This window comes from Adiantum capillus-veneris, chromosome 1 (assembly GCF_014529385.1).
Source record: "Adiantum capillus-veneris isolate H3 chromosome 1, ASM1452938v2, whole genome shotgun sequence".
NCBI lineage: Eukaryota > Viridiplantae > Streptophyta > Polypodiopsida > Polypodiales > Pteridaceae > Adiantum > Adiantum capillus-veneris.
This window is the reverse complement of record NC_140931.1, coordinates 91,745,806-91,888,186: the sequence shown is the minus strand read 5'-3', so window position 1 is coordinate 91,888,186 and position 142,381 is coordinate 91,745,806. Positions and strand designations below refer to the sequence as shown.

General features: G+C 42.5%; 2 protein-coding genes across 7 annotated transcripts; one reads left to right on the top strand and one right to left on the bottom strand.

Moving 5' to 3' along the window:
* The first annotated feature begins 31,041 nt into the window (after positions 1–31,041).
* Positions 31,042–34,220, top strand: LOC147465180 (uncharacterized). Of its 2 annotated transcripts, none has more exons than XM_086518704.1 (4): positions 31,042–31,241; positions 31,467–31,568; positions 33,011–33,062; positions 33,345–34,220. In XM_086518704.1, exons 1-4 carry the CDS (start codon positions 31,150–31,152, stop codon positions 33,819–33,821), a joined length of 723 nt encoding a protein of 240 aa, XP_086374830.1. In that variant the 5' UTR covers positions 31,042–31,149; the 3' UTR covers positions 33,822–34,220. The 2 variants fall into 2 exon arrangements, with proteins under 2 accessions (XP_086374830.1, XP_086374839.1); XM_086518713.1 differs by having other exon boundaries at positions 31,086–31,241; positions 31,457–31,568.
* A 33,345-nt stretch (positions 34,221–67,565) lies between these two features.
* LOC147465179 (uncharacterized) lies at positions 67,566–141,409 on the bottom strand. Of its 5 annotated transcripts, XR_015188954.1 has the most exons (8): positions 141,167–141,407; positions 123,329–123,480; positions 123,099–123,247; positions 122,605–122,922; positions 122,388–122,518; positions 122,088–122,263; positions 67,924–68,240; positions 67,566–67,836 (listed from the first exon to the last, which is right to left on the bottom strand). XR_015188954.1 is itself a non-coding variant. In XM_086518660.1 (7 exons), the coding sequence occupies exons 1-7, from the start codon at positions 141,242–141,244 to the stop codon at positions 68,117–68,119; spliced, it is 1,128 nt and encodes a 375-aa protein (XP_086374786.1). In that variant the 5' UTR covers positions 141,245–141,407; the 3' UTR covers positions 67,566–68,116. The 5 variants fall into 5 exon arrangements, 4 of the variants coding, with proteins under 4 accessions (XP_086374786.1, XP_086374807.1, XP_086374814.1 ...); XM_086518660.1 differs by having other exon boundaries at positions 67,566–68,240; XM_086518681.1 differs by having other exon boundaries at positions 67,566–68,240; positions 123,324–123,480; positions 141,167–141,403.
* Between the last annotated feature and the right edge of the window lie 972 nt (positions 141,410–142,381).

Genomic DNA, 142,381 nt, shown 5'->3' with positions numbered 1-142,381 from the left:
GATATCCCAGTTTTGGTTGGTGAAGCATCGGCTTCATGCTTATGGATTCTTCCAAAGACACAAAATTGGCTTCACATTAAGGAGTGCAGATAAACTTGAATCGTTTTTGGGTTAGTTATTATTTGATGGCCTACCTCCTTTTCCAACATTGCTCTATACCTTATTTCATCTAGCTAGAGCAATTCATCCACTCCCTTCTTCAGATTTGAGTTATAATCAATATCATGTTTTTTGCAATTCTAAAATTGGGAACATCAAATCCCATTGGTACGACAACCTCTATTCCATACACCATTCTGAACAGTGTCATACAAGTGGTAATCCATAGCGTTGTTTGAGGCTTTTCATCCCAATGGTGGGGTTCCTTCTACAAAATCTTATTCAAGATATTCTTGATGGTCTTGTTGCTACTCTCACCCTATTCATTGCATCTAGATAATAAGGTGTCGACTTCCAATGGTTGACGGAAATTATTTCATTAGGATTTGAATAGTATCATTCATGAAACGAGTTCCCTGATCTGAAACTATCTCTGAAGGACATCCATACCAGCAAATGATATGCTCGTATATGAACCAAGCTATGGACTTGGTTGTATTGTTAGGGAGTGCTTTGGCTTCCACTTGTTTACTGACATAGCATGTTGCCATGACTATACACTTATTCTTCTGGGTATAACTTTCTTGAAAGGCCCCATGAAATCCAAACCCCACTTCATAAATATTCCCAAGGGTTAAACAATGGTCAAAAGTGTCGCATCTATAGTTGTTGGACTGCCCATTCACGGCAAATGTCATGTCTTGGCTCTTGCATATCATATCACACATTGCCACCATAAACCAGGTTGATGACTTTTCTTTGATGTAATGTCAGTCGAAAAGTGGCCTCCTGAGCTCTGAGTGTGAGCTTCTGTAATTACTTGCATCCTACCTTGCACTGTTACACACCTTCTCAAAACTCGATCAATACTCAATCTATGTAAATATCCTGCTATGATAGTATACTTCAAGCTTTTGAGAATGAGGGCCTTTTTTATTCCACTTTGACCAGTCATCTTGCATTCCACTATATTGTAGAAAATTGTACACATGCTGCCACTATGGACCTAGCTCCACCATAGTGATTGTGTGAACAATTTAGCATCCACTAGTTCATTACTTAAGAAATTCAATCATATACCTTGCATGCTTCTTCGATAGGAAGCCTGCACCAAAATGAGCCTTGCTCGGCTTGTGAAATATCTTGAAATCAAATTCAAGAAAGAACATCATCCATTTGATTACTCTTTCTCGTATGATAACCTTATGAATCAGAGAAATAATGGCTCGTTGATCAACATAAAAGTAAAAGAGCTTTCCCACTAAAGAATGTAAGAACTTTGTGGTGTTGAACACCATTTCTAGTGCCTCTTTTTCTACAATGAAAATGGTGTTGAACACCATTTCCAATGCCCCTCTTTCTACTTTTGAAAACCCTTATTTTGCCTTACTAAATCTCCAAGTGGCAAAGTACACCGGGAATCATTTCTTCTACCTAGTTGAGCCAAAATAGCCCCCATCACCATACCAGAAGCATCCACATGCACATGGAAAATGATATGCTAGTTTGGCTGGCGAAGAATTTTCTTCACGCTAATGGCTTTTCTCAAAGACTAGAAGCTTGCTTCACATTTAGGAGTCTAGATAAACTTGACTCCTTTTTGGGTTAGTTCATATAACAGAATGCCTTTATTGCAAATAAATGAATAAACTTTGAAGAGAAATTGATGTACCCTAGAAACGAACTGAGTTCAGACACATTCGTTGCCACTTTGACGACCTGCTCAACACCTCAAATATTATCTTTAGCCATATCAATACTTTTTTGTACACAACATGTCCCATTAGCTACCCCTTCCAAACCATGAATACTCCCTTAAAGGGATTCAAACAAATCCTCTTCTCTCTACATCTTTGGAATACGATCTCCAAAAATAGAATTACATCTTTTCAGACAAGAAGATTGTGAAATCATCCAAGGAAATTGCTAAAAACTTGTGCAATAACGCGTTGATAAGATCTCCATCATACATCATTGAAAGGTTGCTGAAGCATGACATACATATAATGGCACTACTAGATACATAAATGCTCCCCATTCAATAATGAGCGTTGTTTTTTATTAGTCTTCAAGTGTTATCTTCACCTGGTTATACCCATTGTACCCATCCAAAAAGTTGCACATCTTATGTCCATCTATCCCATCCAACATCATGTTTTTAAAGAGTAGTGGAAATGGGTCTTTAATTGGCTCTTTAATCACTCTTTAATTCATAACTTTGGTTTTTCAATCTAATTTATCTGATCATTGAGTTGATTGTGTTGGGGGTTCAAATGCTCAATATTAAAGCTTTATCTTGGTCCCATTATACACACCAAGTAGCATTGGTCAAGATAAGTCCTTTAGTCTCAATGTTCCATTGGACATCACCCAAGATCCCATAGGGTCCTGACCATACTATATTTAGATTAGGTTATTTGGGTTCAAAATTAAACTAATATAGCAAAATCAAATCTCCGTTTTGGAACTCCCTCACCTTCAACTTTTTGTCATATTAGTATTTCCTTCTTTGTTAGACTACCTCATGTTCCAACATTGCTCTCTACACAATTTCATTTAGCTGTAGCAATTCATCAAGTCTCTTCTTCATATTTGACTTATAATCCATATCATGTTCTATTGGAAGTCTAAAACTGGGAACATCAAACCGCATTGGTATGATGGCCTTTATTCCATACACCATTATGAACGGTGGCATACCAGTGGTAATTTTGTATGCTATTTGGTATGCCCATAGCCATGTTTGAAGATTCTTGTCCCAACTGTGGGTTTCCTTCTACATAATCTTAGTCAAGAAAGCCTTGATGGTCTTGTCTCTACTCTCAACCTGTTCATTGCATCTAGTGCTGACTTTCGATGCTTTGATAGAAAATATTTCCGTTTTAGGATTTGAATAATATCATTAATGAAATGAATCCCTTGAACTAAAACTATCTCCAATGGACAACCATACTGACAGATGTTATCCTCATACATGAACCAGGCTGTGGACTTGACTGTATTGTTAGGGAGTGCTTTGGCTTCCACGCATTTAGAGACATAGCATGTTGCCATGACTATATACTTATTCATTCTGGGTGCAACTTCCTTTTGAAAGGCTCCATGAAATCCAAACCCCACTTCATAAAGATTCCCAAGGGTTGAATAGTGGTCAAAAGTGTCACATCTGTAGCTATTGAACTAAACATCCTCAAGAAAATGTCACATGTGTTGCAAAAGGCTCTAGCATCTCATATTGTGCATTACCACTGTAAAATAGGTTGAAGAATTAACTTATATGTAATGTCAGTGGAAATGTGCCCTCCTGAGCTCCAAGTGTGAGCTTCACTAATTACTTGCATTGTTACACACCTTCTCAGAACTCCATCAATACCCAGTCTATATAAAAATTTGGTTATGATAGTAAACGTTAGACTTTTCAGAATAAGGGCCTTCTTTGGAACTCCACCATATTGCAAGAAATCATACACATGCTAGCACTCTGGATTCGACTCCTCCATAGTCATTGTGTGAAACAATCCAACATCCACTAGTTCATCACTTAAGGTATGCCTATAGCAATGTCATAAGCTTCTTATTTCAATTATGGGGTTCCTTCGGTTCAACCTCTTGACGGTCTTGTTGCTACTCTTAGCCTGTCCATTGCATCTGGGGAATAATAAAGTGTTGACTATAGATGCTTGATGGAAAATATTTTTGTTAGGATTTTAATAGTATCATTTATGAAATGAGTTCCTTTATCTAAACTCTGTAAAGAGGACATCCATACGGGAATATGATATGTTTTATATGAACCAGGTTGTGGACTTGGTTGTCTTGTTAGGGAGTGCTTTGGCTTCCACCCATTTACTAACATTGCATGTTGTCATGACTATATACTTATTCTTTTTGGGTGTATCTTTCTTGAAAGGCACCATGAAATCCAAACCCCACTTCATAAATATTCCTAAAGTTTGAATAGTGGTCAAAGGTGTCATGTCTGCTATTGTTGGTCTGCCCATTCTCTAGAAAATTTCACATGTCTTGCAAAAGGATCTTGCATCTCATATCATACATTGCCACCATAAACCAAGTTGAAGGATTTTCTTGTTTGTAATGTCAGTGGAAAAGTGCCCTCATGAGCTCCTAGTGTGAGATTCAGTAATTACTGGCACCCTACCTTGCATTGGTACACACCTCTAAGAACTCCATGAATACGCAGTCTATATAAAGATCTTACTATGATAATAATCTTCAAACTTTTGAGAACGAGGGCCTTTTTTACTGGATTGTGACAATTCATATGGCATTCCACCATATTGTCGGAAATTGTACATATGTTGCCACTCTCCTCCATAGTCATCCTAAAACAATCCAGCATCATCCACTAGTCCATCTCTTAAAGAAGTCAATGAGATACCTTGCGTGCTTTTGGATAGGAAGTCTGCACCATAGTGATTCTTGCCCGTCTTATGAAATATCTTAAAATCAACTTCTAGAAGGAACATAATTTATATGATTAATATTCCTCGGGATGACAAACTTATTAATGAGATAAAGCAAAGCCTAATGGTCATTATAGAAGTGAAAGATCTTTCCCAACAAATGATTTTTGAACTTTGTAGCATTGAACACCATTTTCAGTGCCTCTCTTGTTGTTGTCAAATACCCTTGTTCAGTCCTATTGAATCTTTGACTAGAAAAGTACACAAGGTAATCAATTCTTCCATTTGGCTGAGTCCCCCATTGCCATACCAAACACATCTACCTTCTTTGTGCATTTTTTGAATACCATCTCCAAAAATAGGAGATGCATATCTCCATAGGAGAAGATTGTGAAAGTGCAAGAACTCATTGAGAAGACCTCCATCATACATTGCTAAAAGGTTGTTGGAGCATTACATAGACCTAATGGCACTACCAAGTACATAAATTCTCCCCATTGAGTAATGAATGTTGTTTTTGATCCATCTTTAAGTGCTATTATCAATTGATTATACCCATTGTACCCATCCAAAAATCTATACACTTAAGTCCATCTATCTCATCCAGCGTCATGTCTATAAAGGGTAGTGAAAATGGTCCTTTCATTACTTTCATTGATGATTACTCTAGGCATGTATGGGTGTATCCGCTTAAATCTAAAACGAAAGTGTTCATGTGCTTCAAGCAATTTCTGGCTATGGATGAAAATATCTCTATATGTATTATGGGCACCCTCCATTCACATCGAGGGGAGGAGTATATGTCTCATGAGTTTAATGCATTTCTTGATAATTGTGGGATAAAACACCAATGTAAAGTTCCATATACACCATGGTGTTGCTGAAAGGAAAAATAGGTCGCTTATGGAGATGGCACGATGTATGGTCAAGAGTTAAGCTTTTCCACATTCATTTTGTTTGAGGCTATCATGTGTGTTACTTATGTACTTATTAAGTGTCCTATGAAAGCTTCACAATCTATGACTCATTATGAAGCATGGCATGATAAGAAGCCATCTATTGATCACATGTGCATTTTTTGGTTGTTTAGCTTATGGTGCCACAAACACACCAAAAAAAATTGGATGCTAAGGTTGTTAAATGCATTTTTGTAGTTTACAGTACTGAAAGCAAAGGTTACAAGTTAAACCATTTGCAAACAAAATGTATCTTGGTTTTACGAGATGTTGCATTTGTGGAAGATTTTGTTCAACCTTTGTTATCATGTACCAGGGATAATAATGTAAGCTCACATGACATTTATGTCACTTTGTTGCCTCTTTTTAATGGTGGAAACTTGAATGTAAATTCCAATGAGGCAAATGTATAGCATATGGGGTTAGCCATCTGAGAGGGTTGTGTGTGAGGTTTTTTGAAGCCAAGCACTGGGGGCTGGGTTACCCAGTGTGAGGTGGATTAGGTTGCTGGAGTTCCCCTCTACACGCATCCTCTTCGGCGACTTTTATCCCATAGGATGTATGACTTTGTGTAGACATTGGATTGCATCTTATGCGTCAGGCCGTTGAGGCATTGTTCAGGGTTCAGTCTTGAGACAGATACAGGTTCTGTCATCGCCCAGACAGGAGACAGTGTATGCTTATAGGATAGCATATTACAGAGATTTTTAGATTTGTCACTGGTCAGCTATTTATGGTTGTTTTTGAGCTATCTTTTAGTTTCCAGAGCTCAGTTTACAGGGGACACTCTGTCAAAAATTTTCAAAATACTGACAGTTCTTGAGGAGAGGTGTTCAGCTTGTTGTTTACAGCTTGTTTATTGTGTAAAGAGGCCAGTTTATAGGGGAAACTCTGCCGGATTTTTCCCAGAAGTAAACATTTTGGGAGATATGGCATCTTCTCAAAGTGAGACTCTTTACAACAGAAAGAAGCTGGATGGCACAAACTTTCCATTCTGGAAGAAGCAGATTTGGCACGTTTTGGTGCAGAAAAACAAGTGAAGCCACTGAAGCTCAAAGGGGAGAGACCAAAAGGTATGGCTGACGATGAGTGGGAAGAGCTTGATGAGTTAGCTTGTTCCACAATCATGCTGACACTGGTAGAAAATGTTTACTTCAACATAGCAGAAGAGACTACAGCGTATGGCGTATGGAAAAAACTATGTGGTATGTACGAGAAACAAGTGCTGCTTCTCATATTTACTGGCTCAAGAAATTGGTGGATTTGAAGATGAAGGAAGGGACAGCCATGTCAAATCATCTCAATGAATTTCACACAATTTTCAGTCAATTAACAGCACAGGAGATAGTCTTTCCAGATTCAGCGAAGGCTATGTTTCTCTTAATCACTTTGCCAGACAGTTGGGATAATTTTCGTACAACGCTAAGTAATTCTGTCGCGCCAGAAGGTCTTACAAGTGCCAGTATAGAAGGCAGCTTGCTCACAGTGGAAGTGAACAGGAAGAACATTGACAAAGGCAAAGGCAATAGTGCTTTGGTCGTTCGAGGGAGACAACAGTCTAAAGAGAAGAAGGGTAAGAAGGCACAAAACCGAAGTAAGTCTCGTGACTCGAAGTCAAAGGATGACATAGAATTCTACCATTGTGGCAAGAAGGGTCACATGAAGAGAGACTGTACGAAGCGGAAACAAGAAAAAGGCAAAACAAAGAGTTCTGAGCAAGATGAAAAGAAGAGTTCAGTGAAGATTGAAGAGGTGAATGTCACAAGATCTGGTTCAGACAGTGATTCTAATATAGCAGTTGGTGACATCTTCCTCACAAGCAATCTTGATTTTGTTTTCTTGACTGCAGAGGATGGACATGCTATGAGTGATTGAATTATCAACTCAGGGGCATCTTTACATGTTTCAGAGGTTAAAAACCATGTAATTAATGTGATTGAGCAGCCAAGTGTGTCACTATGGCATCGTAGGCTGGGACATATGTCAAAAAGAGGAATGGAAATACTTTCTCATTATGGTTATTTGCCTGGCTTTTCATTCCAAGATTTTGAGTTTCGTGAGCATTGTGTTTATGGTAAGCAAACACAAGAACCGCACATATCAAAGAGGAATCGTAGGGATGAACGATTAGCTCTTGTGCACAGTGATCTATGCGGACCAATGCCTAGTTTGTCACTAGGGGGAGCAACGTACTTTTGTACATTCATAGATGACTATTCTCGCAAAGTATGGGTTTACTTCTTGAAGCACAAGGATGAGGTGCTCAAGGTCTTTAAGACATTCTTGCAGCTTGTGGAGAATCAGAGTGGTCAGAAGCTAAAGTGCTTAAGGACAGACAATGGTGGAGAGTACGTTTCCAAGGCTTTCCAAGACTTTGGTGAAGAAAAAGGGATAAAGCGGGAACTTACTGCACCATACAATCCTTCACAAAATGGAGTTGCAGAACGTATGAATAGGACCATACAAGAGAAGGTCAGAAGCATGTTGTCAAATGATGAATTGCCTGATGGATTTTGGACGGAAGCAGTGGCTACAGCAGTCCATTTGATCAACAGGTTTCCTAGTAGGGTTCTGGATAAGAGTGAAGTGGCCGAGATGCTATGGACCGGAAAGCCACCTTCATATAAGCATCTCACAGTCTTTGGTTGTGAAGCTTATAGCCATATTCCTAAGGAGTTCAGGAATAAGTTAGAACCAAAGAGCAAGAAGTGTATATTTCTTGGCTACGGAGAATCGGGCGAGATGGGTTATCGGCTTTGGGATCCTGAGTCCCGAAAAGTTATTCATAGCAATGATGTGCATTTCAATGAAGCCAAGTTTCACGCTAAGCCAAGAAGACAGAGGAGATAAGAAGAGTTGTCTTCAGGGAAGATGGACCTAGTGTTAGGATCAGGAACAACCTATAGTGGCTAGAGAGGCAGAATCAGTTGTGGTGAGACGTTCTGAGCATGTCTCCAAACCACTTGATCGTTATGTGCCATTTCTAAATTATGTCATGCTCACGGATTGCGGAGAACCATCTTGTTACAAGGAGGCATTACAAGTGGTTGACTCGAAAAAATGGCTTGGCCATGCAATCAGAGATGACGACTCTGCATAAGAATCAAACGTGGGATTTGTTGCAATTGCCAGAGGGCAAGAAAGCTCTACCTTGTAAGTGGTTTTACAGGTATAAGCTTACTCCTCATGATGGACAGCCAAAATACAAAGCACGGTTGGTTGCTAAGGGTCTTAAGCAAGAACATGGAACAGATTTTGATGAAGTCTTTTCACCAGTTGTCAAGATGAAAACATTGAGAAGTGAACTTGCTTTGGTTGCCAAACATGATCTGCATTTACATCAGATGGATGTGAAAACGACATTTCTTCATGGAGATTTGCAAGAGGAGGTTTATATGTAGTAGCCAGAAGGGTATGTTGAGAAAGGCAAAGAGAAATTGGTATGTCGTTTGAGAAAGAGTCTCTATGGATTGAAACAGGCACCAAGAGAATGGTACAAGAAGTTTCACCAATTTATGCTTTCTCAAGGATACAAGAGAAGTGAGACAGATCATTGTCTGTATACTTGACAAGCTAAGGATGGTAGCTTGATAATCCTCATCTTGTATGTGGATGACATGTTACTTGCTGGTAGACAAATGGCAGAAATTTCAGCTCCTAAGTCAAAAATGACAAAGGTTTTTGACATGAAAGACATGGGTGAGGCAAGTCATATACTGGGTATGCGTATCCAATGAGATAGGTCAAAGAAAATGCTTTACTTATCTCAAGAAGAGTATATTGAACAAGGTGTTGCAACGTTTCCATATGGATAGGGGAAAGGCATTGATGACACCATTGCCGTCATATGTGAAACTAAGCAACCTAGATTGCCCACAGTCTGAGGTGGAAAAGGTTGAAATGGATAAGGTGACAAATGCATCTGCATGTGGGAGTTTGATGTATGCAATGATTGCTACACGTTCGGATATTGCATTTGCAGTGGGAGTGGTTAGCACATATATGTCAAATCTCGGCAAGAAACATTGGGAGGCAGTGAAAGGTATCATGACATACTTAAAACATACAAAGAGTATGCGCATATGCTATGGTAGTCAGGATTTGAGTGTCAGAGGATACACTGACTCGGATTATGCAGGAGACTTGGATAAGAGGAGATCTACATCAGGCTATGTCTTTACATTGGCTGGAGGTGCCATATCATGGCGATCTCGATTACAAGATTGTATTATGCAGTCTACTACAGAAGCTGAGTATGTTGCAGCAAATGAGGCATGCAAAGAAGCTATTTGGCTTGGTAGATTGGTAGCAGACTTGGGAATCAAAATAGATATGCCAGAGTTATATTGTGATAGTCAAAGTGCTGTACAATTGGCAAAGAATCCAGTGTTCCATTCGAAGACTAAGCATATTGATGTGAAATATCACTTCATTAGGGAAGTACTTGAAGACAAGCAGATACAACTAATGAAGATCCACACCAAGGACAATCCTACTGATCTACTCACAAAGGGACTTCCAGGAGAGGGCTTTGTGCATTGTCGTGAGTTATTGGACATTGGATAGATGGCAGCCATGTAAATCTTTGTACATTTATGCTCATAGATTTACAGTTACTTAAAGTGCCACATTGGAATTTAAGTGGGAGGTTGTTGGGATTAAAGCCCAAGTGGCCTCTTATAAGGATATGGCCGCCCGGCCGCCTAACTCACTTATCACTAACTCTTTGTATATACTCACTTATACTTTTGTGGATAATAAGTTTTGGGATATAACCCTTCAACGATTCTCTACGTACTGTGTAAGCTCTCTGTGTATCTGTGTGTGTGTGTGTGTATGTGTCGATCTACGCTCCGCTCCGCGACTTCATCACCGTCATTCTATATGTGATTTGTTGATTACTAGTCTGAGTGAGACACACATTGCTGAATTCAAGGCTGATTTGAATACTACTTTCAAGATGAAAGACTTGGGGCTTTTGCATCATTATTTAGGCATACAATTTGAGCAGTTTGTTGATAGATGGTAGGAGTGGAGTTAGGCTTAATCCTCTGACAAAATTGTAGTTCATATTGAGTAGAGCAACTTCTTTGCCTTAGGCTCATGGGTAGCCTGCTCCATGGGTGTGCCTTAGATGGGCTCTTTAGTGATTTCTTGATTACGGTTTGAGAAGTCACTTGTTAATCATTGTATCTATCTCTCTTGCAAAAGAGATGGTTGGGCTATTGAAAAGCTCTTCCTCTTCTTCTATCTTTTGCTTTTTTACAGCTCTTGATCCTCTGCTTTCCTCTTGAGTTTCTTCACGATTCTTTACTTTTGAGCTTGTTGAATCTATCTCTTCTTGAACTTGTCGTCTTTGTTCCTCTTGTTCTCCCTTAAATCTGGTGTCCATGGGTGTGCCCTAGGTGGGCTCTTTAGTGATTGTTTGATTACGGTTGTTTGTTCTCCCTTAAATTTGGTGTCCATTACTAGATCTTTCTCTTACTTTGGGGCTAGGATTTTAGGCGATTCACCTGCAAGATTCTCTGTTCTTTTCTCTTAGACTATGCTAAATCATGTTGTGTACCCTCTAATCATGTCTACATCTCTTACACTATGTCTTTATCAAATCTATTCTCTTTCTGTGTGTGTGTGTGTTGTGCTAATCTAGGTGTGTGTGTGTGTGTGTGTGTGTGTGTGTGTGTGTTATGCTAGTCTAGGTGTGTGTGTACTTGGATTTGGGACAGAAGGTGACAAGTTGATGGTGATGAGGAATTGTTGAATTGTCGAAGCATCCGTTCTCCCCATTCTCCCAACACTGGTATCAAAGCAAAGGTTCTCTTTCACAAGGAGTAATTATACGAGCATGAAGGTTCAATGTCGGCAATCAAGAAGCTGTCATTAAGAAGGTCAAGGTAAATTAAGATTTTATAAGTAAATTTTGCTAATATTTTCAAAAATTGCAGAATTAGAGCAAAGATCAATTGAATTATTTATGATGATACCTTGCAATGTTACCATATACATGTGGTAGTGATGTGTATGAACACACTAGGACCGACGGGGCATTTTTCCCCTCTTTAGGAGGTTTTTTCCCCCGTGCATTGTATATACGCCCATCACTCTAGGGCTATCAATCTTTCCATTGCATACTAAGAAACACTCTCTCTATTGTGTGCCTTGAGCTTCCTTCATCTTCTCCAAGCTATGTGCGTTTCTCTGCAACCCTAATTCCAACAATTGGTATCAGAGCAGGTTGCATCCTCCCGAGCTTAGTCGCCAGCTGCTCCAACACACGCCTGCTCACTTTCTCCGATTTCAGTGAGGTTTGGAGAGCGTTCGCTCAGAGATCTGGGCTCATTTCGGCCTTCGTTTCCACTACAGGCAGTACTGCACAGGCTATTTCATCATTTTGCGCAGAGTTTGTGTCAGTGCCATTTTTTGCATAACAGGTGCCTTATAGTCTTCTACGGTTTGTGCTATATAGCACGTGTTGTTCCCGCTCCGTTTCTCCTATTTTCGGGCAGTTTTCACATCAGGTGCAACATTTACCATGGCTGACAACAACAACACAGATGTGTTCAAGATGTTTGTTGCTGAGGACAAGTTGGATGGGGACAATTACCCTATGTGGGCTTGTATGATGCAACATGTTCTTGTGTCAAAGGGTGTCTGGAATATTGTGCAGGGCATTGATGTACGTCCTGGTTTTGAGGACGTAGGCGATGTTGAGGATGTTGCAAGTCTTGCTACTGTTAGAGTTGTTTTGCCTATGGCAGAACAAGCTCGTTGGGATGTTAAGGATGTGAAATCTCATGCATTGATTGCGTTGTCTATGAAGCGCACCATTGTTCCTCACACCCATTTAGCAAAATCTGCAAAACAGGCTTGGGATATTTTGGCTGGTCTTTATGCAAGTCACAATGAGGCTAAAATTGCTTTGCTACGTAAAGAGTTGGAGTCAAAGATTATGCATGCGGAAGATGATATGGACACTTTCCTTGCTAGTGTCAAGGATATCAATGAGCAACTCATTTTTACATGTGAAGTCATTTCAGAGTGTTCCCTAGTGCAAAGTGTTTTTGATGCCTTACCAGATTCTTACCAGACTTTTGCTAGTACTTGGAGACTTATGACCCAAGGAAATCCTGAAGTTGTCAAGTTTGATGCATTATGCACATTGCTGTTGCAAGAGTCACTTTCCAAAAAAAACAGGACTAGGCAGTGTGTAGTTGAACAGGCTTTTATTGCTTCTCAAAGAAAGGGTGGTAACAGTAATGCAGCCACTTCTTATGGTTCTACTACAAATGGCAAAACTTCTGTTCCTAATGCTTCTGCTGGCAGCACTTCGTCTGGCAATTTTGGTGATAAGGGCAAAAAGAAGATGCGTTGCCATTATTGTAAAGCTAATGATCACTTAATCAAGTCGTGTCCTAAGTTGAAGGCCAAAGAGGCTAAGAAGAAAGAGGGTGGTTCCACTGTGAATGCTGGTTCCACTACAAATGCAACCATTGTTGAGTCTTCTGTAAAAGGAGACTGTAATGTTGATGTTGATGTAGAATGAGCTTTTAGCGCAGAGTGCACTTACAATCCTGCTGTCCATGATGCATGCTTGTCAGTTGCTGCAGATTCACATGTGTGGTATTTCGATAGTGTTGCTACAAAGCACATTACCTCACATCATGAATTGTTCACCTCTCTCGAGTCTGTCCCTCATGGGAATTTAGTCACTTGTGCCAACAATGCCTCTTATCCGGTTCAGGGAGTTGGAAAGATTGTGCTTACTGCTACAAATGGAAGTTCCTTCACACTTGTTGATGCACTTTATGTACCTGGGATCAAGAAGAATCTCTTGTCTTTATCCGCACTTGCTAGACTTGGACTTGTAGTCAAATTTGTGGATGACAGATGTACAGTTCATGATCTCAGTTTTGGTGATGAAATTGTTGCATCTGGCCTTTTGTGCTGTGGGCTATATGAGCTCACTTTGTATGACAAGTGTGGACAAAATTTTGCACATGCTCTTGCAGATTCAAGGGCTATTTCAGATGCAAAACTTTGGCATGCACGTTTCGGTCATCTGAATTTTGCAAGTTTGCTGCGTTTGCAGAAATCTGATATGGTTGCTTCTTTGCCGCCTCTTGAAGCACCTGTCAAACATGTTTGTGAAGGTTGTATTTTGGGTAAGATGCAGCGTTCTAAGTTTCCAAAGGATGGTTCAGTTCGGGCCACATGCAGGTTGCAGCTTGTGCATAGTGATGTTTGTGGGCCCATGCAAACTCCATCCTTGGGCAATTACATGTTTTTCGTGACTTTCATTGATGATTACTCCAGGCATGCATGGGTATTTCCGCTTAAAGCGCTTAAAGCGAAGTCCGAAGTTTTTATGTGCTTCAAACAATTGATGGCTATGGCTGAAAATGTCTCGAAATGTACTATGGGCATCCTCCGTTCTGATCGAGGGGGGGAGTATATGTCTCATGAATTTAATGCATTTCTGGCTAGTCGTGGGATAAAACACCAATGTACAGTGCCTTATACACCTCAGCAAAATGGTGTTGCTGAGGAAAAACAAGTCATTGACGGAAATGGCACGATGTATGGTCAAAAGTCAAGCTTTGCCGCATTCTTTTTGGCTTGAGGCCATCATGTGTGCCACTTATGTACTAAACAGGTGTCCTACGAAAGCTTTGCAGTCTATTACTCCATATGAAGCATGGCATGATAGAAAGACTTCTATTGAGCACATGCGCGGTTTTGGCTGTTTGGCATATGCTTTGGTGCCACAAACACAGCACAGAAAATTGGATGATAAGGTTGTCAAATGTATTTTTGTTGGTAATGTATTTTTGTTGGTTATAGTGCTGAAAACAAAGGTTACAGGTTGTATCATCCGCAAACAAAATGTATTCAGGTTTCACGGGATGTAGTGTTTGTGGAAGATTCTGTTCAGCCCTTGCTGTCATGTACTAGAGACAGTAATGTAAGCTCACAAGACATTTATGACACTTTGTTGCCTCTTTTCAATGGTGGAAATACGAATGTAATTTCCAATGAGGCAAATGTACAGCCTATGGGGGTTTCTGAAGATGTTGCAGATCAGCCTATTACTGATGCAGATGTACATGATGTACTTGATGAGGAAAGGGCTGAAAATGAGCAGGCTAGAGATATGCCAAAATGGTTGGTGCACACTTTGCATGACAGTAAATTAGATGCACCTTTGTCTAGTCGTACTCGTTCAGGCTCTCGCCATGCATCTTATGCATCAGTTTGTTATGCTTTGGCTGTGTTTAGCTTACATGATGTTGAGGAGCCTCTGTCTTTTGATGAAGCACAAAATTCAAAAAATTGGATAGTTGCCATGCAATCAGGATATGATGCACTTATAGAAAATGACATATGGACCCTCCGTTCCGATCGAGGGGGCGAGTATATGTCTCATGAATTTAATGCATTTCTGGCTAGTCGTGGGATAAAACACCAATGTACAATGCCTTATACACCTCAGCAAAATGGTGTTGCTAAGAGGAAAAATAGGTCACTGACGGAAATGTCACGATGTATGGTCAAAAGTCAAGCTTTACCGCATTCTTTTTGGCTTGAGGCCATCATGTGTGCCACTTATGTACTTAACAGGTGTCCTACGAAAGCTTTGCAGTCTATTACTCCATATGAAGCATGGCATGATAGAAAGCCTTCTATTGAGCACATGCGTGTTTTTAGCTGTTTGGCATATGCTTTGGTGCCACAAGTGCAGCGCAGAAAATTGGATGATAAGGCTGTCAAATGTATTTTTGTTGGTTATAGTGCTGAAAGCAAAGGTTACAGGTTGTATCATCCGCAAACGAAACGTATTCTGGTTTCATGGGATGTAGTGTTTGTGGAAGATCCTGTTCAGCCCTTGCTGTCATGTACCAGAGACAGTAATGTAAGCTCACAGGACATTTATGACACTTTGTTGCCTCTTTTCAGTGGTGGAAATACGAATGTAAGTTCCAATGAGGCAAATGTACAGCCTATGGGGGTTTTTGAATTTTTTTTAGATCAGCCTATTACTGATGCAGATGTACATGATGTACTTGATGAGGAAAGGGCTGAAAATGAGCAGGCTAGAGGTATGCCAAAATGGCTGGTGCACACTTTGCGTGATAGTAAATTGGATGCACCTTTGTCTAGTCGTACTCGTTCAGGCTCTCGCCATGCATCTTATGCATCAGATTGTTATGCTTTGGCTGTGTCTAGTTTACATGATGTTGAGGAGCCTCTATCTTTTGATGAAGCACAAAATTCAAAAAATTGGATGGCTGCCATGCAACAGAATATGATGCACTTATAGAAAATGACACATGGACTTTATGTGATTTGCCTCCTGGCAAAAAGGCCATTGGTACGAAGTGGGTTTACAAGTTGAAACACAAATCGGATGGTGAGATCGATCGCCATAAGGCTCGACTTGTTGCAAAGGGTTATGCACAGCAAAAAGGCATTGATTATGAAGAGACTTTTGCTCCCACTTGTCGTATGACTACCGTGCGTTTTCTATGTGCATTGGCAGCTCATTTTGGTTGGGATGTACATCAATCAGAAATTGTTACTGCTTTCTTGAATGGTGACATATTTGAGGAAGTTTATATAACGCAGCCTCGCGGTTTTGTCATAAATGGACAAGAGGACAAAGTGTGCAGATGTAAGAAGGCTTTGTATGGGTTGAAGCAATCTCCTCGTGCTTGATATGAGAAAGTTGATACTCATTTGGTCAAACAAGGTTTTTGTAACAGTCCAACAGAAAGCACATTGTATGTAAAGCGTGAGGGTGATATACTTCTCATGTGGTTCTTTATGTCGATGATTTGCTGATCACTGGACCAAATGAGAGGCATATTGCTGAATTTAAGGCTGATTTGAATGCTACTTTCAAAATGAAATATTTGGGGCTGTTGCATCATTACTTGGGTATACAGTTTAAGGAGTGTGATGGTGGTATTGCCTTGTGTCAGAAAAGTTACATAGAGACATTGCTATGTAAGTTTGGACTTGAGGATTGCAAACCTATTGCCACTCCCATGGAAACAGGTTTGAAGTTAAGTCTACATGATGTTGGCGATCCTGCAGATGTCACTCTTTATCAAACTGTTGTTGGCTGCCTCATTTATGTATGCAACACGAGGCCGGATATTCAGTTTGCAGTCTCACAGGTCAGCAGATTTATGCATAGCCCAGGGTCTAAGCATTGGCAGGCTGTCAAGAGGATTTTTCGCTACCTTAGTGGCACTTTACATCTTGGCTTGTTTTATCCCAAGGGGGGATCATTGCCGCCAGATTTACATGCTTTTTCGGACTCAGATTGGGCTGGTTGTTTTGACGCGCGAGTGTCCACAAGTGGTTTTTGTTTCATGCTTGGCAGTTCATGTATATCATGGTTGAGCAAGAAGCAACCTAGTGTGGCCACTTTGAGTCGTGAGGCTGAGTATAGGGCAGTCTTCACAGCTACGGTCGAGTATGTATGGCTCAGACACATTTGGGTGTTGGACAGGACATTGCCAACACCATCTACACTGACAGTGAAAGCGCATTGGCAGTTGCGAGGAACCCAATTTTTCATGCTCGCACAAAGCACATTGAGGTGCATTACCACTATGTCAGGGAGAGGCTCTCAGCAGGAGAGATTAGCTTGGCTTATGTGCCAACACAGGACAACCTTGCAGATCTTTTCACAAAGGCATTGTCTCATGAGAAGCTTGAAGCTTTCCGCAAAGCTTTGGGCTTACTCCCCTTTGTGGACTGATCATGTCCTCAGGGCATGGCACTTCCCTTTACTCATGTGCCAGCTCTCGTTCACCGCATCACTCCAGGGGGGATTTGTTACCTTATACATGTGGTAGTGATGTGTGTGAACACACTAGGACCGCCGGGGCATTTTTTCCCTCTTTAGGAGGTTTTTCCCCCCGTGCATTTTATATACGCCCATCACTCTAGGGCTATCACTCTTTCCATTGCATACTAAGAAACACACTCTCTATTGTGTGCCTTGAGCTTCCTTCGTCTTCTCCAAGCTGTGTGCGTTTCTCTGCAACCCTAATTCCAACATGCAAAAGATATTTTCCGTAATAGATTCAGACGAGCTTATAGAGAGAATGGGTTTTCTCAATACTTGGAAAATTCCACTGCATGTAAAACATGCTCAGGTATTATTCTCAAAAGGTAAGAATATATATATATATATCTACCTTCTCACTCTCCTCTATTTCAAATCTAGGCTTAAGACATTGTCCCGTACATTGTCGGCAAGTTATGAGCAATCCCTTTTGAAGGGTTGAAGGCTTTGCGAGGAAGCTTGTATATATAATTATACCATTGCAACTATATATATATCGCTTGGATTTCACCAATAAAGCTTGGATTTCACTCGTAAATAGTGTAAATACGAGCAAATTATAGTTTAATTTGTAATATCTCTGATGGAGAACTGGAAAGGATACCAAAACAATCGATCAACAAGCTATAAGCTGCAATCTAATGCTCCAACTAAAACTACAAAAAAATAAATTGCCATGGGAGTCCTCCCTTGCGGACAAGGAACACCCCTATCGACCATCGCAAAAGCCTGCACAATCGGTACCAGCACGAGCGCCCTGCAACTGCAAGCACCTTTTCCTTCTATCTCACGGCCCGAAAACGATTATAGAGGTCGCCATCACTCCTTCTTTCCCCCACGTCGTCGCTCTCTGTGGCCCTGCCCGTTGCACCTCTCTTTTTCAACACACATTCACACCACCTTTTTAACCGATGGTGGTTATTAACCTCTTGGTCGGCCACCCGTTGCATGCCCAACTAACTAGGCCAAAATCCATAGAAATTAAAATTCAACTTTAGGAACATCAAACCCCACAAAACAAAATTTTAAATCCAACTCCATTAGGGCTTTGGATTGGTCTCCCAAAGGCAATTCACCACGTCGACGAGCTCAACCTTGGACAAGGGAAAATTCAATGATTTTCTAAAAATTAAAATTGCTTTATCGAGCTATAATTAGTCAAAAAGGGCACTCTTTATTGAATTTGAGTTGGTTTCCATGAATTTCTTCAGGTTTTTGACTATACAAATCAAGGAAGCATTTCAATAGAGAAATCGAAACCATGCCCACGTTAAAAATTGTTGGCCTAGGCCACGGAAAGCAATTCAATTCCTAGCCTCCAACCGTGAGATTGATTGGTAAAGTTTTCTCAACCATCAAGTATGACAAGGTAAGTACTTCTTCTCAAGTTTATTATGTCATGATTACATAGTGATAAAGTTACTTATATTTTCCCCCATTATTTTAAACCTCCAAATTTCTATATTTTAAGCACGAGAATATATAGCTTTCTTTTACTATGACACTTAAAATTCCATTTGGCATGGTTTAATCCTCAAATTTTATAATGATGAATTAAGATTCATGGAGATGGAGCACTCTTCCATCTTAGCTAAGCTTCTATTTAAAATTCTCCCTTTAGTCACTATGATTCAAAACTAAAAATTAAATAAAATTGTGTAGTTGTTAATCAAGACCAAGCAGTCTTGTTTTGAGGTATTTTTTATAAGCACCCTGACAATTGAACTTAATGAACAACTCGGTGGATCTTCTTTGAACATGCCCACCAAATTTGATCATGCTACGACCACGACCAGTCCAGCACGATATCAAATAAATTGATAAGTGTCTTTTCTAACTTTGAAACTTTTCTAAAGACCTGCTTTAAAGTTTACAAGGGTTGTCAATTTATAACTTTTATGTCAAAAATCTCAGCATGTTACATATTTTTCAATCTTCATGCTACTAATCAAGGCACAAAGGCCATTTTTAGTTCTAATGTTGACAGATCACCAAATCAATCGCTGTTCAGTACAAATTCTCTCAAGAGTTGTGAGCCTAGTTTATAATGGTTCGCACTATCTATGAAAAGGCCGAATGCCAAGTTTATTGAGTTGCTATTAAAATGGCATCATTAACTTTATTTAGTACTAGTATGCTTACTCGATTTCTATTTAGAAACATATATGTACAACAAATTACACCAATTCCTCCATAATAGCATTTATTTATTTGATTGAAAAGTGAAATTTAACAATTTGTTATGGTGCTGCATATTTTCCAATTCTCTACATTGAGCTACTAGCCTCATGCGGTACTAAAATTTTGGGTGAAGTTTTACTTTTCAAATATTCCCATTTGTGGACACCCTTTGTGTCCCCTTCTATGGTTTTAATGCAGGATATGCTGGGCAGCAGGATTGTTAAAATTTTGTCCATTCTCTGTGCCCTCAACTCATACTTGGATAGTCACTATGTTTTGGGTCATGGTGTAATGCCCAAGCATATTTAAACATGATACCTAACCTTGTAATGTGCTTTAATACTTAATCTCTCTTCTCCCATGCATAGTCACAATGCATTCCACATAAGCTTTTAGAATCTTTCTAGGACCCCTACCTACACTTGTAGATCAAAAAGAGCAACTCATCCATGACCAAATGGTTGGTCATGAAGTCCCCACTACATGCACTGGCATGGTTTAAAATTATTATCTTTTGACTTTCAAAGGACACCCTAGAGAGGATGCCAAATGGATGCCTAAAAAGTTTTTTTGCAACTTACCAGACCTTCTCCACACTTTCCATCACTCACGGTCCAATTGATTCTCTATTGAACAACGGAGGACAATTGCTATCCTTGGTGGGAGGGTCGTTACGAGACTGGGCACCCTCCTATTGTATGTGGTTAACTACAATTGGGATAGCTGTCGTAATGGTTAATTATGTGTTGTCTATTTGATTTTACTAATAGTGAGTTAATGATGATTTGTACATTGGAATTCTGGGAGTTGAAAAGGAGGTGCTGGCAAATAATAATCTTCTCGATCATTTTACTTTTCCACAATATTTTAGACTTTTTATTCAGTAAGCCGCTATGGCTGCTTGTAAATAGCTCTAGTGAGAACTCACCCTTATGGGACATGCAATAAGTAATGTGCTCCACTCAAGTACTAAAGTGGACTAGATGTAAAAGAGGGGCCTCCAATTTTGGCTCCCAAAAACTCAAATACTAAATTAAATACCAAACTCCACAAGAAGGGGTGCCGTGGAGTTTGGGGCTAGGATTTTAAGCCATTCACTTGCAAGATTGTAACATTTAATGGCCTAGTAACTTGTGGTAGCAAAAAATAGCATGAACATAGTGAGCATTTCATTAGAATAGATTCCTAATGAGAGTAACAAGAGTGCTTGGGTGGAGAGAGCAACAAAAAGTATAACACCTTGTTAGGTAGCATGAACAATACTTCAAAAGAGAGAGAGATTAAGCTATTGACAACAGTTGAGGACCGGATTTACATGGAGCCGGTCCCCCCTCCAAAAGGCTTTGTATTATGGTTTCTCCCATCAAGAGAGACATTTTACACTACAATTCTTTGTGTTCCTTCAATACTAGCTAGTGCAATGAAGATGGAAACTTCAAGCACTAAGCAAAACACTTATCAAACACAACCTCAATTCCCTCATGGTCTCAGACCCAAGACCTCACACACCTTCGAAGATGGTGAGAGCTAGCGGGGTATGAGAGTAGATTGAGAGGAAGAAGGAGTAGTCTTACGAGAAAGATGTACATCTCCTCACATAATCACTCATATTAGCATATCTTAGCTTAGTAATTAGCATGGTAGAGGAGACGAGCATGCATTGAAGCTTGGCTCTTGGTTGGATTTGCATCACAAAGCCAAGAGTTGTTGGTGTAGGCCTCCCTTCTCACAAGCTTGGAGTAGATGATAAGCTTCCATTAAAGCTTGAGAAGGAGAGAGAGAGTCTTCTTACTCCACACATGGACTTGTGTGAGTGTGTATGCAATAGTGCCTTGAGAAATTCAGCCCCCCCTCTCTCTTGGTTGACCCCTCTTGCTATTTGCTCATCCTGACACCCCATTGGTCCATGCCAGGCTTAGCCAATGAAATTTAAGCAGCATAAGTGATAGCCTTCTGAGATGTGTCCCCCTTTCCCCTTCTGTGAGAGCTTTATGTAATTAATTAATGCAACTAAACTCTCATTGGACCCCTTTGTCTCGTGGCCAATAGGAATCAGGCAAGCCATTGGGCTGCTGAATGCTCATTGGACCCCTTGGGAGACTGTCCAATAGTCTTCTAGAGAGCTTAATTCTTATTGGTTCTTTTATTAAGTGTTTTTAAATTAACTAAACTAGATTTACTCTAGCCTAATTCTCATTGGTCCACCTCCAAGGACATCCAATAGTATTTGAGTACACCTTGTGGGCAACTGGGCTAGGGAGCTGACATGTGTCCCTCTTTCCCCTTGTGTAAAGGAGCTTCTGAATGTGTGTGTGTGTGTGTGTGTGTGTGTTTCTCTCTCATCTCCTACTTCTAGGGCTCGGGGCCCCTCCTATGTAGGGATGCATGAAGACTTTTTTGGTACACACACAAAGGATCCAGTTTCCTTAGTGATGACCTTTGGACACAACCTTTGAATTTTGAAACCTTAGCATTTTGGAAGTCTTAATGGGCTGAACCTTAGGGTCTTTTAAGCCCATTGTTGCACCTTGCTCTTTTGCAGATGGCCCCCCCTTTGGATCCCTATTTTCCCTCCTTTGGATCCCTACTGTGGCCGGTCTACCAACTTAACCAATATTCTAGCTTTTTCTCCCCTGGCATTTCCCCATATTAAATGATCAGTTTAACAGGAGAAAATCATTTATGATACTTAGATATTAGTTATTATGACATTACCTCTCTCTTGAAATCATAGTCGTCCTCAACTATGGGGTAGAGAAGATAAAGCATATTCATTAGTCCTTTTTCTAGCGGGTAGAGGATCCCTATGTTACCTTACGACAGCGTTCCAGAATGGACGACTAGTCCATTTGGCGCTTGAGAGCCTAAGCTGCCACAAGCATGTCTGCACATTAGTCCTATCAATCTTCCATAGTAGAGTGACAAGTTCTACTTGGTGTTTAGGAGACGTGGTCTTCGCAAACTTGATCTAAGCATGCATACTACTTCACATTTGTGCACAATAAAGAAAAAGAGAGTCTTATAAGACAAAAACTTTGTTCATTTTAAACATTTGTACATTTGCTTACTCTAGGGAAGCATTGTAAGCATTGACAAGGTTTAGGTTATCCTTTAATTGTATGCCTTGTATCCATCTAGCATCTTCAAAATGATAATTCTTAAACTTAATAAGATATCGTTGGATAGTCTTACTGCCTCTTAGTACCTTGTCTTCATGTCGGAGAATGGACTCAGGATGCAGCACCTCTTCTTGGTCCTCAATCTCCGGTGGCTCTTCAATAGTTGGTTCTTGTGGTGGCTTTCCTTTGTAAGGCTTTAGTAGGCTCATATGGAAAGCATTGTATATGAGCCAATGGCTTGGCAACTTGAGTTGATAGGCCATCTCATTGATTGGCCTAAGAATTTGGAAGGGACCATAGTATCTTTTTACTAACTTAGCATAGTAATTTTGGTGTCCCATAAGATTCTTGCCTGCCATGTGCCTTAATCGAGCCTTGGGAAATTTGCGTAAGACCCAATCATTTTCTTTAAAGGCTTGGGATCTTCTGTGCTTATCAGCATCAGCCTTTTGCCTTTGCTGTGAGATAGAGATAGCATCCTTAATCTTTTGGAAAGATTCTTGTAGGTCTCGGCTATACTCATGTGCAACGAAGATCTTCCCGTGTACCTTAAGTAACAGGAGACTTTTTTATCTTCCCTCAATTACCTCAAAAGGTGCTTTTCCCGTGGATGTATGTACAGTGTTATTGTAGGCATACTCCACTAAGGGTAAGTACTTCTCCCATTGGGATCTTTGATCTACTTCCGTTACATAGGCTTTTAGTAGATCAAGAATTGATGGTTAGCTATTTCACTTTGGCCATCCGTTTGCGGGTGATAGGCCGAAGAGAAATTTAGCCTTGTTCCTAAATTTTCAAAGAGACCCTTCCAGAAATTATTGGTCATTCTAGGATCTCTATCCGACACTATGGACATTGGCAAGCCATGGTACTTGAAGATTTATGAAATGAAGAGGGTTGCCATTTGATGGGCTTTGATAGTCTTTTTGACAGGTATAAAATGAGCTTGTTTACTGAACCTGTCTACTATCATCCATATTCCCGTATTCCCATGGATAGACTTAGACAATCCAAAGATAAAATCCATGGATATGCTCTCCCATAGTGAATTAGCGATTGGCAAAGGTTGAAGCAATCCAGGTTGCTTCCCTCTATCAAACGTCGTCTTTTGGCATACCACACATTTAGAAACATACACTTGTATGTTTGGTTTTATGGTAGGCCAATAGAAATATGTTTCAATCCCCTTTAGGGTAGACGAAATCCCTCTATGCCCCGCACAAGGAGGAGCATGAGATTCATACATTACTTTCTCACGTAGTGAGTTAGTAACGCATAGTCTATTGCCATAGAGAAGATAACCATCTTGTAAAGTAAATGGTTCCTCTTTCTTCCCTAATGCAAGGGCTGAAATCACATCTCTAAAGTTGGGATCAATAGCATACTCATTTGTCATAGAAGATAGATCATTGTGAGTTGCTATGGAAACCGCATTCACTCTTGGTCTTCTTGAGAGTGCATCGGCTACTTTTGCCTGCAATGTGAGCAATATGAAAATGAAATTGCGAAAGGAAATTTGTCCACCTCATTTCTTTGTTGGAGAGCTTGGTCTGCACCATGAACTACTTAAGACTTTGGTCGTTCGCAGAATGAAAAGAGTCCCCAATAAATAGTGCTTCCATGAGTCTAAGGTATGTAGAACTGCGAGGAGTTCCTTTTCATATATGCCTAGAGTTTGCTCAACAGGGTCGAGCCTTCGACTTTCATAGGCTATGGCGTGCCCTTCTTGGAGTAAAACAGCTCCAAAGCAATCCCCACAAGCGTCAAATTGGACCTCAAATGGCTTTGAGAGATCCAACAATATAAGCACAAGTTGAGAGATAAGCTCTTTGAAAGCATTGTTCTCCTTGGTAGACCATGTATACCTAACGTTTTTCTTTGTTAGGTCATATAATGGTCCTGCTATTAGTGAGAACTTTTCTATGAAGCGTCTATAGTATGCACACATACCTATAAAGCTTCTTAGTTCATGAAGATTCCTTGGTTTAGGCCATCCTTTTATTACCTCTAACTTTGATGGATCCATTTGGATGCCATCTTGAGAGATAATGTGACCTAAATACTCAATCTCTTGCAAGAAAAATTTACTTTTCTTTCGGTTAACATAAAGTTTATTCTCTCTTAGAACTTGAAATATTACCTAGAGGTGTTGCTTGTGTTCGTCTAATAAATTAGAGTAGATGACGATATCATCAAAGAACACTCCAGTAAAGGTTCGGTGAGGCCTGAATAGCTCTCCATCAAGCGGTTGAATGTGGTTGGTGCATTGGTCAAGCCAAAAGGCATGACAATATATTCGTAAGGACCAAACGTAGTGCGAAATGCGATCTTTACAATGTCTTGATCAACTATCCTTGTTTGATGATAGCCACTTTTTAGGTCAATCCTACTGAAGTAGGTGGACCCTTGTAGCTTATCAAATAGGTCTTCTACCCGTGGAACGGGAAACCTATTCTTGATAGTGATCCTATTTAGTGCTCCATAGTCGACACACATACGATATGTGTCATCTTTCTTTCGCACTAATAGCACAGGTGAGCAAAATGGAGATGAGCTATGCCTAACCATGCCCCCTTCTCAACTAACTCATGCACTTGCCGCATAATCTCCTCTTGTTGAGCTTGATAAACTCTATAAGGAGGTTTATTAGGCGGTGAACTTCTTGGAAGAAGTTCAATTGCATGGTCATCATTGCCTCGTTTAGGAGGTAGCTCACAAGGGATGTCGTCAATAAAGAAATCTTGAAACCCCTTGAGAAAATTGCAAACTCTAATTCTTTGTGAGTGTGTATATGTTGTTTTGCTAAAACATTAGGTTCATTTTGAGAATCTTTGACAAAAATCATGTACATGGAAATAGAGATCTTTACTGACTTATTGAAAGCTTGCGTATGTACAATGGGTATGGTGTTACCCATTTGCTTAGCATCTATGTACATATCCTTTTCCCTGAACCTAAAGTAGATTCTCCTTTCAGGGAATTTAACATTGGCAGCCATGCGATCAAACCATGGTGCCCCTAGGATTACATCCTCATGCTTGAGAGGAGAGATAAAGAAGTCCTCTTTGTCCACATAGCTTTGGACATGGAGCTTCAATTTTCTGATTAAGGGAGTGATTGAAGCTTCTTGCCCCTTGAAAGCACCATGTACAGGTAGGACATCTCCCATTTCATAAGCTTGTATGCCTAACTTGGTGGCCAACTCTATGGATATGAAATTGTGAGTAGAACCAGGGTCAAAGATAATAAAAGCATCATGTTCTCTTACCTTTCCCCAAGCATGGCATAGAGGAGATCCTTTGTGGTGAGTTTCCTCCTCTTGGATTTCAACCAAGGTAGCTATAGGAGGCTCATGGTGGTTGTTCTTTTGGGGACAAGCGTGGTACGCATGCCCTTGCTCGTCGCACTTGAAACAACGGTTATCCGTGCGATAACGTTCAAGCTCTTCAGAAGAGAGTTTGTTTTTACCTTTGTAAAATCCCTTCTCTTTAGCTTTGTTGGAATTGGCCTTATGAGACTTTTGGACATAGTCCTTCCCCTTAGGCTCATTGGAACCCTTATTTTCCATGGGCTTAGAATTTCTCTTAGCCCCTATTTGGAAATTGATTTGAGAAGCCACCATAGTATGGTGTATAACCTTCGATATGGTACGTGGCCTTTGGGAGTTGACATACTCTGCCATTTCTTCAGTTAAGCCCGCACAAAATTGTTGCTTTAGCTCTCCAAAATCCAACTTTTTGAAGACAATGGCTTTGAGTTGTAGGTCCCAAAACTTGTCTACATATTTGTGAATGGATTCGTAGGGAGAGAGCTTCAAGCTTCACCATTCGGTGAGTACTTTGTCTTTGGCATCGCTGGCCAAAAACTGCTTCATAATGGAAGCTCTTAAAGCTTTCCATGTTCGTGGAGCTTCACTGTTGGCCCGTAGGCTAGACCACCATTGCCTGGCAGACTTTTGAAAGTGCATGGCTACATGGAGTAGCTTAGAGGACTCCGTGAAGCCCTCATCTCCAAACGCCGCATCGAAATTTTTGGATAAAGGCCACGACTTTGTCCGTAGCACCAAAGGTGCCATCGTAGGTAAGGAAAGAGATGCTCTTTCATCCCTCCTTGAACTTGTTGAGCTTGGACAACCTCTTCCACGCGGCATATGATTTCCTATGGCCTCTTCTTTATTATGGTTCAAAAGTTGCACCATCACTTTCTTTAGAAGATGAAGAATTTGAGGAAGATGGAGAAGAGGGTGACCTCTTTCTTGCCTTGATCTTCTTTGTCTGCACCATCACTTTCATAAGAGGAAGAGGATGAAGAAGATGGAGAAGAGGGTGTCCTCTTTCTTGGATTTTTCTTCTCTTGATTTTTGTAATCCCTCTTTGAATTATGGTGTGGAGAAGTGTGCGATGGTCTTCTCCGTTTAGGAGGTGATGGAGAGCGTTTAGCCCGCCGTCTTCGTGGAGCCATCCGTCGAGGTGGTAGGAGACTCACTTCTTTCTCGTTCCTTCGGTAGAGGCTCTTGAGTTCTTCTTTGAGAAGGAGATGCGTCATCAAGAAGCAAATTTTTGAGCCCTTCGTATGGATCCTCTTCTTCCCGAATCGGAGAGAGGCCTTTTTGGGAAGTCTCACAAGGAGGCTTCTTAGGTACTCTCTCGTCATGGTGGGGAGCTTGGAGAATCCCATGAGCACGAAGCTGCCGTTGCACTTCACTTTGGAGGGATGGATTGCCCATGGCTTGTTGAAGCCTTGAAACAAGGTAGTTAACAAGCATAGGGGCATCATTAGTAGCCTGCTCATTAACAAAATCAAAGCTATCAACATTACTTTCACTCTCTTTACTATTGTCAGCCCATTCTAACAACTTTTAGTTGTAAACTTTGTAGGTGTACTTTTGGCACTTCAAGCCCTAGTTGCTACTCCTCTTTACCCCTTTAGAAAAAGCACTCAAGCTACTGTACTCGTGGCTCGAATACCATTAATTGCAAGGAATAGAAGAGAGGGTCGTTCAACACCAAAACAACACTGGCTCTTGTCAATCTTCTAATAGCTCAATAGTGGTTAAGTCGTAGGCAAAGTCATAGGCAAGCCCCGTAGGACTCCACTATTAAGACCATATCTCTCGACTGTGATGCCCTGTTATCTCACGAAGCCAAGCGCACTGCAATGTTGAAAATTCCCTATTCTACTTACTCAATTGCAGTTAATAGTACCAACCATTTATAGCTAGCTTGATGACCTCCCTTCTTCAGCAAGAAAAGAGAAACCTTGTGCTCTGATACCAATGTAACATTTAATGGCCTAATAACTTGTGTGTAGCAGAAAATAGCATGAACATAGTGAGCATTTCATTAGAATAGATTCCTAATGAGAGTAACAAGAGTGCTTGGGTGGAGAGAGCAACAAAAAGTATAACACCTTGTTAGATGGCATGAACAATACTTCAAAAGAGAGAGAGATTAAGCTATTGACAACAGTTGAGGACCGGATTTACATGGAGCCGGTCCCCCCTCCAAAAGGCTTTGTATTATGGTTTCTCCCATCAAGAGAGACATTTTACAATACAATTCTTTGTGTTCCTTTAATACTAGCTAGTGCAATGAAGATGAAAACTTCAAGCACTAAGCAAAACACTTATCAAACACAACATCAATTCCCTCACGTTCTCAGACCCAAGACCTCACACACCTTCGAAGATGGTGAGAGCTAGCGGGGTATGAGAGTAGATTGAGAGGAAGAAGGAGTAGTCTTACGAGAAAGATGTACATCTCCTCACATAATCACTCATATTAGCATAGCCTAGCTTAGTAATTAGCATGGTAGAGGACATGAGCATGCATTGAAGGTTGGCTCTTGGTTGGATTGCATCACAAAGCCAAGAGTTGTTGGTGTAGGCCTCCCTTCTCACAAGCTTGGAGTAGGTGATAAGCTTCCATTAAAGCTTGAGAAGGAGAGAGAGAGTCTTCTTACTCCACACATGGACTTGTGTGAGTGTGTATGCAATAATTCCATGAGAAATTCATCCCCCTCTCTCTCTTGGTTGACCCCTCTTGCTATTTGTTCATCCTGACACCCCGTTGGTCCATGCCAGGCTTAGCCAATGAAATTTAAGCAGCATAAGTGATAGTCTTCTGACATGTGTCCCCCTTTTCCCTTTTGTGAGAGCTTTATGTAATTAATTAATGCAACTAAACTCTCATTGGACCCCTTTGTCTCGTGGCCAATAGGAATCAGGCAAGCCATTGGGCTGCTGAATGCTCATTGGACCCCTTGGGAGACTGTCCAATAGTTTTCTAGAGAGCTTATTTCTTATTGGTTCTTTTATTAAGTGTTTTTAAATTAACTAAACTAGATTTACTCTAGCCTAATTCTCATTGGTCCACCTCCATGGACATCCAATAGGATTTGAGTACACCTTGTGGGCATCTGGGCTAGGGAGCTGACATGTGTCCCTCTTTCCCTTGTGTAAAGGAGCTTGTGAACGTGTATGTGTGTGTTTCTCTCTCATCTCCTACTTCTAGGGCTCGGGGCCCCTCGTATGTAGCAATGCATGAAGACTGTTTTGGTACACACACAAAGCATCCAATTTCCCTAGTGATGACCTTTGGACACAACCTTTGAATTTTGGAACCTTAGCATTTTGGAAGTCTTAATGGGGTGAACCTTAGGGTCTTTTAAGCCCATTGTTGCACCTTGCTCTTTTGCAGATGGTCCCCCCCTTTGGATCCCCGTTTCCCCTCCTTTGGATCCCTACTGTGGCCGGTCTGCCAGCTTAACCAATATTCTAGCTTTTTCTCCCCTGGCACTTCCCAATATCAAATGATCAGTTTAACATGAGAAAATCATTTAGGAGAATTAGATATTAGTTATTATGACAAGATTCTCTCTTCTCTCTTAGACTATGCTAAATCATGTTGTGTACCTTCTAATCATTTCTACATCTCTTACAATCTCTTACACTCTGTCTTTGTCAAATCTATTCTCTCTGTGTGTGTGTGTGTGTGTGTGTGTTGTGCTAGTCTAGGTGTGTGTTTACTTGGTTTGGGAGAGAAGGGGACAAGTTGATGGTGATGTTTGTAAGGAATTTTTGAATTGTCCAAGCATTTGGTCTCCCCATTCTCCCAACAATCTGTATTTATGTATGCAATATGAGGTCATATATTCAGATTGCAATCTCATAGGTTAGCATATTTATGCATAGCCTAGAGTCTAAACATTGGCAGCCTGTCAAGAGGATTTTTCATCACTTGAGTGGTACTTTACATCTTGGCTTGTTTTATCCCAAGGGGGATCATTGCTGCCATATTTACATGCTTTTTCGGACTCAGGTTGGCCTGGTTGTTATGACACGCGAGTGCCCACAAGCAGTTTTTGTTTCATGCTCAACAGTTCATGCATATCGTGGTTGACAAGAAGCAACCTATTGTGGACACTTCCAGTCGTGGAGCTGAGTATTGGACAGTCTTCACAACTACGGTTGAGTGTGTTTGGCTCAGATGTCTTATGACTTGGATGTTGGACAGGACACTGCCAACATCATCTACACTGACAGTCAGAGCGCATTGGCAGTTGCGAAAAACCTAATTTTTTATGCTCGCACAAAGCACATTGAGGTGCATTATCACTATGCTAGAGAGAGTCTCTCAACAAGACAAATCAACTTGGCTTATGTGCTGACACAGGACAACCTTGCAAATCTGTTCACAAAGGCATTGCCTTGTGAGAAGTTCGAAGCTTTTTGCAAAGAATTTGGGCTTACTGTCCTTTGTGTATTGATCACGTCCTCAGGGCATGACACTTCCCTATACACTATGTGCCAGCTCTCGTTCACCGCATCACTCCCATGGGGATTTGCTACCATACATGGGGTAGTGATGTGTGTGAACACACTTAGGACAGTCGGGGCATGTTTTGCCTCACTAGGAGGTTTTTCCCCCGTGCATTGTATATACGCCTATCATTCTAGGACTAACTTATGTTTCCATTGTGTACTAAGCAATATACTCTATGTTGTGTGCCTTGAGCTTCTTCAACTTTTCCAAGCTGTGCGTGTTTCCTTGGGACCCTAATTCCAACAAGTGGGTCCTATTTATATGTGTTAACATTGGAGTGTGATTGGTCGCATAGTCACACAACATTGGGTAATTGACGAGAACTCCATCAGGTAACTCATGTAGGTAAACCCTCGTGCAAGGCATCTCTAGGAGGTGGTTCCCACCCTCTACACTAACAGCATTGAGAATTTTAATGAGGAGGGCCCACGAATAAGATAATCACATTGGAAAAACATAGAGGTAGAATTACATCACACGTATTAGTTTAATTATTCTCATGCCAACCGTTTTCTTTGCAAACTAGAGTGTTTTGTAGGTTCTCATAAAATTTCAATTGTTGGGAAGGCATACGAAAGGGTTAGAAGTCAAGCGACTATAAAACCTAGCCGCCCATCGACTTCGAACTCATGTGCGTAAGATGTTGAGCATTGTATTGCCATAGTTCTACAGGCGCAGCTGTGAGAAGGAATGGGAAGCCACAATCGTCCCTGTCATCGCTGTGGAAAGAGCGGTCACCTTGCTCGATATTGCTCCATGAGCACCTGCTTTCGCTGCAACGGGTTTGCTCCCTGACCTTTCTATTCGCAGGATTAATGGTGCTCGCTCGATACTGTTCTCTACGGAGATGGCACATGCATAGACGCAAATGCACGTCCCTTCCCGCCTTGATGCATGCACGCCCGGAAATTTTTTATCCGCCTGATACATGCAAACTTGCAATGCCTGCATTTTATACTTCTTGATCATGGATTTTTCTAATAGATCTTGTGTGTAGGGAAGAGCAGGAAAGGACACATGTCTTGGGAGTGTGTAGAGGGAGTGATTTGCGGAAAATGTGGGGAGAAAGGTCACTTGCAACGGAACTGCAAGCAAATATCCTGTCATAAGTGAGTGCTGCCATCTTGTTAGCTCATGACGAGTTCATTCATTGCCCATTTGGGATCACTTAAGACAAATATTATGGAAAGATAGTACATAAATTTGAAAATCAAATTTAAGCTAGCTATGGAGACCTCAATTTTACCGTTATTCAAAGCTATCTAGTACTTTTTGAACATTCTAAGACTGGTTTTCAAGTATATGAAGTTATTTTGCTTATGTATCCACGAGGCTTGATTTTTATTTTGGTGCAAGTGTTTTTGGTTCAAAGGATTTGTGACCTGACCCTTAAAAGCATGGCCCTTTATAAAGTACTAGTGCACAGGTTCCTTCGACTCAAAAGTCTTTTGAAGGTGTATCCGAAGATTCAGGCCAATAGAAAACTGGATATCATGACAGTCAACTTGTTTAGGGCAGGGAGCTGAAGTACTGCAGTAGAGGGGCTTTCAACCTTTAACACCATGGTTAGCATCCTTGTTACCATCAACGATAAAGGCTCTGCACTTTTGTAATATCTCTTGTCCAAGAACGAGGCAAAATAACTTCTGTGCTGGGTAGAACAAAAGGAATCGTGTGATTGAAAGCATGAACCACACAAAAAATGTGCATAGATGTGCAATTGGCACATTCGGAGCGGTATTATGTGTGGCTAGCCATGCATCAGGCTAACCCATCAGTTAGTCGATCTGATGATCAGTGCAGCACAGCTGGCCACATTGGATATGCTGCCTTAAGGTTGAGTTTGCGAATGCAAAATGTTGACGACCCATTTTAATTTTAACAAACGGGGCAGTTTTTACCTAGAACGAAAATGATCGAAACTGGCCCAAACTGGCAAATTTGACATACTGTAAGAAATCGCTAGTGTGGCCATTCCCTAATGGAAACCCCCACCCTAGCCTTGGCACTATTGACAAGATTTTGTCCTCTTAACATCCTCTCTTAGATTCTGGCTTGGGTACAAATGTTTGGGATATAAAGTGTGTACTGAGTGTGAATCACGATCTTTTGGAGTAAGATTCTCATGGAAAGGTCTACCAGGCTATCTTCAGTCGTGTAATACTCTAAATGATATCTTATAAGTCTTGTCCAGTATCTCCTCTCAAACGAAGTGGTCTGGATCTTGATATAGCATCTCTTGAACCATATGGAACTCCCTTTTGACCTTGTCCCTTTTGATTGTAACCTTCCTTAGAAACTTCCTAGCTATGATGCTCTCTAGTATTTAATTTCATCGTTTTACAGATTCACCATTAGTTGATGTTAGCACATGTTAAACACACAAAATTCACTGTTGTTCCTTGAAGACTGTTTTTTGCCTTCCCAAAAACAACCTGTGTTATGAAAAGTGCCTAGTTTGTTTGAAAAAGCTCTCTGTGCCCTTGTAAATTTTGTGAATGATTGTTGTACCAGGTGTGGATGATAATTTTGTGAATGCTTGTTGTACCAGGTGTGGACGAAAAGGTCACATAGCAAGGTTTTGCAATGATCCTTTTGCAAAGGTACAGCTTATAACAGCTTGTTTTCAAGTAAACCTTGACATGTATCATTTCAAGGATGTGGAAGGATGCTTTTATATATATTGTAGCTGATTGTTAAGGTTTTTTGGGAACCCTTAGATGTAGGAATCACTATCTGGATATCGAGTCTTTTTGGTAGTTATAGAATAGCTTTTTGGTCCAATTGGCTTCCACTAATTCATAATTCTGAAGAGGTGTGTGTGTGTGTGTTTGCCTTAAGAAGAGAAAGCTAATGGGCTTTGTTACAGTTGTTGATGTGGCCAGGCTGCAGAGGTGGAAAGACATGAGCGTCAACAGGCGCTTGCATCAGCAAGAACACCAGGTTTGAGTTTTTCTGAAAGAGGTGATAGCTTTGGGGCACAAGAAACGGGGACTACGGTTTCAGTGCTGCATAAAGATATGCGCGGCCCCTGGGATGGCCTAGGTGTCAATCGAGGACGGGATGTGAGATCATTTGAGAAGGACCAACAAAGTGATAGAGTCTTGCCAATCCAATCTCAAGTAGCTGCTGCTCCTATTGATACCAAGAAAAGGCATGCGCCCAATTCAGTTCAGAGTGTGGTATCACGGCGGCTTAAAATCGTCGGCGTCAAGTCTGATAACGGAGCTCAGAAACTGGCTCAATCAACAAAATCATTAAAGCCAACACAAATCAGTGGTGCTTCACAATGGCAAGGTTTGGTTGGATATGGGAGCGATGACAGTGATGATGATGATGGTCCGGGAGGCGCTCCAGGCTGATCATTAAATCAAATTGGACTTGCAGACGATGGCTTGGGAAGTCCTAACCTTTCAGCAGATTGTCGCTTGTAAGAAGTCCCTATCAGATTCGATGGGGATTTTGGTTAATGCGAACTTTTTGCCCACATGCAAAATTATGGGGAAGTTCCATCTTAGCTTCTAGTATCTACGCCTTGTTTGTATGATGCAAGCTACTAGGCATTTTTTACCCTCGTGCTGCCGAATGTAAATGGTAATCCATCTAGATTTAGGGTTTGCCAGGATCTGGTAGCACCAAAGTTGGGCACTCTTATTGGTTCATTGGTTTTGAGAGCAATGTAAATTGCCATTTAGAAAATCAGGACATCAAAAGTGGATTTATTAAGGGTTAAAAGACATCAGACATTTTCACTGTAAAAAGTCGTGTGGTGTACTCTGCTGTGTGTGTGTTCAGTTTTATGGTCTGATCTTATTGCTTGGGTATTAGAGATCCTTGCAACTGATATCATGGCAGTCTCCATACAGAAGCCATGTCTAGCAAACCACCTCTCTACTGTAGCATGCCAAGCCAGTGCTTCAGAAGCCTCCCAAACCCTCAGAGTGATCTTATCTTCTCTCTACTCATCGCTCTTAATTATCAGTAAACCCCTTTGTCTGAGAAAGTGACTCAATAAGCATAGGATGAGCGGCATACTCTACTGTCATGTGGTATGAGGGTTTGTTGGGGATCCTCCTCCTTAACAGAATAACAGCCCGAGGCCTCTCAATCTGGCGCCAGTTCTCCTGTGACAGTCCTATGGCCCATACTGGAGGCACATAGCTGGAGTCATCAAATTGTCAAACAACCACTGCTTAGTGATGGCCTCCTGTAGATGGGACTTATAGCCCTCTCTCTCTAAAGTATCTGGATTGAGTTGCTTGTCCCATGGAGAATCGGCCACTTGTGCAGTGAAAGTCACCCCAAGCTCATCTCCTAGCTGTTAATGCATGAAAAACCATAACCTTGATTTACCGAGGGTAACTACAAGCCCTCCCTCCCAACAAAAATCCTGGAGTGTCGCACTGTCTCTGTAGTCCCTTGTTCGAATCTAACACTAGAACAATGCATTAGAATATGTCAGAATGGAGACGAACATCTTTGTAAGGGAGATACCTCCACCACCTCTAGCCATAAAGAAATCAACCTCATCAGTGTATAGTCCAAATAGTGTGGGGAAGGAGCGGGCAACCTTGCTTCACCCCTATTGAACTGTTAATCTTTGCTGACCAACCTCCCGGACAGCATACTTGTACAACCACTTTCTCATACAATGCAATGATGCTTGCCTCGAATACCCCTGTGGTTGGTTGCCTCGAATAGCTATATCTCTAAGGGGTATGGGTGCACATGTATATGCTCAGGGAGGTACAATCATGAAGTGCATCAAGTTGACTAGGCCATCCTATATCAACTTGGGGGTGTAAGATCCGGTACATGGGTGGGTGTGGTGTAAGGGTTGTGCATATGATTACGGTTGGGCTACCAGCACGAGAGCAAATCTCTCTCCTAGCCTACTTGGTGGTGGTGAATCTGGACATCCTTGATGTGCATGCAATGGAGCCTTAGAGCTACGAATCCTGGCGTCTCCTAGCTATAACCGTCTCTCAGCCTGTTGTAGGGTGACTCCTGTTTGTATCTATGTGATGGGTTGCAATAGGGTGGTGGTCCTTTGGAAAAAGTCAGTAAGCTGTGATTGTCTGCCACCCTGTGGTGCCACAACAAATGCCAACACTGTTACTCTATGTCTATGCATCTTCACCAGAAAACAACCAAATTGGTGCTGTGTGATTTGTTGTAGGGTGGGTTGTTCTATGAAAAGAGCCTTAGATTTGTCTCTATTACTCTCATATGCTCTACATCTGTAGACAAAGTGCTCCTCGTCCTCAATCAACCTCTCTGTGCAAAATTGGCAAAACCTCTTAGCTCGGGTGGTTATAGGAAACTCTTTGTATCTCTATCTCTAGTTGATGTGATGATACTCGGAGTTGACCAATTGCCACTCGTGAGCTATGTGGCATATATGTGTCCATGTAGCGTGGTCTTTGGATGAACCCCTTGTCTATCATGGTCAAGAAATGTCACTGTAATACAACATCTTTGGGGCAAGAGGCAACCTAGGTGCAATCTATGCCTTTCTAATCTCGACAACAACGATGGAGCTTGTTCATTGGTGGTGATATATCCGACACGGATTGAAGGAGATTGAGCGGATCTCGGAGGACATGACGTGTGCAGCCTCTCTCGAGCACGAGGAATCTACAAAGACTTGAAGGAATCAATAGGGAATCTAGGTAGATTTGTAGAAGAAAAAGCTTTAGAAGTGTCGAGCAAGCTTAAGAATTCAAGCTTCACAAGCTCTGTAGGTGAAGTGGAGGAGAGAATCGACCAAGGCTTGCAAGGCTTTGGAGAGTCAAATTAAGTAAGAATTCAGGCAGCAGCTTTCGAGCAAGCAGAGCTTATGAAAAGCAAGGCCAAGGTTGGAAGAAGCAAAGCATAGACGAGCTTGGAAAGCTTGAAGGACAGTGAGCATAAGCAACACACGTGGGTAGGCTTGGAGAATCGAGCAGGCAAGGTGTGTGCACTCGCGTCTGTGTTGGCAAGGCAACAAATGAGCAAAGCAAGGAGGTGTTAGGAAATATAACATAGCTAAATAGATATTTGAGTAGATTACTTAATGGAGAGAGATAGATTTCACACACGAGAGAGAGAGAGAGAGAGAGAGAGAGAGAGAGAGAGAGAGAGAGAGTACACACGATATACGTGGTTCACCCAATGTGGGCTACGCTACGTCCACGGGAAAGCAGCCACTCAATGGCTTTAGCACTTCAAAACAAGAAGTAGTTTACAAAGGGATTATACCCTTAATGGAGCTCCCGCCTTGCTTCATTCTCACCACTTCACACTCACCTTGTTGCATCAACTTCACACTATGAAATGTGTGTAAAAATGGCCTCCTTTTATAGGCCAAAAGGGCTGCCCTCTCTCATGAGAGGCAGCCATGTGTAGCTGCCTTGTGTAGATAAGTCCAAATCTGTGGTCGCCCTTGAGAAGACAAGTCTGCTTTTGAATTCGGCCACCTGCCACCGGCCAACCGGCCAACGGACCGGTCGTTTTTCGACCACTTTCCGGTCGTCGTCGGGTCATAATATTCCGGTGAAAAAGAATATTCTTCGAAAGTTGCTCCTGAATTTTGGCCGTGAAAATTTTGGTTTCCGGCGAGTGATTTTCCTTTACGCACGATGGCTTCTCCTCATAACGGGGGCCTTACAAATGTGCGTTTTTACCACAAAAAATTACAAGGGGTAAATCAGGCTCCATACTTAACAGGAGGTGAATTGACCATAGCTGGAGATTAAAACCAAGCGCATCAAAAGTGTTTGCAATGGGGAGGTTCAAAGGTTTGAAAAGGAGCAGCAATTTTTACATTCTAGCAGCGTGAGAAAAACCAGAACAAGTTGTGTGTGTAAACACACACACACACACACACACACACACACACACACACACACACACATACACAACTAGCAGCGTGAGAAAAACCAAAACAAGTTGTGTGTGTAAACACACACACACACCACACACACATACACAGTGCATCGAGGGAATTGCTACAGTGGAGGTCAAAGCAAGAAGCAAATCGAGCATCTTGAAGCTTATAGAGCCATGAAACCTTGAAAGCAAGCAACATTGTGCATCTTAAAGCCAAAGGGGGAAAATTGGCAAAGGAAACATTTAAGGTAGTGCAAGAAATCTGTAGCACGGGGGCTGAAACCTAACAATCTCCCACTTGAAGGCCAAAATAATACTCTCTACTCCTTATTGACATTATGAACAAAAGAATAGAGTAAGTGGCCGGGCGCCCGGCCGAGACCGACCATGGGGCCTATAACCTAACAATATCCCACTTACATAGCCTCTTCCCACTTCATGCTATCGTCCATTTGAATGGACTCTTTGTAGCAAGTTGGTTCACCGCAATCAATGACTAGCAAGCGGTCCAATCCTGGCTCAAAACACTCAGGTGCACGAGATGTACGAGTAGACCTCCGAAGTGCCTGTTGATTGCTAGATTCCACTCTCTTTGGAGCAACATTTGTGTGTGTGTGTGTGTGTGTGTGTGTGTGTGTGTGTGTGTGTGGTGTACTAATGGAAGGTGCATCACTAGCACGTCCAACATTCTGCATAATGGCACTGAGTCTATGCTGCACAATGTCAAACATGCACCCAAATTGACAAAGAGTTTGAATAGGTGGATGATTTGGGTTATAGTACTATATTTGCTCATGGTTCTTGGATTATCACGAAGGGAAATTTGGTCATGCTTAAAGGCTATAATTCTAGCTCATTGTACTCACTTTATGTCTCTTCTATGGAAGAGAATTCTATTTGTGTAGGCGAACTATCGTCTATAGAGTTGTGGCATAGCCGGCTAGGTCATATGAGTCAGAAGGAAATGAAAGTCTTGCAGCATTCTGGTTATATCCCTTTGTTAGATTACTCTAACTTCTCTTTATGTGAGCATTGCATCTATGGCAAACAAACTAGGTTGACATCAGCACCTTTGGACAAGGAGTTAGGGAGTCCTCTAGATTTGGTTCATAGCAACTTGTGCGGACCTATTCTAGTTAAGTCTCTAGGGGGAGCATTCTACTTTCTAGCATTCATACATGACTCTAATAGAAAGGTGCGGGTTTATCTCTAGAGGCAGAAGAGAAACCTCTTTAGTGTCTTTCATAAGCTCTTAACATTGGTCGAGAGCCAATTGGGTAGAAAGCTTAAAGCTTTGTGAAGTGACCATGGAGGCAAGTACATCTCCTCCAAGTTCAAGGACTTTTGTCGTAAAAGAGGCATTAAAAGACAATTTACCATGCCTTACACACCCACCCAAAATGGTGTGGTTGAGAGAATGAATAGAATTATTCAAGAACGGGTCACTTCTATGTTGTTTACAAACAACTTACCTCAAGAATTTTGGGAAGAAGCTGTTACGATGGCTGCTTACTTGATCAATCGGTCATCTAGTACACCACCAAAGTACAAGGTTCCGTGGGAGATGTGGACGAGCAAAGAGCCCAATTATGACAGGTTACGCGTCTTTGGGTGTGAGGCATTCTCACATGTGCCAAAAGAGCTCAGACAAAAGCTAGACCCAAATCACACAAGTGCATCTTCATTGGATATGTTGTGGACAGAGAGATGGTATATCGTCTTTGGCACCCCAAATCTAAGAAGATTATACGCAGCTCATAGTTGATATTCAACAAGTCTAAGATGCATAGAAATCCAATGAAATACATTGAGTATTGTAGAGTACGGTTTGAGGATGTTGCCTCACCACCAATTACACAGAATATTGGACGTGCTAGGGATGCACCTTCCACTAGGACACACATTCATGTTTCTCCAGAGAGAGCGGATTCCAACAGTCAAGCACTTCGGAAGTCTACTTATACATCCCATGTACTTGAGCGTTTTGAGCCAGGATTGGACTACTTGCTAGTACTAATTGTGGTGAACCCACTTACTACAAAGAGGCCATTCAAATGGACGATAGCGTGAAGGGGTAAGAGGCTATACAATCAACGTATAATTTGCTCTTAGCAAATGAAACTTGGGAATTGATACAGTTACCTGCGGGTAAACAGGCATTGCCATGCAAATGGGTGTACAAGAAGAAGTACATGATGATCCCCAGCCTAAGTATAAGGCTAGATTGGTTCCTAAAGGATTCAAGAAAACGAAAGACATGGATTTGGATGAAATCTTTTCTCCAGTGGTCAAGATGACTACATTGCATCTTGTGCTTGGTCTAGTAGCCATTGAGGACATGGAATTGGTCTAAATACAGTGTTTCTTCATGGGGATCTTGAGAGGATGTCTACATGAAACAACTATAAGGTTTTGCTATAAAACCTAAGAAGCCAACACGGGTAAAACTGGTGTGTAGACTCAAGAAATCTTTGTATGGATTAAAGCAAGGTTCAAGGCAATGGTATATCAAGTTCAATAAGTACATCCAGTTTTAGATACGTATGGAGCCAAGATGATCACTGCTTGTACACAAAGAGCTTGAACGATGGTCATTGGTTCCCTCATCGTTCTACTTTTGTACATGGATCATATGCTCATAGCCAAGAAGTCAAAAGATGAAATTGCACTTCTCAAGGATTCCTTAAGCAAGCAGTTTGCTATGAAAGATTTGGGCGATGCACATCACTTTCTTGGTATGCGTATCAAGAGAGATCGCAAACATGGTATACTTGAACTTTCGCATGAAGAGTATCTTCACAAGGTCTTGCAACGTTTTAATATGCAAGGGAAGAAAGCATTGATTACCCCAATGGCAGCATACAAAAAACTAAGCAAGCATGATTGTCCCAAATCGGATGTTGAAAAGGCAGATATGGAAAAGGTGCTATATTCTTCTGCAGTCGGTAGTCTTATGTTGGCCATGGTTAGCACATGGCCAGGCATTGCATATGTAGTGGGAGTGGTCAGCAGGTTTATGGCAAATCCAGGCAGAAAGCATTGGGAAGCAGTGAAGCACATCTTGAGATACATCAAGGGCTCAGTTAGCAAGTGCTTACTCTTTGGGAACAGTGATGCATCCATAGTTGGATACACTGATTCGGATTATGCGGGTGGACACTAGGTGATCCACATCTGGTTACATTTTCTTATTCGCTGAAGTGGAAGTTTCTTGGAGATCATGTATCCAGAATTGCACTTTGTCGTCCACCATTGAGGCAGAGTATGTTGCAGTTTCCAGTTCCAGAAGCTGTGTGGTTATCTTGTCTAGTGGGAGACCTTGGTATACACTAGACTTCAATGCTACATTGCGATAGTCAGAGTGCAATTCGTTAGCAAAGAACCCCATGTTTCACTCCAAGTCAAAAAACATAGAGGTCAAGTATCATGTGGTACGAGATATTTTGGCTAGCAAACGCATTGAGATGGTCAAAGTTCACACGAATGAAAACCCAACGGATGCTCTAACGAAGAGCTTAGCCTCAAAGAGTTTTCACATTGCATAGAGATAATGGGTGTAGGGTTAAGCTATGGTCATGCTTCACGTTTGTACAATTTTACATAATAGTCCCTACATTCTTTAGCCACTTGAGATTGTTAGGTTTCAAGCCCCGTGGCACCCGTCCACTTACTCTATTCTTTTGTTCATAATGCCAATAAGGAGTAGAGAGTTTTATGGTCTCTAGTGCTTCACCAAGTTAATGTGTCTCATGCATCTCCTTCCCCCTTCTCTCCTTCCCTCTCTTGCACTCACTGCATGACATTCCTATAGCTCTTGTGTGAAGTGGATTGTAGAGTGTGGAGTAGGTGTAGCATGTGAGTGGGAGATGATGGCTCTAGTGAGAGAAAGAGAGGTAGGCATGGTCAACTCCAATGGGGACGGGTGCGATGGTGAAAGAGTTAATGAAATGTACATCCTTCTTCACTCATCATCATACTAGAAATTCCATGGCATATTCCCTAGAGGGCGAGTACATCCACTGGTGTGAGTAGTGTGTGGAAAGGAGCTGAGGGATAATGTGTGTAAGATGGATGAGATTTGGAAAATAAGTGTGGACAATGATGCAAACGGATCTAGCCAAAAAAGGTCCACATGAACCTTTGCTAACTATATAGGGGCTAGTCCTTGTATGCAGTGGATGGTACAATGTGGAGTAGGTGTAGTAGATGCATGGGAGATGATGGCTCCAATGAGAGAAAGAGGTAGGCATGGAAAACTTTGATTGGAATGGGTGTGATGATGAAAGATATTATGAGATGTATACACCTCCTGAGGTGCCATAACAATCCACTGTACTCCCTCCTCTCGTCTACGACTCCATGTGGAATGCATGTTAGACCTTTAGCTGTAGGCCCCATTATATATAACATGATGGTGTTGAGAGCCCAATATGAATAAATGGCATCCATAGCCAGTGGAATGAGTTGTGTCTATTGAGACGCAATTGAGGTTCTCCTTGTGAGACCAGGAGTCTGTAACCTACCTCACCTCCCAACCTCTTACCCATTATATAGGCAAACTAATAAGCTTGGTTTAGATTGGCCCGTGGCCTCTAGACCCTTGGCCTGACATTACTCCCCCCTTGGAGAAGAGAATTCGTCCTCAAAAACATAAGTGGGAATTTTTTTCTTAAGAACACTAATGTTTTCCTAAGTGGCACCTTCCTCAGGTTTATCTTTCCACTTAACTAATGCTTGCCGATGCACATGATGATGGGTACATAGATCATGATAATCAAGAATGTGCTTACGTTCATGCGGTTGGGTTGGAGGTTCAATAAAATCAACCAGAATCTATTGGTTGATGACATTGTCATCTCTATGCAAGTGTTTACGTAGATGACTTACATTAAAAACCAGTTGAATATGAGGGTGCATAGATAAAGAGAGTTTGTAAGACACATCTCAACTCGCTTGAGTATCTTAAAAGGCCCACGATATTGCAGAGATAATTTAGGTGTTGGGCCAATTTTAAACTTTTTGAATGCTCTAGCATACGTAAAAATACCTTTTCTCCTTTCGCGAAGGTTACTTGTTGGACGTTTCTCATCAACATACTTTTTGTATCCATCGCATGCTCCTCAAAAATTTTGACGAGCAAGTTTCAACATATCCCCACGTGGTCTTGGAGAAAATCCTTGACATGCTAATTTTCTTAGTTGCTAACCTCACCGTAATTGAAAGATCTATATTGAAAACCATACATAAGAATGAAAGAACTAAAACTAGTTGCACATGCTTGAAACTATTGTAAGAAAAATCAAGAATAGGGAGATAATATTTCTAATATGATTTCTTTTTGCTAACATATGGTCTTAGCATAGCTTGTAGCACTTGATTAATACGTTCAGTCTAACCGTCCATTTTTGGATGATCTGCAATACTGATGTTTATTTTTTGGGCTTCTGGCACTTGCAAAAAGGTATACAAACATCTTACACAGCCATCTCATACACAAATCATATCAACAATTCACATTCAACAAAAAAACAAGAATCAAGAAAGGAACAGAGGCAGTGCAGGCTGACTGAACACAATTAACACAAAGAACACAAAAAGTAGCCATGGACAAGGTCCCAATCATCTCCTTCTCCTTCATTCAATGTCCAAAACATTACTAGATGTACAGGGTTAACCCATTTCTTGATCCGAAGAGGTATTTTGACCCTTTTTATATTACATTAGTAACTATTGGTTGAAAATAAGAAAACTAGTTACTTTTAACTTTAACACCTGACACAACGCGGTGGCAAAAAGTTTTTTCAAGCAAAAACTTTTGACTCAAACCCATACATCCCTTGACCCCTTAAAGTAAGGTATTGGTAAGTTAACTAGATCCAAGATACAATCACACGCAAAAATATCTCCTCTGCCCTTGTCAAAACAAGTCCCCCTTAATGTTTAAAACACTTCCATAATCAATCATCTCAATTGCTGACTTTGGTAACTCCCCAAAGGGTACCTCCAAAGCATCAACACATTTAGATATCTCGACATCAGACTCTTGCATGTTTCCTAGCTCTTTAGACTGAATCTTCTCTAAAGCATCATTGCCTTGCTAGGTAAGTCTTCAACTTTCTCTTTCCTTGCATTTCCTCAATTACTTTCATGAATCACCTTTGCAATGATATTCCTTGCCTCTGTTTCCAGTTCAGTAATCTCCTTAGCATGTTTCTCTACTTCTTATACTTCAAGTCTAGACCATGTGTTTTTGCAGCTTTTAGTAGAGTAAAGAAATCATGGTCCACTGCAGATGCATACAGTTCACCTGTCACTGTCTCCCGTCTCTAAGCAAGCACCCGAGTATTCCCTATAGTACTTTTTGCTCTCAATTTTGTCATCTCCAACTAGTACTCAACATTTGCCTCTTCACCTTGTTTCCTGACCTAAAATTTGAGCACTTCCACATCCTAAGTTGGCATGTACCAACCATCAAGATCTAAATAATTTTCAGACATATCTCTCAATTTGCCTTCCAACTCCTTGCAAGCTTGCACTCTATTGAGTTGAATTATGTTATCTGGTTGAATCTTGCACTCTATTGAGTTGAATTATGTTCTCTGGTTGAATCTTGAATAAGTCAGATTTCAACAACTCGAGTTGCTCATCCAAAGCTTCAAACCATTTGTTTTTCCACTCTTGCAATCTCTCAACAGTACTCTCCCTCCTATATACAATTGGAACTTGTAAACTGGACATAATGTTTCGCCTATTTTTATTCTTGCTTCAGGTCTTCAACAAATTACTCCAAGTCCTTGATTAGCTTGGCATCTTCTTCTGACTTCTGTAGCTCTAAAATCTGACCATGTAAGTGAAACTTCTCCCTTTGTAGGACACTGTAATTGACCAACCCCTATCCAAAAAAGTTTTTCACCAAGTCCAAAGTTTTGTAAGCATCTTCAATACTTATTTGGCTGTCAAACTTGCTGATCATTTTCTGCCCTTTATCAAGTGCTAGTGTTGTATCTCTCCTTTGTTAAGTTTCTTGAACATCTAGCTTCTTCCTCTTCAACTTCAAAGAGGATTTAGTGGAGAAATTATTGTAGGGTGTTTGCTTTGGGGTTTCTTTTGGGGTAGCTAATAGAGTATCCATGTCAACAACAAACTCCATCCCCAAAGTTTTCCAAATATCCTCCTAATCTTGCCAGCTCATAGTGGATGCACCTTGATCCTGTTTGGCTTCCTGTAAGCCTTTGTTTTGTGCTCCTTCCTCATCCTTTTTGCTTCTTCATCTTTGATTCCCCTAGCTTGACTCTCAAATATTGAAGAGACTCTCCCTGTCATTGTTTGAATGTCCATCTTACTTGGAGTACCACTCACACGTAAGGTCATGCTCATGGCATGAATCTAGAAACCTATCAGGAATGGAGAAATTTTTGTAGTTTTATCATTTCTCCTCTTCTTTTGGTAGAGCTCTATGTTCAATCTTTGAGAAACAAGTTATTCTGTCCTATTTTTCTCCCACACTCTACAACATGGAGTATTGCATAGTTTTCTTTGGAGATATACTCCAGCTTCATTGATACACAGTATTTTTGAAATTGGTAATGGTTTTTATTAACCCGAACCTATCCAAATTCTGATTCCATCAAGTCATTAGAGGCCTTATCCACCTGATTATCTTCCTCCACATGCAGTTTAAAAACTTCACCAATCGTTTCAGAATCAGCCAATAGCTGCCAAAGATATTTCCCTTTTTGTCCTGAATGTGGGTGTAAGTGTGTTTACCACTGTGAGATTATGTTTCCAATGCTTCCATGGAAACATTGCATAGTCCAGCAGACCAATCTTCTACAACCACTCCTTATGCACTGTGATGTTGAAGTCTTATCTCCTATCACATTTCGACAAAGCTATAGTCCACCAGCCCCATTTCCGTTGTTAAAGGTGACTCCTCCATAAGTGTTGAAAGTTTCTTCTCTATCACCCCATTTGGTGACGTCGGTGCAGCTTGAGCAACCACTTTTGCCTTGTGTATAGATCACCTCGTCACCATGGGTTTTTGTTTCTTCCACCTTTGAGGGGATCACTATATAGTCTCCCACCTCAATTGCTAGTAGCTTCTTCGACATGGCTTGAGAGAAATAGGGCACACAGAGCTTGAAACAAGACAAATGTTTAGGAGGAGGGGTACGTTTAAACCGACTTTCACTTCCAAATTTGAAATACATGGATGTTACTCTACCCATTCATGGCATAAACTTCTCCGAGGGATTATTTAAGGTTCTTATCTCACCTCCCCTAAAATAAGAACCACCACGAGCAAAAGGCTTTGAGTGAAATGCATTAACAGCTTTAGGGAAAATCCTTTGTTGAAGATCACTCAACAAGTAAGTTGAAGGTCCAAGCTCCTCTGAAATCTAAAAAGGATCTAAATATCTGAGTTGTAATTTTCTTGGCCTCTTTCCCAACTTACTATTATACAACAGCACCCAATTTCCTTCTAAAAATCATTTATGCTTCAAATTTTTGTTCACCCATGCATGCCTTCTTCTTTGGATTGCTTTAGTAATATATGTTGCTTGAATTCTATCTTCTTCCAACTTCAGGATCTCTTCCTACTTGAAAACTAAAGATTTATCGTCTGATAATTTATGCTTTATTGCAACCCTTAAACTTGGAACTACAAAATCCATTGGCACAATGGTCTCTAGTCCATACACCATCTTAAATGGTCTCATCCTTGTATTGACCTTGAAAGCTATCCTAAATGCCCACATAGAAGAATCCAATTTAGTATCCCAATCCTTCCTGTTTTTTGAAACCATTATTCTCAAAATCCTGATCAAGGTTTTACTTATGGACTCTTCTTGACCATTTTCTTGAGGATAATACAATGTGGACTTCCTATAAATAATCAAGTGATATTCAATCAAGTTCTTGATCACTTTATTAATGAATTGACCTCCCTGATCAGAGATCAGCTCCACAGAACATCCAAACCTTGTCATAATGTTCTTATACAAAAACTTTGCCACACTCTCTAATTTATTATCCTTTATTGCTTGTGCTTCCACCCATTTGGTGCAATAATAGATTACCATCAAAGTATTATTGCATGTATACTTTGCAGTTGGTTAAAGAGGCCCCACAAAAGCAAGACCCCACTTTTGAAAGGGCTCAAGTGGAAATACTGGTTGTAGTGGCATTCTATTTGCATTCAATGGTCTATTATCTCTTTGGCAAGACAAATAAGTCTTCACATAATTATGAGTATCCCTAAAGATTGAGGGCCACCATAAAGCAGCCTAAAAATTCTTCTTTTCATCAATGCCCCCTGAAAAGTGACCTCCTGCATCATTTTCATGTGCTTCAACCAATATCACTTTTTGTTCAAACTTTTGAACATACCTTCTCAAAATCTGATCTATTCCCCTCTTATAAAGAACTCCCATAATAATTGTAAATCTTCTCTTTCTCCATGCCAACTTTTCCTCTTCACTATTGGCATCTCTTTTGGAAGAACTCTGTGTAGCAAGAACTACAACATCTCTTCATACCAACATTTTCTTCAGTAGGCCAAAAGCACTTTCTTGTCTTCTCTCCGCAAAAAATTCACATCTTTTTTAGTCAAATGTGTGAGTGGCAAGCATACATGGGCCAGGTATCTCAAGAACTTGTTATGCCACTTCACCTGACCAATAAACCTCATCAATTACTTCACTATCTCTGGTGGTGAAGCCTTCAAGATTGCCTTCACTTTTCTTGGATCAATTGCTATTCCCCCTTTACTGATGATATGTCCCAAAAAAGTGCTTTTTTTCATAAAAAGGCACATTTTGCAGGGTTCAATGACAATCTGGGGTCTGAATTTAGCCCCACCACTTTGGTCAACCATATGCCATAACATCACATACATGTGAAAAAACAACTTTTTGCTATTTTTGGGTGCATGCATAACATGCAAATGAAAGTATTCGGTCTCAAACCAATGCATCAAGCTCAGCATCATAACGTGTACTAATACCTATCCATCACTTTGTCCATAAGAGACTTATGCAAGCAACCGTATAACACAAAAAGAAAGCTTCCTTATTCATATTTGATCGTACAGTTTGGAAAGGCTAACCATATATCCCCATATAAGTTTGTGGAGAAGATTAGTTGGTTCCTATGATTGAGGTTCTACCCTTGTATTTACTCACATCTCGTGTTTTAAAGTTTAAAACTTCTACTTGGGTACTTAAATGTATATATACTTCCTTATACCACTCTTCCCCATGAGAGATATCTGTCGACGGTAATGCATGAATATAGTTTATATGAGCATGCCGTTCATTGAAATCCTTCATATAAAAATGCTTGCTTGTGTTCATCACCATGGGATATGCTTGTGCAAAGTCCCAAACACATCTTGGCTTCTCATAGTCATCAAAAGTGATGGTGATATTGTGAGGATTGTACTTAAGGATAGGTCCATAGGCTTTGCTAAACCAGTCTTGATATACATAGTATAATCATTTCCGCTACTTGACTTCTTCGAGACCCTAAATATACCTTTTCATAGCAACCATATCTTTGGTTAAGCATGAGTGTTTTCTTGCCAAGAATGATTTCAAGGCTTGGTACTTCCAAATGTGAGCATATGTTACGGTAAATAACATATCCTTGTACTTGAACGTCACCTTCCTAAATATTTTCCTTGACCCAAAGCTATGGGTCGACCATGTATCTAACAAGCACTTGGATTCACTATTTAGGTTGTGCATCGACATACAATTCCCATGCTACGTAGGAGTTTGAAACAAGATAATCTCCAAAGATAGAATCAATTAAACTCCCCAACAAACATTGAATCCAATAACGTAGTTGAAAAAGACATTTCTTGCAAAGTCACTTGGGAGTTCATCTAAATGGTTAAGAAGATCCATCTATAAACAAGACAAGGAGAGAAAATACTAAGTACACATAGATACCAAAATTGAATCTATACTCTTTATTTATTAAAATTTATCTTTTATGGTTCCTTACTAACTCTCTAAATACTCTCTTAACTCTAGGAATTCTCTTAAACCTCTCATACAGTGTGGCCTATAGTTATTCTTCTAGTCTTTCTATCCCTATAATGGTAGCAAGTGCTTCAACTTCTTGGCACTTTGACAATTCTAAGCATTTGTGAATGCATTGTCAAGTAATACTGCATATCCCCTAGTCCTAGCCACATCCTAAGTTGGAGTAGCATGAGGTTGGTAAACCAATCCTTTGGGCTATCATCAATGTAAATAAAGAATTAGCAAAACAGTTCTTGGTTGTGAATGAGGTAATTTGGGTTAACACTCTTCCAATAGGTCATGGTTCCTGGAGTTGTGAAGACTTTGGTCCCGATCTCAAGATAAAAGAGTTCCCTTGCATCCCTCAGTACCTTGTGGCCATATTATTGAACACTATGGCCAAAAATTTGTTCCTCTTGTTAAAGCATTCAGATGTTGCCTTAGGAGCCAAACCTAACTACAAAACAAACATTCAAAGAAATCCTTGATACACTTGTATGAATCTCCAATCAATTAATTATGACTCTGTACCACATAGATCTACTTAAGAAGACAATTCAAGCAGGTGTCACCAACCAATCTCACTCATAGATGCATCATGAATACAATATTCTTTTCTCAATTGCATGCACAATTGTGTGCATGATGCATAACTAACCCGAGTAGTATCAAGCTTCAGGCTATCCCTATAACCTTAAGCTCTAATATCAGGTCAGAGATACCCCTCCAATGGCATCTATATGAAAAATATACAATTTATACTTTTATGCAATTTTAATATACATCAGAGTTGCAAAAGTGTTTGCATAAGAGAGGGGTGTTGAGCACCCAACCTAGCATGGAGTTTAGGCCATGAATCAGATTGCATCCAGAGGCACCTAGAAACTAGTGCTACATGTGAATGGGTGATATGAAAGAAAGCATACTCAAGAAAATAATAAGGTGGAGGATGAATATATGCGTACGTCGCATTGCGAGAATTAAGAAAGGGAGAGAGAAGGAAGAGTGGAGGGTGAAATAGAGTGCACAGAGAGACAAGCGAATGACAAAAGAGAATCTTTAAATGCCCCATTTAAATGAAATAGGCAACCGTGAATTAATCCAGTAACAAAATTTGGGTATACCATAGCATCAAAAATATAAATGACTAGCAGAGCACTGAGCCATGTGTAGGGATTGAACAGTCCACCCATCCACTTTCGCTCTACTTTGGACAGAGAGTATTTTACTTCTCAAGGAGAAATCTAGAACACCTTCAACTTACTTGAGCCAGACATAAGAAGAGGCCGCTTTGCCTCCCTCCATAAACGTGAGCTCTGAAAGGATCCCAAATACCAACAGGTGGTAGGGTATCAACACCAACCATACCACTACAGATGCCACGCTTCTTTGATCCCCCTAAGCATCGGGTGTTTAGGCAAAGCCAAGGCAATATCCACGATGTGTTAGCCATGTAAGTCATTCAAACCCCGACGCACTAATCGTGTAGATGAGACTAACAAAAAAGAAAATCTAGGCAACACCTCCGATCTAGCAAAACCCCATGTCAATAACCCTTTCATCTAAGGTTAAGCAATGTAGGTGATCTTAATCTTGTAGCGACATTGCCATGCGAAGCATAACACATGAGTCCAATCACAATAGCATTTTCCATATGCACAAACAATCTTTTCCAAGTAGTCAGATTGTATATGGTCTCTATCCTTACACATCCATCATAAATCACCAAAATTAATTCATGATCTAATCCAAAATCATAAACCATAATCCAATCTCATCACATGGGTGAGCACTCCACCTAGCTTAAGGTGATGCAAATCCAATCCTACAAGACCACTTTTAGCATATAACGTGGCGGCAAAAATTTCAAGAGAATCATATCCCAAAAAAGATCCAAGAGCCACACCGGCTTCCACAATCAAAATCATAACCATAATCCATGATGGATCTCAATCTTTGGCCATAAATCATATTCCTCACTGAATCGACTCCCACACTTGGAGTTTGACATATCCACTGCAATCAAATTGGGCCCACACACATGACCCTTAAGATATGAAACCTTTGTGTATAAAAAGTAGTCCAACCAGTGACTAAACATGAATAAAAATCCCATTTTGATAATTTTTACCTATGCATAAGTGATGCACTATGAGTGCATCTCAACCCCCTAGCACATAGAGCTAGTTTTGATCTAGAAGGGTGAAAAGTACTATACACATCCACATGAAGCATCCATATCATTCCATGATGGTCCATACATCATATGACATCATTCCATTAATTTAACCATGATGCAAAACATCCCCACCACTTTGATCACCATATGCCATTACATCACATACATGCACAAAAATAACTTTTTCTATTTTTGGGTGCATGCATAACATGCAAATGAAACTATTTGACCTCAAACCAATGCATCAAGCTCAAAACCATAACATAAACTAATAGCTTATACATAAACTATTTTTCCCATAAGAGACTTATACAACCAACTATAACACAAGAACAAAGCTCCCTTATTTATATTTGCCCATACAACTTGAAAGACTAACCATATGCCCCCATATAAGTTTGTGGAGAAGATGACTTGGTTCCTATGATTGAGGTTCTACCCTTGTATTTACACACATCTCATGTTTCTAAGTATAAAACTTCTACTTGGGTACTTAAATTTACATCTTCTTTTTTATACCACTCTTCCCCACCACGAGAGATATATATCGGATGTAATGCATGAATACATTTTACATGAGCATGCCGTTCATTGAGATCCTTCGTATAAAAATACTCGCCTAGGCTCATCACAATGGAATATACTTAAGCAAATTCCCAAACACATCTTTGCTTGTCATAGTCATGGAAAGTGATGGCGATATTGTGAGGATTGTACTTAAGGATAGATTCATAGACTTTGCTAAACCAGCCTTGAGGTACATAGTAAGATAGATGGTGATATTGTGAGGATTGTACTTAAGGATAGATCCATAGACATTGCTAAACAAGTTTTGAGGTACATAGTAAAATCAATTGCCACTACTTGACTTCTTCCAAACCCTAAATATGATAATTTCTCAGAAACGATATCTCTGGTTAAGCATGAGTGCTTTCTTGCCAAGAATGATTTCACGGCTTGGTACTTCCAAATATGAGCATACATTAAGGTAAATTAAATATCCTTGCGCTTGAAAATCACCTTCCTAAAGCTTTTTCTTGACCCAAAGTTATGGGTCAACCATGTACCTAACAAGCACTTGGATTTTTTGATGTTCAGGTTGTGCATCGACATACAATTCCCATGCTACATAGGAGTTTGGAACAAGATAATCTTTTGTCCCCTTAAAAGTTTGAATCACTTTAACTCCCCAAAAAACATCGAATCCAATTGCGTAGTCGTAAAAGACATATCTCGCAAAGTCACTTGAGAGTTCATCTAAACGGTTAAGGAGATCCATCTATAAACACGACAAGGATGGAGATGACTTAGTACGCATGGATACCAAACTTGAGTCTATATTCTTTGTTTATCAAAATTTGTTTTTTATGGTTCCTCATAATATTACGGATGCTTTGGGGCTAAGTCTGTAAATACTCTTTTAACTCTCATTATTGGGAGTTCTCTTAGACTTCTCATACGACAATGTGGTTGACAATTATCTTCTAGTCTTTCTATCCCTATAATGGCAACAAGTGCTTCAACTTCTTGGCAACTTTGGCAATTTTAAGCATTTGTAAACACATTGCCAAGTAATAGTACATATCCACTAGGCCTAGCCACATCCTAAGTTCGAGTAGCCTAAGGTTAGAAAACCAATCCTTTGGGCTATCATCAATGAAGATAAATAATTGGCGGAAGGTTTTCGGTTGCGAGTCATAGTTCGTGGCGTTGCAAAGACTTTGACCCCGATCTCAAGATAAAAGAGTTTCCTTGCATCCCTTGGTAACCGTGTTGCCATATTGTTGAACACTATGGCCAACACTTCGTTCCCCCTTCCTAAAGCATTCACACGTCACTTTAGGAGCCATTGTTAACTACAAAACCAAGATTCAAAGAAATTCTTAATACACTTGGATGACACTTCAATCAAGTCATTATGACTATGTACCACATAAACTCACTTAAGAAGACAATTCAAGCATGTGTCACCAACCAATCTCACTCATAGATGCATCATGAATACGGTGAATATATGTGTATGTCGCATTGTAGAAATAGAGAGAGAGAGAGAGAGAGAGAGAGAGAGAGAGAGATAACAGAGACACAAGAGTATCTTTAAATACCCTATCCAAATAAAATAGGCAACTACGAATTAATGCAATAATAAAATTTGGGTATACCATAACATCAAAAATATAAATGACTAGCAAAGCACCGAACGCTGTATAGGGATAGACCAGTCCACCCATCAAGTTTTGCTCTACTAAGGACAAAGAGAATTTCACTTTGCAAGGAGCGAGTCAAAACCCCTCCAACTTACTTGAGCGAGACATAAGTTGAGGGTGCTTCGCCTCCCTCTATGAACCCGAATCTGAAAGGATCCCAAATACTAGCAAGTGGTAGGGTATCAACACAACCAAAACCAATTTAGGCACCACAAATCTTTGATTTCCATGGGCATCACGTGTTTAAGCAAAGCCAAGGCAAGATCTCCAATGGGTTTGTGTTGTAGGTCATTCAACGCCCGACGCACTAATTGTGTAGATGAGCCTAACAAAAAAGAAGACCCCACGTCAAAGACCCTTTCATCTAAGGCTAAGCAATGTAGGTGATCTTAATCTTGTAGCGACACTACCATGAGAAACATAATACATGAGTCCGATCACAATAACATTTTCCATATGTACAAACAATCTTTTTTGAAGCAGTTAGACTATACATGGTCTTTATCCTTACATGTCCACCATAAATCACCAAAACCACTTCATGATCTAGTCCAAAACCATAAACCATAATCTAATCTTATCACATGGATGACCACTCCACCCAACTCAAGGTGATGCACATCCAATCCTATAAAACCACTTTTAGCGCATAACATGGCTGGCAAAATTTTGGCAGCACAACCATATCCTTAAAAAAATCCAAAAGACACACCGGTTTCCACAATCAAAATCATAACCATAATCCGTTAGGGATTTCATTCCTTGACTATAAACCATATTTCTTATTGACCGACTCTCACGCTTGGAGTTTGACATACCCACTGCTATCAAATTGGTCCACACACATGAATCCTAAGACATGAACTTTTTATGCATTAAAAAAACTCTGACTAGCAACTAAACATGACTTGAAAATCCCATTTTAACGATGTTTAAGCATGCATGAGTGATGCACTATGACCGTGCCTGGCCCCCCTCGCACATAGACCTAGTTTTGACCTAGAAGGATGAAAAGTAGTATATACATGCACATCCATATCCATCCATGAGGGTCCATACATCATATGACATCATTTAATTAATTCAACAATGATGCAAAACAGCCCCACCACTTTGGTCAACCATATGCCATAACATCACATACATGCCAAGAAACAACTTTTTGCTATTTTCGGATGCATGCATAACATGCATGAAATTATTCAACCTCAAATCAATGCATCAATCTCAGCCCCATAACATGGTTTAATACCTTATGATAGCACTTTTCCCATAAGAGACTTATCCAACCAACTATAACACAAAAAGAAAGCTCCCTTATTCATATTTGCACGTACAATTCAGAAAGACTAACCATACACCCCCATATAAGTTTATGGAGAAGATTACTTGGTTCCTATGATTGAGGTTCTACCCTTGTATTTACTCACATATTGAGTTTCAAAGTGTAAAACTTCTACTTGGGTACTTGAATTTACATCTTCTTTCTTATACCAGCATGTCGTTCATTTTGACATCCTTCCTATAAAAATACTCGCTTAGGTTCATCACCATGGATATACTTGAGCAAAGTCCCAAATACATCTTGGCTTCTCATAGTCATGGAAAGCGATGGTGATATTGTGAGGATTGTAGTTATCGCCACTCTTGACTTCTTTCAAACCCTTAATATGACCTTTTCGTAGAAACCATATCTCTTGCTAAGCATGAGTGCTTTCTTGCCAAGCATGATTTCACGATTTGGTATTTTTAAAGATGAGCATATATTAAGGTAAAGAACATATCCTTGCACTGGAATGTCACCTTCTTGAAGCTTTTCCTTAAGCACTTGGGTTCGGTGTTCATGTTGTGCATTGACATACAATTTTCCATGCTACGTAGGAGTTTGGAAAAGGATAATCTCTCGTCCCTTCTAATTTTGAATCACTTTAACCTCCCAAAATCCAATAGCGTAGTTGAAAAAGACACTTCTTGCAAAGCCACTTGGGAGTTCATCTAGATGGTTAAGGAGATCCATCTATATATAAGACAAGGAGCGAGGAGACTTAATACACATGGATACCAAAATTGATTCTATACTCTTTATTTATCAAGATTTCTTTTTATGGTTCCTTACAACAAGTAACTCTCTAAATACTCTCTTGTTATTAGGAATTCTCTTAGACCTCTCATACGACAGTGTAGTCTATAGTTATCTTCTAGTCCTTCGATCCCTATAACTATAGCAAGCTTCTTAGCATCTTCGACAATTCTAAGCATTTGTGAACACATTGCCAAGTTATATCTTGAATTGGAGTAGCTTGAGGTTCGAAAACCAATCCTTTGAGCTATCATCAATGTAGATAAAGAATTGGCGCAAGGATTCTTGCTTGCAAGTAAGATAATTACGATCAACGCCCTTCCAAAACGAGTCAAGGTTCCTGGCGTTGTGAAGACTTTGGTCTTGATCTCAAGATAAAAGACTTTCCTTGTATCCCTTGGTAACCATGTTTCATATTGTTGAACACTATGGCCAAAACTTTCTTTTCCTTGCTAAAGCATTGAGACGTCACCTTAGGAGCCATTGTTAACTAAAAAACAAACATTTAAAGAAATCCTTAATACACTTGTATGAAATTCCAATCTATTTATTGTGACTATGTACCACATAAATCCTCTCAAGGTGGGGTCAATATATAGGGACTTTCAAATTTTTTCCTAGTCTCATCCCAACAAATGAATAGCCCCGCATCCAAAAAAACAAGGGAAAATGTAGAAACAAGCATGTAGGTGGAATCGACTGATATTGGATATCAAGGAAAAATAGCCCCAACCTGGGAACACCAAGAGGCCAAATATATGACACTCCAAGCAGTACTTGGCGGGCAAAAAAATGGCGGAAACATGTCGATAATGAGCAAACTACCCCACATAGGCTGGGCATAGTCACCAAACAACCCTCACTCCCTATGATCATCCCCTTGGAGATATTGGGACACTAATAGCTCTGCCATGACCAATCAGAGAGGTGATTAACTCTAACATATTTGAGACCGAATGTAAGGGGGGATGGAGCTTATATCAGCTTGAATGTGAATCTATATGTCAAGATAAGTACAATAGACTCATGATTATCATCTCCATTCAATAATAATGGCAGGTGAACTATCTTGTATATGGAAGATGTTGAGGCGAGTACTCAAAAAACGCCCTGTGTGGCGTGAATGGTCTCTCTCTTGAATGGGGTGTGTGTGTGTGTGTGTGTGTGTCTCACACACACACACACACACACACGGAGAGGGAGAGAGAGAGAGAGAGAGCTTACAGGCAATTTTAAGCTCTCTCTCTCTCTCTCTCTCTCTCTCTCTCTCTCTCTCTCTCACACACACACACACACACACACACACACACACACACACACACACACACACACACACACACACACACACACACTCCCCCAAATCCAAGGTGCATCTAGGTGTTGGACAATTCTCTAACAATAGCGCGCGAGCGCGCACACACACACACACACACACACACACACACACACACACACACACCACCCAACTTTTAGTTGCTTACATGTGAAGAAGGTCACAATTAATGTATGTGCGGGGAATGTCATCAAAATCATCACATTGAAATGAAGGAGAGAAAGAAAGTAGGGTTAGGGTGGATTTGTGAGAAGCATTCTTGGAGGAGGAGGGGGGGGGGGGGGGGGGGGGGGGGATCAAAGAGAGAAAGACATACAATGTAGATTATAAATCAAGTCATGCTTCTAGGTTGTAGAAAAGAGAGATTAAAAGCCTTTTATATAGGCATTCATAGAGGGTGATATTATGGGATAGTACATCAAGATATACACCATCATCCTAGGGGGAAAGCTACACATGTTATCACATGGATATCATCTGGTTTATACCACACATGCTATCACTAGACAAGGGATGGAGCTGTTACCATATACATGTGGTAGTGATGTGTGTGAACACACTAGGACTGCCGGGGCATTTATTCCCTCTTTAGGAGGTTTTTTCCCCCGTGCATTGTATATACGCCCATCACTCTAGGGCTATCTATCTTTCCATTGCACACTAAGTAACACGCTCTCTATTGTGTGTCTTGAGCTTCCTTCGTCTTCTCCAAGCTGTGTGTGTTTCTCTGCAACCCTAATTCCAACAATTGGTATCAGAGCAAGTCACGTCCTCCCGGGCTTAGTCGCCAGCTGCTCCAGGACACGCTTGCTCACTTTCTCCGATTTCAATGAGCTTTGGCAAGCGTTCGCAGGTCAACAAATATTTTGGGCGATCTCGTAGAGCTCGGTTTGCTCAGAATTTCGATTTGGGCTCATTTCGGCCTCCGTTTCCACTACAGGCAGTACTGCATGGGCTATTTCGTCATTTTGTGCAGAATTTCTGTCAGTGTCGTTTTCTGCATAACAGGTACCTTATAGTCCTCTACGGTTTGTGCTATATAGCATAGGTTGTTCCCGCTCCGTTTCTCCTATTTTCGGGCAGTTTTCACATCAGGTGCAGCATTTACCATGGCTGACAACAGCAACACAGATGTCTTCAAGATGTTTGCTGTTGAGGACAGGTTGGATGGGGACAACTACCCTATGTGGGCTTATATGATGCAACATGTTCTTGTGTCAAAGGGTGTCTGGAACATTGTGCAGGGCATTGATGTACGTCCTGGTTCTGAGGATGTAGGCGATGTTGAGGATGTTGCATGTCTTGCTGCAAGGATTACTGCTGTTAGAGTTGTTTTGCCTACGGCAGAACAAGCTCATTGGGATGTTAAGGATACGCAGGCTCATGCATTGATTTCGTTGTCTGTAAAGCGCACCATTGTTCCTCACATCCGTTCAGCAAAATCTGCAAAACAAGCTTGGGATATTCTAGCAGGTCTTTATGCAAGCCGCAATGAGGCTAAAATTGCTTTGCTGCGTAAAGAGCTGGAGTCGAAGATTATGCAGGAGGAAGATGATATGGACACTTTCCTTGCTAGTGTCAAGGATATCAATGAGCAACTTATTTCTGCAGGTGAAGTTATTTTAGACAGTTCCCTTGTGCAGACTGTTCTTGATACCTTACCAGATTCTTACCAGACTTTTGCTAGTACTTGGAGACTTATGACCCAAGGAAATCCAGAAGTTGTCAAGTTTGATGCATTATGCACATTGCTGTTGCAAGAGTCACTTTCCAGAAAAACAGGACTAGACAGCGTGCAGTTGAATAGGCTTTTATTGCTTCTCAAGGAAAGGGTGGTAACAGCAATGCAGCCACTTCTTATGGTTCTGCTACGAGTGGCAAAACTTATGTTCCTAATGCTTCTGCTGGCAGCACTTTGTCTGGAAATTCTGGTGATAAGGGCAAAAAGAAGATGCGTTGCCATTATTGTAAAGCCAATGATCACTTGATCAAGTCGTGTCCTAAGTTGAAGGCCAAAGAGGCTAAGAAGAAAGAGGGTGGTTCCACTACAAATGCTGGTTCCACTACAAATGCAGCCATTGTTGAGTCTTCTGTGAAAGGAGACCGTGTTGCTGATGTTGATGCAGAATGGGATTTTAGCGCAGAGTGCACTTACAATCCTGCTGTCCATGATGCATGCTTGTCAGTTGCTGCAGATTCACATATGTGGTATTTCGACAGTGGTGCTACAAAGCACATTACCTCACATCGTGAATTGTTTACCTCTCTCGAGTGTGTCCCTCATGGGAATTCAGTCACTTGTGCCAACAACGCCTCTTATCCAGTTTAGGGAGTTGGAAAGATTGTGCTTACTGCTGCTAATGGAAGTTCTTTCACACTTGTTGATGCAATTTATGTACCTGGGATCAAGAAGAATCTCTTGTCTGTATCCGCACTTGCTAGACTTGGACTTGTAGTCAAATTTGTGAATGACAGATGTACTGTTCATGATCTCAGTTTTGGCGATGAAATTGTTGCATCTGGCCTTTTGTGCCGTGAGCTGTATAAGCTCACTTTGTATGGCAAGTGTGGACAAAATTTTGCAAATGCTGTTGCAGATTCAAGGGCTATTTCAGATGCAAAACTTTGGCATGCACGTTTTGCTCATCTAAATTTTGTCAGTTTGCTGTGTTTGCAGAAATCTAACATGGTTGCTTCTTTGCCACCTCTTGAAGCACCTATCAAACATGTTTGTGAAGGCTGTATTTTGGGTAAGATGCAGCGTTCTAAGTTTCCAAAGGATGGTTCAGTTCGGGCCACATGCAGGTTGCAGCTTGTGCATAGTGATGTTTGTGGGCCCATGCAAACTCCGTCCTTGGGGAATTACCTGTACTTCGTGACTTTCATTGATGATTACTCTAGGCATGCATGGGTATTTCCACTTAAAGCGAAGTCAGAAGTTTTTATGTGCTTCAAACAATTTCTGGCTATGGCTGAAAATGTCTCGAAATGTACTATGGGCACCCTCCGTTCCGATCGAGGGGGCGAGTATATGTCTCATGAATTTAATGCATTTCTGGCTAGTCGTGGGATAAAACACCAATGTACAATGCCTTATACACCTCAGCAAAATGGTGTTGCTAAGAGGAAAAATAGGTCACTGACGGAAATGTCACGATGTATGGTCAAAAGTCAAGCTTTACCGCATTCTTTTTGGCTTGAGGCCATCATGTGTGCCACTTATGTACTTAACAGGTGTCCTACGAAAGCTTTGCAGTCTATTACTCCATATGAAGCATGGCATGATAGAAAGCCTTCTATTGAGCACATGCGTGTTTTTGCCTGTTTGCCATATGCTTTGGTGCCACAAGTGCAGCGCAGAAAATTGGATGATAAGGCTGTCAAATGTATTTTTGTTGGTTATAGTGCTGAAAGCAAAGGTTACAGGTTGTATCATCCGCAAACAAAACATATTCTGGTTTCTCGGGATGTAGTGTTTGTGGAAGATTCTATTCAGCCCTTGCTGTCATGTACTAGAGACAGTAATGTAAGCTCACAGGACATTTATGACACCTTGTTGCCTCTTTTCAGTGGAGGAAATACGAATGTAAGTTCCAATGAGGCAAATGTACAACCTATGGGGGTTTCTGAAAATGTTTTAGATCAGCCTATTACTGATGCAGATGTACATGATGTACTTGATGAGGAAAGGGCTCAAAATGAGCAGGCTAGAGATATGCCAAAATGGTTGGTGCACACTTTGCGTGACAGTAAATTGGATGCACCTTTGTCTAGTCGTACTCGTTCAGGTTCTCGCCATGCATCTTATGCATCATATTGTTATGATTTGGCTGTGTCTAGTTTACATGATGTTGAGGAGCCTCTATCTTTTGATGAAGCACAAAATTCAGAAAATTGGATGGCTGCCATGCAATCAGAATATGATGCACTTATAGAAAATGACACATGGACTTTATGTGATTTGCCCCCTGGCAAAAAGGCCATTGGTACGAAGTGGGTTTACAAGTTGAAACGCAAGCCGGATGGTGAGATCGATCGCCATAAGGCTCGACTTGTTGCAAAGGGTTATGCACAGCAAAAAGGCATAGATTATGAAGAGACTTTTGCTCCCACTTCTCGTATGACTACTGTGCATTTTCTATGTGCATTGGCAGCTCATTTTGGTTGAGATGTACATCAATCAGACATTGTTAGTGCTTTCTTGAATGGTGACATATTTGAGGAAGTTTATGTAACGCAGCCTCGCGGTTTTGTCATAAAGGACAAGAGGACAAAGTGTGCAGATGTAAGAAGGCTTTGTATGGGTTGAAGCAATCTCCTCGTGCTTGGTATGAGAAAGCTGACACTCATTTGGTTAAACGAGGCTTTCGTAACAGTCCAACAAAAAGCACATTGTATGTAAAGCGTGAGGGTGATGTACTTCTCATTGTGGTTCTTTATGTTGATGATTTGCTGATCACTGGACCAAATGAGAGACATATTGCTGAATTTAAGGCTGATTTGAATGCTACTTTCAAGATGAAAGATTCGGGGATGCTGCATCATTACTTGGGTATACAGTTTAAGGAGTGTGATGGTGGTATTGCCTTGTGTCAGAAAAGTTACATAGAGACATTGCTATGTAAGTTTGGACTTGAGGATTGCAAACCTATTGCCACTCCCATGGAAATAGGTTTGAAGTTGAGTCTACATGATGCTGGCGATCCTGTTGATGTCACTCTTTACCAAACTGCTATTGGCTGCCTCATTTATGTATGCAACACGAGGCCGGATATTCAATTTGCAATCTCATAGGTCAGCAGATTTATGCATAGCCCAGGGTCTAAGCATTGGCAGGCTGTCAAGAGGATTTTCCGCTACCTTAGTGGCACTTTACATCTTGGCTTGTTTTATCCCAAGGGGGGGTCATTTCCGCCAGACTTACATGCTTTTTTGGACTCAGATTGGGCTGGTTGTTTTGACACGTGAGTGTCCACAAGTGGTTTTTGTTTCATGCTTGGCAGTTCATGTATATCATGGTTGAGCAAGAAGCAACCTACTGTGGCCACTTCGAGTTGTGAGGCTGAGTACAAGGCAGTCTTCACAGCTACGGTTGAGTGTGTATGGCTCAGACGCCTTATGGCTGATTTGAGTGTTGGACAGGACACTGCCAACACTATCTACGCTGACAGTCAGAGCGCATTGGCAGTTGCGAGGAACCCAATTTTTCATGCTCGCACAAAGCACATTGAGGTGCATTACCAATATGTCAGGGAGAGGCTCTCAGCAGGAGAGATCAGCTTGGCTTATGTGCCAACACAGGAGAACCTTGCAGATCTTTTCACAAAGGCATTGTCTCGTGAGAAGCTTGAAGCTTTCCGCAAAGCTTTGGGCTTACTCCCCTTTGTGGACTGATCCTGTCCTCAGGGCATGGCACTTCCCTTTACTCATGTGCCAGCTCTCGTTCACCACATCACTCCTGGGGGGATTTGTTACCATATACATGTGGTAGTGATGTGTGTGAACACACTAAGACCGCCGGGGCATTTTTTCCCTCTTTAGGAGGTTTTTTCCCCCGTGCATTGTATATACGCCCATCACTCTAGGGCTATCTATCTTTCCATTGCACACTAAGTAACACACTCTCTATTGTGTGTCTTGAGCTTCCTTCGTCTTCTCCAAGCTATGTGTGTTTCTGTGCAACCCTAATTCCAACAGGAACCACACCAAGACAAAGGGTAGGTGCGTATGGAAAAGCTCACACCCCCAATCGAAAGAGACTTTGAAGCCAACCATAGATGTTCTAAGAATGCTTACTCTATTGCTCTACCTTAAGAAGTGTTTGGTAGCTAGAACAAGGTTAAGAACTTGTGAGAAGCTCGACTAGGGTCATGGAGAAAGCCAAAGGGATCAGCCTGAACCTTTGCTTAGGGTGTACAACAATTGTAGAAGACCTTTCTCATCTATTCAAAGATTGCTTGGCCACGAGAGGTTTGGCAGTTAAGTTTGCAAGTAATGTAGAAAACCTGGAAGATCACTTTTCATGGAAGATTCTTTTTCAAGAGTGATTTGGTTCTAGGAGTAAAAAGTAATAAAAATCCAAGCTATGTTGGTTTGCCTTATTACTTATGCTATCTTAAACAACCTTGAAATTCCAAAACGTTTGAGGATTCAAAAGAAACCATGTGACAAGAAGTTTGAAGAGATCGTACTGGAAAGCAAGGAATGGATTCTTACTGTGTCGGAAAAGTTATGGGCTCCTATGAGTGGAATCAATCACTTTGTGACATTGAACATTGTGAAAGTACTTGTTATGGGCTTCCACCAACAAGATGATGCATATCTTGAATTGGAACAATGTCTATGGAAAGGCTAAGGCCACTCCCCTATTGTATTTTTTAATCCTCAAGGCACAATCTTTGCTTATGTACATTAATTTCTGAGTTCATATAATTTCTCCAATCACATTTACAAGTATGGCTATAAATTTTCAAAAGAACTTGTGAGAAACTCACTAGAGACTACCTCGTGGGTTTGTGTGTGGAATGTCCTCGGACGTCAAATATGACCTACAAGATCGACGATACATGCAATGTACTATGTGTGAAGCTAATAAGTGATTGATGCTCCACATTTGTGGTGTCATATGAGAATTGCAATGGAGAGCCCACACGATGGCTAGGAGAGGCAAATGTCGAGGCCTAAGTCATGACTAAAAATGTGAGAAAACCAAGTTTGATGTGAGCAAAAGCTAAGCACTCTAGTAGTGTGTGCTACCAAACTCTCGAACTTGCAGTGAGAAAAATGTGCATAGTTGATCTGACTCTTCTCCATTTCCCCAGCACCCCATCTCGCATTGAAGGGAGTGGAAGCTAAGCCAAATGGCTACAATAGTGTATATAACTAACAAGGGGATATGCTCAAGCATATAAGTGTGAGTACGGTTTCCTCTTTTGACGAAGAACATGGTTTTCTACTTGGGGGACATTATGGATGGTGCAATGTATAAAGCGCGACCCACTGGATTCCTCCCAAGCCATAATACATTGGCGTCGCAGAAAAGCTTCCTTCAATTGGGATTGAGTCATCATGTAGCAAGTGAAATGCATCCCGTCTCCTATAATTTTTTATGTCTTGCATCCATCATGTGCTCAAGATCTTGCTTTTATGTGTCTTTTTGACTTTTTTGCTTGCTTCCCATGCGGTTGTTGGAAGTCGATGTCAGGGGTTTTAATGCATTCCTTTCCACAACCCTTTCCATAACCAAAACCCCAATTGGATGAGATCTCGAGTCAAGAAGTAAGAGCATATATCGCGATTGTGGTCTTAACTTGGAGAGTGTTTGCTGTACAAAATTGCTTTTGGACATTATCAAACTCTTTCCAACTAGAGGTTGAGATGCTCCCGCTCCACACATCAGAGAGAGAGAGAGAGAGAGAGAGAGAGAGAGAGAGAGAGAGAGAGAGCCATAATAATTTTTCTCTTAGTCTCTGTGTATGCCCTTTGCATCCACCCAATACATGTATAAGTAGTCGCAATGGTTGTGAAACGATTGGATTTTTTTTCTTCTAAATGCACATTTTCTTGGCCATATCATAACAACAATTTCGGGTGATGTTTATAGCACCTAGTCCTATATAGAACTAGCTATACAATATCAAAAGAAAACCATGTTTTCAAGGTAAGTTCGTACTTTTGGAATGTATGTATTTTGACATGAGGACAACTAAAAACTTTCACTTATCGGCTTGGTTATCTATTGATAGTTTTCAAGGGACTACATGGAAGCCAATGTTTTCATGTGTATAAAGTAGAATCTCCCTATGCATTGAGAACTTTAGGAGAATTCAATGAAAGATTCGGCCCTTGCTTAACCATGTAACATGGCTACATGGAAGGGATAAGCACCTCCCCCTGCGGGCCTCTAGTGTGTCGAAAAGAAAAAACCTTTACCTCTAGGAAATACGGAAGGATAAGTAATTCTCATGAAAGTCAAGTTACATAAGATTGGTCTATACAATTTGTTGCCTTTGGTAAAAGAAACCATTGTCGGTAATTTGCAACCTTACCATGTTGGTTGAAGGGTGAGTGTCCCCTTGTGCCTTGGCCAAACATGCATTGACTAGCCGCCAACTTATGCTAGCCTCTTTTGCATTAATCGTTATCATTATATAAGGAGTTGTTGCGATATAAGGCATTACTCCTGTGTGTGTGTGTGTGTGTGTGCGTGCGTGCGCGCGCGCGTGCTAGCACACAACCAAGCTCAAAGTCCAAACTTTGAGCCACAAGGGAAGGCCAAGTTGAAGCTATGAGCCACCAAAAAGGTGGACAATCTCATCCTGCAAGCCAAAAAACGTGCTGAGCTAAATCTCTGAGGCCATGTACAACTTCAAATAATGACTTGATAAAGTAGACCAAATTTCCACCAAGTGACCCTACACACTTGCAAAGACGATGATACCTTAATAGAAGAGCACAAAAGACAAAGACGTCCCACGATTGGTTAAAGGGAGTGATTGTTAGGATAAGCTTAACTCGTGCCCTTTAAGTGGTGCCTTACTATGAGGCTCGCATAAATTGGTTAAGACCAAAGGCCCTTAATATTTCAAGGTTTTAGGGTGGATTGCTAGAGCAATTTGTGAAACCTTGTAGTTGAGCGCATGTGTGGAGAAATAACATCGGGAAGACAAACTTCCCAAGAAGTTGTCCCCCATGCCATATCAAGATGGGCAAACATTTGCAACTTACATGCATTAGGAGATGAACAAAAAAGAGCAGAATAAGGAGAGCTTATGTTGGATGAGAGAGAGAGAGAGAGAGAGAGAGAGAGAGAGAGTCACCCATGTACATAGAAATTAAGAATAGTAAGTCAGTTTTAAAATATTTCACAACGCTTACCTACACATATACTTGTTTTCTTGTACCGTGCGCCTTTAAAATTCAAATTCCTTATTTTTTAAATGAAAAAATCAAACTTACCTACATATCTAATTGTTTCTCTTTTAATGTCGACTTTTTAAGATTAAGATACCCTATTTTGAAAACGACAAAAGATTATAATTAGAACAATATTTAGGGCATGATATGCTACAATTGTCTTCTTGTGCCTTATGTGGGGAGTATTATGTTGATGCTATTAAGTGCAACATATCATTCTAACTCATTTTTCGTTTAGCTCGTGCTCAAGGTCATTATTAATATACATTCATACATACGCACTATTTTAATACTAATGGGAACACGAAAGAACTCTATACATTTCAAAGAGACCAAAGGCCAAAGACTTCTGCTTCAAAAGATGAGAATGTACAATAATTGAACTTGGCATCAAGGACTGTGGATTGTCACATGCATCCATACAACCAAAAAAGACACATAGTTAGGCTAGGAAAGTTGGATGTGTTTTAAAGTGCCGACAAACCTGCGTCAATCGTTATCCATGTCCCCTCAAAGCCAAACAAGGTCAAAAGCTTGCATCTTTACGACGATCATCTGATGTTATAAATAAAACTGTTAATTCATGTGCTTATTTCTTCCAAATATTAGCCATGAAACATGGTCGGGCAAGGGTCGCATATCATCGGGCAAGAGCCACACGTAGGCATCACCATGGCCACCTAATTGATGCACCACATGCTAGGAACGGTGGAGAAAACTCATAGAACAAAAACCAGCTAGGAACCTCCTTCTCGGGTGACCCACCCCAAGAGGAGGATGCACTAAGTGTTCCACGGCAAGAGCTCTAGTAACATGAACACCATGTGAGTACAAAGTGTCCCTCTAGAAAAAGAAGAGGGCACCCAACAGGGGATCTGAACCCACAACCCATAAGGTAAGAGGCCAAAGCTATTACCGTTAGACCAACTCTTTGGGGACTGAAAGTTCATATTTTGTTTACAACAATCATGGCCAGGTTTTAAAAACCATGTATAGGCAGCACATGGCCTGAGCAAACTTCCAATTGTTGTTTAATTAATCATAGGAAAAACTTAGCAGTATTTATTCCAATGTATGGAAACGTTTTTTTGCAAAATAGCAATATTGATACATTGACATGTCAGTTTCATGTCTGGAAATTCCCAACACCTTGAGAGGTACTAAAACACCCACAGAAAAAATGTGAGCATAAATTGATGTTGCAACCTTGCTTTAGAGTCCCACAGAAAACAATGCATATGCTACACCATGCATGTGCAGTAAAAGATAAAGCACAATTTTCTGTGTAACAATTCAGAGTTCAGTGCAAAGAACAATTTTATTAAGCTAGGACGAAACTTTACCTTCATAACACTCACACTTGTACAAAATCGTGTATGAATCCCATTCAGTTACAATGCTCTAGATAGTGAGGCTTTAATGTAAACCCACAAAGCGTATCATAAATTTGCATAATCAAATATGTACCAAAAGAAATCTTGATTATATCTCTTACATCATTTGATCCGACAATGATGACTATATCCTTTATTGGTACAGCAGTTCCGAGATAATGTCTATATCCCTGTTATATGCAGGCTGAGGCTGAACCAACCGCAGATTTATTGGAGTCATCAGAACCTTTATTAGTATAGCAATAGCAAATCTATGTCCCTATCATGAGCGGGTAGAAGCTGGAGCTATCATATAACCCATACAAGTCAAAAAGCCTATCATAATAAAGTGAACAACCAACCACAATTGTGTATCAAATGTAGAATGACCCAGCATGGTCAAGAAAAACAAGAATGAATAAACTCTAAACTGTTTTAAGCCAAAGCATACTCATATGAGCAGTTACAACTGGCAAACAGAGAATTTATTGTCAAAGCACCTGTGAAGATGATGGACATTGTGGAAAACATCAACAGTGCACATACAACAAGAAGTGAAAACTGGAGAAGGTGCAGTGGCCAAGCCTAAGTGAGACATTTCCTACTATGTTCTATGCTTGCGGACTTCCTCCTCCTAAGCACAATCGGACGTTGACAAATAGATATGTTAAGAAATAACCCATTCATAAGAAATTCCTCACATTTCAGTCCGATATTTCTTCTACGTTCCTTTTCCACATCTACCTTGTTTTTTGTATCATACGTTGCTTCATGCTTTCAAAGAATTTTTTTTTATAAAGGATTGTTTTCCCATGGATCCTAAGGTAACAAGTTCTATGCTCCCTTGTAGTCAAAGAACCACAGTTTCAAAGCTTTCCACACAAACATGTAGTAGACGCTCTAAACTGGGACATTTACATGGTAAATATAGACCAGGACATAACATTTGGCACAGCCCATTTACTGCAAATCAGTTTACTAACAGAATCTCCCATCGCATGGATTGGGGGTAGCTTTAAAAGGATAGGTTAGATTCATTGTCTTCACTAATGGAAGAGTTGCCCATTTTGACAAAATCTCCATATGCTATGAATCCTATGTACGCAAATAAGACGTAATTTAACTACAAATGAGACTGGGCACTGCAAAAAAAAAAATCTACATAGGTAATTCTGCCTCAACATTCTAAGACTTGATGCCAAATAAGTCCAGCACACTGATGACAAGTTCTTGACATGCTTCAGAACCCATTATCAGAATCTCAACTTGCAAATATCAAGCTTTCGATTTCTAAGGATTCTAGGGAAAAATCCTGAACAAACATTGTGAAGAAAGAAGAACTGACAGCAATTAAGGGATACCTGTGCCTATAGCTTTTGACTCCAAAATCTGCATAGCATGGCACAAAGCAATGAGTAAGGGATTATTGCAATGAGTACTTCAAAATTTCGAACTTCTATTGGCATCAAAGCATACTATCTTTGGTAGCACAGCCAAAATAACCGCCTCAACTGACTACATAATTTACTAGATCTCAATGGCCCAGACTCTGCTTGCTCCACAATTCCAGACACGCCTTGTAGTCAGACAGGCACAAATTATTTCCACAGCAGCAGAATACTGAGCAGCAGTCGTGGGTATTTATAGAAGAGCCAATAGTTTGACCATTTCATTTCTTCACACCCACAAAGGTCCTCTCATAGATGCTATTTGCAAGCAGCCAGATAGATTCCATATCTGTTAATGAATCTTTGAAGATGGTCTCCAATTCTGCAACCTTGTCATCTTTGTTTCTGCAACAGGCACATTCTTCTTCTTCTCTTTCTTCCTCTCTCTCTCTCTCTCTCTCTCTCTCTCTCTCAGGTGTGTGTGTGCTAATAAAAAAAGAGGAAAATGGTATAACCTTTCTATCATTCAAGTGTGGTAGATTGGTTATGCCATTTCCCTCTTGAATAACAGGTCTGGAGTTCAACTCCTGGTCGGCTAGATCTTTAAGGTCTCTTGGGATAGTTTCCTACGACTTAAAACTCTCTTCTTCTCGGGTATGTGTGTGGGTGGGTGTGTGTGTGTGCGCGGGCTAATAAAAAAGAGGAAAATGGTATAACCTTTCTATCACCCAAGTGTCGTAGATTGGTTATGCCATTTCCCTCTTGAATAATAGGTCTTGAGTTCAACTCCTCGTCGGCTAGATCTTTAAGGTCCCTTGGGATAGTTTCCTACGACGTTAAAACTCTTCTTCTTCTCCGGTGTGTGGGTGGGTGTGTGTGCGTGTGTGTGTGTGTGTGTGTGCGCGCTCTAATAAAAAAGAGGAATGTGGTAGATTGATTATGCTATTTCCCTCTTGAATAACAGGTCTTGAGTTCAACTCCTCGTTGGCTAGATCTTTAAGGTCTCTTGGGATAGTTTCTTACAACGTTAAAACCCTCTTCTCGGGTGTGTGGGTGGGTGTGGGTGTGGGTGTGTGTGTGCTAATAAAAAAAGAGGAAAATGGTATAACCTTTCTATCACCCAAGTGTGGTAGACTGGTTATGCCATTTCCCTCTTGAATACAGGTCTTCAGTTCAACTCCTCGTTGGCTAGATATTTAAGGTCTCTTGGGATAGTTTCCTACAACGTTAAAACTCTCTTATTCTCGGGTGTGTGTGTGTGTGTGTGTGTGTGTGCGCGCGCGCGCTAATAAACAAGAGGAAAATGGTATAACCTTTCTATCACCCAAGTGTGGTAGCTTGGTTATGCCATTTCCCTCTTGACTTAAACTCCTCGTCGGCTAGATCTCTAAGGTCTCTTGGGATAGTTCCCTACGACGTTAAAACTCTCTTCTTCTCGGGTGTGTGTGTGTGTGTGTGTGTGTTAATAAAAAAAGAGGAAAATGGTATAACCTTTCTATCACCCAAGTGTGGTAGATTGGTTATGCAATTTCCCTCGTGAATAACAGGTCGAGTTCAACTCCTCGTTGGCTAGATCTTTAAGGTCTCTTGGGATAGTTTCTTACGACATTAAAACTCTCTTCTTCTCAGGTGTGTTGGGTGGGGGTGTGTGTGTGTGCGCTAATAAAAAAAGAGGAAAATGGTATAACCTTTCTATCACCCAAGTGTGGTAGATTGGTTATGCCATTTCCCTCTTGAATAACAAGTCTTGAGTTCAACTCCTCGTCGGCTAGATCTTTAGGGTCTCTTGGAATAGTTTCCTACGGCGTTAAAACTCTCTTCTTCTTCTTCTCTCTCTCTCTCTCTCTCTCTCTCTCTCTCTCTCTAGTTTGACCATTTCATTTCTTCGCACCCACAAAGGTCCTCTCATAGATGCTATTTGCAAGCAACCAGCTAGTTTTCATATTTGTAATGAATCTTGGAAGATAGTCTTCAATTCTGCAACCTTGTCATCTTTGTTTCTGCAAGAGGCTCTCTCTCTCTCTCTTTTTTTTTTTGGAAAAATCAAGGCTGTATATTACGGAGTACAATATAATCCCCAGCGGATGCCAAAATAGCCTATCACGTGGGGTGTACAAGCGGAATGTAAGGTTGAGAGCCACTATAGTGACAACTCGACTAGAACAATCTCATGGTGGTCTGTATGATGAGTGGAGGAGAAACCACTGAGGAGGTGCATAATGCCATGTAATCTGTCCACCTGTGGAGATCGGGCCCAACGCCGAAGGAAGTCAAATCGACGAGCCTCGGCTGCTCTAGATGTACCTGAGGAAGAATCCCACTGCCAAATGAGGGTGTGAATGATGTCCAGCCAAATGGCAGTGAGGGTATCCGGAAGGAGCTATGGAGCCGCACTGAGAACGTGAAGACAACGAACTCTCCAAACATTCCAGAGTGCAATGCTAGTGATGACTGAGAAGATTTCATCACGTGTCTGAGGATCCCCCTGCCAAGCAATCTGTGGTAACATAGCCAAAGTCCCTCGCCGGTAACCAGTCGAGGTAAGCATAAGAGCTGGATCTGTGTCTGAGCCCTTGTAGAAAAGATGCGGTCCGGGCATCGGCATCAACCAGGAGACAGATCCCCAAGTGAGAAATCCATGCTGAACACCAGCTCTGCTAAGTAAAAAGCAAACTGCTAGCCACACTACATGAGAAGACGAGCATGACCAAAGACAGTGTGCAGGCGACTCAGGTAGGCGCAAAGAACAGCGAGTACATAACGGATCATGACCCATAGAAGCTAACCAAGTCCCAACTGGAAGTCCTGCATATGCAATCATCCACAGGAAAAAAGAAATACGACGAGCCACATGTAAATCCCAGATGGCTGACCAAAACTGCTGTAGATAGGCATGGGAGAGACCTGAATGTAACCAGAAACGCATACGAGTGGGCTGCTCTGGGTATTGTCTCATCAATGCGAATCATCCAATTCTGACTGTGTACTCAAAGAATGATACATGTGCACCGGTGGGGTTAGAGTGAGGCCAATGCCACTCACCTGGGTCCCAATAAAGCTGAGATAGGGCACGACCCTCCCACACCCAAAGCCTCCAAAGTGCAGCTTCAGCGGAAGCGAAACGGGGGTCGACACAACGACGCTTCCCGTGGGAGCCAACTACTCGTATGGCCTCCCATCGAGCGCCGGGGTAGACAAGGTGCGGAGAGGTAGTAGCATATGTCAATCTAGCATGCATCCCCGGAGAGTAGTCAGAATCAATTGTGAACAGCATGGTGTCTAAACGAACTAATAAGAGAGTACTCTGAGCAAAGAGGCCTTCCCAGCCACAATGTGGAGGCATCTGAACCGTGCCTCACATGACTGCGTCCCATTGTGAAGGAATGGCACAGTCAATCTCAAGCAGTCTGTCTGTTACCCCGCGACCAATGTCATAATGTTCTGCCACAAAATCTGCATCCAGCATACGTGTCTCATGAAACAACCGCATAGAGGCAGCAGGGCCAGTGTCCCAAGCAGCCCAATCAATGTGAGTCCTCTCTCCAAGCTGACGGGGTGGATTAACTGAAGAATCAAGAACTGCATCATTCCAAATGAGAGGCTGGCGCTCAATCTCCTCACAGCATGAGGGAGGTGAGCGTATGATAGCTCGTCGCATGGATACCCAAATCTGAAGGAGCGATCGGATGAAGGGTGAGAGAGTGCTGGTGCACAAGGGGGCATCCGTAAAGAGAAAACGATACCCTGTTTGCCAAGTATGGCCATCTCTAGTGCCGAGGCGTGGAGTCGCTGTGGAAAGAGCGGCCTGAAGAAGCATCTTCCAAGGTTCTTGGCCGGGAAAAAGACCCCGAACAATAAGCTTGGTAAGAAGGGCGCGGCTCTGTAATTCTGGATCAATAATGCCAAGGCCACCCGCTGACCTAGGACGAATAATCGTGGACCAACGAACTCGAGCACGAGTATCAGTAGTCCCATCTGTGCCACTCCATAAAAAGTTCCGCACGAGTCTGCGGAGCTGAGCTATCACACCAGAATGTAGCATCCAACAGGAGACCGTATACCATATTGTAGCCAGAATGACCTGGTTGGCGACCAATGCACGGCCAGCCAACGACAGATGACGTGAAGACCAATGACATAGCTTCCTGCGAATAGACTGTAGTACGGGTGCAAACTGCTGCTGTGAGGAAACGTCAGATCCAATCTGGAAGCCCAGATATCTGCATGTATGACCTGGCTGTAGCCATGTGAAACCATCAGTTACCCCCCAAGTAGGTATTTCATCACTGCCAACCAGTAACCCGTAGGATTTATGCCAGTTAATGCGTGCACCACTGGCAATGCAAAAAACCTCCAGGGCTCCCCGCATGGCATCAAGAGCTGCTAGCAAATAGCGCAACATCAGCATAGTGTCATCAGCAAACTCCTTATCGATAAGGTCCGGAGCTGAAGGTACTGGCATGGTCAAGCCACGGAATGCATGACTCTGAGCACGAAGAAAGTCGGACATAGTCTCGCCTACAAACAGATACAAATATGCTGCTAAAGGGCATCCCTGACGGACAGATCGAGAGAGCTCAAAACTACGACTGACACGACCACCAATAGTAATAGCACTGCTGGCAGTCCTGAATAGAGCGGAAATGCCTAAGATCCATCTCGAAGGGAAACCCATCCTGGCTAATGATCCTTCGAGAAACTCCCACTCAACACGATCGTATGCTTTCTCGAAGTCAAGGATGAAAAAAGCGAGGGGTTCAGAAGATGATCTGGCCCACTCTACTGCCTCATAAAAAGTGAAGATATTATCCAGTATGCATCAATCCATGACAAAGCCTGTCTGAGAAGTATGAATAATATCTGGTAAGAACGGTCGCAAGCGATGGCTGATCAGTAACGCTAATATCTTATAGACCGAAGGGAGTAGGGTAATAGGTCTCCACTGGCGGAGCTGAGTGGTGTCACCCCCTTTCGGAATAAGAGATATAAGACCTGAACAAAGATCAGGATGCATATATCCTGATGCAAAGATATCCTGACAACCACGAAGCAGTGGTATATGTAATACATCCCAATAGGTCAAAAAGAAAGCTCTAGTGAGGCCATCCTCGCCTGGACAGGAAGATGGATCAAGACTCTCGATAGCAGCATGAAGCTCAGCAAGTGTGAATGGAGCCAACAAGATCTCTGCCATAGTGTCTGTACAACGACGTCGGGTGTGATGCCAGATCTGCTCACGGGCAAGTAAAACCTCAATAGTGCATACATCAGCAATGAACAATGCCTCAAAATAATCTGCAGACATATCAAGAATAACATCAGGATGCATATGAAGTGTTCCTTGAGCATCGCACAAAGTCTTGAGGGTGGTGCCAGGAGGGCGCTCTTTATGCACAGCGAAGAAGTCCTTATTCATTCGATCAGCTTTAGCTATCCAATGAGATACTGAAGCATGATGAGTGAACTCAGACCTAGCCTCCTTTACGCGACGAATTTCCTGTGTGAGCTCTGTTTGTCTAGCAGCGAGATAAGCATCCTGAGGCCACTCCTCAAGCAAGCGCTGTGTGGAACCAAGAGGAATGTGGAGGTCAGACTCGCGTACTCTCAACTGACGATGAATATTAGAAGTCTGATCACGGCAGTAAATACTAGACTGAGTAATGCAATGGGCAAGGAACTCTCCAAGGGGACCACAATAAGAAGCACCCGTGGACCACAAGTCTCGAATCTGCTGCTGCAAAACTTCAATGGTGAGAACACTGTCAGGGATGCGGCACCCTCGTCTTTGTGCAACGGATCTAGTGAAAGAGATAAACAATGAGATGGGTAAATGATCTGAGAGGCTGGTCCCTCGCCAAATAGTAGTAAATCCACCTAGAGCTGCTGCCCAAGGGCCAATGTAAAAACGATCAAGTCGCTCTAATAATCTTCCCTGCTGTCTCTGAAACCCCCACGAGTAATGAAGTACATGTAGCAAGGTGGTGACCAAAAGAGGGTATGTGCCAGGCGTCAACACCTTGAATAGCTAGAAGAAATCGATCCCAAGCTGGCTGCTTATCTGGAGAAATGGATGATAGAACTGGAGGAGTGATCGATCGCCAGTCAGAGTCGCTCTCGACGTTGTTGAAGTCGCCTCCAACAACCCAAGAGTCGACAACAGGTAGAGCAGCAACCAAGGAGGACCAAAAAGTAGCTCTCTCCCGAGGAGTAGTGAGTGCATATACTGACATAAAACCAATGATAGAGTCCCGAATCCGGATAGAAACATAGACTGCTCTGCCAGCGACAAGGGTGCCATGCTGCTGAACTGATGCCAAGTATCGTGGCCCCATTGAAATGCATACACCGCAACTCTATCCATGAATGCCCAGAGCAGGCTCCCAAAAAGTGTGAGCGCCCGAGGGTATGAGATTACCAAAGGGAGTGGCAATCTTATGCTCCTGTACTAGTAATATATCCACAGTGCCTACTACATGAGCGTGTAAATCTCGGCGAAGTAAAAGCTTACGTGAACCTCTTACCCGAGAAGTCTGTAAACCATTAGCATTCCAAGAAACAACATGTAAATCCATAGTCTGCATGAAAGAATTGGTAAAGCATCTGACTAACTGCGCATCTTCTTGGAGGCAGCTGGGCCATCCAAGGGATGAGCTTCTGGCGAGAGGAAAGCAACCCGCAAGCCCTCTCTAAAATATGGTGTCTCATTGCACCAACTGCGAACCTCAGCTTGTTTACATTGCATTACCGATGCTGCAGCTTTGACACCCCAAATGCGCATAGACATAGGAAGCACCACATCTGAGGATACATGAATGATCATAGGCAATGAATAGCAAGCATAAACATCACTCCATTCCATTGCACCAATACATGAAGGGAAGTGTGGAGACAATACATCTGGAGCGGAAGTAGACAACCATAAATTAAGCTGAGCCATAGTTTGTGCATGCACAAAATGCAGAACCTGATCCTCGGACCATTCCTGAGCTGCATGGAATGGAAGGAAAAAGGAATGGGTAGGCTGAGAGCGACTGCCTATTAAAGAGGGAACACAACCTGGCTTGTGATGCATAAGGTAGAGCTGCACCCGCAATGGTCCTTCTGAGTCACCGCACATTTCAGCCCGATGCGTGCCCCAGGAAAGAGGGCAAGAGCTGAGAAAACTGCGTGGGACGTAAGTACGAGCGGCTGAGGGAGGGGGTGGACCAGAAGGTGGAGGGGGGGAAGTAAGGGCGAGAGGGAGAGGAGGAAAAGGGAGAGGTAGTAGCGGTGAATGATCCATCTGCATGGGAATAGGGACCTCGGGAATAGGGGAAGGAGCGGGCAGGGGAATGGCAAGTGAAGGAGGAGCTGGTAGCAGAGGTAAGTGATCCTGGGCTGAAGAAGAAGAATGGCGAGGAGAAGCTGGGGGTAAGGGAGTGGCGGAAACTTGAGAGGGAGCAGGAGAGTTAACACTGGGGGTTGCATGCGGGGTGGGTTGCTAACGAGGACGGAAGGAATGGTTACGACCTACTGTCTGCCATGCAGTCTCAGTAGGAACTGAAGCAGAGGGAGGAACATGGAGGGTTGAAGCTCTGGGAGCACCCTTAGGCTGCTGAGGTGCTCGAGTAGTAGTAGCAGGAACCGGCTGTGGATGCTGACCACGTGGCTGAGCATGGGTGCCACGAGCCGGCTGTTGTTGTCGCCGATGGCGTGGCTAAGTGGGGAAATCGCATGCCAAGTGTCCCATCTCGTGACAACGTAAGCACTGTCCTGGGCGGCCAGTGACTACCATTCGGCAAGAATAGTCTCGATCACGCACAGCCACAGTAACTGTATCTGGTAATGAAGTATCCCCAAACACCAGGACCTGATTGCGAGGTGGACCAGATGAGAAGATGCAGGATCCTGGAACTACTGTGCCAAAATGAGCAGCAATCATCTGAAGGAGATGCTCGTCAATAAAATGGAGAGGCATATCCGGGAAGGAAAGTGTCAGAGGGAATCTAGGAATAAGATGCCGACTGTCAAACTCCTCAATAGTAAACTCGGGATACCACCTCGTCAAGTATATCATTCTACGATCAGAGAGTATCGGAGAGCGAGCCAGGAGAGCTGAGGCAGTGGCGGGATCTGAAAGACGTACCATAAATATGCCTCTGCCAAGTAATGTAAGTTCCGAGACCCGTCCCTGAGTAGTGCCCAATACAGTCTGACACCAATCACGTATAGAAGAGCGAGGTGGAGACTGTCCAATCATCCGGCCAACCAAGGCATGCTGTGCCAAGTGTTGAATTTTGGAGTCAATGCGTGTCAACAGGTCACCAGTACAATCCACGCGACAGGCAAGTGGTGATGGAGCGTCGTGTGTAGCTCAAGACCGGCAAAGCCGCCATGAAGAATGGGCGAGACTGGCAAACGAGAAAAGCAAGACCCAAAGTGAAGATTGGACTCTCTCTCTCTCTCTCTCTCTCTCTCTCTCTCTCTCTCTCTCTCTCTCTCTCTCTCTCTCTCTCTCTCTCTCTCTCTCTCTCTCTCTCTCTCTCTCTCTCTCTCTCTCTTTTTCTCTCTCTCTCTCCTTCCCTTGCAGGCAATAGAAAGATGCACACGGTGAAGGTTTGAAATAGGTAGGGTTGGCGGACTGTTAGGGTTTCGGGGAATTAGGGTTTCAGGGTATTAGGGTTTCACAGAATTAGGGTTGACAGATGGGACTGGTAGGGTTAGGGTTCACGAAAGTAGGGGTTGAGGAGGGGGACTGCCAGGCTGTGACGCGCAGGGCAGCTGAGCGCGTGGCGGCAGACTGTAGGTAGCAGAGCGCGTGGCGGCGGGCTGCAGACAGGAGACGCGGCAGCGGCAGGCTGCAGGTAGGGGGGTTCGCGGCGGCGGCAGGATGCAGGCAGTAGGGTTTGCGGCAGGCTGTAGGTAGCAGGCAGTAGGGTTCGCGGCAGTCTCCTCTCTCTCTCTCTCTCTCTCTCTCTCTCTCTCTCTCTCTCTCTCTCTCTCTCTCTCTCTCTCTCTCTCTCTCTCTCTCTCTCTCTCTCAAGTGTGGTAGATTGGTTATGCCATTTCCCTCTTGAATAAGAGGTCTTGAGTTCAACTCCTCGTCAGATAGATCTTTTTAGGTCTGTTGGGATAGTTTCTTACAACGTTCAAATTATCTTCTTCTCGAGTGTGTGTGGGTGTGTGGGTGTGTGCTAATAAGAAGAGGAAAATGGTATAACCTTTCTATCACCCAAGTGTGGTAGATTGGTTATGCCATTTCCCTCTTGAATAACACGTCTTGAGTTCAACTCTCCTCGTCGGATAGATCTTTAAGGTCTCTTGGGATAGTTTCCTACGACATTAAAATTCTCTTCTTCTCGGGTGTGTGGGTGGGTGTGTGTGGTATAACCTTTCTATCACCCAAGTGTGGTAGATTGGTTATGCCATTTCCCTCTTGAATAAGAGGTCTTGAGTTCAACTCTCCTCGTCAGATAGATCTTTAAGGTCTATTGGGATAGTTTCCTACGGCGTTAAAATTATCTTCTTCTTCTTCTTCTTCTTCTCTCTCTCTTTGTGCGCTTGCTGCTGCTGCCCACTGTTGCTGGCTGGATGCGCTGCCCTGCTGCTATTGCCACCCGCACCCGCCCCTCCTATCTACCTTGATGATGACCTCACAAAGATGCAAGTGGAACATAGGCAAGCAGCCATGCCTAAACTTTAAAGTACTCCAAGCATACAAAAAGGGAAAGAAAACTTCTTACCACTACGGCCGAGTCATCATTAATGGCAAGGCCATAGCATAGGGACTTGCCGCCTATGGTGCACACTATGAGGAGACACACCTTGAGGATTGCAGTTTGGAACTGCAACGGAAAGAGGAGGTGATGATAGTCGCGACATCATACTACTCACCGAGACACACGAGAGACACACGAGGACGCGTACATGATTTTTAGTGGGAGTCCATACACGGAGGGTGTACATGCTAGAACACATCCACAGGTTCAGGAGGAGTCACTATACTTTTCCGCCCAAAGCTACAAAGCAGGATACAGATTGTAGCACACGGACGCCCATTTCCTTTGGATTTGCATTGAGCTCTCATAATACTAGATTAATTGCATAGCCCTATGCTACTCTGCTCCTACTTGCTTCGGGTTTGCTAGCAAGAGTAGGGAGATGGAGAGAGTGGTGAGTCACCTTACACATGTCTTACAAAGGGGATCATGGAGTACTCGCCTCTTCCTTATGGGAAACTTCAATGCCAGGACCTATAGCTGACAGCGTGAGATCTATGACTTTTGAGGATCCCAAGATCTTGCAAACTATGGAGCACACACACCATGCGTACCTCAGCCGACATGGTCCACCCCACTGGATACTGGCACCACCTACTCAAACTAGGATCTCAGCACCGTCTCGTTATCTATAACGGGATGGCATAGTGGCCCACTTCAGGAGGTTTGACATGCATGCCACATGGTGTAGTAGAGAGGAGAGGCAGCAGAGAGAACTACATCATGGGACCCACACCTACTCAACTCTCTTACCATTCCCCCCAAGCCCAGCGGTTGACCATGCCCACCTCACTCTCTCTTTTACAAGCACCCCCATCTCTCACACGCACCACATACAACCCCCACACCACTATACATTTCACTCACGAGCTAGCCTTCAATTACTCATCACAGGTCCACCAAGGCCTTCTTACCCTCGACCCTAACACCCCCTTATCCACCCTCACCTCTCAGATTTCATCAATCCTTCACACCTCCACCATATGAGCTTCCCACACACCACCGACATTGGTCGCACACTCCCACCCAAGACCCTCCAAATGATGCAACAAACTTGGACACCCAAGTCAACATTCTGCCGCGACACAGTAGAGATTTACTTCAAAATAATTCACAGATCAAAAGAGAGTCGACATGGCCCGGTGTAGTTCCGTGCCAAGAGATACTGACCCAAAGACTGGCGCCCCTTTCGCTATATCTTTTATATTAACCTTTGAGCAAAGTACAATTGCCCCGCCGGTGCTCGCTCTCAGACTCTGCGTCCAGATGCTCTGCAGAGTGAGCCCCTAGGGTCACTTATAAAGATTACAAGGGATGCCAAAAGCAGAGCCCCAAAAGCTTTCAAACTCAAAAGCAAACTATCCCAAAATCAATTGACTCAAGAACTGCCAGTAAAAGCAGCAACATTTAAAGCGGAATTCCGTACAACTACCACGTCAGCATTGTTAGCATAAAATCAAGAAATCCGCATGGACTGCCACGTAAGCAGTCAACATGATCTGCGGCGTTCGTACAGGTGTCACATCAACAGTCAGCGCGAATCTCAAACTTCCGTACAACGCGCGTGTGTGTGTGTGTGTGTCCGAGCACTGCCACGTCATCAGTTTGTAACATACCCCCCTCTTGAAAGAATTGTAATCGCCCTCGATTACGCCTGCAAAACAGACAGAGGCCATAAACTGTCTTAGTAGACACTAACTGTTAGTACCGACGCACTAGATACGACACATCTAGCACTTGTACAAAACGACAGTCAAATCACAGGACATCCCTCGACATCACATGACAAATCACTGAAAAATCCATTCCAGATCTTAGACCATGACCATCAGCAACGTATTTAGTAATCGCATCTAGATCCATTCTAGACCTCACTGATACCCCATTAACTAATCCTTATTGCAATCATGTCTATAAAGATTATTGAGATCCAAATGCTGCAGTCATTTCTTCTTGCATTTCCCGCACTCAAACAAGTCAAGTGAGAGAGTACAAATCAATTATACACATTTTCGGAAATTCTGTGTCATAAAGTCATACAACAAAATATTGGTCAGGTCAGCCCATTAGTATCCCTGAAACACAAAGGAGACATCAGTGACTGTCACCAGCGTGTGACTACTATCTATCCTTTTTGTTGATTTCTTTCTTATTATTTATTTACTTTCACTTTTTGGAAACACCCCTCGGGAAATCTAACTGCCCTGCATTGCATAGCTAGTGCGGAACTGTCCAGAGGGAGTCCAGGCCTGAGGGAGTCCAGGCCTGAGGACAAGGGGAACATTTTATTACTCTGCAGTGAAGTCAACCGGGCAACCGGTCGGGAGATTTTTAGGCGACAACCCCGAAACGGGAAATAGCTTATAAATGTGCTAAGTGGCACATTTCTGTGCACTTTCCTCATGCAACAAGAAGTGGCGCTGAATTTATAGCTGGGAGGCTCATTTTGCAAGTTCCTGTCACAGGTTAAGAGCTATGGAGTGCTTCCTTTCCCTCCTATGTACAGTACGGTGCCAGGAGTGATGCCATGCACGCTACGCACTACCCTCTCTCTCCCCTATGGCAGTATTTTATGCCCCTCTAGTGGGCTTTTCAATTGACCAATGTACAGTTGTGTGGGTTCATGCGCGATTGCCGAGGCAAGAGCCTCTTGCACAGGTACTGGATTAGCTAGCGGCTAATCCCCCTGCAGGTACAGATGAATTCGGAGAGGTTTCACGCCAGAAATCTCGTCCGATTCAAAGGGCAAGTAGCCCTACAGATGCGGGAGCTCAAGGACTTGCTACGGATGCGACCAGCACGCGAAACGGAGCCCGAAACAGTAAATTACAGCCTGCTGTGTATTTTTGCAGGTTTAGGGTTTTGGCCCTAAACGGTCCCTAATACCCCCAGGAGGTTCGGGGATGCGGGGGGACCACTGTACAGGTGATCTGGCGCATTTTCGGGGCTGAAAACAGAGAATTCAGCGTGCTGCAGATTCTCGCCAGGTCTTGCAAAGTGCCCGTATGTGTCGGGAAAGTCAGTCAATGCGTGGGAATACTGACTGTGAAGTGTCCTAGTACAGTTATGCTGCCGAAATCGGGCCGGAACAGTTGAAATTCAGCCAAGCTTGTGCGGGGTAGCTTGTAGGGAACCACAGTGTTTATTCCCTCTTTTAAACAATAAAGAAGTACCGAAAGGGGCGCCTAAGTTGGGCCAATCTGGTGTCGGTCTTCTCATACAGGTGCATTCTAGCAGCCTGTATCCCTTTCCCCTTTGTTGTGTCTTGAAAGTACAGGTAAAGTGGGCGACAAATTAAATGGGTGAAAGCAAATAAGGATTAAGTCTAAAGTCTACCGCCCTTTTTGAAAGTACAGGCCAGTTTCATGGTTCCATCCCCGGGATTAAATCACTTTTTCCCATAGAAGTGAGCCTTGGTCAGTTTGGGCTTGAAGACACAGGGGATCATAGACCAGACACAGGAAATTGCAATTATGGCTGACAGACCAGATGATGTGACTGAAGAGGTTTCCTCTACGCAGGGTCAACAGACACATGAAGTGGGTGAGTCTTCAAGACCACCACAGACGGATGATGATATATTCGAGACCCAGTTGGCTATTGATGTGGCTATGTTCACACAAGTAATGCAGAACCCGAGGTTTTTAGCCTTTCTGCAACCTTCTCTTCCGTCTCAACAAGTTGGGTCACTCGATCATATTCAAAAGCCTGTTATGTTAAGGCTCGAGCACAGGTGATTCATACTGCAGAGTCAATGGAAACACCTGTATACTTGACGGAGAACATGCAGTCTCCACAACCTGTGCCTAAGGTGCAAGAACAGGTGGCTGAGATGCCAGTCTTTCATGCTGTACTAGTTCAGCCAGCCACTTTTCAGCAGCCTATAGCTGGTTCTAATGTGCAAGGAAGCAACCTACATGCTATGCAACAAGTCTTCCCACCACCTTCAGTACACCCTGGCTATTTTGGAGGTGGATCGGTATTCCAGAGCATGGCTGGTCATGCACCTCGAAATCAGTTTTACATGCCAGGAACAGTGTTCGGGGATCCTCAAACAATGATGCCCAACCCCATATATGGTGTCACGGGCATGCTACCAGGGTTTCAAAGCACTCAGGGCCAATTTGGGATGCCACAGGCAATTTTTGGTATGGCTGGAATTACAAATCAGCAGCCAAATATGGCATTTCCAGGTCAACATAATTGCGGTCAGGGAACACAAATGAACCCTAACAGTGTTCCCATGTTTCAGTCACTTCCACATGACAACTTAACGCCGCTGGAGAGGCCAACTCCGTACAAAGAAGGTGGCAAAGGTGTGACATTCACGACCTTTACAGGGTGTGATGCCTTGTCAAGGAAGCCACAAATTTCAGCTGTGTCAATTCCTTATCATCATGAACTTGATGATATGAGGGAACAGTATGCAAATGATGAAGATTTTGCAAGGGTCTTCGAGTAGCTAATGGATGGACAACGTCATGAACACTATCTTCTTAAAGATGGGTTCATGATGATGCATGGCAGATTGTGTGTCACAAAGCCATTGCGACGCAAAGTTATGGAAGAGAGTCATGTCTCACCGTATGCAGGGCATCGTGGTATCGATGCTACTGTTAAAGCGGTTGAGACATTCTTCTATTGGCCTACATTGAGAAGAGATGTGGATGCCTTTGTGCGAGAATGCCTAATTTGCCAGAAGGTCAAATTTGACAGGCAAAAGGCACCAGGGTTATTGCAACCACTACCTATTCCAGATAAACCATGGGAAAGTATTGCTATGGATTTTATCTTTGATCTTCCGAGAACGCAGACAGGAAACGATGGTATTTGGACCATCATTTGCAGATTCATCAAGCAGGCTCATTTTATTCCTGTCAGGAAGAAGATAAAGCCAGATCAGATGGCACGCTTGTTTATGAGCAATATTTTCAAGTATCATGGCATGCCAGAGTCGATTGTTAGCGACCGTGATCCACGCATGACAAGTTTGTTCTGGAAAGGCTTGTTTGAGAATATGGGCACAACGCTCAAATTCTCTTCGTCATTTCATCCTCAAACAGATGGGCAGTCAGAAGAGGCAAATTCTATTGTCCTAGATCTGCTGAAGTGCTACGTGTCAGAGCATAAACGAAAGTGGGAGCAGTATTTGCCATTGGTAGAGTATGCATACAATAATGCAGTGCATTCATCAACTGGCAAGGCACCTTAGTTGAAGGTGGCAAGAAAGTTCCTCCCATATTGCATACAAAGGATAAGATATTTGAAGCAGATAAGTATGTTCAGGACATGGATGAAATGTACAAGAAGGTCAAAGTGGCCTTAGAAAAGACTCACGCAAAGCAAAAGAAAGTAGCTGATCGTCACCGTCATAAAGTGGTATTTTCACTTGGTGATTGGGTGCTTCTGCGCTTTGAAAAGGCAAGGTTAAAGAAGATGAAGGGCAAGGAAAGACTGTTTCCAGAGCTCAGCATGCGTTACTATGGGCCTTTCCAAGTGTGCGACATAATCAGTGATGTTGCATATAGGCTGAAATTGCATGAGAGTTGGAAGATTCACAATGCGTTTCACGTGAGTCTTCTCAAACCCTATGTGGGTGATGTGCCAGAGGATATGCTAGCTGAAGATCAGCCGGAAGTCGAGGAACTTGACGAGATCTTGGTCCCGGAATAGATTTTGGCACATAAAGAAAGAAAAGTGAAAAGGCAAGGTTGCTAGGCGTTACTTGGTGAAGTTCAGAAACTATCCACCAATGGATGCTAAGTGGATGGAAGAAGGTGAACTTGCAGAGTCACCAACTGTGTTATCACTTTACCTTGAAGCCTTCGATTTGCAACCTACCTTGACCCCTTGAGTTTCAAAGCTACATGGATTGTCAGTGTGACAATGGCTTCTGAAACAAATGATGTACATGGTATTTAAAGTGAGCTCAAATGAAATGCCTATTACATGAATGTTAGAGCTGTACAGATTGTCAGTTTGACAATTTCTCTTATGGAATGTCCAAAAGTGTGCTTAGTGCTATAGAAGTGAGTATTTCTTGTCAGTTTGTCAAGGATACAATAATTGCTTCTATTAAAGGGTACATGTGTAACTGCATTCTTAAACTGTCGGTTGAGTATGCTCGAAAGTGTTACTGGGCCCAATGTGTACTGTAAGACAGTGGCAAAATGTGTGGCTACCATTTTGTCATTGGAAAGTTAGTGACTCAAAGCAATGGCAGAGTGCGAAGCTACCACTATGTCATTCGAACAGGGTTCACACGCAGGCAATACATGTGTCGACGAGGTGTTGAATACACCAGGGTTGACAATGAGCATGTATGTGTCGTACATATGTCGACAGGTGTTGAATACATCAGTGTTGACTGTGAGGATGTACGACATAGATGCAAATGAGGACGTTTGAGATTTCAAGAGGGGGATATGTCACCAGCGTGTGACTACTATCTATCCTTTTTGTTGATTTCTTTCTTATTATTTATTTACTTTCAATTTTTGAAAACACCCCTCAGGAAATCTAACTACCCTGCATTGCATAGCTAGTGTGGAACTGTCCAGAGGGAGTCCAGGCCTGAGGGCAAGAGAGCACTAAGGTTGGACAAGGGCTATGGTTAGCCAAAGTGGGGTCATTGACTAGCCAAAGTGGAATCCTTTGCTACAGAGGCTACATTTCAATTATGGGTGTGGCTGCAGTGTACAAAGGGGGTCAGATGACCTAGAAAGATACAATGGCAGCATCTCCTAAAATTTAGGGAACTGCTATTTTGGGACCTAAAAATGTGTTCGAGTCATTACCTCCGGAATGACATGAGGAACATTTTATTACTCTGCAGTGAAGTCAACCGGGCAACCGATCGGGAGATTTTTAGGCGGCAACCCCGAAACGGGAAATAGCTTATAAATGTGCCAAGTGGCACACTTCTGTGCACTTTCCTCATGCAGCAAGAAGTGGCCTGAATTTATAGTTGGGAGGCTCATTTTGCAAGTTCCTGTCACAGGTTAAGAGCTATGGAGTGCTTCCTTTCCCTCCTATGTACAGTGCGGTGCCAGGAGTGATGCCCTGCACGCTACGCACTGCCCTCTCTCTCCCCTATGGCAGTATGTTATGCCCCTCTAGTGGGCTTTTCAATTGACCAATGTACATTTGTGTGGGTTCATGCGCGATTGCCGAGGCAAGAGCCTCTTGCACAGGTACTGGATCAGCTAGCAGCTAATCCCCCCGCACGTACAGGTGAATTCGGAGAGGTTTCACGCCAGAAATCTCGTCCGATTCAAAGGGTAAGTAGCCCTACAGGTGCGGGAGCTCAAGGACTTGCTACGGATGCGACCGGCACGCGAAACGGAGCCTGAAACAGTAAATTACAGCCTGCTGTGTATTTTTGCAGGTTTAGGGTTTTGGCCCTAAACGGTCCCTAATACCCCCAGGAAGTTCGGGGATGCGAGGGGACTGCTGTACAGGTGATCTGGCGCATTTTCGGGGCTGAAAACAGAGAATTCAGCGTGCTGCAGATTCTCGCCAAGTCTTGCAAAGTGCCCGTATGCGTCGGGAAAGTCAGTCAATGCGTGGGAATACTGACTGTGAAGTGTCCTAGTACAGCTATGCTCCCGAAATCGAGCCGGAACAATTGAAATTCAACCAAGCTTGTGCGGGGCAGCTTCTAGGGAACCACAGCGTTTATTCTCTCTTTTAAACAATAAAAAAGTACCGAAAGGGGCGCCTAAGTTAGGGGCCAATCTGGTGTCGGTCTTCTCATACAGGTGCATTCTAGCAGCCTGTATCCCTTTCCCCTTTGTTGTGTCTTGAAAGTACAGGTAAAGTGGGCGACAAATTAAATGGGTGAAAGCAATTAAGGATTAAGTCTAAAGTCTACCGCCCTTTTTGAAAGTACAGGCCGGTTTCAGTGACCTTATTCAAAAATCGGGGTAATCAGTTGACGAAGGAGAAGAGTAACTCCCCTCTTGTGCAAACCCGCTGCACTAGATTCACCCTTGCTGAATTCGGGGTTCTATCGGAGTAGACCATGCTAAACCGAATGCTTTAAGGTAAAGTTTCAAAATCTGAGGAGTATCTGCTAGGTCCTCCTTCTCCATCCACTTCGCATCCCATGCAAGATAGTTCTTGAATTTAACCAAGAACAGCTTAATCACTTTACCTTTTATCTTTTTGTCCTTGTGTGCCAAGATCTGTTCTGGAACGAGTATCTCCTCGCTTTCCTCCACTTCGGGTTGCTCATCAGGCTCCCCATCAACTGGCACATCACCTTTAAAAGGCTTCAATAGACCACATGGAATGCATTGTGAATCTTCAAAGTATCAGCTTGAGTCGAAAGGAGACATCATTTATCTTTTCTTTTATCTGGAAAGGGCCATAATATCTCATGCTAAGCTTTGGAAAAAGTCGCTCCTTTCCTTTTCGTTTTCTTAGGCGTGCCTTCTCAAAACGTAAGAGCACCCAATCGTGTTCCTTTAATTTAAAATCTCATCAATGTCGATATGCTACCTCCTTATGTCGTTCTTGAGATTTCGCTAAAGCCTCCCGGTCCTTTGCAAAAGCAATGTCCAAGTCCCTCGTGCACTAGTCGACTTCAAAAATCTTATCTTTAGTGCTAAGGAAGGGTAGAACCTTCGAAGCACCTTCAATGATCTCAAATGGCGCCTTCCCTGTGGAAGAGTGAATCGTGTTGTTGTGGGTAAATTCCACCAAAGGCAAAAAAAAATTCCCATCGAGTCTTTGATCGGAGATATAAGACTTCAATCAATCCAGAGCATGGATCACTGCCAATAGCTCTTTCTCATAAATATGTGCTGTCAATTCTGGCCTTGAAAACAATCAGCTTTCATAGGCAATCACATGGCCTTCTTGCACTAAGACCCCTCCCAGACTACGACCACAAGCATCACAATATACTTCAAATGACTTTTGGAAGTCCAGCAAAGTCAACACTAGTCCAATAATCATTTTTTCTTTAAGTGTCTGAAAGGCGGTCACCTCTGCTGGTCCCCACGAGAAAAGGACTCCTTTCTGAGTCAAAATGTGCAAAGGGAAAGCTACCTATGCAAACTTCCGAATGAACCGCCGGTAGTAAGAACACAAGACCAAGAAGCTAACTTCATGAACATTCTTCAAATCTCGTCAGTCACGTATAGTCTCAATCTTGGTCGGGTCCATCTGTACTCCCACCACTGAAACGATGTCCAGAAAGTGTCTCCCCGACAAGAAAAATTCACTCTTTTTGGCATTGATAACTAATTTGTGATCACGCAATGCCTGAAACACCTATAGCAAATGGTGTCGATGTTTTGCTTCATCTTTGGAGAAGACTATAATGTCATCAAAGAAAGTGCCGACAAAAGATCGATACTCTCGGAAAATCCTATCCATCATTCGGTTGAAAGCAATTGAAGCATTGGTAAAGCAAAAATGCATCACCAAAAACCCATACAAACCGAAACTTGTGCGAAAGGCTGCCTTGTAGACATCTCTCGAATCAATCCTGCTGAAACAAATCAATCCTGTTGAAACAAGAGGATCCTTGAAGTCGGTCAAAAATATCATCGATCCTTGGAATCAGAAATCTGTTTTTGATAGTGATTTTATTGAGAGCTCTGTAATCAATGCATATTCTCCAAGATCCGTCTTTCTTCAATGCCAACAATACCGGAGAGCAGTAGGGTGAAGTACTCGACTGGACAAGACTTTTTTCAAGAAGGTCTTTCACTTGGTTCATGATCTCTTCATTCTGGGCTCGGCTAACAAAAATGCAGACATCCAAAAAGTGGTGTGCTTCCAAAAATCAGATCAATAGTATGATCCTCACGACGATATGGGGGTAACTTGCCTGGCAGGCCTTCATAGAAACAATCAGCATGTGTGTGAAGAAAATCTTGGCGTTCTTTGTCAAGTTCAAACATGTTCGTTCGGTGTTTATCATTCAACTCTTCCAAATAGATCGAGTAAACAAAAAGACTGGATTTCATTAATTTGGAAATGGCCGAAGCCGATACAATAGGGACGGACTCGCCCTTCAGTTTTACATCAAGTACAATTTTTCGGCCCTTTTCATTTGTCAAAGTTGCTTTCTTGGCCCGATATTCGACCACAGCGTTGTTTTTATGGTACCAAGAGACTCCTAGGAGGATGTCACACCCTTCCAAAGGCATGATGTAAAAGTCCTCGTGCTCTAAAAACCCTTGACAATGCAAACGAAGTTTGCCAATGACAGGCGTAATGGCTATATCCCGTCCGGGAGCCGCTAGAACTGCCTCTACTAGTGGTTCCATCAAGTCGAGTGTAATCTCGAGCCGTGCCACCAATTCAGGTGAAATAAAGTTAGCCTTGTGTAACTAAGTCAGACTTTGTAAATAATTAATTTATTTACGAGAAAAGAATTATCTAATTAGTTGTGTGCACATCGGAATAGATTTAGCAGTTCTGGGGCCTCAGGTGCGCCCAAGTTTGGGCAAGTGCACCTCAGGGAGACCCTAGCAGAAAATACCCTGAAGCCCTAGCGATTGGGAAATCGGGTCTTCAATGAAGGGGTAGATAGTAGCCTCAGATTTCAGGCTCAGAAAATTACGTGCGCTAGTGCAAGCACAGGAATGAGATGGGGTCCTTAGAATAATAACCCTAAGGCCTAATTATTTTACGGCCTTAGGATAAGTTAGTTAAAGTATTCTTAAATGATTTGCGTTGGACCAAATGGCCGGACAAGTGCGAACAGGTGATGCCAGAGCAGTGTCGGTACGGCATTGCGCTAGGGAGCAGCTAACAATTTAATTGGTTGCATCTATGTGTGCAGTTGTGCACTTAATTGCACATTTCATTAACTAGCACAGGATTTTTAAAGTCAAAAGTTGAATGGTTTTTAAATTTTAAAGTAAGTGTGTCACTTGGCACACTTTCCCATGCAATCTCTCTCTCTCTCTCTCTCTCTCTCTCTCTCTCTCTCTCTCTCTCTCTCTCTCTTCATGCTAGCACCCCCTCTTCTGGGAGGCTATAAGAGAGCAGCCCCTCCCCCTCTTGCCAGGTTGGAAGTGCACTACCCCCCCTAAGTTGAACGTCCTCTACGCAGTGAAGCTCTCCATTGAAGCTTGAGAGCAACACCTTGTGGTGTATGTGGAGCCTCTGTGCACCCATCACCTAGAACAAGGCCTCTCATGGTCATAGGCAGCTGTGGGAGAAGTTTCATCGCGTAAAGTAGTAGAAAACTCTTTTTCTCTCTACTAGCTGCTGCAAATTCTCTGTTTTCAGCCCCTAATCACCTGTATTAGGGTGAATTTCAGCAAAGCTTTAGTAGGAAACTATTCCTCTCTACCTACTATACACACACACAAAGTTTGGAGCATTTCCGTCGCAAAAAGGACCTCCGTTTCGGCATTGGAACGCGCTCAGGTAACAATTTCTGGTTATGTGCAGAAAATTACAGCAAGCGTGTGTGCGTGTGTTTTGCATGTTTCCTTCGTGGATTGACTGCAGGAATGATCATGTCCGAAGAGACATAGTTAGCGGAAGATAGACTCTCGTTTTTGAGAGCTTCCGATGAGTTTTGTGGAAGATAGACTCTCATCTACGAGAGCTTCCCAAAATCTCACAGAAGAGGAAAGATCCTCTTAGTAGTCGGGAGAGCAGTTCTTCTACTCTCTCAGTCAGAAGAAGGAGGAGGACAAGAAAGAATAGAGAACGGGCTTTCGCCCCGTTCCTGTGCTTGTAAAGAATTCTCCCTTAGTAATAAAGATATTCTCTTTATGGGGGGGCGACCAGCCCATCTTCTGGTCCCCAATGATGTGTCAAGCTTTCTCTCTCTCTCCAAAGTCTCTTGAGTATATAAATTGCATTTAACAGTCAGTTTTCGCTTTCGTATTTTTGTGACAGTGGTATCAGAGCAAGGTCATCTCTCTCTTCCTTAAGGGATTGACGACTCTTGGCAGACTGTAGAAATGGGAGGACACAAGATAGAGTTCTCTCTCCTTAGACAGCAGGTGGAAGAGTTGCAAAAAGCTCTCTCCCATCCAAAAGTCCAAAAGATTCTCCATACTCTTGAGAAAGGGAAGGAGAAAATGCCGATGGGGTCGGGAGAAATCCCTCAGAACCCAAAGGCGCCAGAACCAAGGAAAGATCCTTTGATTGGAACCTCCCGCATGCACCAGAGGCACAGGAAACCTCCAGAACGTCATGTGCGGTTTAACCCAAAGGTTCAAGAGCAGGATCCCCCTGATTCCCCTCAGTTCTCTTTCATGAAGGATCTGGATGACATAGTTGCTCCGGAAGACATGTTCCTGGAAGATTCGTCGCAGCAAGAAGTGCATTCAAGGGAAAAGACTCCTGTCCATAAGGAGTCTAAGCATAGAAAGAAGGAGCATCATAAGAAGAAGCACCACAGGCAGAAAACATTCAAGTCGGGAGACAAAGATGTGAAATTCGACACCTACAATGGGCGGCGTGATAATGACAAAGCGTTGGCTTTCATCCGCCAATTCGAAGTTGCATTTGCTGAAGGGAATTTTAGAGAAAGATCCAAGCTTCGCCATGTTAGTATGTACCTGAAAGGCACCGCCAGCAGTTGGTGGTTAACCCTTATCCTGAAAGATCGTAAACCCCAAGATTGGACTGCTTTCAAGAAGGAGTTCTACGCACAGTTCCTTCCTCCAGACTATGAGGAAGAGGTAAAGAAAGAATGGGATCGACTTTCACAGTCGAAGAACGAAACTATTCCACGCTATGTGGATAGGTTTTGGGACGTTCTCTTGAAAGTCACTCGATTCAAGAAGATTGACGATTCGGAAAAGATGCGCAAGTTTGAAGCAGGATTGCATGAAGCCTTGCAAAAGGCTATGAAGCTTTACCCTCGAGGTAACTTGCAGATACTTATGGAATCAGCTCGCATAGTTGATGGAATACATGACAAGGGTACTCCCAGGAAGATGGAGCAAAGCACTTACCATGCCAAGCAGAAGGCTCTCCATGAGCAGCCTACCTCTACTTCGTCTTCTCAAAAGAAGAAAAGAACCGTCTCCGAAGCAGAAGCAAAGCCAAATCAGCCCAAGAAAGGGAGATATCTCTCTCCTGCTGAGTTGCGAACTTACATTAGTGAAGGAAGATGCTTCAAGTGTGGACAAGTTGGTCATATGAAGGGTGATTGTCCTACCAAACCTCCACAACCACCCTCTTCCAATGCAGTCCCAGATGTACAGGGAAATACAACCAAGGATGGAAAAGAAAGAGCTCTTCTTAAAGCATGGGGTAGCATCAACAACCAACGGGCTCTCATTTTGTTTGACCCTGGCAGTACAAACAACTTCATCTCTACCAAGCTAGCTAATGACCTAAACTTGCAGCCCAACCGTTTTGGAGTTTCTATTCAAGCACAATCCGCTTTCAAAGGGCAGAACTCAAACTCTACTCCAATCATAGGGAAGTTGAATCTAAAGGTCGACGACTACAAAGATCAAGAGTCTTTCTTACTAGCTTCACTTGAAGGATGCGATGTTATCTTGGGAATGCCTTGGCACTACAAGATGCATCCCATTCCGGACTATGTTCAGAAAACATTATCCTTTGCTCATAAAGAAAAGGAGTATCTTGTACTTGCAGATGCAGGTGATTGGTGTATTCCTATCGCCAATCACATTGCCATCAAGAAAGAAATGAAAAAGTGTGTTTCAGCGTACTTGATTTTTGCAAGAGAGAGAGATGTGTCTGTTTCACAACTTTTTTCCTCTTTAGAGCAAAAAAGACTTAAGATATTAGAAAGTTATAAAGATTGCTTTGCAGATGAACTTCCAAATGAACTCCCACCTTCGCGACCTGAGGATCATACAATTGATTTGATCCCAGGAAGTTCTCCTCCAAATCAGCCCCCTTATCGAGTTAGTCTAATGCAGCAAGAGGAAATTCTCAAGCAGGTTAACGAACTTTTGGAGAAGGGCTTGATAAGGCCTAGTACTTCTCCATATTGTTCACCTGTCTTGCTAGTACAGAAAAAGGATGGCACATTCCGCATGTGCATAGACTATAGATCTCTAAACAAGATCACAATCAAGAATCGATTTCCGATCCCTCGGATTGACGACATTCTTGACAAGTTACAAGGAGCAAGTGTCTTTAGTCGTATAGACTTGAAGAGTGGTTATCATCAAATCCGCATAGCTCCTCAGGATGTGCATAAGACTTCATTTAGAACAACCTTCGGGTTGTATGAATTCTTAGTGATGCCTTTTGGACTCACTAATGCACCAGGTACATTCAACACAATGATGGATAGAATCTTCCACTCATATAGAAGTTTTACAGGCGTTTTCTTTGATGACGTCTTAATCTTCTCAGAGTCAGAAGACGAACACTATAAGCATCTCGCCTTAGTGTTTGCAGAATTATGCAAACACAAATTATTTGTGAATGCTAAGAAGAGTGAGTTCTTTCTAAAAGAAATCCACTATTTGGGCCATGTAGTATCTCACAATCAGGTGACAATGGACCCTGATAAGATTCAAGCAGTTGTAGAATGGCCTACGCCAAATACAGTACATGATGTACGAAGTTTCCTTGGCCTCTGTTCTTATTATCGGCGTTTCATTCGAGCTTTTGCCGCGATAGCAGGTCCCCTCCATGACCTGACAAAGAAGCGGATTCCATTCCATTGGGGGTCTGGACAAAAACAAGCTTTCGAAAAGCTTAAGTATCTACTCAGTCATGGACCTGTTCTCACCGTCCCTGATCTTCGCAAACCTTTCGAGGTATACTGCGATGCATCTGGAGATTGTGTAGGAGCAGTTTTGAACCAAGAGGGTCACGCAATAGCCTATGAAAGTCGGCGCCTTAAAGATGCAGAGTTGCATGTTTCCATATACGAGAAAGAGTTAAAGGCAGTAATTCATGCTCTTTCCATTTGGAAACACTATCTGTTAGGAGCTGATTTTATTATCAAGATAGATCATCAAAGTCTTCGTTGTTGGGTGTAAAGGCCCCCTGTGGCCCCCTTTCTTATATAGTGTACACATACTTATACTTAAAACTCACTTATAGGTGAGTACACACATTTTTTATTAAGTGTCCGGCCACTTTGGCCGAACAACTTATAAGTGTACTTAAATAAAACAAAGAACCCTCAAAAGAAGCATCGTGGGTTTCTTACGTTTGAGCTCTCTCTCTCTCTCTCTCTCTCTCTCTCTCTCTCTCTCTCTCTCTCTCTTTCGATCTGCTGCGCACCCTACTTCCTGCAGTGTGTGCCCATCTCCTCCTGCTCTCACACATTCCCTGCGCTCAACAAACTAGTATCAGAGCAAGGCTACGTGCCTTGGGCGAATCTCTCGCGCGTAGGAAGGAGTTTCTCTCTCCTGCACAGATTTTCTCTCTCTAGAAACAGTAGTGCAACAGCTTTCTCTCTCTTCTCCAAGTACAGTACGTCGACTACCGTTGCTTACACGCTGAAAACAGGGAATTACAGGTCCAAAACAGGTGTTTTTTGGGCTGTTTTTGGCTAAAAACATGCCATTTTCTGCATATTCAGGTGTAAAAACAACAAAAACAGGTTTACAGGTTGTCACATGGCACTTTGGGAACCCAATTTCATGTTTGGAATTGGGGTTTTCTACCACTTTGCTGAAATTTGACAGGTTTACAGGTTGTCACATGGCACTTTGGGAACCCAATTTCATGTTTGGAATTGGGGTTTTCTACCACTTTGCTGAAATTTGTCAAATTTCAGCAATTATTCGCGACAAAACTTGGGGCTTTTGCTAATTTCAGCAAAAACTACCAAGTTTACTCCTTACAAGTGCAGGTGGCAAAGCTACACTGGAGAATTGAGCAGTGAGAATTGGGGGTTTTTTGCTGAATTTTGAAAAATTCGGCAAAATTTCACTTATGTACTTACATTTGTGGTCAATTTGAGCAGAGCGATTGAGGCTTGTGGAGCCTACAGGTGTTTATTCAATTATTTGAGCAACTTTCACCTCTTATGTGTATTGCCAAATGTACTTTATGCAGTGAAACTGTGACATGTACAACATTGGGGTCATTGCAAATACATTTGGTGATGTATACTTGATGTGAGGTTGTTCTATGCGTTGAGTTTGACATGCTCAATATATCATCTTGCTAAAAATTTTACTTTTGAAGTAAATTACAGTGTATATTTGCATTTGCTTTTGCGGTACAGTGATTGTACTTCTTGGCTGAAAATTATCAATTTTTGTTTTGCCTCATTATGGCTGACACTTCGTCATCCTCGGACTCTAAGAGCCTCTTTGAGATCCGTAGGTTTGATAGTACAGGTTTTGATCTGTGGAAGGATCGCATACAGGGCATTCTTTTCTTGAAAGAGTGTGATGATGCATTGTCTGCAAATAAGCCAGAGGGTATGTCAGATGCAGAATGGACTAAGCTTAACAGGAAAGCCATTACTTACATCAAGATGGCTGTGACTGATGATATCCTTGTTGACATCAAGGGACTTGACACAGCTATGGCTGTGTGGGATAAGCTTAAAGCTACTTATGAGAATACAACTCCTGTAAATCAGGTCCATCTCATGAGGAAGCTTGTAAGCTTAGAGCTTGATGAGTCCAAATCTGTCTCTAATCACTTGAATGCTTTTGGTGGCATTTTGAGTCAGTTGAGTGATTCAGGTTTGCAGGCTTTTGAGGATGATAAGCTCAAGGCTATCTTTCTACTTATGACACTGCCAGAGTCTTGGGAAGCATTGGTTGTTTCTTTGAGTAACAACTCCAACTTGACCTATGACGGTGTGCGTGGTTCTATCCTCAATGAGGAGATTAGACGCAAGTCAAGTGGGAGTGGCAGTGGATCAGACTATAATGTGCGTGGACGCAATGAAAAAAGGCAAAATGTTGCAAATAAGCAAAGAAATCGCAGCAAAAGCAAGGAAAAACAGCAAGACATCACTTGCTATCAATGCGGAAGAAAGGGGCATAAAAAGCCCGATTGTAGGTATTTTAAGAAAGAGCAGGAGCGCAAGAAGCAAATGAATGCAAAAGGCAAGAAAAATGACAAAGAGGGCAGCTCTACCCCTAAGGAAAGTGAGCCTGAAAAGGCAAATGTGATCTCTAGTGTTGTCATTAAAGAGATTGATGAAAATGAAGACACTAGTGATCTTTATGTTGCATCTTTAGATCCACATGTCATGACTGTTGAGGATATGCATATCACTAAGCATGATGTGATAGATGCTTTGCTTTCTACTCATGATGGCCTGTCACAATCTTGGATTGTTGACACTGGGGCCTCTTTTCATGTAACTCCCTCTTTGGAGTGTTTTGCCTCTAGTCACAAGCATAGAGTTGGCACCATACACTTGGCACTTGATAATAGCCAAGAACTCACCCTTCATGATGTTAGATATGTGCCTAGTATCAAGAAGAGCTTGCTTTCAGTTGGGCAGTTAGATAGTAGAGGCTTCTTCACTACATTTGGTGGTGGCATGTGGAAGATCCAAAAGGGATCTATGCTTGTGACTAGAGGCAATAAGAAGGGTGCTTTATACTATCTGCATTGCAAGGCATTACCTGGTCGTTTTGTTGCAATTGCAGAAGTGCAATCACACATGGAGCTTTGGCATAAGCGTCTTGGACATATGAGTCATAAGGGACTGCAGACTCTTTCCTCCCTTGGTAGGATTGATGTAAAAAGCTCTAAACTTGATTTTTGTGATGATTGTGTACTTGGGAAGCATGTAAAAGCTTCTTACTCTCATGGAGCCTCTAAAAAGGCTAGTATTTTGGATCTTGTACATTTTGATGTATGCACAATGCCAATAAAAACTCATGGTGGTTCTCGTTACTTTGTGTCTTTCATTGATGATTGTTCACGTAAGCTATGGGTTTATTTGCTCAAGGACAAGAGTGAGGTTTTAAATGCTTTTAAAAAGTTTTATGCCTTTGTTTGTACTCAAAAGGGTTTGAAACTTAAATGCATACGTACAGATAATGGGGGGGAGTATGTTTCTAAAGATTTTAATGTTTTTTGTGATGAGAATGGGATTAAAAAGGAGCTCACTGCCCCTTATAATCCATCTTCAAATGGTGTGGCTGAGCGTATGAATCGCACGTTATGTGAGAAGATTCGGTGCATGATATCTACAGCTAATCTCTCGCAATTGTTTTGGGGAGACGCACTTAAAACCGCGGTGCATATATGCAACCGATCTCCACATCGTGCACTTGATGGTGGCATCCCTGAAGAGGTTTGGTTTGGCAAACCGGCTTCATATGACCACTTGAAAGTCTTTGGTTGTGAATGCTATGTACATGTGTCTGTTGACTTGAGAACCAAACTCGATATGAAATCCTTGTAAGGCATCTTCTTGGGTTATGGAAATGAAGGTGAAATGGGATATAGAGTTTGGATTCCGGGGTCACATAAGGTAATTCGCAGCCGGGATGTGGTATTTAATGAACCTAAGCTGCTGAAAAATGTCACATCCAGTGACTTTGATAACAAAAAGGTGAAATTTCAGCATGATCAGTCACTTTTACAACCATTTTCTACTGAAAATTCAGCTCCTTTTGATGCTGGTCATGAGGGTCAGCGTGTTATCATTGAGCCAGATGAAAATGGACAGCAAGGGGATGCTGAAATTCAGCCTGAGGGTCAAAATCAGCAGCCTGAAAATCAATTACAGCAGGGTATAAATGCTGAAAATCAGCCTCTAATTGATGGGGTTAATGTTCCGCATGATGTAGAACCATTGCCGGTTGATGTAGATCATTGGGTGAGGCGGTCTACGCGTGTAAGAAGACAACCAGAGAGGTTTCAACCCTCTTTGGATTGTGTCTTGTTGACGGATGAGGGAGAGCCTCTTACATATAAAGAGACCCAGTCATGTGAAGATAAGAGTAAGTGGGAGCTTGCTATGAAATCTGAGATGCAATCATTGTATGCAAATAATACATGGGAGCTTGTGCCTTTGCCCAAAGGAAGGAAAGTTATTCCTAACAAGTGGGTTTATAAGGTCAAATGTGTTGATGACAAACCCAAGTAGAAAGCACGTCTAGTTGCTAAGGGTTATGCACAGAAGGAAGGCATTGATTTCTAGGAGATTTTTTCACCTGTGGTGAAGATGTCCACTCTCCGTGTGCTGTTTGCTTTATGTGCTATCTTGGATTTGGAGCTGGATCAAATGGATGTGATCACTGCTTTCTTACATGGTGACTTGGATGAGGAGCTCTATATGCAGCAACCTGAGGGTTTTGTCATTCTAGGGAAAGAGCATTTGGTATGCAAATTGAAACGTAGCTTGTATGGGTTGAAACAATCCCCTCGTCATGCAGATCACTGTCTTTACACTAAAAAGGCTGAGGATGGAAGCCTTATTGTGTTGGTCCTTTCTGTGGATGATATGCTACTTGCAGGAAAGCATAGAGCGACATTAGATGCATTGAAGAAAGAGCTGAATTCCATCAAGAAGGTACTTGAACGTTTTCATATGGCTGATGCTAAGTCTCTTGGTGTGCCTTTACCGCCACACACAAAGCTTAGCAAGCTTGATTGCCCAAAAGATGATGCTTCCAAACAAGTCATGAAAAGGATTCCTTATGCACCCGCTTGTGGTTCTTTGATGTATGCCATGGTTGCTACACGTCCAGACATTGCTCATGCAGTGGGAGTTGTTAGCCGGTTTATGTCCAACCCTGGCAAACCACATTGGGAGGCAGTGAAATGCATCTTTAGATATTTGAAAGGTACACAGGACATATGTATATGCTATGGTGGGAGTACACTTGCGCTGCGGGGTTATTGTGATTCGGACATGGCAGGTGATCTTGACACTAGGAAATCTACCAGTGGGTATGTCTTCACACTTGCTGGAGGTGTTATTTCTTGGTGTTCAAGGTTGCAAAAGATTGTCGCACTGAGCACTACAGAGGCTGAATATATTTCAGCCACAGAGGTTTCTAAGGAAGCCATATGGCTTGGCAGGTTGGTCAGGGATTTTGGTCTTCCTGCACATGCTCCAGTGCTTGGTTGTGATCGTCAGAGTGCTGTATGCCTGGCTAAGAATGCCATGTTTCATGCTCGTACCAAACACATAGATGTGCGGTATCACTTTATACAACAAGTCTTGGACAATGGTCTTGTCTCATTGACAAAGATCAAAACACAAGACAACTCTGCAGATGTCCTCACTAAAAGTCTTGCAAAGTCTCAACATGAGCATTGCATACACTTAGTGGGAGTTGCTTAAAGGTACCACATTGGGTCTTTAAGTGGGAGGTTGTTGGGGGTAAAGGCCCCCTATGGCCCCCTTTCTTGTATAGTGTACACATACTTATACTTAAAACTTACTTATAAGTGAGTACACACATTTTTTATTAAGTGTCCGGCCACTTTGGCCGGACAACTTATAAGTGTACTTAAATAAAACAAAGAACCCTCAAAAGAAGCATCGTGGGTTTCTTACGTTTGAGCTCTCTCTCTCTCTCTCTCTCTCTCTCTCTCTCTCTCTCTCTCTCTCTCTCTCGATCTGCTGCGCACCCTACTTCCTGTAGTGTGTGCCCATCTCCTCCTGCTCTCACACACTCCCTGCGCTCAACAAACCATCAAAGTCTTCGCTACTTTCTCACACAGAGAAAGTTATCAGAAAAGCAGATGAGATGGGCCAACTTTCTTTCAATGTTCCATATTCAGATTTTACATACTTTTGGAACGAAGAATGCAGTTGTAGATTAGATGCTCTCTCCAGGCGTCCAAAGATCAATGCACTAACAACAATTTATCATGAGGAACTAGAATCTCTCAGCGAGATGTATCCTCAAGATCCAGACTTCGCCACAATTTGGGCAGATCTTCAAGCTAGTCACTCAAGGCCACCTTATTCCATCAAGGATAATACACTCTATCGTCAACAAGCAATATGCATAGCTCAGCCCTTACGACAGAAGGTGATGGATGAAGCACATAATTCTCCTTATGCCGAGCATCGGGGAATTGCTTCCACCACTAGTGCCCTCGAAAGGTATTTCTTTTGGCCAACACTCCGTGCGGACATTGAAAAACATGTACGTGAGTGTTTAATCTGCCAAAAAGTAAAATATGACAGACATAAAGTTTATGGCAAGCTTCAGCCGCTCCCTGTGCCTAACACGCCATGGGAAAGATTGCCATGGATTTTATTACGGATCTTCCTCAATCCAAGAATGGAAATGATGCAATCTGGACTATAGTAGACAGATTCAGTAAGCAAGCACATTTTCTTTCAGTAAAGAAGACGATCAAAGCTGATCACATGGCTAGAATATTTCTAGCTCAGATTTTTTAACACCATGGATTGCCAAAGACTATTGTCAGCGATAGAGATCCTCGCATGACTAGTCTATTTTGGCAAGCATTGTTTGAAAACTTGGGAACTAAGCTTGACTTTTCATCAGCTTATCATCCTCAAACAGATGGTCAAAGCGAAATCGCTAATGCCACTATTTTAGATCTCCTCAAGTGCTATGTTTCAGAACGACAATCCGAATGGGAACAGTACTTCCCAATCGTTGAGTTTGCGTATAATAATACCATACATTCCTAAATTGGCAAAGCTCCCTTCGAAATTATTTATGGGAAGCCACTCTTACTTCCTATTATGGTTACCAAAGAAAACATCTTCGCCGCAGATGAATTTGTGCGCAATATTGATATTGCCCATCAACAAGTAAAGCAAGCGATTCTTCGTACTCAAGAGCAACAGAAGAGAAAAGCAGACAAGCACAGACGGAATCTCAATCTAGAAAAAGGACAATATGTCCTGCTTCGGTTTGAGAAAGCTAGATTGAAAAAGCGGGTCGGCAAAGGGAAAGTTGTCAAACTTTCCCATAGATTTTACGGCCCTTTCAAAATTACAGATAAAGTCAATGACGTGACTTTCAGATTGGATTTGCCTTCTCACTGGCGCATCCATAATGCTTTTCATGTCGGTCTCCTCCGACCATATGTTGGACCTCCTCCAGTGGCGCCAGTACAACAAGATCCTCCAGAAGTCAAAGAGACTGAGGAAATCCTTCAACCTGAACAGATAATACACCACTTGGAGAGACAACTCAAGTCAGGGAGTCTACATCGAAAGTATTTAGTCAAGTTCAAGAATTACACTCCTTTAGACGCAAAGTGGATGACTGAGTCCGATCTTAAGGACTACCCAGACATCTTGCACAGTTATGTTGACGCTCTACAGTTGAGGTCAACTGTTTAGAACCAAGAGGGATGTAACTAAGTCAGACTTTGTAAATAATTAATTTATTTACGAGAAAAGAATTATCTAATTAGATGTGTGCACATCGGAATAGATTTAGCAGTTCTGGGGCCTCAAGTGCGTCCAAGTTTGGGTAAGTGCACCTCCGCGAGACCCTAGCAGAAAATACCCTGAAGCCCTAGCGATTGGGAAATCGGGTCTTCAATGAAGGGATAGATAGTAGCCTCAGATTTCATGCTCAGAAAATTACGCACGCTAGTGCAAGCACAGGAATGAGATGGGGTCCTTAGAATAATAACCCTAAGGCCTAATTATTTTACGGCCTTAGGATAAGTTAGTTAAAGTATTCTTAAATGATTTGCGCTGGACCAAATGGCCGGACAAGTGCGAACAGGTAATGCCAGAGCAGTGTCGGTACTGCATTGCGCTAGGAGCAGCTAACAATTTAATTCGTTGCATCTATGTGTGCAGTTGTACACTTAATTGCACATTTCATTAACTAGCATAGGATTTTTAAAGTCAAAAGTTGAATGGTTTTTAAACTTTAAAGTAAGTGTGCCACTTGGCACACTTTCCCATGCAATCTCTCTCTCTCTCTCACACTCCCTCTCTTCATGCTAGCACCCCCTCTTCTGGGAGGCTATAAGAGAGCAGCCCCTCCCCCTCTTGCCAGGTTGGCAGTGCACTACCCCCCCTAAGTTGAACGTCCTCTACGCAGTGAAGCTCTCCATTGAAGCTTGAGAGCAACACCTTGTGGTGTATGTGGAGCCTCTGTGCACCCATCACCTAGAACAAGGCCTCTCATGGTCATAGGCAGCTGTGGGAGAAGTTTCATCGCATAAAGTAGTAGAAAACTCTTTTTCTCTCTCTACTAGCTGCTGCAAATTCTCTGTTTTCAGCCCCTAATCACCTGTATTAGGGTGAATTTCAGCAAAGCTTTAGTAGGAAACTATTCCTCTCTACCTACTATACACACACACAAAGTTTGGAGCATTCCGTCGCAAAAAGGACCTCCGTTTCGGCATTGGAACGCGCTCAGGTAACAATTTCTGGTTATGTGCAGAAAATTACAGCAAGCGTGTGTGCGTGTGTTTTGCATGTTTCCTTCGTGGGTTGACTGCAGGAATGATCATGTCCGAAGAGACATAGTTAGCGGAAGATAAACTCTCGTTTTTGAGAGCTTCCGATGAGTTTTGTGGAAGATAGACTCTCATCTACGAGAGCTTCCCAAAATCTCACAGAAGAGGAAAGATCCTCTTAGTAGTCAGGAGAGTAGTTTTTCTACTCTCTCAATCAGAAGAAGGAGGACAAGAAAGAATAGAGGACGGGCTTTCGCCCCGTTCCTGTGCTTGTAAAGAATTCTCCCTTAGTAATAAAGATATTCTCTTTATGGGGGGGGACCAGCCCATCTTCTGGTCCCCAATGATGTGTCAAGCTCTCTCTCTTTCTCTCCAAAGTCTCTTGAGTATATAAATTGCATTTAACAGTCAGTTTTCGCTTCCGTATTTTTGTGACACCTTGGCTCCTCCATTTAAATAGATAAGGGTTTCTTGATCTTTCACTTTGCCCCAAGCTCGGCGAAGTTCCATACTTTCATCTGTCAGTTTGGGTTAGTACCCATGCAATCCGGTACCAATCTTGCTTTCATCTTGCCTTTTCTGCCACATTCCTCTGCTGCTCTAGAACTCTCTCGCATGTCTTCAGTTTGTCCTTGTTGTGCCTTTCTGAGGCACTTTGCGGAGATGTGCTCTTGTTCTCCGCAACCCAAACACTTCCCCTCTTTGAGATGGTCAGCGCTTCCTCAAAGAGAAAATCGGGATTGTGTATCCTTCTTTTCTTGGGAACTCTTTTCCTTTCTACTTTCATTGTTGGAGGTCTGTCTCATCCTCTGAGTCAAGATCTCATCAGTGGGGTAAGTCAAATTCCCCCGCGAATGTATCAAGAACCCCCATTTCGCATGACCCATTAGTTCTTGAATAGAGTCAGCCTTTTGTTCAAGGCAGCAATCTTGGATCTCTGTAGGGAGTCCGCAGCAAAACCGCTCAATCTGTTCTTTAAAGGTGACCTTCTTAAACAAAGAGGTCGGTAGAAAAGAATCCCAAAACCTCTCGCAATATCTGTCCAAAAGAATATCCCTTAGTTATCCGAAGATGGTTCCAAGCGGTTCTTACATCTCGTTCGTACTCTCGGGTCAACCAAGAAGAAATAAAAAGCCGTTTGAATTTCAACCACTTAACTGGGGCTCCTTTCCTAGGAAGAAGAGTGGACCACCATGTTCGAGCATCTCCTTTTGAGAATGATGCAACTCTCTTGATCTTGGAGTGCTCTTAGTAATGCCCTCCAGAGAAGGCTATGTCAAACAGCTGGATGAAGAAGAAAGCCCTTGGAGCATCTCGGAATCTAGAAAAGGATTCAAATATTAGTGATTGTCCACTCTCTTTAAATTCCTTTGCCTTCTTGCTCTTATCTTCGAGGAAGTCATATTGGTTGGCTCTGTACAAGTGCTTCTTCTTCGCATAAATCATGTGGTCGCCGGAGTCCGAACTGTCAAAGGATGACTCCTCTGTAGAGCTATCAAAAACTGGTCGAAATCTGAGTTTCTTTGCCTTTTCCTTGCTCTTTCCAAGCTTTGCTTTTTGCTTCGCTTTTTGCCCTTTCTGTCCTCCTTGCTCGAGTCAGAAGAGCTGGAAGAACTGTCAGAAGAAGAGGAAGAAGAAGAACTGGGTAATCCTTCAAAATGTACACACTCCTTCTGCTTTCTTGCAGATGCAAAAGAAGATTGACGACCCAAATAACCAGGGCAGTCAGTCCCCTTCTTGCTTTTCTTCAATTGCTTTTTCGATTTATTTTTCGAGTCCAAAAGCTGACAGATCTGGGCCTGAACCACCTCTTGAAGTTCTTGTTCTGTAAACATCCTCAAAGAAGGAGGTTTCTTGATTGCCAGTTTGATCAGTGGTTCGATGGCTTTCTGCCGTTGAGTGTGCACTTCAGCGATGGATTGTTGGGACAATTTTTTTCCAAACTGAGGATCTTTCGCAAACTGAATCATCTGCTTTGTGCACTCATCAACCTGTTGTCGACGTTGCATCTGTTGAAGCTCATACTGTGTAGGCCGGGGTAGCCCGTACTCATCTTCTATTAATTCGTTTAAATCTTCTCCGTGGTCTCCTCCCACCTCCGCAGTTGCAGAAGAAGTCGATCGATTCTTTTCAGAATCAGTAAGTGTCACGAGGAAACGGATCGGATTTCTCGATAGAAGAGAAATCGGTTGTGCTCTGATACCACTATAACAAACTTGGACACCCCAAGTCAAGATTCTACCGCAAAAGCAGAGATTCACTTCAAAACAATTCACATTTGAAAAGAGAGTCGACACGGCCAAGCGTAGTTCCGTGCCAAGAGATAGTGGCCCCAAAGACAGGTGCCCCTTTCGGTATTTCTTTTATATTAATCTTTGAGCGAAGTACAATTGCCCCGCGGGTGCTAGCTCTCAGACTCTGCGTCCAGATACTCTGTTGAATGAGCCCCTAGGGTCACTTATAAAGATTACAAGGGAAGCCAAAAACAGAGCTCCAAAAGCTTTCAAACTCAAAAGCAAACTATCTCAAAATCAACTAACTCAAAAACTACCAGTAAAAGCAGCCAGCGCTAAAAGCGGAATTCTGTACAGCTGCCACGTTAGCATTGTCAGCACAAAATCAGGAAGTCCGTACGCACTACCACGTCAGCAAATCAACGCGATCTACGACATCCATACAGCTGCCACGGCAACAATCAACGCAAATCTCGGACTTTTATACAGCATGTGTGTGTGTCCAAGCACTGCAATGTCATCAGTTTGTAGCAGATAATGAGTGCAAAGAGCTATACCGCAGGCTACGAGCACAGAGAGCACTACAGGAGATCAAAGTTTGAGATGCCAGACAACAGATAAGAACACTTGCAGAAAACGGAGCCTTTGAGGAGGCCTAGGAGCTCGAGTTATATCATCTACAAATGGGCATTGACTGTGGGAGAGAATGGCGTACACTCAGAGAGCCTCACTCTATCACCCCCATTGAGGACCCTCAGGCATGGCATGACTATGCAGAGCAACTCTACGAGATCCCCAAGAAGCCGCCCATTTCAAAGCCACAGCCCAAGACATACACACTTTTAACAGCATACATAGTTCGGCGGTCCATCCACAGTTTACGACATCAAAGATATATAGATCATACAAATTTACAGAGTGAGCACCTCATCTACACACCCAACACCTTAGCCTCATTGATTGCACACCTTTTCAATAGGGCTATGGTGGAAGTCTTTCAACAAGAGTGGACTAGACACACCCTAGTGCATATCCACAAATCTCGTGACACCCTGGATCCATGGAACTGCAGGATGTGGAAAACCGCACTCTCATCTAGCAAGCAAGGGGAAAAAGTGTCACCTCTCAAAGACATGTAAGCAAGAGGAATGCTAGAGGTAAACGTGACATCACCGTCACTGGCATACAGAGCCACCTCTCTACCATGTGTCAAAACCATCTCTGTATCTCACATACATCACTATCACCGCCTCATACATCAAAAGGAACGACCCATTATGCGCCTTATGTGACCACAATGCCAGCATTGGATATATCGGCAACTACGAGACTGCTATCTTTCACGAATCATCGCTACTGACTCCGAATTGTCACACACGTCTACTATATAAAGTTGCCAAGAAACAAAAACTATGGTTAGAAATCCTGGCAGTAAATTGAGCAAAATCTCAAGAAAAATCTCAACCATAAACCATGCCAAAATAGTAACAAATTGGGAGATCACTCAACCATTACATCAATCCCATGCTCGCATATGCACAATGTAGCTCTACGAAAGCAATGTATAGTAATAGTGTCAAAAGCTCGGCGTACTATAATAAAGTAACCTCTACCATACCAAGCAAAATCTACACACAAAAAATTCGGGGATAAACAACTCTCAAAAGATCAAAAAATGCATAACCATATACTTAAGTAGAGAGCAAACACAATGCTCGATACACATCCCCACAAAACTACATGCACAATCTGACAATTGCAAGCAACATGCATCTGTACCTGTAGAACAAGTGACTAGTAAATCCCAGTAAACTGTGCACAATAGACTCAAGATCGAAATGTATGTCGATCAAAAACAGTGCATACCACAAATCTACATGTAGCCACAAGCATACCATGAATCTCCCTCTTATGAGAGTGGATACAAGAACACTAAATCCTTGTCCAAACTGACAAAACCTGTCAATTTGAGAGTCAAAACTCGATCACTTTCAAAGTGGAAATAAATCTCAACCACTAAAGAATCAAAGAGTAAGCTGCAAATATGTAAAAAGCATGGCAAGAATCTCAGGAAAAATGAATAGAGTTTCCCTTGTAATTTGAGCAAAATCTCACCAAAACCACGTAGACTATAACCAGACACTCAATTTCTCGTAGAAAATCCACAGATGGTATACATAAACTGCCGAAATCCTGGAAATCTAGCTTCCACGTGATTTGAGCATTTCTATGGACAATTGCACTCGTCAAAAATCCTTCTAAATCTGTGAATCTGCCACTTGCAAGGTGTAACTAGCTCACTTTGTATCCACGTATGTATACATGACAAAAACATCACACAATCGTATTGAAAATACTCTCTGAAGTGACCCACACTGTTATACATGCTCACTATCAAGTGTGCCTCATAGTCCATGCAAAATCTGTGAGAAAAATATCTCGGTCGGAATGTCTGTTGGCCAAAAAACGTAGAAACAAGTAATCAACACACTATCGCATCCATCATAAAGGACATCGGACAAAATTAAGCACACTTAAGTTTATGATCAACCACCTATAACCACATAAATATACATTACTTTCGAGATTTGTGCTTGAAAAAAATGCTATCCGTTTCACAAATCCCGATGAGGATCACAATGACCTATCATCGTATGGGAGTATGGTGTACTCGCCAAAAAATCTACTCCAGAATGGTCCATCGGAGCAGTATGTGTCATCTATGCATGTGTCAAAGGAGGAAATCGAGTCGATGTTGATCGCTAAGGAGACTACATCAGAGACAAGCCGCTTCAGATGCAAACTAGAGGAGAGCTGATGCCGCTCTCTGTTGAACTGTCTCCTGCTGTATCGAGGCCGGGATTTCAAAGAGAGTTGTCAAAGCAAAACAGCTATGGATGAGTGGGGGAGGAGGGGCCGAAGGTGAGGCTATGTCGGAGGAAGATAGTTGATGTTGAGGCTATGCCGGAGAAGAGCTTAAAGATGCTCTCTTTCACTCTCACTATGTCGGAGAGAGGAAGAAAATGTCAATGCCATCATCCACCACTAGACGGAATGTAACAAACTTGGACACCCTAAGTCAAGATTCTACCGCGACACAACAGAGATTCACTTTAAAACAGTCCACAAAAAGATGACACAACCCGGCATAGTTCCGTGCCAAGAGGTATTGACCCCAAAGACTGGCACCCCTTTCGGTATTTCTTTTTATATTAATCTGTGTGCGAAGTACAAGGGAGTCACACTCTGACTCTGCGTCCAGATGCTCTGAGTAATAAGGCTCCAATAGACTAATTTATTGTTAGAAGGGATGCCCAAGGGCAGGGCCCCCAAAATCTCAAACTCAAAAGCTAATTGTCCCAAAAGCTTTCACTCAAAAACTACCAGCCAAAAGCTGCTAGCACAAATTACGAAATTCCGTACATACTGCCACATGAACAGCCTACATGTTTTGTGGAGGATCTGCCACGTCAACAATCAACGAAAATTGCGGCGTCCGTATAGTCTGCCACGTGTCAACATGTCAGCACATTTCACGGCGAGTTTTCCGGGAGCTGCTAGCAAGGTGTGTGTCCAGGGGCCTGCCACGTCACCAGTTTGTGACATACCTCCCTCTTGAAAGACTTGTAATCACCCTCGATTACGCCTGCAAAACAGACAGAGGCCATAAACTGTCTTAGTAGATACTGGTTGTTAGTACCAACGCACTAGAGACAACAGATCTAGCACTAGAAGAAGAACTGGGTAGTTTTTCAAATCGTACACGCTTCTTCTGTTTTCTTGCAGATGCAAAATAAGATTAACGCCCAAATAACCAGGGTAGTCAGTCCCCTTCTTGCGCTTTGTAACTTGCTTTTTGGATTGATTGTTCGCGTCCAAAAGCCGATTGATCTGTGTCTGAACCACCTCCTGTAACTCTTGTTTTGTAAACATCCTCGGAGAAGGCGATTTCCTAATTGCCGATTTGATGGGTGGTTTTGTGGCTTTCAGCCATTGGGTGTGCACTTTTGCGATGGATTGCTGAGACATAAAATTTGCAAACTGAGGATCCTTCGCAAATTTTATCATCTGCTTTGTGCACTCGTCAACTTGCTATCAACGTTCCATCTCTTGAGTAGGCCCAGGTGGCCCGTACTCTTCCTCTGTTAAGTCATCAAAATCTTCTTCATGATCTCCTCCCGCATTAGCAGATGCAGAAGAAATCAACTGCTTCTTGTTGGAATCCATATGTGTTGCCAGAAAAGGATTGGATTTCCTGGTAGAATAGAAATCGGTCGCGGGCTCTGATACCACTATAACGAACTTGGACACCCCAAGTCAAGATTCTACCGCGACAAAACAGAGATTCGCTTTAAAACAGTTCACAAAAAGACGACACGGCCCGACGCAGTTTCGTGCCAAGAGGTATTGACCCCAAAGACTCGCGTCCCTTTCGATATTTCTTTTTATATTAATGTGTGTGCAAAGTACAAGGGAATCCGCGGGATCTCCCACTCAGACTCTACGTCCAGATGCTCTGAGTAATGAGACCCCAACAGACTAATTTATTGTTACAAGGGATGCCCAAAAGCAGAGCCCCAAAATCTCAAACTTAAAAGCTAGCTGTCCCAAAAGCTCACTCAAGAACTGCCCGTCAAAAGCCGCCAGCACAAATTACGGAATTCCGTATATACTGCCACGTCAACAGCCAAACGCGTTTTGTGACGGATCTGCCACATTAGCGGAGATTGCGACGTCCGTAGAATCTGCCACGTATCAGCCTGTCAGCGCATTTCACGGCCTGTTTTTCAGGAGCTACTAGCAAGGTGTGTGTCCAAGGGTCTGCCACGTGTAACAAACTGCTACGTGTCAAAGCCTAAAGAATGGAGCCAACTTACAGATATGGGCCGAGGGGCCTAAACCCTTAGAAGAACAAGCAACAGAAGAAGTCCTACCAACTTATGGGGACCCCGTCCGATGGGGCTCCAACTAACATAAAGGATTAAAATAAAGCAAGACCCGCACACACGCAAAAAAAAAAAAAAAAAAAACTGATGACGTGGCAGATTTTTTAAAATTGCATTGGCATGATGACGTGGCAAGTTGTACGGACTTCCGTGTTTTGAGCTGGGAGCTTTTGGCATTGCTTTTCAGAACAGAAGCTTTTGAGTTTTGGAGGCTTTTCACTATAACTGCTTTTCAGGCCAAGGGCCTTTAATATGAGGTTAGGGCTCATTCTCTGGCATGCTTCTTGGCAAAGGTGCAGAGTCTAGAGTACCGGCTTGTACTGTGTTGATGCAATATAAAGAAATACCGAAAGGGGCGCCAAGGTTTGGGGCCAATACTCTCTGGGGTGGAATTCCGCCACTCCGTGTCGTGTGTCGTCTCTCTCTCTTTCAGTTCAGTTGTTATTGAAGTGCTAAAAGTCTGTTCAGTCTGTTCTTTTCTATTGGCACGTGGTGCCCGCCTTGTGACACCACGTCACCAGTTTCTGACATGGATGCTTGCCAAGAAGCCAGAAATTGTCGAGCAGTGTTGTCGATGCCAACAGTGTGGCCTCGCCAATGCCAGAATTGAGCCAAGTCTCTCTCTCTCTCTCTCTCTCTCTCTCTCTCTCTCTCTCTCTCTCTCTCTCTCTCTCTCTCTCTCTCTCTCTCCTTCTTCTTCTTCTCAATAAAGAAAATGCTCATGACAAAAAGAGTCTTTCTTGTGTGTGCATTGATAAGAGTCCGATCCAGACGTATGAAATGAAATTGTTATATTTTTATTAACTATGCCGTAAGTGCAATAAAGGGTATAAAAGAGATGATGTTATATTTATATACTTTTTAATCATTTAACTCAAATATCTCTGTCAAAGTGAAGAGTGTTGTGATTATTTTTTTAGCATATGCAAGGATCGACGACAATGGTTAAGAAAGAAATCTCTCAAAATCCAGACCGTATTAAAAAGTATGGAAAATACAGAAGATGAGAATTTATCAAGACTAATGGAATCATAATGCTTATTGAGAGGCTCTTGTAATATGTCAGAAAAGTATAAAATGACATATCGTGTTTTTTTTAATCTTTGTTTAAAACAGAGCTTTTACAAGTTAGAATGAAGATGCAAAAATCTATAAGTTATAAAAGACAAATTCGTGAAAAAGATAGGCTTGTCCAAGGATATATAAAGAAACTCTCTTCTCTTGCATCACGCTGGCTTTCAAGAAGCTTTTACAACTTCGAAAGACACTCTTGCTGGAAATCAAAGTATAAAAGACGCAAAAAGATCCATCTTCGGATCAATCCCAGTATTATTTTTTCCTCTATTGAAGAAAGAGTTAGAGAAGAAGCATGGAGATATACTTTATAATCCTTGCTGCTTGATTTGAAAAGTTTGTTTTTGGAAGGCTTGAGCTTAACTATGATTATATTGAGAATTATATTCATAAGGGATTACCGAGCAAAAATACAATCACGACACATTTTCATAATGTATAAAGGTGATCATCCAGCACAATGTAAGCTGCATCAATTCAAAAATGGTAAAAACAGCTTGTATCAGGACGTCGTAAAGGACATGCGTCGCATTAACAAGACGCTGATGGATAAAAATATGTTTATGACAAGAAAAGATTTCAAGCTTGACATTTTTCTGGAGCCCAACAAGTGCAGGTAAGTTGACAACCCTCAATTATTAAAAGATCATCCACTAGAGAAGGCAAGAAAATAATACTTCGAAATAGAGATCTATATGAGTATTATATCACTTTTGCATATTTGATATCTCTAAAGATTTAGTATGTAATATAAATGATCTGTTATCTCTAATTTTATTTTTAAAATATATAAAATATAAGATGTTAATTGCTTCAATGACATGTGATGTCGACAATGCTGTTAAAGAGGAAGGTCGCAATTCTTAAAGTGATTTGGCATTCAAAACGATCGCCAAAGAATCTATCAAAGCATTCCAAAATGATCAAAACAAAAGAGTGCCAAAAATTTAGACAAAAATATTTGCCGCACATCCTAAATGTAGTGCAAGTAAAAAACATCTTATAAATTGCGCAAACTTCGGATGCTCTTTGTGGATAATGTTTATTTCTTTTTATCATTGAGAGATTCAAATGTATCGCTCTCTACTTTTTTCATTAAAAATTTTATCAGAAGAGTGTGAGTTCCAATAGCTCCCCCTAAGAGAACGTGGCAGGTACATAATGTTGTCTAATCAGTAGTATCTTAATTAGATACTATAGCTTAAATCAAATTATCACGATACTATTGATGAGAACATAATGTACCCTTTACTACTTTGAGTTGGAGCTATTGAAACCCTCAATACTCCTCTAACAACATTCCTTATGAAGAAAGTATAGAGCAACGAGTTTGAATCAATGAAGTAGCTAAAAAAGAAATCAGCAATATCCACAAAGAACATTTCAAATGTACATTCTTCATGAGAATTTCATGCACTACATTTAGACCATGCGGCAAGTATCCATCGTATAATTTTTTAACACTCTTGTACTTGAAACGTTTTAAATACTTTGACAGATTCTTTGACCATCATCTCGAATATAAATCACTTAAGAATTGCATATCTTCACTTTCTAAGAACATCATCCACATAACATTTCATTGACGCAATTGAAACATTTTTTGTGAATTTTTAAAAATTATTAGGAAATCCATATGCATAACATTATATAACAAATCTGTACGAATAATACATTATTTGCAAACTAAATTGCTTATATAGAACCACATCTTGGAGTAGTTTCTTTTTTGCTTTTCTTAGAAAATGATCTTTTGTTAAGCTTAACAATTGTCCACATATTTGGCTTAAACAAATAATCTCACTTAACATTTATATTAGTCATAGTCATATCTTGATCCCTTGGTGTCATACTTAACAACGCATTTTCTTTACGATGTCGACAAAAGTTTTTTCCACTATCTTTGAATCAATCTAACTTACATTACGCCATATAATCACCTATATATATCAAGAGAATGCCTTGTAGATTTGTATTTGACTCAACAATCTCTCCTAAATATAATTTTTTTGTGATTATCGTTAGCCCCCAAGATTTCCATGACAAACTATGTAGATCAAGAAGCAAAGGCTATAGGAAAGGTGAGAGTATATCCGAATGTTTATTCTCTCGCTCTTTTCTTTATAGAAATAAAAATAATACTGGAAAAAATCTCAGAATGTCATTTGTTAATACTTTAGTCTCCACCACAATTCCATCTTTCATAGTTGTTGAAGTTTTCGAAAAGCTATCTCGATGCAACAGAAAATAGAAATTTCTTGAAACTCCTTAAATACGCCTCCCTACACAACTCGTACATGCAAACTTGCATCATATTTCAAACTTGTAAAAAGTATATTTTAGATAAAGACTTAGAAAAGGTGTGATACATCATTTTGAACTTTTCATTATGACCTACCACAAGAGCCTTTAATAAGTATTAGAGTTCTAAAAATTTAAATAAATTCTTATCTTCTCTACATCTCGTACTTTTTATATAAAGTCTAAATATTGAGAGACTTTTTTCCTCGTAACTTTTCTCAAGCTTTGCACATGCTTTAGTAATCATGGCAATTCTATGTACTTAAACAAATCCATTTAAGTTTATTAATCAACAAAGCACACAAAAAAGACATCACAGCTTTTGTACTTAAAGCATTGTTGTCACAAAGTGATGACGTGGCTGCCCGAGAGGAAACCCTGACTGCTGCTGAAACCCTAATTTCTGGAAACCCTAACCCTAAAACCTGCAAACCCTAAAATCTGCCAAAAACCCTAACTCTAATTTCTGCCCTGACCTAACCCTAACCCTAACCCTAAAAAGCAGCAGGGCTGAATCCCGTGAAATGCGCTGGCATGCTGACGTGGCACCATACGGCAGTGCGGCAGATTTTCAGCATTTGCGGCAGTTTTGCTTTTCTCTACGCAAGAGAGAGAAAGAGAATAGCTTTTGCTTTATTTGAAAACTCAAGAGAGAGAAGAGAGAGAAGAGAGAGAGCCTTTGCTTTTATTTAGGCTTTTGATTTTGAAGCTTTCGGGGCTCTGCTTTTGGCAACCCTTTGAAACAATAAATAAGTGGTGAGGGCTCACGCTCTGCAGAGCATCTGGACGCAGAGTCAGAGAGTGAAACCCGAACCACTCTCTTGTACTTTGAACTGATTAAACATAAAGAACTACCAAAAGGGACGCCAGTCTTTGGGGCCAATACCTCTAGGCACGGAACTCCGCCGGGCCAGTGCAAATCTATTGTGAACTGTGAACTGTTTTGAAGTGGTTATTTGGTGCTGTCGTGATTGATTCTTGACTTAAAGTGTCCAAGTCTCTTACAGTGGTATCAGAGCACGGCCGATTTCTCTTCTACAGGAAATCCGATCCCCAATTTCTTCTTTCCGCGGCACCTATGGCTTCACGCAAGGATCATTCGACTCCCTCTGCATCTGGAGATGCGGGCAAGGATCACAACAAAGATTCTGGCAAAGAGTATGGCCCGCCTCGGCCTACTCAGGCGGAGCAACGAGAGATAAAGCGTTGGCGGCGATGCAACAAAGATGATGCTCAGTTTTACAAAGGACCCGAAATTGACAAAATATATGAGCAAGACTTCTTTTCAGGAAATGCACGAGCAGTGGCAGAAAACCACAACACCACCCCGGAACCCGCTCTCAAGAAACCTTCTGCTCACAAGAAATATTCAGAGAAAGAATTAGAAGAGGTGGTTGATGCACTGATTGCTAAGCTTTTTGACGCGCAGAACAATACTAAAAAGCACGGCAAAAAGCAAAAGAAAGGCACTCACTTCCTGGGATATTTGGGTCGTGAGTCGACATTCGACAAAGCAAAGAAACAGAAGAAGCGTGTTCAATTTGAAGGAGTACCCAGTTCTTCTTCTTCTTCTTCTGACAGTTCTTCTAGCTCTTCAGATTCGAGCGAAGAAGACAGAAAAGGCAAAAAGCGAAGCAAGAAACAACACTCCGAAAAAGGCAAGAAAAAGGCAAAGAAGTCTAAATCTCACCCAGTGAGTAACAATTCTACAGAGGACTCGTCTACAGATAGTTCAGACAGTGATGACGGCAACTTTTATGCAAACAAGAAGAATTTTTATAAATCCAACCAGTATGACTTTCTGGAAGATAAAAGCAAAAAAGTCCAAGACTTTAAGGAATGTGGACAATCGATCAAATTTGACACTTTTTCATGATATAAAGATGCTTCGAAGGCTTTGTCTTTTATACAGCAGTTTGAAATCACTTTCGCGGGAGGACGCTATTCACAGCACTCCAAAATTCGGAGAGCTACCTCTTAGTTTAAGGGGAATGCTCTAACTTGGTGGTCCACGCTTCTTTTAAACAAGACTGCGCCAATTAAATGGCTGAAATTTAAGAAGCTTTTTATTTCTTCTTGGTTGACTCAAGAGTATGAACGCGATATACGAGCTACTTGGAACCATCTTCGGATGACCAAGCTAGATACAGTGGACGCTTAATGCGAGAGATTCTGGAGCTCTTTTCTACCCGCCTCTTCATTTAAGAAGATCTCGTTCAGAGAACAGATTGAGCGGTTTACCTTGGGTCTACCTACAGAGATCCGAGATCACTGCTCGGAACAGAAGTCAGCTTCTATTCAGGAGTTGATGAGTCATGCGAAGCGGGGCTTTGCCAATCACTCTGGCAGTTTGACCTACCCCACCAATGAGGTCATGACACAACGAGCCGAACAGACTTCAGCAAATGAAAGTAAAAAGAGAAAGAGCAATCCAGAAAAGAAGGATGCACGACCCAAGCTTACTCCTCAGGAGAGAGCTCGCTTCATCAGGGAGGGGAAGTGCTTTGGATGCGGGGAACATGGACATATCTCCGCGTAGTGCCCTAAAAAGGCACAGAAAGAACAAAATGACAAGGACGACGACAGGTCTGAGAGTTCGAGAGCAGCTGAGGAACGTGGAAGAAAAGGCAAGATGAAAACGGGACTATTTCCAGATTGTGTGGGTAACGATCCCAACACCATGGACGAGAGCACAGAACTTTGTCGAGCTTGGGGCAAAGTGAAAGATCAAGAGGCCCTGATCTTCTTTGATGGAGGAGCCAAGGCCAACTTCATTTCACCGGAATTGGCGGCGCGACTCGAGATCACTCCCGATCGGATGGGACCACTTGCGGAGGCTGTTCTAGCGGCACCTGACAGGGACGTAGCCATTACACCTGTCATTGGCAAACTTCGGTTGCATTGTGAGGGGTATTTGGGGCATGAGGACTTTTTCATAATGCCTCTGGAAGGTTGTGATGTTCTCTTAGGGATTCCCTGGTGCCAGAAGAACAATGCCGTGGGCGATTATCTGTCCCTATTGTATCGGCTTCGGCCATTTCTAAATTAATGAAATCCAATCTATTTGTTTACTCGATCTTTTTGAAAGAATTGAACGATAAGGATAGGACAAATATATCTAATCTTGATAAAGAACGCTAAGATTTTCTCCACTCTCACGCCAATTGCTTCTCAGAGGGCCTACCAAGCGAGTTACCACCTGCTCGTCCTGAAGATCATACCGTTGATCTGATACCTGGAAGCACACCACCGAACCGGCCACCTTACCATGTGAGCCGAGCACAGAATGAAGAGATTATGAACCAAGTGAAAAACCTCTTGGAAAAGGGTCTTGTCCAGCCTAGTACTTCACCGTATTGCTCTCCAGTGTTGTTGGTTTTGAAGAAAGACGGATCTTGGAGAATGTGCATCGATTATAGAGCTCCTCAACAAAATCACCATCAAGAACAGATTACGGATTCCTAGGATCGATGATATACTCGACAGATTACAGGGATCCTCGTGCTTTAGCAGGATTGATTTGAAGAGTGGATATCATCATAACTGAATCACGCCAGGAGACGTCTACAAGACAGCTTTTCGGATGACTTTTGGGTTATTTGAGTTTTTGGTGATGCCTTTTGGCTTAACCAATGCTTCTGCGACAATTAACCGGATGATGGACAGGATTTTTTGAGAGTACAGGCTATTTGTTGGTACTTTCTTTGACGACATCATTGTTTTCTCCAAGAATGAGGCAAAACACAGAGATCATCTGCTTCAGGTCTTTCAGGCATTACGAGATCACAAGTTGGTGATTTATGCAAAGAAAAGTAAATTTTTCCTACCAGAGATACACTTTTTGGGACACATTGTCTCAGCAGGAGGAGTGCAAATGGATCCGAGACTACCCGTGATTGGCCCGATTTGAAGAATGTCCATGAAGTTCGAAGCTTCTTGGGACTGTGTTCGTACTACAGGCGGTTCATTCGAAAGTTTACAGAGGTTGCTTCCCCTTTACATATCTTGACACAAAAAGGAGTCCCTTTCTGGTGGGGACCCACAGAGGTGACCGCCTTTCAAACATTAAAAGAGAAATTGACTACGGGATCAGTTGTGACTTTGTCGGACTTGCAGAAGTCATTTGAAGTATATTGTGATGCTTGTGGTCGTAGTCTGGGTGCGATCTTTATGCAAAAAAGGCCATGTCATTGCTTACGAGAGCCGATTGTTCTCAAGGTCGGAAATGACAGCACAGATTTATGAGAAAGAGCTTTTGGCGGTCTTACTCAGTGGCGGCATTACCTACTCGGAGCAGATTTTACTATCTTTACAGACCATCAGAGTTTGCGCTACTTCTTGTCACAGAAGCAGCTTTCGGAAAAGCAGATGCGGTGGGTGAACATCTTGTCACAGTTTCACTTCCAGATTGTCCATGTTCAAGTTTGAGACAGGAGAATGTGGTGGTAGATGCTTTGTCTCGGAAGCCATTGGTTCTGGCTATTTCCGCGATGCATCATAGGAGCTTCGAGGATATGGAGGGCACAGATATAGATTTTGCAGACGTTTTCACACGGATACGGGATGGGGAGACAGTAGCGGGATATTCCATTCGGGATAGCTACTTGATGAGAAAAACCATGTTGTGCGTTACACAGCCGTTGAGGGAAAAGGTTATGACTAAATGCCATTGTCCACCTTTTACGGGTCACCGCGGTATTGCTACCACCATGAAAGGGTTAGAGAGATACTTCTTTTGGCCGAGACTCAAGAAGGATCTCGAAGAGTTTGTGCGCAATTGCTTGGTATGCCAAAAGGTCAAGTTTGACAAGCATAAAGCACAGGGATTGTTACAGCCTTTACCCATACCCACCCGCACCTAGGAAAGTATTGCAATAGATTTAATTTTTTATCTCCCGAGAACACACAGCGGTCACGATGGTATCTAAACTGTTATTGACAGATTTAGCAAACAGGCTCATTTCATTCCAATGAAGAAAACAGTCCAGCCGGATCACTTAGCGCGATTGTTTTTGGCCCAAATCTTCAGATTACATGGCATGCCTGAGACGATTGTCTCCAACAGAGACCCAGATTTACAAGTTTGTTTTGAAAGGCAATTTGGGAGAACATTGGCACGCGGTTGCAGTTCTCGTCATCGTTCCACCCGCAAATGGACGGGCAATCTGAGATTGCCAATTCAGTGGTTCTAGATTTATTGAAGTCTTATATCTCAGATCATAAGACTCAATAGGAAAATTACTTACCTTTGGTGGAATTTGCCTACAATAACACGATACACTCTTCGACGGGCAAGGCACCATTTGAGATTGTTGAAGGTCCTGCGAAGGTTCCACCCTTCTTAAGAAAGATAAGATTTTTAAAGCGGATGAATATACGCGAGACTTAGGTACAACTTTTGCCAAGGTTCGCGAGACTTTGCAAAAATCTCAAGAACGACAAAAAAAGGCAGCGTATCGCCATCGTCGCGACTTGAAATTGAAGGAGGATGATTGGGTGCTCTTACGTTTTGAGAAGGCACGCCAGAGAAAGAAAAAGGGAAAGGAGAGGCTTTTTCCAAAGCTTAGTTACGGACCTTTTCAGATCACTGAAAAGATAAATGATATCTCCTTCCAACTGAAACTACCTGATACTTGGAGGATTCACAATGCATTTCATGTGACTCTCTTGAAACCTTTTAAAGGTGATGTGCCTGATGATGGGGAGTCTGATGAGCAACCCGAAGTGGAAGAAAACGAGGAGATCCTTGTTCCTGAACAGATTTTGGCACATAAGGATACGAAGAATAAAGGTAAAGTCCGAAGGCGGTTCTTGGTTAAGTTCAAGAACTATCCTGCATTGGATGCGAAGTGGATGGAGGAGGAGGACCTTAAATTGTGAAACTTTACCTCGATGCTTTTGGTTTATCATAGTCTACTCCAAATGGAACCCAGAATTCAGCTTGGCCGGAGATCTGGTGCAGTGGGGTGCACAAGAGGGGAGTCACTCCGCTCCTTTGTCAACAGATGCCTTGATTTAGATACTAGAGTCACTAATGTCTCTTTGAGCTTCAGGGATACTAAAAGCTGACAGTATTCTGCTGTATGACTTTATGAAATGGAATTCCTGATTATGATCCTGATTTGTTCTTGACTTCTTTTAAGTGCAGGACCTGATAGACGAAATGACCGCAGCATTTTGGTCTGATTGATCTCGAATAGACATGGTTGCAATAGGGGTTAGTCAATCGGACATCGATGAGGTCCTCGATTGGATCTAGATACGATTGCTAGCTACATTGCCGATAAATCATGCTCTAAGATCCGAATGAATGTTGAATGTCACGTGATGTCCTATGATGTCTAGTGATGTCCTGTGATGTGACTATCGATTGGTACATGTGCTAGATGTGTGTTCCTAGTACATAGGTACTAACAGTCAGTGTCTGCTAAGACGGATTATAGCCACTGTCTCTTTTGCAGGAGTCATCGAGGGCGATTACAATGCTTTCAAGGGGGGGTCTGTCACAAAGTGATGACGTGGCTGCCCGAGAGGAAACCCGGACTGTTGCTGAACCCTAATTTCTGGAAACCCTAACCCTAAAACCTGCAAACCCTAAAATCTGCCAAAAACCCTAACCCTAATTTCTGCCATCACCTAACCCTAACCCTAACCCTAAAAAGCAGCAGGGCTGAATCCCGTGAAATGCGCTGGCATATGCTGACGTGGCACCGTACGGCAATGCGGCAGATTTTCAGCATTTGCGGCAGTTTTGCTTTTCTCTACGCAAGAGAGAGAAAGAGAATAGCTTTTGCTTGATTTGAAAACTCGAGAGTGTTTGAGAGAGAAGAGAAAGATCCTTTGCTTCTATTTAGGCTTTTGATTTTGAAGCCTTTGGGGCTCTGCTTTTAGCAACCATTGTAAACGAAAAATAGGTGGTGAGGGCTCACACTCTGTAGAGCATCTGGATGCAGAGTCTAAGAGTGAAACCCGAACCACACTCTTGTACTTTGAATTGATTAATACATAAAGAAATACCGAAAGGGGCGCCAGTCTTTGGGGCCAATATCTCTAGGCATGGAACTCCGCCGGGCCAATGCAAATCTATTGTGAACTGTGAATTGTTTTGAAGTGGTTATTTGGTGCTGTCGTGATTGATTCTTGACTTGGAGTGTCCAAGTCTGTTACAATCGTTCACAAAGAGTATGATGATCTTGCTAAAAAGATCTTGACCGCACCCATCAATAGACACAAAAGGAAAGCCCTTTGTCATCAATCCTTACTAGAATAAGGATCATTTTCACTACCAAATCATAACTTTTACTCGTAGGAAATAAAATGGTTATTAAGACATGACTTTCACTCGTGAGGAATGTTCATTTCTCTCGATAAAGCTTTGGTATTTCAAAGAAATTGTTTTGAGTTATAGAAATCATTGAAGTTACCATCTCAATTGTCTCTATTTTTACCAAGAGTTTGACAAGAGGATGTTTTGACTCCATAAACAAATATACCTAGATGAATCCAGGATAAGCCCAGATTCACCCTTAAAGGGAAGTGCAAGGTATAGACCCATGGTAGTGACCCACAAGACAATATAACCATCAGCTCCATCATGCATAGTATTGACTAAATACCACGACATCCCCAGTAACGTCGTCAATGCCCAATAGTGGGTCCATAAACAAAGCTCGAACCTTCAAATAAAACTCACATCACATCATCTTGTAGCTTGAAAGAAACACGATGAGAGATTATCACAGATTATTGTGATATAATGTGTCCCAAATCGCACATTAAAAACAGAATCTTGATCTCGCTCCAAGTTAATATTGTAGATTAATGTAATAATACATTAACATGTCAAAGGTGCAACGGAGAAGGGTGAATCAGGTGATGATCTTGTCTGCAACCGCTAGCAAACCTCCTCTCGGACCGGACAACCAACGTGTACCCCCATCGAACGGGCACGCACAGCCAAGCACACTGTCACGTGACACATCCAACCCTATGTGTCCGTGGACAAGCTACAGCATGATCAGGGTTCAGTCACGTCCAGTCAGTCTAGATTAGAAGTGATCTCTCACTTTTGTGAGTCTATTCGTAGACCGTGCATGCCCAGTCACTTAGTGTAGATGCATATCCTCTGGTTGCACACAGCATGATCATCAGTATTCCCATCAGAATAGGTTTTTTAGTGGTGTTATGTCCCTATTTTTTTTGATAGCCGACATTTTTGCCAAGCATAATCTACAGGTTTCCTGCATTTCTTTTTTCTAGCAAACCTGCTAAGAGCCAATCTGCAATCTTACTTTTGGGGCACACCTTGATGTCTTTCTAGTCTCTTGTTCAATCTTCGTATGCTTCATGTTCAACCAAGCCGCTAGCTCACAATGAGAAATGGAGGGACAGAAGGGAGCTCAAAAGCAAAAATTGCACAGGTAATACTTCTACAACATTACTCTACTCCAAAGTCCATTGCAGAACAAAACGCAAGGTCGTTGGCCACCTCCTAAGACTCTATGCTTTCGAGAGAGCCCGGCATGTTGAACGTCTTGCCGTACCTCTAGAGGAAGTGGAGTTTCAAGACCTGACGCTTCTTGTCCTCGAGCAAGAATTGAACAAAATCAGGCAAATCGGGCCTTGCCTCCTTGGAGAGAGAAGAGACCGTCCTAAGGGACGTCATACAAGTGCCTTGCTATGAATTCCTTCGCCTCTTCAAAAATTGGCGTGGTCACCAATTTCTTCTTCCAATTCTTGCAATCGTGCTCTTTGTGGTGCCTTGCAATCCAAGACTCAAGCCTATGCCTTGGAGAGCCCCTCTTCTCCAACTTGTTGTATCTGAGTTTGAGAGATTCAAAGGCACAAAATTTGGGAAACCAACTAAATGAAGCAATAGAGTTCCCTTGTTCCTTTGTCTACTCATCTTCGTTGTTGCTATCTTCACTTTCACTATATTCGATTTAGGCTGAGGACTACCTATGAATGCAGCAGGTGAGGCACCTCTCTTAGGCACATTACTGGAGATGCTGGTGACAAAGCCGGCGAAGCACGTCTCCTAGAGAGAGTTTTTCTTTGTAGATCTATTGTTAGTATCTTTAAGCTTGACATTGCTCCTCCTGCATCAAAGCAAAAAGCATGTTTTATTGCTGGAGTGGCTAAAATTTCTTCATTTTCTTCATTCTTGTTACCATCGTCGTCCTCCTCAAAACGTAAATCTTGGTCCATCGTGGCAACGGCCCGAGGTGGGAGCCGACACTCACGTGCAACTAGCTAGACATGTTGTCCTTCGCGAGACAGCTCCCGATGTTAGCACTATAAAATAATGGAAAAATAGCTCCTTTTTCGTATAAAATTGTCAAAAAAAAAATCTTGTGTCTAGTGACCATCTCCTTACATGTCCACCCGCCACAAAGGTGGAGCAAATCACGCAAATGAACTCAAGGATCTATGGCAACTACGTATATGCAACACATCCTAACAAGGACAGAGAGGTATTGTGAAGCTTGCAAAAGGGTGACTAAATTCCACCCTAGCTTTCCACCACATATACAATACCACCAATCTCACCATGTCTACCCTTAATCTGAGTGAAAGAGACAATGTTGCTCCACCTGCACCCTACTTTAAAGCGTAGGCTTAATCCGGCCATGGTTGTACATAGACATGAAATACTTACATATCCTTTCCATATGTATGTCCTTATCTGTGCCGCAATTCGCATCGCAAAAACATGGCAGAATGGACAAGAAGTTTTCAATCAGTTATTGAAAGATTTGACTTTTGAGAAATGGAACTCATGAACGCCCTGTTTTTAGTAGTGCGGCTTTTAGGTCCAGTGCCTATAAATATGAGCCAAGATGGTCACTTCTGGAAGATCAGTGCATGGTTGCACGATTGTAGAGTGACTTCTCAACGATTGTACTTTGTGACTTTTACCAATATAAAAAGACGTACAATATGGGGCGCTAGACTTAGGGGCCAATGCATCTGGGTAGAGAACTCCGATCTACCGTGTCTCAACCCAAGTTCTATTTCAAGTTCAGTATTATGAAACCCGGCAACAGAAGTCACTCTACAATTGTGCATGGTTGCACAATTGTAGAGTGACTTCTTAACGATTGTACTTTGTGACTTTTACCAATACAAAAAGACGTACAATATGGGGCTAGACTTAGGGGCCAATGCATCTAGGTAGAGAACTCCAATCTACCGTGTCTCAACTCAAGTTCTATTTCAAGTTCAGTATTATGAAACCCAGCAACAGAATATCTGCCGTAGATGGCAGAATGCTGTGGACTTAATTTTAACCTCCCCAATGTTCATCCCCATTTTGTCCCTTCCTTGCTTGATCAGCAATGAAGTACAACACTTTCATAGCGAAACCTGGAACTGCTACTGAGTTTTCTTCCTCCAGAGTCCAAGGTCTACCTTACAGCCCCTTGATATTTTTGGATCAATCCCAGATTAGCAACTATCAACACTTATCGCAAAAATAAAATACTCCCAATGCATCATCTCACCACCCATTAAATACGTGCATGTCCACTAAAAGAAAGTGAACAGGATAGCTTCCGCCTATGACACTCTACCACACAATGCACATGTTAAGAGCTACAGTTGTCTGCACTATTATGTAATCGACAGAAAACCCACATTCGTTTCAATGCAATATAGATATCATACTTGCCCCTGCCGTGGAACTTGAGTGTTAAGATGACAAAACCTCCATCCTTCAGGAACTTCAATAAAGGCACAACAATTTCTGCTGCCTCTGCAGGATGCTTATTTATGTCACACACCAAAAGATCAAAGTTTCTTCCTTTTGTCCACAATACCAAGTCCGTAATTGCATCTTGTGCCTGCCAACAACCCCATTTCTGTCAGAGTTTCTGAATTAAAAATACCAGCTATTCTGTTCATGTTATCTCACTATGCCAAAGGCTGAAGGAGACCATGACCGGGCTTCCATCATCAAAGCTGCACCTTTTTGCAGATATGAGTGACTCCTCCTGAAATGGTTTTATCTAGCTTCCCTGGGTCAATTGCAACAACATGGCACACCCTTTTACTCAAAAACTCTGTCCATGCACCTGGTGCAGCCCCAACATCAAGAACTGCAACCCAATGATCTATAATGAATTAAATGCTAAAGTACCTTGGGTACGGAATATTTGAAAATCCAATAGTCAAGCCAGCTTACCCAACATATCTTGTGTCAACTTGATCCCTTTGACATGTAGTGCTTCCTCTAACTTTGAACATGCCTTGGCTACAGCACCTTTGAAAAGGGCCTCCCTATCACAAGCAACCAAGTACATGTCTTCACCTTTGCCAATTCCATACCTTATGACACCATCAGTTTTCACAGCATAAAAACTGTGAGAGAATCCATGCATGGCACCATCCAACTCGGGTATTTCATCAATCAACTTAGCAGCAAGCTCTCTTGGAAACGTTTGCAAACGAATCTTAATATTTGACATTGTAAGGCTCTCAATATTGCAATCCGTGTTCTGTACTGCATCAAAGTTGAAGATGGTACATCAGACTTGAATCACAAAAATTACTGCAGGTACAGTATTAACTGATACTTAAAAGCATATGAGGAAGGCTCATTCATATCCAAATGCATTGCAAGCATTCAAAGGTTCCCTGAAATTTCACAATCGGAAACAGTAGTAGATCGCTTATCACCTTTACTGGGGCTCTCTATGCCCTTTTTGAACGAGTCTGTTGATGGTACATCATCTCTAGGCAGCTTCAATACTAGATCCTTGACTTGAAGTAAAAAGTTACTAGTGCTTGTAGTGATATAATCACACCAGTAAATCCGTACGATATACCTGCATGATGTTTAGAGTTAGGCGCTAAGGAAATCCTAGCTTTGTAATTCAAGTATAACAAGGATTGCTGTCCCACCTCACCCTCTTAAAAAACAACCCATTACATGCTTTACAAACTCTTGCGGAGTCAGCCGGCAGTTCTGCAAAAGCACGAGGCCTGGACCTTTGTAAGCTGATTCGCCTAATCCAAGTTCCTTGGCACATTCACAAAAATTTTGCTCTAATGGAAAAGCCTGATAACAAGAACACAGATTAAGAAAAGGTCTTGCCTATGTTAAAGATAAAAATGACAGAAACTACAAAGAGAAGTCCATGACTTTACCAATATAGTTGGCTTGCTCAATACACACGATACCCACTTGATTTTTTCATAATTCATTATCAGTACTTGCAGGCTATCCAAGTTAAACCACAAATTAGGAGACCGTCTCCTTATGTGGCACCTTGTACCGTGTAATTCATGTCCCGATAGTTCCTTTGCTTGAAGAATATGCTTTTCAAACTGGAGGACTGTTATGATCTCTTTCAAGATTCACTATACTTTCAAGGGAAAGGATTTTCCAAAAGTGTTTTTTCGTGAGGAAATCTGTGAAGTATTGCCCTCAGCCACGCACGTACTCTCACAACCACACACACATTCACACAACCACACCCCAGCACTCCCCACTCATGCACTCTTCACCTTGGCCATGGCATTTGAGTTTCTCGAAGGAAATGTTGCAAGCACTCATCGGTCTGTTAAGTACACCGCTGATAATTCAGACCATAGCTGGATTGGGCAGCCCAGGTGCCAGCAAGGAGACCTTTATGGGCCAACATCGATTACACTAAATACTAGATACGCCTGCTGATGTTGAGACCTCAAATACATGATCCAGAAAAGCATGTAAAATCTTCTTGTCAAGCAAATGCTGCATACAGCGAGGGCAGTAGGAAGCCCTATTCTAACAAAGTAAAATGGTCCTACCAATGCGCATTATACTAAAAAAAGGAAATAACAATCCCTGGTGTTGGTCGAGAAGGCCACAACTGTCACAAACTGCTGACGTGTCAAGCCATTGAAGACCCAGCGGGTTAGGGCTCCTCGAGCCTAACCCTAGCCAATTTGTAGATCCCAGCCGAGGGGCCTAAAGTTTAAACCCTCGCACAAGCAGAAGAGGAAGAAGAAGAAGTTATCACCCCTTGCCAAGTGGCTCCTAACCCCCAACAACTTATGGTACCCACAGTTGACAGGGCCTAAAGATAAGCAAAGACACACACACACAGACAAACACACACAAAAACAAAACAAAAAAAAAAAGCAAAAGATGATGACGTGGCAATTGTACGAACACCCGCGTTTTACGTTGGTGATGTGGCAAGCTGTATGGATTTCCATATTTCGCGCTGGCAGCTTTTGGGCGCCACCTTCTCGACCAAATGCTTTTGGGTTTGATGCTTTTCATGTAAACTACTTTTAGATGGCCTTGGGGCCTTTAAATATGAATTGTGGACTCTCTCTCTGGCATTCTATCGTGCGGAGAAGCAGAGCAGAGCCACAGAGTTATACATTGTTCAAGCAATAAAAGAAATACCGTAAGGAGCGCCGTCGTTTGGAGCCAGTGCTCTCTTGGGGTGGAGCTCCCCCACTCCGTGTCTCATGTGCCATGCATCTCTTTCCATTCGGTTGATTTGAAGCATCTATAGTCTGTTCGATCTGGGTTTTTTTTTTGTTCGCACATGGTGCCTTCCCATTACGATGGTATCAGAGCTCCAGTCGTGTGCTTTTCTAAAAGCATACAAGTCCTACCAATAACAGACAGAGCACAATGGCAATTTTGGATTCTACATAGTACTTGCAATTTCTTCTCGACGAGCTTCGCGACATGCTTTCGCAACATCCTCAGTAGAATCTTCCGATGCTACAAAGTTTTCAATTGTTCTTGAATTATATGTTGCCCTCTTTGATGCCCCAGGTGGTACCACCTCGTCCGGCACCAAAAAGTACAAAAGCCTCCAACCGACAACCTACTTAGCCTTCTGTCCCAATTAGGGGAATCTTTGGGAACATGGTTCAGCCGTCTCACCTTGATCCAATGCAACCGCCTCTGCCACCACTGCCTCCTAGGTTTGCACCTACCGAGTACCAGCAATTTTGTGAGCCTCTTCACAAGACCTACATGTCCGAAGGAGTCCATGTTAAAGTTTTGGCATCTCAAATAAACTGCTCAATGTGATCCCATTATTTAGTTTGGCTTTTAGGTATTTATTTTACTTATTTGTCAAAGTCTTGGGTAGTGCAATTTACTAGGCTTGCTATATAAGCAACCCCTTGCCTCCATTGTATACACATTCAGTTATTCATTGCCAAGGTTGATTGGTTCATGAGACTTCTCGTTCTCTCTCTCGCGCTCACTCCCCTTGGTCTCTACGCTTCCGCATCGCCGACTTTGACATGGTATCAAAGCTCTATGCTTCTTGAAGTCCTTGGCGTGCAGGAGCGGTCTTGAGAAGAGAAGAGAAGCCCTGGTCGCTGGCAGGCGTTTTGAAGCAGCATTTTAAAACGCTATCAGCAGAACCTTTTCTCCTGGTGCCGCTGTGAAACCTCCCCCGCGCTGAGCATTTTGAGACGCTCTGTCTCTTGGCGGCTCCAGCACCCAGCGACTGCGTTCTAAAACGCTGCCCCCAAGCATCCCCTTTTCGGTAGCAGATTGCCCCTTGAGCTCGATTTTTGAGACGTCAAAGGCCCCCGCCACCTAGCGCCCTGTCAACACTGTACTCTGCTCCCCACCTACGTTTTAGAACGTTGCACCCATCAACGCCTTGCCCCCCCTCCACTGATTGACTACCCCCCTTCTTGGTGTGGAAGCGTTTCAAAACGTTGTCCTCAAAACGTTGTCCCCTAGGAGTCTCTCGGGGCTTTTGAGCAGCAGGGACAGTAGAGACGATTGCTCTCTTGGATGACTGGCTCGAGGAGATCGGAGCCTAGAGAGGGGTCGTGCCGAGCCTTAGGAGCAGCTTGGAAGAGGCTTGGAGATCGAATTGGAGGGGGAGTGCTAGGCTTTGAGTGGCCAATTGGTGGGAGTTTCGAGCGGTTTCGAGTTTCAGAGAGGGATAGCAGAGGGTGTGGAGCGGTTTCGCATAATGCAGTGGAGCGGATTGACATTGGCTTGGACGGAACTCTTAGCCCTTGTTATGCACAATTTATTGTGGAGCTTTGGATTTGTTCAGGGCCTGCCATAAGGCAAACGTGTGAAGCGGCTATCAGTGACAGAGTTTCGGATGTAAAAGAAGGATAGAAGATTGTGCGGAGCCCATTGCGTGTGGAGTTCCCTTGCGGTGGTATTGAATCGGCTTAAATCTTTTTCGGCTTGGTTTGTACGGCCATTTTTTGGAGTGCAAGAAGGTACCCAATTATCAGATCTTGCAACTTCAATATGTCCCTACCTTGCTTGAGGCGTGATGAAATCGACCAAAGACAACCAAAAGCTATGGATAACGGATCATCAACCATCCATTTAGCAGCCTATGCACCGGCTCAGTTATCAAGGAACCCGACAAATTGTTTGGCTCGAGTTTGTGAAGTCAAAAGCAAATGGCGGAGTTTGCTAGAGGACAGCGGTAAAGGTCAGTTGGATAAGGATGGCAGTACCAGTACTCAATTAGTTGCCTCGGTACTCGAGAGGTACGACCACAGTCATGATTGTGATTGGACGCTTTGTTTGGCTCTGGAGTTGGAAGCCAAAGGCAAAAGCAGGAATTCACTTGAAGACAATGACAAAGGCAAGCTGGACAGAGATTACGGTAATAAAGATTAGAAAAAGAAGATCGGCATGCCACACATGGCGGTGGCCACAGTGGCCTCGACGTCAGATTTCTAGTCAAATGACACGTGTCACCACTAGCTTCAGCCAGAGAGAGGCTTGTGAATGGCAGAGAGGGGCAATGAATGCTCCCTATAATTAATTTGGACCCTTGTGTTGGGGTTCAAGTTATTGGTGTTTGGACACGTAGGTCGGAGTTCAATGCACATGCATCTGGCAGGGAACCAATTAAACATCTAAAACACTATGGATGGGCTAGCCAATTCACTGTTGTTGGTCAAATTATGGACAGGATGTGTTTCAACAGTTCATTATCTTGGAGTTTTATATTTTGGACGTGATGTGTTCGTAGTTGACGAATGGGATTATTGGACGTAGTATGGTCTACAATTCAAAGTTTCTAGAAAGGCAACCTGTAACAGACTTGGACACTCCAAGTCAAGAATCAATCACAACAACACCAAATAACCACTTCAAAACAGTTCACAGTTCACAATAGATTTGCACTGGCCCAGCGGAGTTCCGTGCCTAGAGATATTGGCCCCAAAAGACTGGCGCCCCTTTTCGGTATTTCTTTATGTATTAATCAGTTCAAAGTACAAGAGAGTGGTTAGGGTTTCACCCTCAGACTCTCCGTCCAGATGCTCTGCCGAGTGTAAGCCCTCACCACTTATTTAAATGTTTACAAGGGAAGCCAAAAGCAGAGCCCCAAAAGCTTCAGATCAAAAGCCTTGACAACCCTAAAGCAAAGGCTCTTCTCTCTCTCTACAACTCTCCTGAGTTTTTAAAATAAAGCCAAAATTATTCTCTTTCTCCCTCTTGCATTGAGAAAAGCAAAGCTGCTGCAAATCTTGGAATTTCGCCACAGATTACTGAATTCTGTCACGTCATCAGACTGGCGCTATTTCATTGTTACCCTTTTAGGGTTAGGGTTAGGGTTAGGGTTTTTGCAATTTTTAGGGTTTCTGGCATATTTTAGGGTTTGCAGGTTTTAGGGTTAGGGTTTGCAGGTTTTAGGGTTTTCAGCAACAGTCATGGTTTCGGCTCCCGGGCAAACACGTCATCACTTTGTGACATACCCCCCACTTGAAAGCATTGTAATCGCCCTCGATTACGCCTGTAAAACAAACAAAGGCCATAAACCGTCTTAGCAGACACTGACTGTTAGTACCTACGTACTAGGAACACACATCTAGCACATGTACCAATCGACAAATCACATCACACGACATCACATGACATTCAACATTCATTCGGATCTTAGATCATGATTTATCGGCAATGTAGCTAGCAATCGCATCTAAATCCAATCGGGACCTCATCGATGTCCGATTGACTAACCCCTATTGCAACCATGTCTATTCGAGATCAATCAGACCAAAATGCTGCAGTCATTTCGTCTATCAGTTCCTGCACTTAAAAGAAGTCAAGAACAAATCAGTATCATAATCAGCAATTCCATTTCATTAAGTCATACAACAGAATACTGTCAGCTTTCAGTATCCCTGAAGCTCAAAGAGACATCAGTGACTCTAGTATCTAAATCAAGGCATCTGTTAACAAAGGGGCGGAGTGACTCCCCTCTTATGCTAAACCAAAAGCATCGAGGTAAAGTTTCACAATTTGAGGAGTATCTGCTAGGTCCTCCTCCTCCATCCACTTCGCATCCAATGCAAGATAGTTCTTGAACTTAACCAAGAACCGCCTTCGGACTTCACCTTTATTCTTTGTATCCTTATGTGCCAAAATCTGTTCAGGAACAAGGATCTCCTCGTTTACTTCCACTTCGGGTTGCTTATCAGGCTCCCCATCATCAGGCACATCGCCTTTAAAAGGTTTCAAGAGAGTCACATGAAATGCATTGTGAATCCTCCAAGTATCAAGCAGTTTCAGTCGGAAGGAGACATCATTTATCTTTTCAGTGATCTGGAAAGGTCCGTAGTATCGCGTACTAAGCTTTAGAAAAAGCCTCTCCTTTCCCTTTTTCTTTCTCAGGCGTGCCTTCTCAAAACGTAAGAGCACCCAATCATCCTCCTTCAATTTCAAGTCGCGACGATGGCGATCCGCTGCCTTTTTTTGTCGTTCTCGAGACTTTACAGGCAAAAGCCGTATCTAAGTCTCGCGTATATTCAACTGCTTCAAAAATCTTATCTTTCCTGCTTAGGAAGGGTAGAACCTTCGCAGCACCTTCAACAATCTCAAATGGCGCCTTCCCCGTCGAAGAGTGTATCGTGTTATTGTAGGCAAATTCCACCAAAGGTAGGTACTTTTCCCATTGAGTCTTCTGATCTGAGATATAAGACTTTAAAAAATCTAGAACCACTGAATTGGCAATCTCAGATTGCCCGTCAATCTGCGGATGAAACAATGACGAGAACTGCAACCGCGTGCCAATGTTCTCCCAAATTGCCTTCCAAAACAAACTCGTAAATCTAGGGTCCCTGTCGAAGACAATCGTCTCAGGCATGCCATGTAATCTGAAGATCTGGGCCAAAAACAGTCTCGCTAAGTGATCCGGCTTGATTGTTTTCTTCACTGGAATGAAATGAGTCTGTTTGCTAAATCTGTCAATAACAGTCCAGATACCATCGTGACCACTCTGTGTTCTCGGAGATCAAAAATGAAATCCATTGCAATACTTTCCCAAGGGCGGGTGGGTATGGGTAAAGGCTGTAACAATCCCTGTGCTTTATGCCTGTCAAACTTGACCTTTTGGCATACTAAGCAACTGCGCACCATAGTAACAAGGAATGGCCGTTTTCAGGTCTCCGTTCCCCGTTCCCATTCCAAGTTCCCGTTCCGAATCCCCGTTCCGTGTTTCAAACGGGAGTACCCGTAACAGGGAATGGCATTTTGTTCTGCGTTCCCGTTCCGTTTTCCCGTTCCTGGTAACTATGCTGCGCACAAACTCTTCCACATCCTTCTTGAGTTTCGGCCAAAAGAAGTCTCTCTCTAGCCCTTTCATGGTGGTAGCAATGACGCGGTGACTCGTAAAAGGTGGACAGTGGCATTCAGTCATAATCTTTTCCCTCCGGCTTTGTAACGCACAACATGGTTTTTCTCATCAAGTAGCCATCCCGAATGGAATATCCCGCTACTGTCTCCCCATCCCGTATCCGTGTGAAAACGTCTGCAAAATCTGTCTCTGTGGCATATTGGTCGACCATATCCTCGAGCTCCTATGATGTATCGTGGAAATAGCGAGAACCAACGGCTTCCGAGACAAAGCATCTGCCACCACATTCTTCTGTCCCTGCACATGGACAATCTGGAAGTAAAACTGTGACAATGTTCGCCCACCACATCTGCTTTTCCGAAAACTGCTTTTGTGACAAGAAGTAGCGCAAACTCTGATGGTCTATAAAGACAGTAAAATTCGCTCCGAGTAGATAATGCCGCCACTGAGTAAGAGCATGGATAACCGCCAAAAGCTCTTTGTCATAAATCTGTGTAGTCATTTCCGGCCTTGAGAACAATTGGCTCTCGTAAGCAATGACATGGCCTTCTTGCATTAAGACAGCACTCAGCCTACGACCACAAGCATCACAATATACTTCAAATGACTTCTGCAAGTCCGACAAAGTCAAAATTGGTCCCGTAGTCAATTTCTCTTTCAATGTCTGAAAGGCAGTCACCTTTGTGGATCCCCACGAGAAAGGGACTTCTTTTTGTGTCAAGATATGCAAAGGGGAAGCAACCTCTGCAAACTTTCGAATGAACCGCCTATAGTACGAACACAGTCCCAAGAAGCTTCTAACTTCATGGACACTCTTCAAATCGGGCCAATCACGGATAGTCTCTATCTTGGCCGGATCCATTTCCACTCCTGTTGTTGAGACAATGTGTCCCAAATAGTGTATCTCTGGTAGGAAAAATTTGCTTTTCTTTGCATTAATCACTAACGTGTGATCTCGTAATACCTGAAAGACCTGAAGCAGATGATCTCTGTGCTCTGCCTCATTCTTGGAGAAAACAATGATGTCTGCCAACAAATAGCCTATAAATCTCGAAAACTCCTGTCCATCATCCAGTTAATTGTCGCAGGAGCATTGGTTAAGCCAAAAGGCATCACCAAAAACTCAAATAACCCAAAAGTCGTCCGAAAAGCTGTCTTGTAGACGTCTCCCGGCGCGATTCTGATCTGATGATATCCACTCTTCAAAGCAATCCTGCTAAAGCACGAGGATCCCTGTAATCAGTCGAGTCTATCATCGATCCTAGGAATCGGTAATCGATTCTTGATGGTGATTTTGTTGAGAGCTCTATAATCGATGCACATTCTCCAAGATCCGTCTTTCTTCAAAACCAACAACACTGGAGAGCAATACGGTGAAGTACTAGGCTGGACAAGACCCTTTTCCAAGAGGTCTTTCACTTGGTTCATAATCCCTTCATTCTGTGCTCGGCTCACACAGTAAGGTGGCCGGTTCGGTGGTGTGCTTCCAGGTATCAGATCAACGGTATGATCTTCAGGAAGAGCAGGTGGTAACTCGCCTAGTAGGCCCTCTGAGAAGCAATCGGCGTGAGAGTGGAGAAAATCTTAACGTTCTTTATCAAGTTTAGACATATTTGTCCTATCCTTATCGCTCAATTCTTTCAAAAAGATCGAGTAAACAAACAAACTGGATTTCATTAATTTAGAAATGGCCGAAGCCGATACAATAGGGACAGACTCGCCCTTCAGTTTAATATCAAGTACAATGGTTCTGCCCTTCTTTGTAGTCAATGTCGCTTTCCTTGCCCGATAATCGACCACGGCGTTGTTCTTCTGGTACCAGGGAATCCCTAAGAGAACATCACAACCTTCCAAAGGCATTATGAAAAAGTCCTCATGCCCCAAATACCCCTCACAATGCAACCGAAGTTTTCCAATGACAGGTGTAATGGCTACGTCCCTGTTGGGTGCCGCTAGAACAGCCTCCGCAAGTGGTCCCATCCCATCAAGAGTGATCTCGAGTCGTGCCGCTAATTCCGGTGAAATGAAGTTGGCCTTGGCTCCTCCATCAAAGAAGATCAGGGCCTCTTGATCTTTCACTTTGCCCCAAGCTCGACAAAGTTTTGTACTCTCGTCCATGGTGTTGGGATCGGTACCCACACAATCTGGAACCAGTCCTGTTTTCATCTTGCCTTTTCTTCCACATTCCTCAGCTACTCTCGAACTCTCAGACATGTCGTCGTCCTTGTCATTTTGTTCTTTCTGTGCCTTTTTAGGGCACTACGCGGAGATATGTCCATGTTCCACGCATCCAAAGCACTTCCCCTCCCTGATGAAGCGAGCTCTCTCCTGAGGAGTAAGCTTGGGTCGTGCATCCTTCTTTTCTGGATTGCTCTTTCTCTTTTTACTTTCATTCGCTGAAGTCTGTTCAGCTCGTTGTGTCATGACCTCATCCATGGGGTAGGTCAGACTGCCAGAGTGAATGGCAAAGCCCCACTTCGCATGACTCATCAACTCTTGAATAGAAGCTGACTTCTGTTCCAAGCAGTGATCTCGGATCTCTGTAGGTAGACCCAAGGTAAACCGCTCAATCTGTTCTCTGAACGATATCTTCTTGAATGAAGAGGCGGGTAGAAAAGAGCTCCAAAATCTCTTGCATTAAGCGTCCACCGTATCTAGCTTGGTCATCCGAAGATGGTTCCAAGTAGCTCATATATCGCGTTCATACTGTTGAGTCAACCAAGAAGAGATAAAAAGCTTCTTAAATTTCAGCCATTTAACTGGCGCAGTCTTGTTTAAAAGAAGCGTGGACCACCAAGTTAGAGCATTCCCCTTAAAATAAGAGGAAGCTCTCCGAATCTTGGAGTGCTGTGAATAGCGTCCTCCCGCGAAAGCGATGTCAAACTGCTGTATAAAAGACAAACTGCTGTATAAGCCTCCACTGTATCTCTCTTGGTCATCCGAAGATGGTTCCAAGTAGCTCGTATATCGCGTTCATACTCTTGCGTCAACAAAGAAGAAATAAAAAGCTACTTAAATTTCAGCCATTTAATTGGCGCAGTCTTGTTTAAAAGAAGCATAGACTACCAAGTTCGAGCATTCCCCTTAGAGTAAGAGGCAGCTCTCCGAATCTTGGAGTGCTCTAAGTAGCGTCCTCCCGCGAAAGCGATGTCAAACTGATGTATAAAAGACAAAGCCTTCGAAGCATCTTTGTATCCTGAAAAAGTGTCAAATTTGATTGACTATCCACCTTCCTTAAACTCTCGGACTTTCTTGCTTTTATCTTCCAGAAAGTCATACTAGTTGGCTTTATAAAAATTCTTCTTGTTCGCATAAAATTTTCCGTCATCAGAGTCTAAACTATCCGTAGACGAGTCCTCTATAGAATTGTCACTCACTTGGCGAGATTTAGACTTCTTTGCCTTTTTCTTGCCCTTTCCGAAGTGTTGTTTCTTGCTTCGCTTTTTGCCTTTTCTATCTTCTTCGCTCGAATCTGAAGAGCTAGAAGAACTGTCAAAAGAAGAAGAAGAAGAACTGGGTACTTCCTCAAATCGAACACGCTTCTTCTCTTTCTTTGCTTTGTCAAATGTCGACTAACGACCCAAATAACCGGGAAGTCAATGCCTTTCTTCTGCTTTTTGCCGTGCTTTTTAGCTTTCTTCAGCGCGTTAAAAAGCTGAGCAATCCGTGCATCAACCACCTCTTCTAATTCCTTCTCTGAATATTGCTTGTAGTCTTGAGAGCGGGTTTCGGGGGTGGTGTTGTGGTTTTCTACCACTGCGCATGCACTTCCTGAAAAGAAGTCTCACTCTTATATTTTGCCAATTTCGAGTCCTTCGCAAAACTGAGCATCATCTTTGTTGCATCGCCGATCAATTGACAACGTTTGATCTCTCGTTGCTCCGCCTGAGTAGGCCGAGGCGGGCCATACTCTCTGCCAGAATCTTCGTTGTGATCCCTACCCGCATCTCCGGATGCAAAGGGAGTCGATTGATCCTTGCGTGAAGCCATAGGAGCCGCAGGAAAAAAATTTGGGGATCAGATTTCCCGTAGAAGAGAAATCGGTCGTGCTTTGATACCACTGTAACAGACTTGGATACTCCAAGTCAAGAATCAATCACAACAGCACCAAATAACCACTTCAAAACAATTCACAGTTCACAATACATTTGCACTAGCCCGGTGGAGTTCCGTGCCTAGAGATATTGGCCCCAAAGACTGGCGCCCCTTTCGGTATTTCTTTATATATTAATCAGTTCAAAGAACAAGAGAGTGGTTAGGGTTTCACTCTCAGACTCTGCGTCCAGATGCTCTGCCAAGTGTAAGTCCTCACCATTTATTTAAATGTTTACAAGGGATGCCAAAAGCAGAGCCCCAAAAGCTTCAGATCAAAAGCCTTGACAACCCTAAAGCAAAGGCTCTTCCCTCTCTCTCTCAAACTCTCCTGAGATTTTAAAATAAAGCAAAAACTATTCTCTTTCTCTCTCTTGCCTTGAGAAAATTGCCGCAAATCTTGGAATTCCGCTGTAGATTACGGAATTCTGCCACGTCATCAGACTGGCGCTTTTTCATTACTGCCCTTTTAGGGTTAGGGTTAGGGTTAGGGTTAGGGTTAGGGTTAGGGTTTCTACAATTTTTAGGGTTTTGGGCAGATTTTAGGGTTTGCAGGTTTTAGGGTTAGGGTTTGCAGATTTAGGGTTTTCAGCAGCAGTCATGGTTTCGGCTCCCGGGCAGACACGTCATCACTTTGTGACACAACCGATGCTCAAGATGGCATTACTTTCAGTACAAAGTTGAGGAGAGCAACACCGAGGTGTATCCAGTAGTACAAGGCCTTCTATTGGGGTGTCCATGGTAGCTTCTTCATTGTCCACTATGAGCTGCAGAGAGGGTTTTGGCATCTCAAGTGAGCTGCCCAATGTGATCCCATTATTTAGTTTGGATTTTAGGTATTTATTTTACTTATTTGTCAAAGTCTTGGGTAGGGCAATTGACTAGGCTTGCTATATAAGCAACCCCTTGCCTCCATTGTATACACATTCAATTATTCATTGCCAAAGTTAATTGGTTTAGAAGACTCTCTCTCTCTCTCTCTCTCTCTCTCTCTCTCTCTCTCTCTCCCCTTGGTCTCTACGCTTCCGCATCACAGACTTTGACAATCCATCTTGCATAAATGGATTGTACACGCATTTTGATAAATATTATTACACTACAGTGGGCATCTGGCATGATGTGCATGTAGTTCTAGGTTAGAAAAATCCAATGAGCCATTTCTCGCATTGATCGGATTCCCAGGTGGGCAAACGTGTGATAATTTCACCCAAAAACTAACCCCTCATCAAACTTATTTATAAATCATTTTTATGATTTATTTGTAGGAATTTGATAGACAATTTGCCCTACTTGAGCCTTTGATGATTTATAAGCCAAAAACTTTGCCTAAAAAGGGAGGAGGGCAACCCATCGTTGAAGCAAGTTGCAAATTTGCATAGCGCTAGCAAATGAGCAGCCTAGCGTTCCAATTTCAGATTAGCCTGGCGTTTTTGCAAATCGGCCCAACATTAGCGTTTTCTACAGCAACCAGCCAGCATTTTGCAGATTTCAGCCATAGCGCTACCTCCCTTGTTGATCAGCCCCTAGCGTTTTCAATTTTCAACCCTTCCCTCGCCAGATCTACTTGGATCTGGCCTCGCTAGTGCTCTCCGTTGTGGGGTCCGGTACTTTGGCAGCACATAGAGCCTCTCCTCGAACATTCCCTCGATGTCATTGAGTGCTCCCATTGTTGTCCATCATTGGCATCATCAAGATCTGCGTTTTCAGCCCTTCATTCCTCTCACATCGGGAACAAGAGCCCCAAATCTACCCTTTGGTGGCCATCCGCAATCCCACATTGAGAAGGATCCAAAGGTGCATCAAATCAGCCTCGAAGGTGCCTCGTCTCAAGGAATTACCATAGTGACATTCGCCATTCGAGTCAGTAGAGTCTGCACAAGGTATTGCATGTGTGTACATTCATTTACGCAATCTAAAGCAAATACCACATCAACAACGGGGTGTGGGGCTCTTGAGAGAGTTGGTTGGGACCCATCAGGTGTCATTCTCCTCTTCTCCCACTTCCTCTCTCCTCTACACACCTCTATTGCACTCTCTCATTCCCTCTCTTCAGGGAAAAGTAAAAGGAACCATCATTCTATCAAAGGAGAAGCAAAAAAGGGTGAAATCGGATGAGAAACTCGTCTGCAACCATGATCAAAACACCTCTCCGTGACGGGCAGCCAATAGATCTCATATCTATCGCGATGGATCTCCTCGCCGTCAAGGTCCTAGCGTGTACCGCCCACCGAATGGGCACTGGATCTCGCCGCACACGATGCAACACCGAGAGGGTGTGTACACCGCAAGAGAGAGGGAGCGCTAGGTGTAGAGAGAGATCGCTAAGCAAAACGTTGGAGAAGAGAGAGAGAGAGAGAGAGAGATTTGATTTGATTTGGTATTAACGTCCGCGGGGGGCCAGAAATGACCCATGGGACCTCAAAGTGATACATAGTCTCCCCTCACGGGGGTGTATGGTGTGGTGTGTGTTATTCTCTTTTTGTGTTCCTATGAGTGTCTTTTGATGCTCAAGTATGGGGGTGAGGTATGTTCCGAGAGCTGTAGGGGAGGGGTCTATCTTGGATAATAGGTCCACAAAGGTAGAGCAACCGCTTAGAAGTGGTTGAAAATTAGCCCGGATGTGAGCGTATTCTGGGCATTCCAATGTCACATGTGCTTCATCTTCGGGAGCTTGCATTGTACATGATGTGCATATCCGTTTAGAAGCATCAATTTTCAGCCAGCCCTCTGTTTCTATTTTGAGCATATGCGACCTTGTGCGCATCAAAGAGATTGCTCTTCGTGCCATGTGGGGCATGGGTGTTCGTATGTGGGCCTGGGCTTCCATTGGGTTTGTGCTATAGCCTTCCCAATACTTTGTGTTGACATGCTTGCAATAGTATTCAAATTTCGAGCGGTGTTGCGTTGTCTTCCACTTGGTGTGGAGGCTATTTAGTAGTGCAATTTCAAAATTCAGCATGTGTTCTCCCTCCTTGCCCTCCTCAATAAGCATGTCCACATATGCCTCTACATTCCATTTAGCGAACCATTTCTTAATGTCCTGTATGAGGCTCGATGACAGAAATTTGCTGATTTTTGTCTTTTGTGGCGCACATCCCGTTTCCCATGCAATGCAGGGGATTCGAGTAGTAGGCATCGCTTTGACCTTCATGATATACGTGTACATTTTTTGCAATGCTTTCATTTCTAGTAGTCTCTTGCCTGTCTCCAAGAGTAGCACGGAGTATGGTGTCGTCTTTTTGACCCCCATGTGTCGATTTTTCTAAATTTTTTCAATTTCATTCCATGTGTGGGCTGGAATGCTTGCTCCCCAGATTTCCACTCTGTAGAGGATGGCTTGCACTACGCATGTCTCAAAAATGGTCGCTTTTATCTCCCATCTTTTTATGCTCCTTTGTGTGCACATGTTTTCAAATTGATAGTACTTGGCATGGCCGATGTCAATTCTATAATGTGCGCATTGTCCCCAAGCATAGTTGCACAGGATGTCAATCCCCAAGTACTTGAAATTGTCGACTTTCTCAATTTGTTTCCCTTGATGCATGAGGGGGGCGTGGATATCCATCTTACGAGTCTTTACAATCATGAACTTTGTTTTGTCTACATTGATTGATAGACCCACATTTTCACAAAAAGCATGTAACGCATCGACCAATTTCTGTAGAGCTGTAATGTCATGGGCGAAAAGAGAGAGAGAGAGAGAGAGAGAGAGAGAGAGAGATGATGGTGACAGAAAACGTTAGAGAGCAAGGTTGCATCCGTATGTATGTACGGAACCTTTCGTACTGTACGGTTCAGTACGGTGGTAATTGGCAAATTTGTGAAAAATTGCAGGGATAAGGTGGAAAATGGAAACGCGAGCCATTTTGCGCTTTTGGGTGGTTTGGAAGCCTAATAGCCAAGGGTTACAACTAAAAACTTATTGCATGTGATGATTTCCAGATTCCAAAGAGCAAGTTTCTGCACAGAACTTCACAGACAATAGCACAGAGACCATGGGTCTTTCACTGAAGCATGGGTTTTTTACAAATGGGATGTACCTATTACGTACCTGAGAGGTGGTTCAATACGGAAGTACGTTCCGTACGTACCTAAAACATGCCGTACACTACGTACCTTTCCACCTTGCTAGAGAGAGAATGTGGCTGCAGACTCACAAAACACTAGCAATGCAAAATGCTAGAGAGAGAGAGAGAGAGAGAGAGAGTGTGCCCCAAAAGCTGGATCTCTACACTGAACATGCCAAAAGTACAAAGGGGGGCGGGGGGGGGGGCTACCTATATAGGCAAACTAGAAGTTTGCACTACCTAGCCAAAAAACCCCAGGATCCCAATAAATGGCTAAAAATGCTAATAAATATATAAACTCACTAAAAGTGACCTGAGACAACTTAGTAGCAAAACTACAGAAGACTCGAGACTCCGACCCCGAGAAACCCTAGGAGCAGGGGTCCCGCCTCATGCCAATGTATCGAGTGAGCAACACAATGAAGTGCACCGCCGAGTACAAGTACGTCTACCTCAAGTACGGCCGGACTCAACCACAAAACACCCCTCCCCCTAATCTGCTCCTAGGAGATAACGGAGCTACCACCGGACAAGAAATTGAACACATTCAAGCTAAAAGGAATCACTAACGGAAGGAAAAGAAAGAAAAGGAGGTGTGGAAGTGTAAAACCTACATCTTCACCATATTCAATTCCGCTGCACCCGACAAGTAGTCAGTAGCTTTTGATCATGCCGAACCTTCCGCTCAAGTAACTCCTCACTATGAGTAGACTTTTGCAAATGCTCCAAGCATCATCCAGTGTCCACATCATGAGAACTCTCTACATTCTTCCTCTTCGAAGCCATCATCAAGGCCATCCAAGGTCGCAAAGCAATCCTCCATAGACAGGTACCTACAAACCGAGTTTTAAGGTTGCACACAACCTCGTTGAGAGGGGTCTCCAAAGTCCTCAGCAAGAGGAGGTACACCGGCTGAAATCGGTCCAAAATCATAGCCCTCTACAAGAGTCTTCAACCGGCTGGCCGAGAATATGCAAAGGTATTGGGCACGAACGAGTCACCTTCTAGTCTTCAAAACATAACCCACATCTTGTCCAACTCCACGCCGAAAATCAACAACACTCCTTGATCGTCTCCCTGCTGAAAGACGCAAATCCACAAGGGTTCTTCGCGAAAAAAACACAACAAAGACATCATCCCCCTCTTAATAAAAACGTTGGTCGAAGGGGTCTTCGCTATAAGAATGTAGCTGCAACTTGGCCTCCTGTTGGCTACAGAACCAAGCCACAATCAGCCATTCCTCGTGCTCCCAATCCACTAGGCATCGTCATGCTTAGGCTCTAATACCATGTCAAAGTGCAACAGAATGTGTGCCACAACAGAACACGTGACAGAGAGAGAGAGAGAGAGAGAGAGAGAGAGAGAGAGAGAGAGAGAGAGAGGAGGAGGAGGAGGAGGAGGAGAGAGAAGATGGAGTGTGGCACAAGCCCTGAAACTCAAGAGAGTATGAGGCTAGAACACTGTCAAATGAAGGGCGTCCCCTCTCCTTATATATGGACCTAACTAAAATGCTCGACTCGTGCCCAAAACCCCACGACCAAAAAAATGGAGAAACTGGGAAAAAAGTGGAAAAAAAATAGGGCAGGCAACAAAGTACCACAAGTGGCTGGTCGGACCAAATCTGGAAAAACTCCCCCACATGCTTAGAATTTGGAAAAGCCTCACAAGGCCAGGCACAGCCACAAAGAAGCCCTCACTCACAATCCAAAACTCAAGAAAAGCTTCCAAGGCTCACCCCCATAAAAAAACCTCTGACAATGAGCTTGGAAAGTAATGCACGGCTCCGCATCTTCAGGTTATTGATACCCAAGCCTCCCTCTTCCTTTGACATAATAATGGTGCACCATACTACTCGTGCACAAGTATCTTGAGAACCATCGGAGCCTCCCTAAAGAAAATTGCACACTGGGCGTCGCAACTGCGATAAAACCCTTGAGAGCGAAGTAATATACCACGCTATTCCAAGAGGCACCCGGTTCACAACCATAGCTTTGCCAGCAAGATGTAAATGCATGGAAGACCAGTGATAAAGCTTTCTGACGATGGACTGCGAAACTGGCTCAAAGTACTATTGTAAAATAATGTCAACACTACCTAAGCTATAACCACAGGCCCCTCAGTCACAATAGCATACAAAGGCCACATAGCTGTGGAGACTTACCCCATAAATACAGACACGGTCTCAGCAAAGAAGAGGAAAAGATGCCGTGCTAGGGGGCAACCCAATCGCACTAACCAGGACAAACCAAAGTGTCACCCTATCAATCCACCAATAGTCACCACTGTAGACGTAGATCTATGTATTGAAGCAAAACCAACAATCCGACAGTCTAGAAAGCCCATCTGTCGCAAAGTGCTCTCTAAAAAAACCCAATCAACCTGATCATAGGCTTACTTGAAATCAAAAGGGATGATACTAGTGCATTATGCTCTAATTTGCATGCGCTAATCAATTTCTATCTTCCTATTTGATCGAGCTTATGGTAACATCCATCAGAAGCTAACATGTAGAAAGGCTTCTTCAGCCAGAATATTGTTCTTCCCAATGGTGTCAATCCATTTAATTTTAAAAGAAATAAAAGTTATCAGTCTTATTCATGATCTCCAATAGGTAAATTGGACATGCACATCCAACAAAATGGAGATCAATTGCATTGATTGACATGGTATAATACCATAGTCATAGAGAAATAGTACACTAAAGTGTCGATAAATCAAACAAAAAACAATTCTCAGGCGATAGAGTGTGTACCAAGACAATGCTATCATATAAAAGTACCTACATGCACTGAACAGGGCAAACCTAGCATGTAGAATCCTATACTTTACATCTACCAAATAAGCAAGCCTAGCATTCGATGCCAGGGGGTATAGAAGGAACACCAATGTTCGCTCGATGCGGGGATTCTTGCCTCGTGTGATTCTTCCTCTGTGGGTAAAAATCTCTCTCTCTCTCTCTCTCTCTCTCTCTCTCTCTCTCTCTCTCTCTCTCTCTCTCTACCCGTAAGTGAGGAGAGGAAGCATAGAGCATGAGACGATGGGCAGCTGGCTGCGATATGGACTGCAGAATGACGTTCATCTTAGCAGAGGAAGGCTCTCGCTGTAGTCGTCAAATCGAAGTGTTGAACAACGTCGTCTGGGTTAGACGATCCTCATCGATATATGGCACGGGTCCTGCTATGTGATGTTGATTTCCACCGTCCGATTCCCCTTGTGAACACGACGCAGTTCACTCCTTGGGTCACCCTTGCTTCGAATACAAAGGATCACGATGGCTTTCTAAAACAATAAGAAAGTAAGTAGAGTGCTTCGTTAGCTATGTTCCATCTAATTGAGATTGAACAAAATATTGGAGAGAGAGAGAGAGAGAGAGAGAAGAGAGAGATCGTGAAAGAGTGTTAGATTTTTTTCCTGAGAGTTTTTGGGATACCAATCGTTGTGGTTCAATGGTGTACCTACATAGAAATTGGTTACTGATCGTAATGCTTCAGAGGGGTACCTCGCAAAAAACCACAAGGAGTGTTAAGAGTTTTGTCAAGCTCAATGTTCATGATCATACAAGATGTCAATGTTATTGTCTGTTGTTCCATTTTTATGTTTCAAAAAAAAAAAAAAACATGCAAGTATCCTTGCATGGGGGAGTTTGCACAATCTTCCCCAATTTTTATAATACGAGGGAACGTGCCATTCCCACGGCGGCGTGCAATTTTCAATGCGTTCATTAATTGCGTTCTCAGTGTCAAAAATCAAAAAATGATAATGCTTACTCATCGCGCGATTGAATGTCTATCGCCAATGGACTTCCTTGCATCAACAATGTTGGGCATCTGCTGCACTTAACCCGCTACAAGAGGCGACACCCTAGGGAGGATACCCTTCGAGAAGTTTTTGTGCTATTGTGAGGACACCACATTTTGTATACATATCGATAAACCACCACCAAGCATGAAATTGTACTCCCAACAAACGTACATTAGCGATCATATAGTGAATTCTAATATCTATGGCTACATACGTGATTGCATCTACTGACCCGCATGCCTTCCAGATTCCTGTGTAGGTGTAGTTGATTGCATCTGGATAGAGACCCTTCATGCGATCTTGTGGCGGCGTTCCGCACAAGAAGCTCCTCGGCCGCTTTTCGTGCGTTCTGAAGAGCACCATAGCGTACACATAGTCTTAGGCAAAGCCAAGCACAACTTCTTTCTTGTATCGC

Excerpts from the sequence above, each read along its gene's own strand:
- LOC147465180 (XM_086518704.1), top strand. The coding sequence starts at position 31,150 with ATGGGAAGCCACAATCGTCCCTGTCATCGCTGTGGAAAGAGCGGTCAC. Across the intron at positions 31,242-31,466 it reads ACCTGCTTTCGCTGCAACGG|GAAAGGACACATGTCTTGGG; the intron begins GTTTGCTCCCTG and ends AGGGAAGAGCAG. Across the intron at positions 31,569-33,010 it reads AAGCAAATATCCTGTCATAA|GTGTGGACGAAAAGGTCACA; the intron begins GTGAGTGCTGCC and ends TTGTTGTACCAG.
- LOC147465179 (XM_086518660.1), bottom strand. The coding sequence starts at position 141,244 with ATGAACGTCATTCTGCAGTCCATATCGCAGCCAGCTGCCCATCGTCTC. Across the intron at positions 123,481-141,166 it reads CTTCCTCTCCTCACTTACGG|GCTTTTCCATTAGAGCAAAA; the intron begins GTAGAGAGAGAG and ends TCTTGTTATCAG. Across the intron at positions 68,241-122,087 it reads AAGTTCCACGGCAGGGGCAA|AAACAAAGATGACAAGGTTG; the intron begins GTATGATATCTA and ends TGCCTGTTGCAG.